The sequence below is a fragment of the Mesocricetus auratus genome, unplaced genomic scaffold (genome assembly GCF_017639785.1).
Source record: "Mesocricetus auratus isolate SY011 unplaced genomic scaffold, BCM_Maur_2.0 Super-Scaffold_15014, whole genome shotgun sequence".
NCBI classification, from domain to species: Eukaryota; Metazoa; Chordata; class Mammalia; order Rodentia; family Cricetidae; genus Mesocricetus; species Mesocricetus auratus.
The window spans coordinates 8,662,037-8,783,932 of record NW_024429186.1 but is presented as its reverse complement, the minus strand read 5'-3'; the positions used below and the strand labels follow the sequence as shown (position 1 = coordinate 8,783,932).

Sequence of the window (121,896 nt, the reverse complement as noted above, 5' to 3'; positions counted from 1 at the left end):
AAGACCAATTACTAGATATTGATTTATTGGCTTAGTGATTTACTCAAAGCACTGCTCATACTGCCTATTTGCCAATGACTTCACTTGCTACCTGAAACATAAAAAAATCTGGAGAAATAGCTGAAACAGTGGGTCGTTGCCCTTAGCAACCTGCTGACTGCCACATAAGCTTCTGTAAAATCTCACTTGCATGCCTGCCTCACCTTGTGGTTTTTAGACTATAAACTGAGAATACAAACTGGACCTGGAATTGAAGCTTTTTAGAATCAGAAGCTATCCTAGTTTCAGTCCACTGGTGACACCTTGCATTCTCATTGGTGGTGAAGTACTTATCCCAGAAAGATTCCTGCAGCATTTCTGGAGGCCCCAGTGAGGATCTCACCACAACCCCAGTTGGTTCAGAGAAGCTGCTGTTTCTGAACCTCTCAGCCCACCAAAGCTCTCAAGAACTGGAAGCACAGCCAGAGAGATGACTCGGTGGTTAAAAGCACTGGCTGCTCTTCCAGAGGACCTGGGTTCAATTCCTAGCACCTACATGACAGCTCACATCTGTCTGTACCCCCAGTTACAGGGAATCCAACACTCTCACACAGACATACACACAGGCAAAACACCAATACACACACATACACACGCACACACACACACAGAACTGGAAGCACACAGTCTGTGTGGGGTTCCTGGGTCCCCTCTCAGTGTCCAAGAGGATTGTGAAAACCAGGACCAGAGTCTATGGAAGAAGATGAGACTAAGCTGGGCATCCAGACCAGGTGGAGACCTTGGAGATAGGCAAAAGCTCCAGTGGGGACTTGCTCTCCAGCAGGAGATTGCATCCACTGCCTCAGTGGGATACTGTGGTGGCACTGGTCCCCAAATAAAAGTCTCAAAGGATATTAAGGCACTCCCATTGGCCTCCAGAGAAATAAACAAACTAGAAATTTATTTTTATTATTTTTTTGGCTTTTTCGAGACAGGGTTTCTCTGTATTGTTTTGGAGGCTGTCCTGGAACTCGCTCTGTAGACCAGGCTGGCCTCAAACTCACAGAGATTCGCCTGCCTACCCAGTTCTGGGATTAAAGGCGTGTGCCACCAACATCCGGCTTAGAAGTTTATTTTTATTTTATGTGCATTGGTGTTGGCCTACATATATGTCTGTGTGAGGGTGTTGGATCCCCTGGAACTGAAGCCACAGACAGCTATGAGCTGCCACGTGGGTGCTGGGAACTGAACCTGGGTCTTCTGGAAGAGCAGCCAGCACTCCCAACTGCTGAACCATCTCTCTACCTCCCAGACTAGGAGTTCAAAGTTGGAATGTGTAACTTGTTAATGGATGGTAAATGAATGTGTAGAATGAATGGGCCCACAGCCCTGTAGCTGCAGGATCTGAGTGGGCTTCAACCTGTGGTCACTGTATCTGAATGGACAGCCAATAGGAGGTAACCAGCATGGGGTCACATGTGTGGTCCTGCGATAACACCTCTTGAGTCGCTGCAAGGAGGGGGGTCAAGGCAGGTGGTGAAGCTGGTCTCCAAAAATCCATCCTATGCACCCCACGGGTTAGGCACATAGAAACTCCTGTTTAGGAAACCCCTTTGTTTATAGGGTCTGCACAGCGCTGCTGTGAGACCTGTTCAGTCCTGTAAAGTCTGTTAAGCTTTGAAGACACCAAGGAAACACCCACATTAACTTCACCCAAAGGGTGGAATCTTGCCCACGACACCACCTCCCAACCGGTTCCAACTACAAGTGACACCTGATGCCAAAGCAGTCACAAGACCACCTGACCCTGACCCTCCAGAGACATCTGCCCCACCACTGAGGGAACTGCCAGACTCCTTTTGTGAGCCTGGCACCATCTAAGAATGTGGCAGCTATGTCATCCGGCCACATATTTGCCTGAAGAGAAGTGTCCTTCCGTTGATCGTGAAGGAATTTTGAAAGAGATTTTCTCCTCACAGCTGCACTTAAAGGATGAGCCACCCCCAAATCAGATATAGGATCTTTTACTAATGGGAGCCAAAGCCTACAACAGAGGGACAGCTCTCTCATCAACAGACTCAAAGCTGCAATATATGGAGACAGGAAACTGCTTGCCCCCGCCCCAGGAGAGGAGAAGAAATTAAAAACAGGGACCAAATCCTCCAGGCCCTAGAAGCTGATGACCCCGCCACCCCACCCCCCACCCCGGGAGTGGCAATGGTGTACTGCCAGGCTCACACAAACAGCCGAGGTCTAGTCTGGGAAGTCACAGACCCTAAGCCTCCATTACCCCCTAGAAGGTGTTTACGCTCCAGGGGCTCCCAGAGCGCCCCTCGTATAAACCAGAAGAAAGAAAACGAGCAACTCATGAAGGAACTACTGAAATCAGAAGGACTGCCGGATGTGGTGGCGCACGCCTTTAATCCCAGCACCTGAAAAGCAGAGGCTGAAGAGTTTGAAGCCAGCCTGGTCTACAAAGAGAGTCCCAGGACAGCTAGGGCTACCCAGAGAAACCTGTCTTAAAAAAAAAAAAATCATCATCATCATCACCATCATCACGTCATCAGGAGGACTGGTTGGCTGATTAAGTCCAGAGATCACAGCAGATGGAATTGCGAGCAAAAACAAAGTCTCGATCACCGCCAGAGATTTCAGCCCTCTTCTCTCTATAATAGACAGAAGAAGGGTACAGACAGTGAGGAGGACGTGAGGTAATGCAGCCCGGGCCAGAGCACTTGCCAGGCATGCACGAGACCCTGAGTTCAGTCCTCAGTACAGAGAAGCAGAGGAAGCCGGAGGAGGAGGATTGGGAAGGGGAGGGGGAGGAGGAAGAAGGAGCAGATACAAGAATTAAAACACCCCCCATAAGCTTGGACTTTTCTAGAACACCTACTCAACAGCTGTGGCACAGCCCTAGTGCCTCTCTTATACTGGGAGCCAGCAGGTACAGCTGCACTGCACGGTCAGGGTTCAGAGATGCTAGTTCAAGACCAAAGAGAGCTGAACACCAAGCCTTGGGGCCACGCCTTCCTTGAGAAGACGGGGGAGAAGGATCAGGAGAGCCTGGCTGTGAGGGAGACCCCGTCACTGGCTTTACCCAGGTGTGGAGGGTTGGTGACATTGACCACAGCACTTTCTGGGAACGTAAGAACGAGGTAGGATTATGACATCAGTGATCTTCTGTAATGGCATTGATAATGAAGCTTAGAAAAACAAACTGTTAAACACTAAGCTATAAAACCATTTTTCTATTCTGTTGGAATTAGTAAAACAAACATTGCAGGCCTAAAACAATGCTGTTGTATGTTTGGAAACAGCATGCTTCTCTTTCCATCCCTCCTACCCCCAAACCCTACAGTTAGTAACTTGATACCTGGAGTTGGAGCAGAACTTCCAAAATAAACTTGGTCTGACAAGGACTGGAGAAGCTCGGAGAGTCTGTCCAAATGAAGAATTGATAATTCTTTGCCAGTTGCTAGACCTCTGCATGACTGCACTTGGCTCTCAAAAAGGCAGTTTCTAACTGTCCTGCTGGGTACAGAAAATCTCACACACACACACACACAACACACACACACACACACACACACACACACACACACAAAAAGAACGAGGTAGGAGACATAGAATTGTTCAAGGCTGGGTTCATTGCATTGATTTCCAAGGAGTTTACCAGAAGGAGCGGCAGAGAAACGGTGCTTACAGGGGTGTGACAGGGTTTCTTTCTCTTTCTTGCTTTGCTTTGATTGTAGTGATCTTGGCTGGGCACACAGGTTTTTGGTACCTAGTGGCTGGTACCACTAGAGGGGAGGAGCTGGGCAGTGCCAGGGGCGTTGAGGGTTTGGGTGAATTGGCTGCCCAGGTAGAAGCTCTTCAGTCAATCTTCCCTGTGGATGGTGGGGTACACCAGGCATTCCCTAGGTGACCAGGTGGAGGGGGAGGTGGGGATGGAGAGGAGGCCCCTGAAAGTGAGAGAGAATTCCCTACCACCAGGGGGCATAAACGGACTGTTTTGTTCCTGCTGGAGTGACTTCCCTGGTCTCCAACTCCAACCTTCAGTTCTTGAAACTTCTAGGACCTGATTTAGTTCAACCCTCACCCTGAGGCCCATTTAACACAGACCGAAGACACAAAGTGGGGTGGATCGTGGAGCAAGCTTCATCCAAAAGCGTTCTTCAGTGAGGTGAAATGCCAGCTGGGTCCTTCAGCAGCGCCTAGCAGTCAAAATAGTGCAGTCCCAATGTGAACCAGGTATGATAGGACTCTCCATGCCCCCAGTGCTGGAGTTACAGGCCCAAGTAGGATGAGTGGGAACTTTGCTCCAGTTTGAAGTCAGCATGCTCTACGTAGTAAGTACCAGGTCAGCCAGGGCTACATGACAAGACCTTGTCTTCATTTTATTTTATTTTGTTATTTGTTGTTTGTTTTTCAGCTCTGGCTCTCCTGAAACTCACTATGTAGACCAGGCTGGCCTAGAGTGCAGAATCCACCTACCTCTGTCTCCTGAATGCTGGGACTAAAGGTGTGTGCTATTGCCAACCTGCTGAGACCTTGTCTTTAAAAAGAAAAATGTCCCATATGAGATTCAGAGAAGGGGTATATGGGAGCATAGCCTGGAGACTATGGTTTTACAGGGGTCTCCGTGGATGGTTGGGAGGGGGGGGCAGGAGGAGGAGAATGAGTCTGGCACCAGGTTGGGCCCCTGCAATACTCCATGTAGTATTTAAAAGGGATGCTGGGTATGGGCAAGATCTGTATACAGCATATCACGAGTTTATGACAAAATTATATGTGCCTTAGCAGCCATCATCATCCCACATCGGCTGAGAGAGTGCTCCCTCCAGAACCTCTCAACAACTGAAAGCAGATCCTGTCACGGACAGGAAACGATGGAAAGGTCGGGGTAGGGCCCCACCCGGGATCAGCTGAGTCGTATGCCACGAGGCAGAAAGGGATCTGCAAACAAGATCTGCTCCCCCATCAGCTCTGTCTGGCCAGCCTCCGGGATGATGCACTTTGATGTCTCAGCAGCCTGTGTGCAGCAAGCAGCTATTCAAGCGCGTCTATTCTTACTATATTGAAAAAAAAAACCAAGCAGGTTTTGCCTGTTTGTGACTCCTTGTAGATGGACCGTTTCTGTCGTCTTTGAAATAATGATGATAAGTCAAAGTCCGAGGCCGCTATGTGTTCCCTGACTTGGAGCCAGGGTACAGACGTACAGGTCCCTAGCATAACTGACTGACTGCATTTCCCAGGAAGATGCTGATTCATTTATTGCTGGCAGTGTGCAATCAGCCCCCACCCCCGCCAAGTCCCTGCAGGTTTCTGAGTCTCAGCCCTTCTTTGTCCTTGTTCCTATCTCTGCAGGGCATGCAGAGGGAAATGGGAACACAGCACCCAGTGTAAAGTGGGCATTAGTGTTGGTCACTGCTGGTGCACCAGCATTCCATAGACCAACTCAGGGCGGTTGCTTTGGGTCTGTCCTCTCACCTCTGGAAAGATCATTTAGAACTTCTTGGACAGGTCCTACCAGAGTGGACTAATGGACTAATGGGGATACTTATCTGCTCTCTTGTGCACACACACAAGCTTCTAGAAGAATCATCTGACCAGTTCCTGGGCTCCCATCTGCAGCCTTTGGGGCCTGGCACTGGGTAAATTGCACAAGGAATAAGCATATTGTAGGGCTCACCGTTTTCCAAGGATGATTTGGGAGAATCAGATCATGCCATCATCAGCCTACCAATCAGGACTCGGCTTTCTAACTGCATTATCATATTTTTAAAGATGACTTTGGCTTAGTTCCCTCTACTCGGCTGAAAAAGCGAGTTATGAATCTGAACTTTCAAAGGCCAATTGCTATCCTGGAGAAAGGAAGTAGCCAGGATCCTGACCCAGATCCTGAGGTGGCCGCGGTGAGTCAGAAGCAGGGAAATTTAGTTGAGAGGCATCCCAGCCCCTGCCGACCCAGATTCTTGAGCCCACAGGAGGGCTTGCAGGTCCAGGACTTGAGCAGTGCTGTTGTCAGTAGGTTCACTCATGCGGGTCCTCCCCTTACAGACGTCACGCTTGCTTGGTAAACGACACTGTCTCCAGAAGTCAGGTCCCACCACATCTTGATGCTATCTGCAATCCAGGTTTCTTTTGGCCTAACATTATACTGCAAAGCAGTCGTTGCTCCACCCATAACCCTCCGGTCCTAAAGGCCAGTTTCTCAGCTGAGAATGTCTCCCTTTCCACCCTTTCCCTTGCCAGATTAGCGAGGTTAACTGTGGGCACTCCCCTCATCCCCTCTTCCTCCGAAAAACAGTCCTCATCTTCCCATGTGTGTATCTAATAACGTAATGGACTGAGGTTGATGGTGGCACTCCGAACTCATTTATTCATACAATGGGAGAACTCAGGCCGTTTAGAACAACGCCGGGCAGAGGATGAGTGCTCACTAAAGGTCAACTCTCGCGAATGCATTCTTTATACACTACTTATGGAGCATTAAGGGGCTCTGTGATATTCTCTGCGACCCTGCAGTGGAGACAGACGCGATTCCTGGACCACTTCAGGGAGGAGTCACGCGGGCCCCGCCCTGCTCTGACTACAAGTCCCAAAAGGCCCCGCGGCGCCCCGCCTCGCCCCGCCTCCAGGCGCATGCGTAACGTCGCGACGCCGACCGCGAGCGGGCGCCGGTGGCTGCAGCCAGCGGGCGGGGCGGGGCCGGCGGGAGCGGCGGCCTTTAGGGCGGAGCCGGCTCCGCTGTCCGCAGTCGGCCGCGGGCTAGCGGACACAGCGTCTCCGGGCTCCGGTTCCTCTCGCTCGCTTCTCCCCTCGCCGGGCGGTGGCCTCCCTTCTCGACTCTCTCTCGTTCTCTCTCTCCCTTCCGCGGATCCGCCATGTCGGAGCCGGGCGGCGGCGGCGAGGACGGCTCGGCCGGCCTGGAGGTGTCGGCGGTGCAGAATGTGGCGGACGTGGCGGTGCTACAGAAGCACCTGCGCAAGCTGGTGCCGCTGCTGCTGGAGGACGGCGGCGACGCGCCGGCCGCGCTGGAGGCGGCGCTGGAGGAGAAGAGCGCCCTGGAGCAGATGCGCAAGTTCCTGTCAGACCCGCAGGTCCACACGGTCCTGGTGGAGCGCTCCACCCTCAAAGGTGCGCGGCGCCCCCTCCCCGGTCGCGTGGAGCCTCAAGGGTGCCCCGGCCCGCCGGCGCCCGCCCGGTGGGGTCGCTTTGTCTCCGCGGCCTCTCAAGATGGCCGAGTTGGGTGGAGACGGCGTCTCCCGGGCCTGGCCGGGAGCAGGGCCGCATCCCTGCCTCCCAGGTCACATGAGCTTTTCGGTTTCGATTCGTGTCCTAGCTCAGCCCGCTTTGGGATGGATGTGTCTAGGGCAGCCTGGGTGCTGCTGGCCCCTGGGTGGGCTTGGGTACCATTGGGTTGAAGGGACCCCGAGTGGGCAGGCCCTGGGCACCCAGCATCTCTGCTGTCTGGCTACCTACGCGTGGGCCTCCTTAGGACTCATAGCATCGATGCTGAGTGGGTGTATCTCCCCATTTTACAAACCAGGAAACCGAGTCCGGTGGCTGCCCCAAGGTCACCAGCTAGTACCGGACCTTAGACCAGACTCAACATACCAGTTTCCAGTTCATTGCTTGTTTCGCTGATCATGCCTTGAAGTTGTTGATTACTGACCCTAATGACAGCCCTGTAGCATTTAAGTCTGATTTCAAAGATTTTAAAAAAATTGTTGGTTACCTAGTCGGGGAAGGAGGCAAAAAAGCTGACATACTCCGTTATCTCCCAGTAGAGACACCCGCAGCATCCCCAGATGCATGTGGGATCTGGAGCTTGCTTGCAGGATTCCTTCCTCCTGGAGTTTTTAAAAACCACTTTGTAGCATCTGGGAAGCACGTGTGACATGCTGGTGAATGGGTGTGGCATTCCCCCCAGGGGTCCAGAGGTCCACGTAAAATTTAAAGTCATCACTAAGAGATTGCAGATGGTCTGAGAATGTTTGCTAGCAGGTTCCTTAGAATTTCAAAGGCCTGTGGTTCCCCGTTAGAAAACCCATGTCACTGCGCTTCTTTCGATAGTTTGTATCTTTCACATAGCTTGTGTCCCTTAAAGGCTATTCTTTACAAAACGTTCATTGTGGACTTGGTTTGGGCCAGAAGTTAGAAGATACCAGAGTATTTTTCTTTGACCCACAAGGAATGTTTAAAGTAGTTTGTATATTGGTGCTTGTTTAGTTCAGTGTAGTTTAAGGTTGTTTCCTTCACATTTGGAATCTGTGTTCCTGCATGGAAATTAATAGTGTAAAGGGGGGGACTTTTGTTCCCCCCAAAACGTGTAACTATAGAAAATTTGAAACATACCTGGAATCCTACCCAGGAGAGGTGTAAGGCCTCTGAACCATGCTCCTTTGGTCTTTTGTGGGGTGTGTGCAAATAACATTATTTGACTAAAATAATTTTTAACCTATATACTTAAATTTAATTCTTATGTATTATTTGTTGCCATTTATGTGTTGAAATCAGTGATTTAAACGCAAACACACACAAACCATGAGTCATGGTTTCTCTTTATGAAGAGATGACCAAGTTCTGCTCTTTGCTTTGGAGTGGTGGTCAGTAAATTGCTTTTCTCATACATGTCAGTCTTGGATCAAGGGTGGAATGTAACAGTGTCTACGCAGTACGCATCTCTTTCAGCCAAGGAATGATCCAGCATCCATCTAGGTTCCATAATGACTTGCACTTTTGAAAGTTGACTAAGGAATTTCAATGTCTGAGACTGAAATACCTCCCTTCTGTGTTTATAAAAAGAAAAAAATCCTGTGTGTATTCCTAGCAACTTAACGTATCATTAGTTTCTTGTTCCCTTAGAAGAACATAGGAAAAGTTTTTAGCATCCGAGTTTATGCCTTAAGGTCTCATTCTTATTAGCATCTTTGTTGTCTGTGCTGAGGCTTGAATCTGGGGCGTTGCACATGCTAGTAAGCACACTCTTGTTGGTGTTTATTTGCTATGAGAAAAAGTCTGGCAGTGCAGCTAATGTTGACCTGGATCTATGTAGATCAGGCTGACCTTAACTGGCAGAGATCACCTGGCTGTCTGCCTCCTGGGGACTCCCAAGCACACATTCAAACACTGAGCTGCTCCCCTAGCCGTATACCAAGGCCTGGGCCTATGCAGAACCTGGGCCCTTGGAGGGAGGGCTTTGTTTTGGTAGTCCTTAGGAGTTCACATTGGCTTCTTTCTGCACACTTAGATATGTGCAGGCATGACTTTTGCACGTTTAGTCAGATATGTGCAGGCAATAGTTGATTGCAATGAATAAATACTACCAATTATGATTAATAAAATAGCTGATTTCCTGAGCTGGGAAATTTGTTTTCTTTCTCTTTTTAAAGGCCAGGTCTCATGTATCCTAAAGTGGCCTCAAGCTCATTTGTAGCCAACTTCTGAACTTCCTGCCTCAGCCTCCCAAGTACTAAAGGTGTTCACTACCTTGATCCGTTTTTACTGCAGTGCTGGGGATAGTGTGCGGGGCTTCCTGTATGCCAGGCAAGCAGGCCGGTCACCAGCTGAGCTGTGTCCAGCCTCTCCCCCAAACACTTGTACCATGGAAATAGAAGCACTTATGTATGCAACTAAATAAGTTCTTTTCCTAAAGCTACCCCAACCAGCTATAAACGTTGCATTAAAGTGTAGAATTCCTCAGCATACAGAATAAAGATGGTGAGTTTAACAGGCTGTTTTGAGTCAGCAGGTAAGTCACAGCTTTTCATTTTTAGAAATCGCCTTTCTGGGGCTGGAGAGATGGCTCAGCGGTTAAGAGCACTGGCTGCTCTTCCAGAGGTCCTGAGTTCAATTCCCAGCAACCACATGATGGCTCACAACCATCTATAATGAGACCTGGTGCCCTCTTCTGACATTCAGGCAGAACAGTGTATATATAATAAATAAAAAAAAAAGAAAAAAAAGAAATCGCCTTTCTGTAACTTCTAGTCTGTGAGAAATGGTTTTCTTCTAGATAAAAAGGTGTTTGCAGCAGGGTGTTGGTGGTACAAGCTTTTAATCCTAGCACTGGGGAAGCAGAGGCAGGTGGATCTTTGTAAATTCAAGGCCAGCTTGGTCTACAGAGTTCTAGGACAGTCTCCAAAGCTACAGAGAAACCCTTTTTCCCTGTCTGGGGGGAAAAAGGGTGTTTCTAGGTGGTTCACACAGTAGGGATGTTCTTTGTAGCCTTTCTTAGATGAGTTCTGGTTTTTCTTGGGCTCTGTTCCTGGCAGGTTGGTCCTGTCAGTAGGAACATAACAGCTGTGCTTTGTGACTGGTGTCCTCCAGGTTTCATGAGTGCCCTGCAGGGATGACGTGAGGGAGAGAGAGAGGAGAGAGAGAGGCCACACACTTGTTCTCACCTCTCTCCATTCTTAGACTGGGAACTCTGTCTTCACTGCTGGAGACCGTGGCTGGTCTTACTATGTGTGTCTTGAACTGACAATGCACTGTTTTCTAGGGTAGGTAAGTTAGGAGACTCTGCTCTTCAGTGCAGAGATGGCTGTGGACTGGGATATGAAAGGGTTTTTCACATTTCACATAGAACATTTTATGGTTCCCTGCTTCACGGAAACAGCTGTGTAGAGACTTAGGAAAATTGTTTCTGTGGGCTTTCAAAAGTTGTTTTTCTAAGCATTTAACTTTCATGAGAAATTATGAAGTGTAGTAATCTATGGCTTTAAAGCCTTTGTACAGCTGAGGCTCCCTGGGGTGCTCAGGAATGCTGGAGGCTAGAGCGTATCAAGTGTGACTTCTTGCCTCTCTGAAATATGAAATAACTTCTCAATCTGAAACTTTCCCATATTCAAAAAACTTGATTATGGATCTTCAGCCTGCATTCATTTCCAGACGTGGGCTTCACATGGTTAGTAAAGTGATCAACAAGTCAACAGAGAAAGCATCCTGTGGCTGTAATAGTTAATTGAAAATTTTTTCCATATATTTTGATTACCTTCCCCCATCTAGTTTCTCCAGATCCTTCCCATCCGACTTTATGTTCTTTGTCTCTTTCAAAACAAAAGCAAAAAAGATCCCATTACTTGGGAGGCAGAGGCAGGCAGATCTCTGTACAGGTGAATCTCTGTGAGTTCAAGACCAGCTTAGTCTACAGAGCTAGTTCTAGGACAGCCAGATCTGCATCAAGAAACCTTATCTCAAAAAAAAAAAAAAAAAAAAGGAAAAGAAAGAAAAAAGACACCCCCCAAAAAAAATCAAAACAGGCAAAAACTGATAAGATAAAAAATACCAAAACAGCAAAAATGAAACAAAGTCCACAAAAATACAATTGACTTCGTTGGCCAACTACTCCTGGGCATAAGGCCTGCCCTGAAGAGTGGTTGATCACCCATTGAGACTTCATTGGAGAAAACTTGTCTTCCGTTTGCCAGCAGGTATTAATTGTAGACTGCGTCTTGATGGGGGTGGAGCCCGAGTCGGCTCCCTTTCATAGTGCTGGAGCCCCGTCTGGCTTGAACCTGTGCAGGTCTCGTGCATCCTGCCACAGGCTCTGTGAGTTCATACCGCGCCAATTCTGTTGTGTCTGGAAGACTGCTTTCTCTTGAGGTCTCCACCGCCTGTGGTTCAGTTTTCCCACCTCCGCTTTCAAATAGATCCCTGATGCTTGAGGGGAGGGGTTTGATGAAAGGTAAAGGGTTTTTGAAGGATTCTAAAGCTAGTCTCTGCGATTCTTCAGTGCATCTATTGAGATAGGAATGTTTGATGCTGGGGAGATGGCTCAGTGGTTAAGAGCACTGGCTGTTCTTGCAGAGGATCCAGGCTTGATTGCCAGCACCCACATGATGACTCACATCTGTTGGCAGCAGGCATACAAGTGGTATACAGATGTTCATTCAGGCAAAACATCCATACACATACAATATTAAAATTTTTGGGGGGCAATACAGACAATATTAAAATTCTTATTTTATTTATTTTATTTTTTGTTTTTTTTTCAAGACAGGGTTTCTCTGTAGCTTTGGAGGCTGTCCTGGAACTTGCTCTGTAGATCAGGCTGGTCTTGAACTCACAGAGATTCTCCTGCCTCTGCCTCCCAAGTGCTGGGATTAAAGGCATGTGCCACCACTGCCCAGAAATATTAAAAATTTTAAAAGACATGAATGTTTGTCTTAGTCTTTCTTATCAATTATTTCTTCTAAATTAATATTAGCAGAAAAAGTACTAAATACTTGGAACTGGGAGGTATCTCAGTTGGTAGATGCTTATTAGCCTTTGATTTAATCCCCAGTACCTGAGTCCATAATCCCAGCACTTGGGAGGTGGAGCCAAGAGAATGAGAAATTCAGGGTTTAATCCAGAAAAGAAGCACTGAGTCCTAGGTTCTAAGCCTAAGTGACTTTGTTTAAATGAACTAAGTTTGTATACGTTAGGAGTAGTAAGTGGGTGTAACTTGAAAGGATGTTTGTTGCAAACCTTTCAGGTCGAGGAAACCTGACTTTGCCACAGAGCTCTTAGCCAGATTCCAGCATAGGGAGTGGTGTGGCAAGAAAGGCATAGTCCTTAGCCCAGAGGTGAAGAAGGGATAAAGCTGAACATGCGAGTAAGAGAAGAGGGTTCAGGTGGTGATACCACCATGACATGGCATTGTTTAAATTTCAGAGGGGGAAGAAAAGATAAATCCAGGAACTTGTCACCAGTCAGTTGTTATGGGATGAAGGGGAGAGATGCCTTCATCTGCTCTGTGGTTGGCAGAAAGCTGGGAGGGAATGACCAAGCTTTATCCCCTTCCCTACCTCCCCAGTCAGCACACTTGATGAAAAGTCTGCTCGAGTGAGAGCAATGCAATTCTTACAGCAGTTGGATTTCATTAAGACAAAGTGTGCTCCTAATTTGCACTAGTAGTTTGAGATATATTGGTCTGTAGAACCATGTGCATCCAGCCGGGCGTTGGTGGCGCACGCCTTTAATCCCAGCAGAGGCAGGCGGATCTCTGTGAGTTCGAGGCCAGGCTGGACCGACAGCCTCCAAAACAATACAAAGAAACCCTGTCTCGTAAAACCACAAAAAAAAAAAAAGAACCATGTGCATCCAAATGCTACTGCCAGTCGGCCAGTGTCCAGCAGTGTGACACAGCACACCATGCAGCTCAGCAATTCAGAGGGCAGGTCCAGCAATTTCCTGAGCTCCGTGTTTTGATTCCTCACCTGTGTTAACTGTGGATTAACCAGGAACTCAAGGGGACCAGGAACCTAATTCAAGATGTATTGGAATGTACCATCTGATAAAACATGCAGGCCGTATGGTGGGATACCTTGCTCAGCCTGTATGCAGCGGGCAGGGATTAGGTCCTGCCTCAACTTGGTATACCAGACTTTGTTGGCTCCTCAAGGGAGGCCTTATCCCCTCTGAGGAGTAGGGGGTGGGGGTGAAATGGGAGGAGGTGGGGGAAACTGGGGCTAGTATGTAAAATGAAAGAAGAAGTAAAAATGCAGGTTGTGTTTGTAGATGACCTTCTAGATAGAAGGCAGGCACAGCCTTCCTGTTATTAGGAATTAACAATCCAGCGTCTTTATTGAGACAGAGGAAGCACTCATTTCTGGAGCTGGTCCATAACTCTGGCTGACCTGCACTCACTCTGTAACCCAAGCTGACCGGAACTTGTGGTGATCCACCTGTCTCTGCCTCCCCAGTGCTGAGGTCACAAGTGAATGCACCAAGTTTGGCTTTTTGCAAAAAGATTATCTGATGGCAATTTTATCAAACACATCCTGTAAGTAGGGTATGGACATATTCAGACTTTAATTTCTATATTTACCAGAAATTTAGATAACAAGACTGATCCAAACGTGTTTCTCTGATGGCCAGTAATGACTTCCCTGTTATTATCAGAGGGTGCTGGAATTTCACCGAAGCCACAGGGCTGTCCTCGAGTTCTTCCTGTCTGAGGATTATGTCACTGGGTGTGTCTTCCTGAGCCCGTCTAAGCGGCTTCTGTCGCACTGCAGTGCTCCTAGTGTTGGACTGCAGCATTGGTTGCAAAGCCCTGACTCACCGCGTGGAGTGGGCCATGAGCCGGTTTGATTAAGACGTGCAGGCAGCAGGTTGAGATCGGGTGTCTGACCATTTCTCTTCTGTGATGATTGCATTTCTGAATGATAGTGCCCGTTGGGGAGAACTGCTTCAGAGTTCTCAGTGTGTCAAGGGTTACAGAACGTTCTTTTATTGACTGTCTGTTACTTGAGTGTTATTTGATGATGCATTTTATTTATTTAATTTTGTTTGGGGGGCAGGATTTCTTCGTGTAACCTTAACTACTCTGTGGGCCAGGCTGGCCTTGAACTCACAGAGATCCACCTGCCTCTGTCTCCCCAGTGTTAGGATTAAAGGTGTGCACCACCAGGCCTGACAAGACAGTATTTCGTAATTCCCCTGCCTTGACAGCATGGCTTTATGGACTTTGTCTCATACTTGCATTTTAGAGATTGCAGGCATAGGTGTGGCTACTTTCAGGAAGCAGGGTTATCTTGTAATGTAGCCAAATTTGAGTGGTTGGAGAATCAGTTGATTTATCAAGGTTGTTTTTTTTTTTTAAATAGCTTTTAAAAGTTAAAATTAAAAGCCTCCTTTGGCTTTCTAAAGCTGTTTGTTTGGGAGGCCCATGGTGGGAAGGCCCTGCTCAAGAGGAGCATGTTGGATCTCTTGGCAAAGGTTGGCTTCATATTCTGGATGAATGGGCACAGGCTCAGTGCTGGGCACTCGCCACTCCATAGCACTGAGACAGCCTTTAGTGGTCATACTCCAGATTCTTAGACAACTGGGTGCTGGGGTGGGGCATACAGCGACAGGTGCCGGCATTCTGCACCTGCGGAGGGTGGCTTTTCTGCATTCACACACCACACAATAGACAATCTCTTTCTCAGCTGAGGTGCAGAGTACCAACACAGTCCAGAGCAGGGACTCCTGTGCCATAGAGAAGGGGCAAGCAGCATCTGGGGTAGTGTGCCTGAGACCTTCAGGGTACTGTCAGAAGATGCCACTCCACATAATGACAGTCACTGCTTTTAAAAACAAGAGGTAGTACTGGGCATACTAGGGTGTTTTGCCACCCACTTTTTCCTCCTCTTCCTAAAATTATATCAAAAGCAGTTGTTTGGAAGAAATGTCTCTGGGATAAGATGGATTACATATCATGCTTTGTAGTGTAGATTTTTTTTTAAAGTTAACTTACAAAGAAATGGTTTTCATTCCAGTTTACATACATGGGTGTCATTTTACTTTGTTATTATTCAGCTCATTACAGGAAGAGCTTCCTGTCCCTCTGCTCTTCCCCTCCTTCCTGATCCCCTCTTTCCTGCTCCTCTACTTTCCCCCAAATAATTCTCATGGTACTTTCCAGCCGAGTGTCTTGGGGACCGTTTACTTACACTGTATACCTGGACAACGGGGCTAATAGTCCTGCCAGCCTAGGGATGACTGTGTGACATGAAACTCAGGATGGAAAGAGATTTGTGTGTTTGGGACACAGGGTGAGTGTAGTGGGCTGGGACAGTGAGAATTTGGCAGAAACTCCTGGCACTGGCATTGGCACTACCCACAGGCAGGCATGCCTGGCCCTGAGACCTCATCTGTGTCCTCTTGTTAGTTAGTCCTTCCACTAACCCAGGCACTTAGTATTGCCTGGAAGATACAGAGCAGTCAGCCTCCTTGTCCCCAAGATCACACAGCAAACAAATACCCAACTAGGAGTCAAGAAAAACAGGGACTTGAGAGCCAGACCATGGGACTTGAGATGTGGGGTGGGGGTGGGGTGGGGGCCAGTCTCTTTAGACTTGATAAGAAATTTAAAATGCCAGTGTGAATTTATGAATATTATTATGACTTGTAGAGGATGTTGGTGATGAAGGAGAAGAGGAGAAAGAATTCATTTCCTATAATATCAACATAGACATTCATTACGGGGTCAAGTCCAACAGGTAAGTGGTGTGAGTATGCCATTATGCTAATGGCCCACGGCTCTACTGCACATGAGTACATCTTGAACATAGGCAAGATTTCTAAGTCAGTGTAAATTCTAAAACCCTCCAATTTAATAGTTATGCGTGGTGTTTGAGTTGTCATGTACTTACTAGTAGTTTCAGATTTCAATCATATTTTATTCGTTGGTCCAACAATAATCTCTGCTTTTATTTTCAACATCATAAATGAGTAGTAGGCATTCTTGTGTACAGCCCTGACTCTTTTTAGGATAAATCCTTCTTCAGAGTAGTATTACTAGTTCATAGGAAAGACATCATTAAAGCTTTCATGCACGTTACTGGGTTTTCCACCTTCCAGAAAGTTTGTATCAACTTGTTATTCCAGGAGAAACTTTGAGGTTTCTGTATATGAATGCTGTCTTATTCTGCATCAGCAGTCAAGATTCTTAAAGTTTCAAGACTACAGGAGAGTTGCTAAGTACAGTGGTACACACTGTACCCTAGGATTTAGAAGGCTGACCTAATGCTTGGGCTCAGTCTAGTCTGCATAGGAAGAAAAGACTCTTGTCTCAAAAGAAAAAAAGAGGCTGCAGATACTGGGTGGAACTCCCAGATAGGAGATGCTAGCATTTGCCACACAGGAGTTGGGGAAGCAGAGCACAGCAAAAATCATTATGTTAATTTTCCCTTCATTTCCCATCTTCCCAAGTACTGAAAGCACTCTATCAATGGGTAGGTCACAGAACAACCTTCAGGACTCTTTCCTCTACTTCCACCGTGTGTGTGTGTGTGTGTGTGTGTGTGTGTGTGTGTGTGTGTGTGTGTGTGTGTGTGCTTGAGCTCAGGTTATTGGGTTTGGTGTCAGGTGCCCTTATCCACTGAACCATCTATCTCATCGTCTCATCGGTGCATGAGACATATTGAGGGAAATAGGAAATCTAATTGTAGTGGTGTCTGAAGGCGGGGAAGAAAACACAAAAGATAAGAAATGGAAGAACTGCCGGGCGGTGGTGGCGCACGCCTTTAATCCCAGCACTCGGGAGGCAGAGGCAGGCGGATCTCTGTGAGTTCGAGGCCAGGCTGGACCGACAGCCTCCAAAACAATACAGAGAAACCCTGTCTCGTAAAAACCAAAAAAAATAAAATAAAATAAAAGAAATGGTAGAACTGAGAGAAGTGGCCAGTTTAGCAGGGGTGCAGCCTTTTTTAGGAGCTGACATGACAGTTAACATGTCTGTGGTGCCTGGTAGCACAAATACAGTTAATGACATTAGTGCAGGTGTGATTGACCTCGTGGCTTACAGTTGCTGAGCAGGTTGTTTTTAAGCCAGAACTGTGATTCTGCCAGCCCAGTTGCTACCTTCACCTGGTGTCATAGAACATGCTATAGCCATGTCCTGATACAGGATGCAGTCATTCTCCCATAGTGGGAAAGGTAGACGGTCACAAACTATATTTGTTAAAACTAACTAAGAATGGGACTCTGTTCTGATTTCTTCTTTCTCCTTTTAGCTTGGCATTCATCAAGCGAACCCCTGTGATTGACGCAGACAAACCAGTGTCTTCGCAGCTGCGCGTCCTCACGCTCAGTGAAGACTCACCGTACGAGACACTGCACTCTTTCATCAGCAATGCTGTGGCCCCTTTCTTTAAGTCCTACATCAGGGAGTCTGGCAAGGCAGACCGGTAAGCACTGCTTTCTGACTGCGCCTTGGCTCCGAGTCGTGTTGCAAAGGAGTCCTCTTGACACTGAGCAGAGCTTAAGTATGCTCTAGCTCTGAGGTGCTTCCTGTCTTTGTAGGGATGGTGATAAAATGGCTCCTTCCGTTGAAAAGAAGATCGCAGAACTTGAGATGGGACTCCTTCACCTGCAGCAGAACATTGAGATCCCAGAGATCAGCTTGCCCATTCATCCCATTATCACGAACGTTGCAAAGCAGTGCTATGAGCGTGGAGAAAAGCCCAAAGTCACAGATTTTGGTGATAAGGTTGAAGACCCAACTTTTCTAAACCAGTTACAATCTGGAGTTAATCGGTGGATCCGAGAAATTCAAAAGGTAAGGAGCACTGCAATTGAAAGCCAGTGGGAAATGGCTTCTTGTACTGTCTGCGGGAAGCTGCCCTGAGTTCTGGTGTGATAGTGTCATGTAGGAGCCCCTCCTGTTCCTAGGGATGTTCATCAGGTCCAGAGAGTGTACAGGGGAGACATCACCTTGAGATATACAAGTCATTGTCGTCTTGTCTTCAAAGGTGACCAAACTCGATCGAGATCCTGCGTCGGGAACTGCCTTGCAGGAAATCAGCTTTTGGCTAAACTTGGAGCGTGCATTGTACCGCATCCAGGAGAAGCGGGAGAGCCCAGAGGTCCTCCTGACTCTAGACATCTTGAAGCATGGCAAACGTTTCCATGCCACTGTCAGTTTTGACACTGACACAGGTAAAATCTAGAGCGGATGATCTGATACATCAGTTACTGATCTTGCTTCTTAAGGTCTTTGATGATTTAGATGAAAATTAGCAGATGTGCTTTGGGATCAGACCCAGGCCCAGGCTTGTATGTGCCAGTGGGACTTCTCCTAAACACTACTGTTCTAACTCAACTCTTTTTCTCTCTGGCATCTTGTTTCATCCTTCCCTTAATTCTATGGGATAAAATTCTAGGGCTCCCCGCTCCCCTTCATGGCTCTTGAGAAACTAAGGCAGTTTCCAGGCCTGAAGGTAGTGAGCCCAGGGACTTGACCTCATGTCTCTCCGCTGTGTGGTTTCTGGGTCTCAGGTGGCCGTTGCCCAGTGCCGCGGAAGGAGAGCATACCAGTGTTGCTTTCCTTCTCTTCCTTCTTACTCCGTTACCTTTTACACCTTCCTCCTGCTCCTAAATGGCCAGGAAATGCATAGCTGCTGGTGTGGTGTACAACCTCAGCATCTCCTCTTCCCTGCTGCCAGTGCTGAGAACTGAACCCAGTGTCTCTTAGATACTGAGTCAATGCTCTTCCACTGAGCTATATCACAGAGCTTTGGAGTTAGAGGTGGAATTCTAAGGTCAAGGCCAGCCTGGCCTACATAGCAAGACCCTTATATCAAAAATAACCAAGGGATAGGACTGTTGCTCAGTGGTAGAGTGCTTACCTAGCAAACTTAGGTCTTGGGTCCAGCCCCAAATTCTGTAGTAGGTTAACTAATTCTTTTTTTGTTTTTTGTTTTTTTGTTTTTTTGTTTTTGGTTTTTCAAGACAGCTTTTTTTGTTTTTTTTTTTTTGCGACAGGGTTTCTCTGTATTGTTTTGGAGCCTGTCCTGAAACTCGCTCCGTAGACCAGGCTTGGTCTCGAACTCACAGAGATCCACCTGCCTCTGCCTCCCGAGTGCTGGGATTAAAGGCATGCGCCACCACTGCCCTGCCGTGAATTACTTTTTTGTAACTAAACATTTATAACATCAAATGCCTTCCAAAGCTAAGGCATAGTTTACTTGACTATTATTTTCCACAAAAGCCATTAATCCTTTCCATCAATCTAGGTCTGAAGCAGGCGTTGGAAACAGTGAATGACTATAATCCTCTGATGAAAGATTTCCCTCTGAATGACTTGCTGTCTGCCACTGAACTGGACAAGATAAGGCAGGCACTTGTTGCAATTTTCACACATCTGAGGAAGATCCGAAACACGAAATACCCCATCCAGCGGGCCCTGCGTCTTGTGGAGGCAATTTCCAGAGACTTGAGTTCTCAGCTGCTCAAGGTCTTGGGCACTAGGAAGTTGATGCATGTAGCTTATGAAGAGTTTGAAAAAGTAAGTCTTCGTTCTTAGAAAAGTGCCCTGAGTCGTCAGTGAGGCAGTGTGACGTAATGACAAGCCGTCTCCTCTTTCGTTGTAGGTCATGGTGGCTTGCTTCGAGGTCTTCCAGACGTGGGATGACGAGTATGAGAAGCTGCAGGTGCTCTTGAGAGACATCGTCAAGAGGAAGAGGGAGGAGAACCTGAAGATGGTGTGGCGCATCAACCCGGCTCACAGGAAGCTTCAGGCGCGCCTTGACCAGATGAGAAAGTTCCGACGCCAGCACGAGCAGCTGAGAGCTGTCATTGTCAGAGTCCTGAGGCCGCAAGTAAGCCTGTGCTATAGATGTCCACATGCTCCTTGTTTTGGTGCCTCTTTTTTTTTTTTTTTTTTTTTTTTTTTGGTTTTTACGAGACAGGGTTTCTCTGTTTTGGAGGCTGTCGGTCCAGCCTGGCCTCGAACTCACAGAGATCCGCCTGCCTCTGCCTCCCGAGTGCTGGGATTAAAGGCGTGAGCCACCAACGCCCAGCGTTTTGGTGCCTCTTTAATTAATTCTTTAAAGAACTAGCTGCTTTGTACCGAGTGTTTTTCTTTAGTTCTACTTTTGTCACTTGTCGCCTTTGAGATCTCTTGATGCTCATTATGTTGTTATCAGTATCCAAATACTGTGCTCGGCATAGGCTGCAGCTCAGAGGCAGAGTACTGACCTAGCATGTGTGAGGTCCTGCGTCCCCTGTTCCCCCCACCTCCCGTGCTCCACCCAGTCCTTTGCCCTTCATCTTGGGAGCCTTAGAGCCAGACACCCTGGGCTTTGTCTGAGTGTAGTGTGTGACTTTGACAGAGTCCTCGTACATAAGTGTGGGGAGTGATTATCTCTGATCTCTGAGCTTTATTGAAATAATTCAGTGGTTCCTTTTCTCTTTGTACATTTTTGGGACGGGGTGTTTTGTTTTATTTTTGCTTTGTTCCATCCTAGGGAGTAAACCCAAGGTCCCATGCATGCTCGTCACGTGCTCTGTTGCTGACTGTACCCTAGTCTTATGTATATTCTTTCTCCCTTTTGTGTTCTCTCTTCTTTTTCACCTGTTCTTCTTCCCTGTTTGAAAGAACACAGTAAAGACGAAACTGTGTAAGGGGATGTTAGAGTATGATCATGGCCGAGTTGTGTATACAGTAACGCAGGGTTAAGAGCCCGCACTGCTGCATGATAAGCCTGTGCTCTGCATGCAACAGAATAAACCTGTCTTGCAAATATTTTTTGTTCCAAATCTTTCTTTTAGGTCACAGCAGTTGCACAACAGAACCAAGGAGAGGCCCCCGAACCCCAAGACATGAAGGTGGCTGAGGTCCTCTTCGATGCTGCAGATGCCAATGCTATTGAGGAGGTGAACCTGGCCTATGAGAACGTCAAGGAAGTGGATGGACTGGATGTCTCCAAAGAAGGCACAGAGGCTTGGGAGGCAGCGATGAAGAGATATGATGAGAGGATCGACCGTGTGGAAACACGCATCACTGCCCGCCTTCGAGATCAGCTCGGCACAGCCAAGAATGCCAATGAGATGTTTAGGATTTTCTCCCGGTTCAATGCACTGTTCGTCCGCCCGCACATCCGAGGGGCCATTCGTGAATACCAGACCCAGCTGATCCAGCGTGTAAAAGATGACATCGAATCTCTACATGACAAGTTCAAGGTCCAGTACCCGCAAAGCCAAGCTTGTAAAATGAGTCATGTCCGTGACTTGCCCCCTGTGTCAGGGTCTATCATCTGGGCTAAACAGATTGACAGACAGCTCACTGCCTACATGAAGCGAGTGGAAGACGTCCTAGGCAAGGGCTGGGAGAACCATGTGGAAGGGCAGAAGCTGAAGCAGGATGGAGACAGCTTTCGTATGAAGCTCAATACCCAGGAAATCTTTGATGACTGGGCGAGGAAGGTTCAGCAGCGCAACCTTGGTGTCTCGGGGCGTATCTTCACCATCGAGAGTGCCCGTGTGCGGGGCCGCACTGGGAATGTGCTCAAGCTAAAGGTGAACTTCCTTCCAGAGATCATAACCCTGTCCAAAGAAGTCCGGAACCTCAAGTGGCTGGGCTTCCGCGTGCCGCTTGCAATTGTGAACAAGGCTCACCAAGCCAACCAGCTCTACCCATTTGCCATCTCCCTGATCGAGAGTGTCCGCACTTACGAGCGCACCTGTGAGAAGGTGGAGGAGCGCAACACCATCTCCCTCCTGGTGGCTGGCTTGAAGAAGGAGGTGCAGGCCTTGATCGCAGAAGGCATCGCCTTGGTGTGGGAGTCCTACAAGCTGGACCCCTATGTGCAGCGCCTGGCAGAGACGGTGTTCAACTTCCAGGAGAAGGTGACCCTTGAGCATTTATGGTGGATCTAGTTGCTAAGTCGGGGCACACTAGTTCTCCCCAGCGGTTTGTAAGATTGAAGCTAAGGCCATTGGAGCTCAGGGAGGAGAGACATTGCCTGGGGCTTTGGGAATGCTGGCAAATAAGACCCTGAGAAACCTAGATAGAGAAGGACACGGGGGCTGATAGGAGTACGCTGATACAGCTAGAGGGAGAGGTGTCTCCAGACCTGTGGGAGTGTTTGTTCCCTGAGCTGCCCTTCTGGGCCGTGCAGGGGGAGCAACATGCTACTCCAGCAACTAGGGCTAGCTGGTTACCAAGGGACTTCTCCGCCCTGAGCAGCGTTCTTCATGAGAGGAGCGTGAATAAGAGTCATAGAGCAAGTGGATGTTCTAATGCTAAATACACCTCCTCTAGGTGGACGATCTACTGATTATTGAGGAAAAAATAGACCTGGAAGTCCGCTCCTTGGAAACCTGCATGTATGATCACAAGACATTCTCTGAAATCTTGAACAGAGTCCAGAAAGCAGTGGACGACCTAAACCTGCACTCCTACTCCAATCTGCCCATCTGGGTCAACAAGCTGGACATGGAGGTATGGCTGGGTTGGCCAGAGCACCTTGCTCTCTGCCGTCCCCGTGGGCATGGGCCCTGTTAGGTGTGGCCTTTAGTTTGTCTAGAATGTATTTTCTTGTGATACTCACTCAGCTGGTCCTGTTCCTCCAGAGTCCCTCAACCGTAGCCAAATGCTGTGGGCCCTGTCCCCAGCAGTTCTCAGCTGGGAGCAGGGAGTTGGGGTGCAGAGACAGTCCCTTTTGCTGGGTACTTGCCAGGTTCCTGTTGGCCTTTCTCTCCTGGTCATATGGTTTAAGTTGTTTTGTTTTTCTTTTCTTTTTCTGGTGGCAATGGTGGTGGCGATGGCATGGAATCCAGTGCCTTGCTTACCATAGGACCATTCTTCAGCCCCTAACCCTCCAGACATCCTTCTCTGGCAACCGTCCTCTCCACTCCAGGTTCCTAAAGCTGTGAACGGCGAGGCTAGGGCTGAGTGGCTTTTCTTGCTGCTGCATTTGGAGAGGACACGTGGCTAGGGAGGCCATAGCAGAGGTTACAGATTGAACGTGGCTGGTTCTTTCCTCAAATTAAAAATGGCTTCCACGCAGAGGATACAGTAGAAAGGTTAACAGCCCACAGATATGGTAGATGACCCCCAGCCCTCAGATTCCTGCAGTGTTGTATGGCCTAGGGCACACTGGTGACACACATGGCAAGTCCCTGTCTGTCACACACAGGGATTTTGCCTCAGTCTGGACAGAGAGAAGATTTCTTCTACTTGAAGGAAAATGGCTTGGTCTCCAAGCCAGTGTTTCTAGTTTCACCTCTAAAGCTAGCTAACTCCACGCCCCACAAAACAGCTGCATCTGCAGTATGGCGTTAAGTGTCCTTGTCCCTCAGGAGCAGGGAGACTGGGGACCGCAAGTTCCAAAGGTGGAAAAGGCAGCTGAGATGAGGCTGCAGATGTGACGGAAGTGAGACAGGACTGGAGTTGGAATTTTGACTTTGACACACCTGCCACTTCTCGTTGTCATGCTCTGTGAGCTGATCTGAAAAGCAACCGCTCAGTGACTGCTTTCCCTGCAGATTGAAAGGATACTGGGTGTTCGTCTGCAAGCTGGGCTCAGAGCTTGGACCCAGGTTCTTCTTGGACAAGCTGAAGATAAAGCAGAGGTTGACATGGACACAGACGCTCCACAAGTCAGTCACAAGCCTGGTGGAGAGCCAAAGATCAAAGTGAGTATCCACGGCGCCTCTAGAAACTTAGGCAAGAGGGTCACGAGGTAGAGGTTGGCCTAGGCTATGTAGTTACACCCAGTCTCAAAAAAAAAGATGCGGTCAGGGCATGTAGCTCAGTGTAGAGCACGTGGTCAGAATGTGGGAAACCTAGATTGGATCCCTGGCCCCGGGGCTGGGGACTGGGTGTGGAGTGCCTACCAAGAAGTCGGTCACCTTATGCAGGAAAAGCCTGGCAGACACCATCTGACAGGTTGGTGAACATTAGCACCGCCAGGACCACATGTTTATAATGTCTTGTGGGGAAGGGTGTTTCCCACCTGCCTTTTCTCCAGAGAGCTTATGAGAAGAATAAAAGCTCACACTGAAGGTCAGTCTGCACAGCATCTGACCAGAGCTCTCCTGAAGTGTCGGCCATGGAACACAGTGCCACAGGTTGGAAAGGGTTGAGAACAGAGGACGACTGAATTCAAGTGCAGGGGAGGAGGCCACATCAGTGTCAGCAAAGCTCCTGAAATTCAGGCTTTGTATTTGGTTTGTGAATTCCCTATGGGTTTAAAATAATCAACACAGAAAGCCATGAAAAACTTAAAAAGTCTGTTTTAGGAAACATACATGGGAAACTTACTTGTCTAGTATCTATGTAGTCAACTATTTCTATAACTGTAACAAGTCATCTGAGTCCAAGCCAGCGGCAGAGCAGACCCATGCTGGGCAGTGGGCCGCAAGCTCTGCATTGTGTTAGCAGGAACTGTGTGCTCCCAAAAGGGGTCTGTCTGGCAGTGATCTATAAGCCCCGCACTTGTTACTTGTTTCCTGTTTACATTCTTGGTGTTTATTTACCTGTAAGTTTGGCTCACAACATGGAAACCCAAAAGAACTACACCAGTAGTCTTGATCAGAGAGATTGGTACTTTCTTTTTCTTTCTTTCCTTTTTTTCTTTTTGTTTTTTGTTTTTTGTTTTTTGAGACAGGGTTTCTCTGTGTAGCCCTGACTGTCCTGGAACTCTCTCTAGACCAGGCTAGCCTTGAACTCAGAGATCCACCTGCCTCTGCCTCCCAGTGCTAGGATTACAGATGTGTGCCACTGCCACCCAGCTCCATCGGTACTCTCTTAAACTACAAGATTTATCTTTTTTCTTTTTTATTATTATTAAAGGCGTGCGCCACCAATGCCCGGCTAATGCCTAATTTTTTTTAACTTTTTAGCATCATAGTTATTTATTCATAAATCATGCTTTTGGTAATTTTTTACAATTGTGTTTCTTTGCTGGCGGGAGGAGCATGCGTTACCCTGGCATGCTTGTGGAAGTCAGAGGACGCCTAGGAGGAGTCAGTTCTCTTCTTCATGTGGTCCTAGGGTCAGACTCGGTCACCAAGGCTTAGGAACAGTCACCTTTACCAGCTGAGCCAATTCATTGGCCCATAGGCGTGCTTGTTAGGATATTGTGACCCAGTGAAGCAGTAAATGTGTATAAGTTAATAAATTCATTACCCAGGGGACTAGCCTGAAGCACTGACTTGTGGTAGCATAGACAGTGAAGATCAGATCAGTCCCCATATGGTTGGCAGCAGTGGCTACCTCCCCTCTGCTTCAGTTTTTCAGGCCTTGAGGTCATTTTACTGAGCAGGTGGAGTTCTTCATGAGTACCTATTGTGTGTTCCAACACAAGTACCAGGGCACCTGGAGCAGATGAATCAGTGCCTGCCCCCAGCCCCTTGTGATCTTAAAGGAACAAATGTGAAATGGCTCAGTAGTTCATCTGACAAAGTGACAGACTTGTGGTTCTAACCGAAGATGTCATGATTTAGACAAAGAGGGTTTTTAAGGATCAAAACCGTTTCATTGAAATAGGTTGCTGAGTAAAAACAAAACTTTTTTTTTTTCAGAACATTGTTCATGAGCTAAGAATAACAAATCAGGTAATCTATTTGAATCCACCCATTGAAGAGTGCAGGTACAAGCTATACCAGGAGATGTTCGCCTGGAAGATGGTTGTGCTGTCCCTGCCCAGGATCCAGAGCCAGAGGTACCAGGTAAGCATCTGGGCACTCCAGGCGTGTGCTCTGACCAGGTGTCCCCTGGGACTCTGGTGTCACTTCAGGGTGTGTCCTGAATGCATCAAGCCCTGAGTACACCTTTTCATAATTGGGATCCCCAGGTCCCGTGTTGTAAGGAAAAGCTTGGCATTTGCAGTCTCCCTCATCTCCTCAAAGTTCCCTCCATGAGCTTCTTTGTTTTTTTCAAACAGGGTCTCTGTATAGCCCTGGCTGCTTTGGAACTCACTATGTAAACGAGGCTGACCTCAAACTCAAGATTCTTGTGCCTCTACCTCTGAGCACTGTATTAAAGGCATCTGTCCATTTGCCTGGCCCATGAACTTCTTGGATAATACCATTCCTACAGTTTTCCTCCCTACCCCATTGTTGTTTTTTGGCTTTGGATATAGGGTCTCAATGTATAGTCCCAGCTGACCGCCAGCCTCAGCCTCATGAATACTAAAATGGCCACACCCAGGTCCTACTTTTAGAGAAAATTTCAAGCACATGCAGAAGTAGGAGTCATGAACTCCTGCCTACAACCTTATTTATCAGCATGTAGCTATTCTCACTTCATTGTAGATCCCTACTGGCAAGTTTAAAACAAATCCTAGTTATAATCTTCCTGGTATACTTCTAGGCCAAAAGAAAATCCAAAAGACCATTTAGTCCATAATTCTAGTCAATGTCACTTTTAAGTAGGACCAGTGGTTTTCAGGTTAAAAGATTACATAGCTCTGTCATGCAGACTGCTCTACAGTTTAGTAATTCTGCTAGAAACATAACCTTTCAAATTTAAATAAATAAATACGCTTATTGATTATTATTAATTTTTTTTTTTTTTGGCTTTTTTGAGACAGGGTTTCTCTGTGGCTTTGGAGGCTGTCCTGGAACTCGCTTGGTAGTCCAGGCTGGTCTCGAACTCACAGAGATCCGCCTGCCTCTGCCTCCCGAGTGCTGGGATTAAAGGCGTGCGCCACCAACGCCCGGCTATTATTAAATTTTTATTTATTTTTATTTTTTTGTACATTGGTTTTTTGCCTGCTCATTTATCTATGTAAGAGTGTCAGAACCCCTGGAACTGGAGTTACAGACAGTCTTGAGCTGTCTGAAATTGAGCCAGTGCTCAGAACCATTGGGCCATCTCTCCAACCCCAAAACACACCTTTTTCCCCCATGATTTGAGCATTAATGTCACTCTTCTAGGGTTTGTTTGTTGTTGTTAATTACAGTTATTTATTTGGGGTGTGTTTGTGCATACACACATTCTTTTTCACATATCACAGTGAGAAAGTAGAGGTCAGAGAACAACCTGCAGGTCAGGTATCTTCTTCCTCCAGTAGGGGCATTCTGGGAGTTGAAGTCCAGACATCAGGCTTGGCGGCAAGTGCCTATGTTGTCCAGCTAATCAAAACCAAGCTGTGAATTTTGGTTTCTGTCCCAGGCATCTACATATCATCTTTGGGATCCTCCTTGTCCTGGTGTGTTTAAGGCTTTCTCTCCACCCTGGGCCAATGAGAGCGAGCCTGTTCCTGGACACAATACTCAGATACCAGGGCACCCTTCAGCCAGCTCTGCTCTGACACAGCCGTCCCCACATTCATACCTGCAAGCTGACCCTTACCAGAGCCAGGCCACTGTCTCTAGTTGCTGCTCTCCATCTTCTTCTGTCCTTCCCCTCTTCATCCTTCTTTCCACCCAGTCTAGAAATCATGTGTCAGTCATTACTGTCTTTAAAGTTCGTCCTGGTCTGTTTCACCTCAGTCACGGTTCCCACTCTCTCCAAGGTACCACCTCTGCCCTGGATTACTACTGTTTCCTCCTGCTGTTCTCTCTGCCTCTGACCCCTAAGTCAGTCTTTGTTTATGGGGTAGCCCTGCCTTTGCTCCTCTCACAGCCTGCCGTCTCTCTTGCAGGAAAGCTGTGGTCCTGGTGCTTGTTGTGCCCAAAGCCCTGCTTTCCCCTCCTGCTCCGCTCAGGCCTCGCTGCACTCTCACTGGCCCTCAAACGGGCAGACTGACTCTGGTCGCTGGGCTTTTGCACTAGGCGCTTTCTGTGCTCACAGCCCCTGATGGCAGATATCCCTTCCCCTCTTTCTAGTCTCTGTTCACATACATACCACCTTCTGATAAAGCCTTCCCTGATTTCTGTTGAAGATGCAACCAGTGACAGCATGTAGCTCAGTGGTAGAGTGCTTACCTAACACGCTCAGTTCAATCTCATGTGCTACGAAAATAAATACGGCCACTCCCTTTGCTAGCCCTGTATTTGCTACCTCTGTCCCACTCGTTCTGCATAGACTTGCTTCTTCCCATGTGACAGTCTGTATATGCGTGTTCTCTGTCTGTTTCCTCCTGTGACTTCGTGGGAGTGGCAGTTTCTGCTTATTGTGCTTACATTGAGGCCTAACAAATAGGAGGTGCTCATGAAGTTCAGATGACCCGAGGGCTCCTTGCATTGTTTGCCTTGTGCCTGTAGTGACTCCATGTTTTCCAGTGGTTACTCTAGTATTCCCTTTGTCAGTTTAATGAGTTAAATGTGGTCAGACGTCTTGATACTTGTGGCTAGGGAAAGTGGGTATCATCACTTAATGACTTACCTTTTTGAGTCATTTTTAGTCAGTCAAAGGTGACTGGGATCAGCATGATGCGCACTGTTTAACGTCGTGTCCATTCGTGTCTGGCTCCTGTTGGTCAGGTGGGAGTGCATTATGAACTGACTGAGGAGGAGAAGTTCTATCGGAATGCATTGACGCGCATGCCCGATGGCCCCGTCGCCCTGGAAGAGTCCTACTCTGCGGTCATGGGCATTGTGACTGAAGTCGAGCAGTATGTGAAGGTTAGACACTCTGATTCCATCCAGATGCAATGGATACTCTGTTCTACACATGCAAGAGTGTGAGCAGGGCTGGGGTGTAGCTCAGGCCCTGGGTTCAATCCCCAGCACCACCAAAAAGGGGAGGGAGGGAGGGAGGGAAAGAAAGGAAGAACACTGGGAAGCTGATAAGTCCTAATAGGTCGTGTGGCCCAGTGTGCAACACGTGCTTCACTTATTTATTATCTTCTATATGTTTATTTTGAGGGAGGGTTTTTATTCCTTATCATAGCCCTGGCTGGCCTGGAGTTTCTTGCTTGTAGACCAGGCTAATCTAGACCCTGGAATTCTTTTGTCTCCTGGGAGCTGGGATTGTACGTGTGTGTCCACTCACATGGCTTGTCTTACTGTGTAGCTTGGGCTGTTCTGGAACTAGACCAGATTTGCCCTGAACTCAGAGACCTACCTGTGTTTGCTTCACAGTGCAGGAATTAAAGATGTATACTACCACACCCAGTGATATTTGCTTATTTTAAAGTCAAGAATGAATAGTAGGATAAATCTTGTGGGGTCTTAGCTGTGGCTTTCAAAAAAAGTATATTTTCTCCTTTTGCTGTATAAAGTCTGAGACTTGGAAATGAGGTTCTCTAATGGCGTGAAAACATTAATTTGGACTGTGGACATAATGGTTACTAGTATGTTAATAGTCTATAGAACAGCAAATTAGAATTGAGCTGTGTTCCTTTCTGCAGGTTTGGCTTCAGTACCAGTGTTTATGGGACATGCAGGCAGAAAACATCTATAACAGGCTTGGGGAAGATCTCAACAAGTGGCAAGCTCTCCTGGTCCAGATAAGGAAAGCCAGAGGAACCTTCGACAACGCAGAAACCAAGAAAGAGTTTGGACCAGTGGTGATAGATTATGGCAAGGTGAGCTCAGCTTGTTCTCGAAATTTCTGTGTTGGAGCTTAAACACACTCTAGGAAAGAACTGACAAGGCCGGGCGTTGGTGGCGCACGCCTTTAATCCCAGCACTCGGGAGGCAGAGGCAGGCAGATCTCTGTGAGTTCGAGGACAGCCTGGTCTACAAAGTGAGTTCCAGGACAGCCTCCAAAGCTACAGAGAAACCCTGTCTCGAAAAACCAAAAAAAAAAAAAAAAAAAACTGACAAAGGGCTGCTGTGGGCCACTTCCCCTGCAGGTCCAGTCCAAGGTGAACCTGAAGTATGACTCCTGGCATAAGGAGGTTCTCAGCAAATTCGGGCAGATGCTGGGGTCCAACATGACAGAATTCCATTCCCAGATCTCAAAGGTAAGGAGTGGGGATGTTGCCCAGGTAACTGGCGACTGCAGTTGAAGCCTGGCCCTGTGGTAAACTACAGTGCTCTCTCCAACAGTCTCGCCAAGAGCTGGAACAGCACTCTGTGGACACAGCCAGTACCTCTGACGCGGTGACCTTCATCACCTATGTGCAGTCTCTCAAGCGGAAGATCAAACAGTTTGAGAAGCAAGTCGAAGTGAGTTCTCACGTTTGACCCGTGATTCGCTGTTGCTGTCTTGTGTTCTGAGGGAACCCTGAGGACGCAGCACCTGAAGGAGTGGTTCTTACAGGGTGCCCATGTGCCGTCATGACCACTCGATGTGCTTGTCAGAATGCGCCGTGGCAAGCCTGGTGTGACAGCACACACTTAGGAGGAGGATTGTGAGTTTGGCCAGATTGGTCTCCATAGCACGGTCTTGTCTCAGAAGAGGCTGATGGGAGCAGAGACACGACGGCATGGGAAAGGCGCCTGCCTGTGCCAAGCCTGACAGTCTGAATTTCCCCTAGCACCATGTGTGAAAGGAGAGAGCCCGCTTCTGCACGCACGCACACGTACACGCGCACACACACACACACATGCACGCACGCGAAGAAAAAGGCAGTGCAGACACTAGCTCCATCGTGGGAGTCTAGGAGTCTGCACTTTCAAAGCTCTGGGTGATTGTCATGCGTGATTCGTTTTGAGAGTCAGGGTCTATTTAAGTCTGTTACAATCTGTTTTCAAGTGCTCAGGAGGTGACTGCTATGTTATAATTTAGGATAAGGGGTGACGCACAGCTCGGTACTCTGTGCACACCAGGGGAGGGGGTGTTAGGTGAGCGGCAGCCACTCCAGGCTCTGCACTGTTGCTCTGACAATTGTGGAAGCAGATGCCTTGGTCTGTGTGTTCTGTAGTCATGGGGTCCTTCTCTCTTGTTGGGACTTTGGCAGTAGTTTCTCCTGTTGTTATAGGAAAAAAAACAAATTATCTTTTAACTCCCAAAGCTCTACCGCAATGGTCAGCGTCTGCTGGAAAAACAAAGATTTCAGTTCCCACCTTCTTGGCTGTACATTGACAACATTGAGGGTGAGTGGGGTGCCTTCAATGACATCATGCGCCGGAAGGACTCTGCCATCCAGCAGCAGGTGGCAAACCTGCAAATGAAGATCGTGCAGGAGGATCGAGCCGTGGAAAGCCGCACCACCGACCTGCTGACGGACTGGGAGAAGACCAAGCCTGTCACGGTGAGCTTCATTCGCTAAGCCTGTCAGTCTGCGGCACAGTGGGGGTTATTCCTGTCAGACATAGGAAGTAAACTGGGCTTAGCCTTTCAGTACTAAAGATGAGGTGGTAATTATTAATTAATTTTGCCCTTCTAAAATGAAAAGGCTGGACTGGCAGCCAGTCCTGTAGGCTGAGGCAGAAGGATCACTTGAGTATGTGAGTTTAGGGCAGCATAGCAAGATAACAGCAATAGGGATAAAAAGGTGAAACACTGGAAATATAGCTAGTAGAGAGCTTACCTAGTGTGTGGATGCCTTGAGTATCTGTAGATAATAAATGTGAAAGCACTGTAGTCATTTATTTACCCAGAGTGGTAGTCGTTTAAGTCAGGAGGTGGTTTTATTTCTATTTGTTTATTTAGCATCTGTGGGTGTTTGGCCTGCATGTCTGTCTGCACCATGTGTACACAATGTCTCTGGAAACCAGAAGAGGTGTCAGATGCCTTGGAACTGTAGTCAGAGACAGTTGTGAGCTGCCATTTGGGTGCTAGGACTAGATCCCAGGTCCTTTAGAAGAGAACAGCCAGTGCTCTCAACCATGATCTATCCCTCCAGCTCCCCAGGAGGTGTTTTTAAATGATTAAACTAGTTTTGCTGTTTTTAAACTGTCCTTGGGCATGTTCAAAATATAGAATTTGATTTCCCTAAACAGCTCAAGTGTCACAAGGTGGCTGCTAGCTGTGTGTTTGGTGGAGAGACGTGGTTTCTGTTGTCACTGTGGTGTTCCCCTCTCCGGGGACAGCACTGCCACTCGTTGTGTTCTGGCTGTTTCAGGGCAATCTGCGCCCTGAGGAGGCTCTTCAGGCCCTGACCATATACGAAGGGAAGTTTGGCCGGCTGAAAGATGACAGGGAGAAATGTGCGAAGGCCAAGGAAGCCCTGGAACTGACGGACACGGGACTCCTTAGTGGCAGTGAAGAGCGCGTGCAGGTGAGGTCTGCTCCCCAGACCCTGCCACTGTCCTGGTCGCCTCAAGGGCCCTGCCAGATGCCGACATGGCTTTTCTTTTTGTTGCTAATTTGTGAGCTGCTTTAGTGTCTGTCCCCAGCTTAACTGCCTTGCTGTTCTCAATGCCAGGTGGCCTTGGAGGAATTGCAGGACCTCAAAGGTGTTTGGTCAGAGCTTTCTAAGGTCTGGGAACAAATTGACCAAATGAAGGAGCAACCGTGGGTCTCAGTTCAGCCTCGTAAGGTAACTTGTTGAAGTGGATGTCTGTGAGTCTGTCTGTTTATTAGCAGTCACAGAAAGAACTTTGCAAGTTCACAGTCTGTCACCTGTGTCCTTATATGTTATTTATGTGAACCTTGTTTTAGAGCCATTCAGTAGGTTATAGTTCAGTAGGTAGGCTGCTCGCCCAGCATGCACAAAACCTTAGGTTCAGCTGGTGGAGGCAGGTGAACTTTTGTAAGTTCTAGGCTAACCTTGGGTACATGAGATCATGTTATCAGAAGGAAATTTAAAAAACACAGTGGTGGTGGTGGTGGTGGTGGTGGTGTGTCTGTGTGTGAGGGAGACTCCATTATTTTGCATCTCCTGACAGCTTCGACAAAACTTAGATGGCCTCTTGAACCAGCTGAAGAACTTCCCCGCACGGCTTCGGCAGTACGCCTCCTATGAGTTTGTTCAGAGGCTGCTGAAAGGGTACATGAAGGTAAGTGACTGTCACACGTGGGCACTGGGTGTCTCTTCACAAGGCCCTGTTAATGTGCTGTTTGCACCCTGACCAGATAAACATGTTGGTGATTGAACTGAAATCAGAAGCCCTTAAAGACCGACACTGGAAACAGCTCATGAAGAGGCTTCATGTTAACTGGGTGGTTTCTGAGCTGACCCTGGGCCAGATCTGGGACGTCGACCTCCAGAAGAATGAAGCTGTTGTCAAGGACGTGCTGCTGGTGGCCCAAGGGGAGATGGCTTTGGAGGAGTTTCTGAAGCAGGCAAGTGACGGGAATGGGTGTCAGGCTGTTGTGTGGGTCTGACTGTGAAAATGAAGCGTGGTCATCTACATGTCTCTGTCCCCAATGTTGGGTGCCCTACAAATGCTGATTTGTCCTGGTAACGGCCTCTTGCTGGCTTCGTTTAGATACGGGAAGTGTGGAATACATACGAACTGGACTTGGTCAACTATCAGAACAAATGCCGGCTGATCCGAGGCTGGGATGACCTCTTCAACAAGGTCAAGGAGCACATCAACAGCGTGTCCGCCATGAAGCTCTCTCCATACTATAAGGTGCGCTGCCTGTCAGGGTACTCTTTCACACTCTGGGACTACACCTCATGTCTGTGTAAAATGTGGGTCAGACAACTTGGTGGGATCCTAATTTGCAATTTTCTGTGAGGTTAGGCGTATCCCTGAGGGAAAAGGTTAGTGGGTGAGCTCTGCCCTCCTGTGCACCCACCAGGTTTTTGAAGAAGATGCCCTGAGCTGGGAAGACAAGCTCAACCGGATCATGGCTCTCTTCGACGTGTGGATTGACGTGCAGAGGCGCTGGGTCTACTTGGAGGGCATCTTCACAGGCAGCGCCGACATCAAACATCTGCTGCCTGTGGAAACCCAGCGCTTCCAGAGGTACAGCTCCATCAGGACCTGGCACTGGCGGGCCTGGGGAGCCCTCTGCAAACCCTGACCAACTCTCCTTGTTCTCTAGTATCAGCACAGAGTTCTTGGCCCTGATGAAAAAGGTATCCAAGTCTCCACTTGTGATGGATGTTCTGAACATACAGGGAGTACAGAGGTCTCTGGAACGGTTGGCAGACCTGCTGGGAAAGATCCAGAAAGCATTGGGAGAATACCTAGAACGAGAGCGGTCATCTTTCCCCAGGTGAGTCTGAGACAGCCAATCTCAGCTGTGTTTTGCTCCATCCTCCTGCTGTTACTCGGTTTTGATGTTAAGGATTCTGATGGCCAAGCTGTGACTGAGCCATCTGCCTTACAGCCCTGGTTTCCAGTGCTCCCCGAACTCCCAGTTTTCCACCTCCGTTTTAATTACGCATCATTAAGCTCATTTTCCTGCCAAGCCACTTGCTCACTCCAGGGTCTAGCTCTGCTGTCTCCTGAGTGGCCTCTCCTCCTTTCCAAGGAGTTTACTTATGGTAAGTGGAGCAGATGCTGTCGAAAAGACTGTAGTGAATGACATTGAATTCTTCCATGTTTTACTGTAAACGTGTCTCACCAAGCCCTGGCGGGTGTTTGCGTGAGATCCGAGTTCAGGCTGGAGGTCTTCCTTCAGCCGCCTTCCCTGTTCTTGGACACTGCTCAGTTACCCTCTCTACACCAGGCAGTAGCAGCTGGCTTGTTTTGATTTCAGGTTCTACTTTGTGGGTGATGAGGATTTGCTTGAAATCATTGGAAACAGCAAGAATGTAGCTAAGCTGCAGAAGCATTTCAAGAAAATGTTCGCCGGTGTTTCCAGCATCATCTTAAATGAGGACAACTCTGTGGTCCTTGGCATTTCATCTCGAGAAGGAGAGGAGGTAGGCACAGTGCATCTGTGGGTTAGAAACTTCTCTCACACGCCTGCACTTCTTAATTCTTGAAATGCTTTCTTATCTTCAGGTTATGTTTAAAACTCCAGTGTCCATCACTGAACATCCCAAAATCAACGAGTGGCTCACTCTGGTGGAAAAGGAGATGAGAGTCACCCTGGCTAAGCTTCTGGCAGAGTCTGTTACAGAAGTAGAGATTTTTGGAAAAGCAACTTCAATTGACCCAAATACCTACATTAGTTGGATTGATAAATACCAGGTAATCTTGAGTAGCGGCAGGCAGGCTGAAGATGGGCGCTGACTGACTTGGAAGTGACCCCTTGGAAACCACCAGGCAGTGGCACCTGTAGTCTAGCTCTTTGGGAGCTGAGGCAGGAAAGCTACCCCAGGCAGCATAGTGACACCCTATCAAAAAAAGTGACCCTGTACATCTCCTGTCTTGTTTCTTTCAGGCCCAGTTAGTGGTGTTGTCAGCCCAGATAGCCTGGTCTGAAAACGTGGAGACTGCGCTAAGCAGCGTTGGGGGAGGTGGTGACGTGGCACCCTTGCAGTCTGTGCTGAGCAATGTGGAGGTCACCCTCAACGTGTTAGCAGACTCCGTCCTCATGGAGCAGCCCCCTCTCCGAAGACGGAAGCTGGAGCACTTGGTGAGCTAATGCCTGAGCCCTTCTTACCTCACAGCTCAAGGAGTGAAAGAAAAAGAGGCTCAAAAATGGGCCTTTTGTATCAAAAGAGAAGTAAACCTGGAGTTGTGGTCTCCACCTGTCACCTTAGCATTGGGGAGACAGAGGCAGGAGGATCGGGAATTCTAGGCCAGCCTGGTTCACATGAGACTTGCCCGTGATCGATCGTGCGTGACCATAGGCATTCAGTGTAGACTAGGGTAGTCTTTGGCTCTCTGGTCGGTCCTTCTTTAAAGATGATGCTAGTGAAGACTAGGTGATAAAATGCTTGCTACACAAGCATGAGGACCTGCGTTCCAGTGACTCAGGTCCTGACAAAAAACTGCTCAAAATGCAGCCAGGCGGTGCACATCTTTAATCCCAGCACTCAGAAGGCAGAGGCTGGTGGATCTCTGTGAGTTCAAGGGCAACCTGGTCTACAGCAACAGCTAGTTCCAGGACAACCTCTAAAAGCCACAGAGAAACCCTGTCTCGAAAAACCAAAAAAAAAAAAAAAAAGAAAAGAAAGAAAGAAAAGAAAAAACCTGCTCCAAATGCAAAGGTGAATTCCCCCGAAAAGTGACCCTCAGGGTTGACCCCAACCTCTGCATTCACGTGCACATATGTGCAAATGTACCCTCAAAAGTATGCTGTTGTATTATGGAGAAGTCAGGTGCCTACATGGGAGGAAGAAAGTGACCAGCTTTTTGAGGGTGTACACTGCTTCCTGTCACCTTCGCCCCAGAGGGTGAGGGCAGCGGCGTGGTGGCACAGAGTGGGCAGTCTATAGGGTAGACACAAGGAAGTGCTGTGTCTCATTCACAGAGTGGGCATTCCGTAGGGTAGACACGAGGAAGTGCTGTGTCTCATTCACAGAGTGGGCATTCCGTAGGGTAGACACAAGGAAGTGCTGTGTCTCATTCACAGAGTGGGCATTCCGTAGGGTAGACACAAGGAAGTGCTGTGTCTCATTCACAGAGTGGGCATTCCGTAGGGTAGACACGAGGAAGTGCTGTGTCTCATTCAGCTGCCCAGGGCTGTTGCTTACAGTAGGATTTTGGCTTTTGTGTTTTCTGTAGCTCTGAGTCTGTGATACTGTTGAGTGGATAACATTTCCACTGTCCCTGTGGGTGAGGTTCTGTTTGGGGTTTGCAATATTTGCTGCTAGTCACTGTGACTGGGCCTGAATCCTCATACAAACATAACAGATAGTCTGTAGACCAGAACACACGTTACTTTAGCTTGTGGCAAATTTTTACTTCCTCAGATCACAGAGTTGGTTCACCAAAGAGATGTTACCAGGTCCTTGATCAAAAGCAAGATTGACAACGCCAAATCTTTTGAATGGCTCAGCCAGATGCGATTTTACTTCGACCCTAAGCAAACTGACGTGCTACAGCAACTGTCCATTCAGATGGCAAACGCCAAGTTCAACTATGGCTTTGAGTACCTGGGTGTTCAGGACAAGCTGGTTCAGACGCCCCTCACTGACCGTTGCTATTTGACGATGACACAGGCTCTGGAGGCCCGGCTTGGGGGCTCGCCATTTGGTAAGTTATTTCACAGACTGGGATGGAGTCATGTCAGGTGTGGTTTGTTTTATTTTACACACTAAGCTGATGGTTTGGACGCATTTCTTATTTCATGGTTTCTACATTCTAAAATCATTAATTTCTTGTTTTTTTTTTTACCCCCCCTTTGGTTTTTTCAAGATAAGGTTTCTCTATGGTTTTGGAGGCAATTTCCGTGTATTTATTATATATATACATTTATGACTCTCTTCAAGCTCAGGATTTACTACAAATTAGATAATGGACTTGAGTACTAGATTGCTTTTCTTTCAAATAACAGGACCTGCTGGAACTGGGAAGACAGAGTCTGTCAAAGCCCTCGGCCATCAGCTGGGGCGCTTCGTCTTGGTCTTCAACTGTGATGAGACCTTTGATTTCCAGGTAAGACATTTTTTCCACAGCATCTAAACCAGTAAGCTTCCCCTCTCAAAGACTCAAGAATACATGTCTTACCTGGTGCTGTTCTGAAGTTAACCATTATGGCCATTGCTTGTCTGTCTGTATATTATCTATCTGAGACTGGGTTTCCTTGTGTCGCCCAAGCTGGCCTGGAACTCATAATCCTATCTCACCCAGGCTAGCTGGCATGCGCTGTCACCTGTAGCAGTAACTGTCCTCCCTTCCCAAAGCAGTGGTCAAACCAGAATGCCAGTGCTCCACCCTGTGCTCCACCTCCACTGAGCTAACGCATAGTGTCCGTGTCTGAAAACAGTGACTGTTGTGGAAAAGGTTTTCCACGATGACAAAGCGATAGGATAAGACAGCAGTTTTGCCAGAGGGGTATTGTTGACACAGGATGGAAAAATGCTTTTGGGGGGGGGTTCTCTAGACAGGGTTTCTCTGTGGCTTTAGAGGCTTTCCTGGAACTAGCTCTTGTAGATCAGGCTCTCCTGGAACTCACAGAGATCCGCCTGCCTCTGCCTCCCGAGTACTGGGATTAAAGGCGTGCTCCACCACCACGGCTGCATTTTTCAGTATATCTTTGTAATGGTGATGCTATTTACATGAACAAAGAATGACTCACTGAATATCTGCACCGGGAGGTAGATAGTATTCTCATTTTGAAGGGCGTTGTTGAAGGGTTCAGAAAGGTGTGACTTGCTCAGGGTTAGTCAAGTCAGCTGCAGTTTCCACAGTCCTGGAGGCCGGAAGCCCACAGTGACTTTGATGGAATTGGCTTCCAGTACGGCCTCTCTTCCTTGTGTGTAGATGATGCTTTCCCACTGTCTGAGCATGTGCCCTTTTCTCTGCGTGCAGAGGGGAAGCATGGATTCCAGTAACTTACTCTTACAGAATCCAGTCCTCTGGCTAGTGTCTACCTTAGTTTTACTTCCTGTAGGGTCTGTGTCCAAGTACAGCAGCTTTGGGGGCTAGGACACTGAAGAGTGACTTTGGGAAGGAAAACACATCAGCCCATAACAAATGGCTCAAGCATCTTTGATTTTCTCCTCTTAGGCAATGGGACGTATCTTTGTGGGGCTTTGCCAAGTGGGTGCCTGGGGCTGCTTCGATGAGTTTAACCGTCTGGAGGAGCGGATGCTGTCCGCCGTATCCCAGCAGGTGCAGTGCATACAAGAGGCACTGCGGGAGCACTCCAACCCCAACTACGATAAGAGTAAGACGTCTCTGTGGGTTTGGCTTTCTTTTGGTCTTTAATCATCACAGAAGAGCTGGAGGGAAATCTGGTGTGAGCTCATTTGCTTTGACAACTTTCTCCCACAGACAAGCAGTATAGGGAGTCGTGATTGGAGATGGGTTTGAGGGGCTGGGTGACTTGGGATTGGTTTTGTTTCCTGGTGCCGGGCAACCACAGCTCCAGTGCCTAGTCCTGGAGCAGGTGCATCCCCTGCAGGGCCAAGGTCACAGTCATTCCCTTCCACACGTGTACCCCACAGTGGCCTTCAGTGGCCCTTTCCTTCCAGCATCACTGGGAAGCCAGCCTCCTGTTTGACGTCAGTGTCCCCACCACCTAGTTTGTGGACTGAGACCCCTGTCGGCATAGGAGTAGCTGTCCTGGAAGACTCCCGGGTAGCTTTCTTATTGCATCTGACAACTCAGGCAAACACCCCCTAAAGCCTCTACTGTTACCCCAGGAGTCCTGGACTTTGGTCTTGGGCTCAGTAAGGGAATAAGTGGTACTCTGTCGTTTTAGAGATGTTCAGGTGTTTCTGTTTTTGTTCTGTTCTGTTTTGTTTTCCGGTGTCTTTAGTAAGTTCATACCATCTAATTTCAGCCTCTGCCCCCATTACTTGTGAGCTGCTGAACAAACAAGTCAAGGTTAGCCCAGACATGGCTATCTTCATCACCATGAACCCAGGCTATGCAGGTCGCTCAAACCTCCCTGACAACCTCAAGAAGCTGTTCCGGAGCTTGGCGATGACCAAGCCTGACCGGCAGCTGATTGCCCAGGTCATGCTGTACTCACAGGGCTTCCGGACTGCTGAGGTCCTCGCGAACAAAATCGTGCCGTTCTTTAAGTGAGTAGCTGAGAGCCATTCACAGATATGTTTCTACCTGGTCGCTAAGGTTCCTGCCCACAGTCCTCAGTCTTTCAGGTGCCCCATCCAAGTCCCTGACTTTAATGCTGTCTGCCTAAAGAAAATGCTTTCTCTTTCAGACTGTGTGATGAGCAGCTGTCCTCTCAAAGCCATTATGACTTTGGTCTTCGGGCTTTGAAGAGTGTGCTTGTGAGTGCAGGCAACGTGAAGAGGGAGAGGATCCAGAAGATAAAGAGGGAGAAGGAAGAGAGGGGGGAAGCAGTTGATGAAGGAGAAATTGCTGAGAATCTCCCTGAGCAGGAGGTTTGTACACACTGGCTTTTGTTGTTCTCGCTGCACTCTGTAGACCAGTGTGGCTTGGAAATTGAATCTCCTGTGTGCTGTGTAGCCTCGGTTAACCCTGAACTCATGGCTGTCTTCCTGCCTTGACTCCCAAGGGCTCTGTTGGGAACATACACATTCTGAAGCTCAGCTGAGGACATTTTTCTCAGTAGGGTTCTCCTGGCCTGGCTGAGTAGAGTAGACTGTGTGGTGTTCACACAGTGATTTGATGGAAGGGATGTGAGCTTACATTGTTTTGTCGCTAACAGTTACGTATGTAGCACTTTTTAGGGCAGCAGCCATGCCCCTGCCTCACAGCACTCCCTCCCCCCACCCATAGATTCTGATACAGAGTGTCTGCGAGACAATGGTGCCCAAGCTGGTGGCAGAAGACATCCCGCTGCTCTTCAGCCTGCTGTCGGATGTGTTCCCTGGAGTCCAGTACCACCGTGGGGAGATGACAGCCCTGCGAGAAGAGCTGAAGAAAGTGTGTCAGGAGATGTACTTGACGTACGGCGACGGAGAAGAAGTTGGAGGGATGTGGGTTGAAAAGGTACCGTAACTCGCTGCTCTCAACCACAGGCTCCCGGCTGTCTCAGGAGGCCTGTCTAGGCCAGCGCAGGCATTGGAGACTTAGATTTGCCGATTGATTGTCCCTTCACTAACACATACAGGTCTCTCACATATAGCACTAACTCTAAGAATGCTGACTAAAAGTATGGTTATGGTGGAAATTGGTTTACCACCTTTAAAAAAACCTCTTTTAAGGTTACCAACCCAGGTTTCTTTTCTCTATGAGTCTCTCCCTGGCCTCTGGGTCGTTTGTTATACCCACTGTGTATATTGACCCGAGTGTTCCATACTAAAGCAACCCTTTCATCTGAACTCGTCCTTGGAGGACCTTGGTGTGTCCATACTGAGTGACTTGCTCCTGGTTTAGAAATGCCTTAACTATGTGGTCCCCGTCATCTCGGGATTTCCAGGCGCTTAGCAATACAGAAGGTGTGTTTCCTGCTCACTGTCACCACCAGCGGCTGCCGAGCCTGTCTCTCTTCCTTCCCCTGATGGTCTCAGTGCTCCTCTGGCCCTGCAGGTTCTCCAGCTCTATCAGATCACCCAGATCAACCATGGCCTGATGATGGTTGGGCCTTCAGGAAGTGGGAAGAGCATGGCTTGGCGTGTGCTCCTGAAGGCTCTTGAGAGGCTTGAGGGTGTGGAGGGCGTGGCCCACATAATTGACCCCAAAGCCATCAGCAAAGACCACCTCTACGGAACCTTGGACCCCAACACCAGGGAGTGGACAGATGGACTCTTCACACATGTGCTGAGAAAGTATGTTTGCTATGGTCGATGTTCAGATTTCAGGGACTGTGGGACCCAAGTTCATTGTCTCCTCCACAGAATCCCTACAAATAACAGAAACCGTTGGGGAGGATAAGCATTTTAAATCTGTGATCCTGGTTTGAATAAGCTGTCTGAATCTCTTTCCAAACCAGGATCATAGACAATGTCAGAGGTGAGCTGCAGAAGCGCCAGTGGATTGTCTTTGACGGAGACGTGGACCCTGAGTGGGTGGAGAACCTGAACTCCGTGCTGGATGACAACAAGCTCTTGACACTGCCTAACGGAGAGCGCCTCAGCCTGCCACCCAACGTGAGTAGCCACCAGTCTGTCCAGCTGGAGTTCACTACCTACAAAGCTTGGCTCGGGAAGAGGCTGCTCTGGTTGTAGCTCTAGTCAGTGTTTCACTTTCCCAGACTTCAGTTACCCCATGTCATCTGTAAAGTGGAGGATTACAGTTGAAGGTAACTTTTGCTTTTTCCAGACAGGGTTTCTCTGTGTAGCCCTGGCTGTCCTGGAATTAGCTTTGTAGACCAGGTTTTTCTAGTCTACTTCTAGAATTTTTCTGTTTACTGCTTACTGTTGTTTATCTGTTACTGTGCCTGGTTTGTTACTTGAAGTTTGTCTCCATGTGTAAGAGAATACCGGTATATACAGGGTTCAGCGCTTTCGAATAACCAAGTGTCCACAGGAGTATTAGATTTGTTCCTGCAGATGAGCGCCGAATGGCTGACTGTGTGCAGTTCCGTGGGGCCCACAGGATTGGGCTGTGGGGCGTGGGGGTGGGTGTGAATGAAAGGGTGTGAGAGAAAGATGTAAGTGCAGATAGAATGGGCCTGTACTTGAGGTGAGTGAGTTTGGGTTTGTGGAACATGGGAGCAATATCTCTAGGAGATAGATACCTGCTCACTGAGGCTTGCCATGACAGTACACTGTGAAAAGTGAGCATATAGGTAAAGGAATTTTAATATTCAAGTTTCTACCAAATTTGTATCATTAAATTTACCTAATTCTTCCTCCAAGGTACGCATAATGTTTGAAGTACAGGACTTGAAATATGCAACCCTGGCTACAGTGTCTCGCTGCGGCATGGTGTGGTTCAGTGAAGATGTACTCAGCACAGACATGATCTTCAACAACTTCCTGGCCAGGCTGCGCAGCATCCCCCTGGACGAAGGGGAGGATGAGGCACAGCGTAGGCGCAAAGGCAAAGAAGACGAGGGAGAAGAGGCTGCTTCTCCCATGCTACAGGTATGCAGGCTGCCTGCTCTCCAGGGCCCAGAGCCAGAGGGTGGGGATAAGAAACCCAGCACTCAGTACAGTTTTCAGTAGCCAGGGTTATCTTACAACAGCTTTTGAGGAAACTCACTGGAGTAGAGTAGCTTGCAGAAGTTAAAACTTAAAAGGAAAAAACAAAATGACTCAGTGGTAAGGACACTGCATCCATCCCTGCTGATGTGAGTTCTGTCTCTGAATCCCACATGATGAAGGGAGAGAACAGACTGCCCTCTCTCTCTCTCTCTCTCTCTCTCTCTCTCTCTCTCTCTCTCTCACACACACACTTTCTAACTCTAACACACACTTTCTAACTCACACACATTCTATCTCTCTCACACACACACAGACACATGATAGTTTTTTTAAAAATGAAAAAAAACCAGGTGGTGGTGGCACATGCCTTTAATTCCACTACTTGGGAGGCAGAGGCAGGTGGATCTCTGTGAGTTCGAGGATAGCCAAGGGTACACAGAAAAACCCTGTCTCAAAAAAACAAGCAAAAAACAAAAAGTGAGAAAATATTTAAAGTGCTCTTTCATTTACTTCCTTTTTTTTTCTTTGTAATTCATGAATGACTGCCCTTATCCATGTTAGTAGGTGAGAGGTAGCGTCCCTGAGGAACCATCAGGATGAGAAATGAGGATTGGCTGTTCCAGCATTACTCAAAATTATTTATTTCAAGGTGGCATGACCCTCCCACAGACTTAGGTTAGAATAGATGAAACCTCCCAACATTTTTAACTTTTTTTAAAGACAGAGTCTCTCTGTATAGCTCAGGATAGCCTAGAATTCACAATCTTCCTGTCTAAGCCCAGGCACTGACTTCCTCCAGCATTTTGAAATGGCTGTTGCACATTTTTGTTCTTTCTTTTAGATTCAAAGAGATGCAGCAACGATTATGCAGCCGTACTTCACGTCCAATGGCTTGGTCACCAAGGCCCTGGAGCACGCCTTCAAGCTGGAACACATCATGGACCTGACCCGCCTGCGCTGCCTGGGCTCGCTCTTCTCCATGCTGCACCAGGCCTGCCGCAACGTGGCACAGTATAATGCCAACCATCCCGATTTCCCCATGCAGATTGAACAGCTGGAACGCTACATTCAGGTCAGGACCTGGCAGCTAGGGTCTGAGAAGCTCCAAAGCATTATGCCACTTGAGTGTGCTGTTTCCTGGGGGACGGTCAGGCTTCATGGGAGGCGGGGCGAACAGAGGTATAGAGGGTATCCACTGTCCAGGGAGGCTTCAGGGTCAACTCTGTCATCACTGTCTTTCGCTTTGTTCAAGTTCATAAAAGCTTAATTTTTCAATAGCGCTATCTGGTCTATGCCATCCTCTGGTCCCTATCTGGAGACAGCCGGCTGAAAATGAGAGCAGAGCTGGGCGAGTACATCAGACGGATCACCACCGTGCCGCTGCCCACTGCGCCCAACATACCCATCATTGATTATGAAGTAAGCCTGCTTGCTGCAGCTTTACCCCTGGTTCTCATCCGTGAGTGTGGCAGTCTGTTGTGAGTCTGACTATCTTTCGGTGTCTTTGGTTTTGAAAGATAGCAGGCAGAGAATGGGGAATAATTTGTCCTGTCCTTATTTTGGAAGCGTTAAGAATGAGTTAGTCCTGGAAGAAAGAGGCACAGTAGCCACAGAGTGACTCGTCCCATCTTGTGTAGGTGTCCATCAGTGGAGAATGGTCGCCGTGGCAGGCCAAGGTGCCTCAGATCGAAGTGGAGACGCACAAGGTAGCAGCTCCAGATGTTGTCGTGCCGACTCTAGACACAGTCCGCCATGAAGCGCTCTTGTATACTTGGCTGGCCGAACATAAGCCCCTGGTTTTATGTGGCCCTCCTGGGTCTGGCAAGACCATGACACTCTTCAGTGCCCTCCGGGCCTTGCCCGACATGGAGGTAAGGTCAGGAGATGGTGCAAACAAAAGCTTTTGGGGTGAATGTGGGCTTGCGCTTAGAAGCTGATTTTGTGTCTACCTATCCAAAGGTCGTGGGCCTTAACTTTTCAAGCGCCACTACTCCAGAACTGCTGCTGAAGACTTTTGACCACTACTGCGAGTACAGGCGCACGCCTAATGGTGTCGTCCTGGCTCCCGTCCAACTTGGCAAGTGGCTAGTCTTGTTCTGTGATGAAATCAACTTGCCAGACATGGATAAGTACGGCACACAGAGGGTCATCTCCTTCATCAGACAGGTGTGTGCTCGCCGGTGGCTCCTTCTCCCGCAGTGTTTGCCGTTCACTTCCTGCTCCTAACAGTTAACAAACCCTTCTCCTTCAGATGGTGGAGCATGGAGGCTTCTATCGTACCTCAGACCAAACATGGGTAAAGCTGGAGAGAATCCAGTTTGTTGGGGCTTGCAATCCACCCACTGACCCTGGGAGAAAGCCCCTCTCACACAGGTAAGCAGCTCAGCAACTTCTGGCTTCTGTGACACACGCACACACACAGGCACACACACACAAGATCCAGGACTGCTGTGAGGATCATAGCACAGCAGCGATGATTAGAATTGTGAAAGTAATAAAAATACAGAAAGATGGGCTGGCCAGATGGCTCAGCAGGAAAAGCAGGTTCCTTCCCAGCCTGACAACCTGGGTTCAGTTCCCAGGACTCAAAAGGTGGACAGAGAGCCAGTGCGTTCAAGTTGTCCTCTGACCTCAATGGGCACACTATGGAGCTTGCTCCCCACACACTAATTGATTCAAAACAAATAGAAAAGATGTTTTAAAACATTTCTTATCGAATGATTCCTCCTGGGTTAATTGTCCTGTACTATAACCAGGAAGATACGTTAAAAGTGAAAGCATTAGTAGCTGGACAAGATGGCATGTGCCTGTGTACCCAGACTTAGAGGCCCAAGGAACAAGAGCCGAGGGCCACCTGAGCTCAGCGGCCCCGGCTCAAGATGTTAAGCAAAGCGTGGCGTGTGGCCAGCGGCAGTGCTCCATGCAGAAGGGGTGCTGGGTTCAGTCCCTGCACTGCCACCAAGAAATAGCTAGGAAAGAGGGGACACCGACTCACGGGAGTAATGAACGCTCACACCCACCTGCGAGGCCAAAGTGAAGCTGGAATAGGCCTTAATTCTTCCAAGTTCTGTGTGCTTTCTTTCCATGGTATGTCAGACTCCGGCCCCAGTGGTGTTGTGGCCTGGGTCAGCTTTGACATGGGTCCAGCTGCGTGGATTGGGAGTGACTGGCTGAGTCTGTGGGGAGATGCTAAGCTGTGCTGTCTTGGTGCAGGTTCTTACGCCACGTGCCTGTCGTGTATGTGGATTACCCGGGACCGGCCTCCCTGACACAGATCTATGGCACCTTCAACCGAGCCATGCTGAGGCTCATTCCCTCTCTCCGTACCTACGCGGAGCCCCTCACTGCTGCCATGGTGGAGTTCTATACCATGTCACAGGTACGCGATGCTTCCACTCATCAGAACGCTTTTCCTCTACAGCAAAAGCTGTTTAAAGACTGGATCCAGCCAGGTCTGGTGGCACAGGCTTGTAATCTCAGCTGCTCAGGAGGTTGAGGCAGGGGAATTGCAAGCCCATCATTTCATATACTTTGAACATTTAAAGTCACATTACGGGCAGTAGTGCAGTGGTTGATCTTTTCCCCAGAAACCCACATGGTGGGAAGAGAGAACCAACTCCCTCAGGTTGTCCTCTGATAGAGTTCCACTCCAGTGTACATGTACAAACACAGGGAGAGAGAGAGAGAGAGAGTTATTGGATATAAAATATACCTTTTCTCATTTTTAAAAATACATGGTAGTGTGTCCCCAGGCATGGTGGCACACACCTTTAATCTTAGCACTTGAGAGGCAGAGGCAGGTGGATCTCTATGCATTTGAGGCCAGCCTGGTCTGCATAGTGAGTTCCAAGATGGCTAGAGCTACATAGTGAGGTCCTGTCTCGGGATTAAAAACAATAGAAACCCATCTAAATAAATAAGCCCACATGTTAGGACTGGAGTTGTAAAATAAAAAGTTCTTATTAAAGAACTGGGAGGTAGCTCAGCTGATCCAGTACTCATGTTGCCAGGTCAGGGAGAGCCTGTGTCACATGGAACTTTGCCTCTAAAAATACAAATAAATCTTTGCCTTGCTGAGAAGTATTGCTTTTTTGACCTGCGTGGCCCCTTAACGGGTGCTGGGCTGTCTGCATCGTGTCTGTAGTGCTTTTGTTCTTTTTTGCACTATCCTGCAAAGACCTTTTTTTGTGGGGGGACCCCAAGGACTTTTGTTTTGTTTTGTTTTGTTTTTGTTTTAAGAGGCAGGGTTTCTCTGTATTGTTTTGGAGGCTGTCGCCCCAAGGACTTTTTTAATCTATGCATTTAATTGATTTAGGTATTTTTTTCTCACGGGTATTTTATAGTATAAACATTAACTTTTAAAAGATTCTTTTTAGGTTTTTTATTTTATGTATGGGAGTTTTGTCTGAATGTTTATCTGTGTACAAGGGTGTACGGTGCTGAGGAGGCCTGAAGAGGTTGTCAGATCCCCTGGGACTGGAGTTCACAACAGTTGTGAGCACCATGTGTGTGCTGAGAATTTAACCCAGGGTCCTCTGGAAGAGCAGCCAGTACTAACCACTGAGCTATCTCTGACCTGTTTTTGTTTCTTCGTACTTTTCTTATGGCCCTTGTTTGCTTTGTTATTGTAAGACAGGGTCTCATTATTGAGCCCTGGCACTGTTGTAGACCCGGCTGGCCTCAACTCACAGACATCAGCCTTCTGAGTGCTGGGATTCAAGGCATGCCTACCATCTTTAAATCCTAGGGACCCCAGGCTGACCTGGGACACACTGTGCAGCCAAGAGTGACACTGAACCCCACCTCCCTAGCTAGGACCACAGGCGTGTTCCACGGCTGATCCTACATGCTTATTGCAATCCCCAGACTGAGAAGTGTGGGTCTGATTTTATTTTGTGGCGTCCTGCTTTTGCTGTGTCTGTTCTCTGACCTTTTATTCATTCTTATTGGGACGGAACCCGGGGCCTCTAACATCCTGGATGGTGCTCTTGACTAGCTACACCCAGCCTAGCTGTTTCAACCCTAACATTGCTTACGAGTTCATTCTTGAATACCTTAGGTCTGCATTCTCTTAGTACAGAAATGTTCTGTAGCATTCCCCTTGTAACCTCTTTTTCACGTTGTCAAACATTGATGTAAGCTTTTCCACTCCTGCAGGAGAGATTCACTCAGGACACACAGCCGCACTACATCTACTCACCCCGAGAGATGACTCGGTGGGTAAGAGGAATCTTTGAAGCCCTGAGGCCTCTGGAGACATTGCCTGTAGAAGGCCTCATTCGCATCTGGGCACACGAAGCGCTGCGTCTCTTCCAAGACAGGTAAGGGAAGCCAAGGGTCCTCTGCTTACATTCTTCCCTCTTTGCATTCTGGGTCCTCTGCCAGCCTCTGTGCGAGGCTGGCCCAGCCCACCCGTGCCCAGGTCAGGTGGACAGCAATAGAGGCAGCCGGCCTAGTGTATTTTGATGTGAATCACAGCCAACTCCAGGTCTTGTTTCCACGGATTCCTCGGTATTGTCTGCTATTGTGTGACTGCGCAAAGCATTTCAGTGGACTATTTAAACCAACACCAGCACTCAGATGTGCACCCGTGGGTGCTGGCGGGCTTTACAAAGCATGGACTCACTGGAGGGCAAACTGTCTCCCAGTGCACAGCTCCTTCCCATGCTTCCTACTCAGCTGCTTGCTCTGTGGCTCCAGGCGTTGGCTGTTGTACTGCTAAATGGCCGGGGTCAAAGGAGGAGCAGGTAACCTGGGTGTCATCCGGTGGCCTGGGTGTCACGGACTGTGGGAGCCCTCTAGTTTCAGTCTCACAAGCAAAGTGTTTTTTTCTTTTGCCTCCCAGGGAGTCTTGGGAATGACTGATGTTTTTGTTCTGTAAACTTTAATACCATCTTTGTATTCACTATAATTGTCTTCCTCTCACTGACCTGTCTTTCCCCCCTTTCATTTATTTTTAAGGTGTGTGGTAGATGGTTGTGAGCCACCATGTGGTTGCTGGAAATTGAACCACAGGATCTCTAGAAGAGCAGCCCGTGCTGTCTGTTAACCTCGGAGTCATCTCTCCAGCCCTCTTTCCTGTTTTTAATGTCATGTATTTTATTATAAGAGTCTTTTAGCTGTATTTTGGACTTATTTCTTTGTTCATGAGATTAACTCTAGATTTCTAACAGCAGCACTTTGTTTGTTTTGAGACAAGGTCCTAGTATGTATCTTGCTATACTGAAACTCGTTTTGTAGACCATAGGCTGGCCTTGAACTCACAGAGATCCACCTGCCTCTGCCTCTCTGCCCCTGCCCCTGCCCCTGCCTGATCCTGATAGGATTAAAGGCGTGCTCTACCATCCTGGTTCACTTCATTTCTTAAATCAGTCTTGAACAGTCTCATGGTGCCAGGAAGTATTTAGCATCAAAATATCATATTGCTTAAGCCATGTCGAATCCCCAGAAACCGAGAGATGGAGGCTGTCAGCCCCACCACGTGACTGCTGTCACCAAGCCTCGGTGACTGACACTTGTGCTGCTGTCCTTAAAACAGGCTTGTGGAGGACGAAGAGCGGCGCTGGACAGATGAAAACATCGACATGGTTGCCCTGAAGCACTTCCCTAACATAGACAAAGAGAAAGCCATGAACCGGCCCATCCTCTACAGCAACTGGCTGTCCAAGGTAACAAACCATGCCGGCAGCACTAAGTGTTTTTAGTCTTTGGGTCTGGGGCAGGACGCCGCAGGAGACACACAGCTGTCCTAGCCGCTCAGTGCATTCCTCCCGTGTGTGATGATCCATGGCAGGAACAATGCTTTCTGGCAGCTGCAGACGGTGCCCTGAGCATCATACTGCCTTTATTCCCTATGCACTAAAATGGGGTATTGTGAGCAATTTCTGTGACAGCTTCTTAATGCCAAGTGCTAAATGGCAGTGACATTTGTGAATCGCTCTGAGCTGTCCTTTTCCTGTAAAAGAAGGATGCTTCCCATTTAGTCTTGATGTGTATTTCATGCAGAGGTCACTGCTGGTGTGGGGCTAGTCTCCAGTCTGGAGATCTGACAGGCCACTGCAGTGTGTTTGGAGAGAGTCGTAAGCTGAGCTGGGCTTGTAGCTTAGTGCTAAAGCACTTGCCTAATGCATGAGACCCTGAGTTCCATGCCCAGAGCTATCCAGAAACAAATGTTCTAAGCAAACATCTGTGGTCCAGCTACTTAGGAGGTAAAAGTTGGGGAAATCACTTGAGCCTAAGGCAGCATAGTGAATCTCCATCCCAAAAACAAAACATAAGGGAATAAAAGAAGAGTTCCACATGTCCATGGGCATCTATCTTCCTGTCAGGGGGCAGACTGCCCTGAGAGACAGCAAAATAGGTTGCTCAGTAAAACTAGAACTTGCCGGATTCCAAACTATAGCCCATCTTTGTTACTTGCAGCAAACCTGCCCAGTAGTTTCTACTATTTTATGGAGTCTTGTAAAGAGTGAGCATTCTTAGCAGTGTAACCACCTCTAGGTAGTGTTAGGTGTGTCGTGAGCTGTAGGTTGCCTGCACATTTCTCTTCTGTGCACTTGGCCTGTGTTGAGAAATCCTCACTGTCTTGCTAGGTCTCTCTGAGTGTGAGTGTGTCTTCCAGCTTTGCTAACCTCTTGATCTGGTCTCTGCTTTCTGTCCTGATTACAGTAGCACAGGCCCTCATGCCAGCTTCTTTTTCCTGAATATCTTGACCATCAACTCTTCCCTCTTTCAACCATGCCTTAGAATTGGCTTGTCAGCTTCCCCCAGAGCAGTATCGGCCACTCTTGAGCTTTTGATGGGAGTGCACTTCAGTCTGAGTTTGCATATGCTGACAGGTGTGTGTGCTGTCTACAGTCAGGGCTCCAGAGGGATCCGTACAGAGAATCTGTGGTGTGAATGCTCGAAGCATCTGGATGCTGTCTTCTTGCTGTGCTTTTTTGTTTGGTTGGTTTTGGTTTTGGTTTTGGTTTTTCAAGACAGGTTTCTCTGTGTAGCTTTGGAGCCTGTCCTGGAACTCACTCTGTAGACCAGGCTGGCCTCAGACTCACAGAGATCCGCCTGCCTCTGCCTCCTGAGTGCTGGGATTAAAGACATGCAACACCGCCACCCAGCAGTTTTTTGTTGTTGTGTGTTTGTTTGTTTTAAGATTTATTTATTATGTATACAGTGTTCTATCTGCATGTAAGCCTGTAGGCCAGAAGAGGGCACCAGATCTCACTACAGATGGTTGTAAGCCACCATGTGGTTGCTGGGAATTGAACGCAGGACCTGAAAAAAGCAGTCAGTGCTCTTAACCTCTGAGCCATCTGTCCAGCCCAGCCGCCCAGCAGTTTTGCTGTGCATTTTTAAGCAGTTCTTGGGTGTCATAGAACTGCATGTCTAACAGCTCAGTAACCTGATTAATGTGCATGCTGCTTTTTTTATTTTTACCAAATAGGATTACATCCCAGTAGACCAAGAAGAGCTAAGAGATTATGTCAAGGCTAGGCTGAAGGTCTTCTATGAAGAAGAACTTGATGTTCCCTTGGTCTTGTTCAATGAAGTGCTTGACCATGTGCTCAGGATTGACAGGTAGGCTTTTCCTGTGACTGCCACAGTCCTCTTGAGCCTAGTCAGGCTCACACTGGCCTCATGCTCTTTCCCCACACCTCCACCCCAGGGGCTGCTGAGCACCTTCCCTCATCTCTCAATCCAGCCCACTGTCTGAGCTTTCACTCAGACACCTGTCTTCTCCCTGACTCTGTTGCCTGCTGCCAGTTCGGGTCCTTCAGCTTCTGGATAGAGCTGGGTTCATCTCTCTCATGTCACTGGCATCCAGAGGGCAGGGCTGTGTCTTCCTGGTGTTTGCATGTCCGCTAGACATGGCACTCAACTGATGCTCCCAAATGCTTTTCACATACAAATTCAAGGCATGATGACAATATTTTAACACCATCCTAGAAAAGTCATGACCATGAGTCAAATGGGAGGCGAGGTATGTAAGCCTGAAAATTTATCTCCCCTGATGATGTTCCAGAATATTCCGACAGCCTCAAGGTCATCTGCTTCTGATTGGTGTTAGCGGAGCTGGAAAAACCACCCTGTCTCGTTTTGTCGCCTGGATGAATGGCTTGAGCGTGTACCAGATTAAGGTGGGTCTGTTGGGTAGCCTCTTGGTTGCAGAGTCTTGATTCTGTATGTAGCTGTTGAATGAGAAATCCTTAACTTGTGGTTACTTCTGCAGGTCCACAGGAAGTACACAGGGGAAGACTTTGATGAAGATCTTAGGACAGTACTGAGACGTTCTGGCTGTAAAAATGAAAAGATAGCATTCATAATGGATGAATCCAATGTCTTAGATTCTGGGTTCCTGGAGCGAATGAATACCCTTCTGGCCAATGGAGAGGTAGGGAGCAGCGTGTTGCAGTGTGTTATGTGGCATCTCCTTACAAGGTGATTAAGCCACAGTGGGGCTCTTCTGTCCCCAGGTCCCTGGGCTCTTTGAAGGGGATGAGTATGCCACGCTGATGACTCAGTGCAAAGAGGGGGCCCAGAAGGAAGGGCTGATGCTGGATTCACATGAGGAACTCTACAAGTGGTTCACCAGCCAGGTGATCCGCAACCTGCACGTGGTGTTCACCATGAACCCGTCCTCAGAGGGGCTCAAGGACCGGGCAGCCACTTCACCGGCCCTTTTCAACAGGTAATGCTGATCTTTGCTGGCTCCAGGTCCGGGGACTGGGTTTCCACTCAAGGCAAACCCACTCCAGGGAGCTGTTCCAGATGTGAGTGAGCGTCTTTTCCAGGTGTGTGCTGAATTGGTTTGGTGACTGGTCCACTGAAGCACTGTATCAGGTCGGCAAAGAATTCACCAGTAAGATGGACCTGGAGAAGCCGAACTATATAGTCCCTGACTACATGCCCGTTGTGTACGACAAGCTGCCGCAGCCTCCAACCCACCGGGAAGCCATCGTGAACAGCTGCGTGTTCGTCCATCAGACTCTTCACCAGGTGGGCAAAAGCTTTGCAGGCTCTCGGAGCTAACGCTGCTGCTGTAGTGCAGAAGCTCCCGTATGCCGTCGAGAGCACAGGAGTGGCTGTTCCCAGGGAATCTTCACCACCATCCTGCACTCAGAACTGCAGTGTGGACCGTGACCCGAGTGCTCAGCCCTCACTGTAGGAGCTTTCGAACAGACACATCCAGTCTCCTGCTGTTGGGAAACCTTTAAGAAACGCACTCAGCTGGGTGCAGCCTGTCACCTAGTGTTCCCACAGCCATCCCAGTACCCTGTTTCTGGTACCTCCCGTCCAACAGCAGCCAAAGCTGTTTTTCACATGAAACCTGTTCTTACTCTTTGCTCTTTGTGTCCACTGGAGATAAGCAAAAAAAAAAAAGGGGGGGGGGATAGGCTCTACCTTTGGTGACATCCCTGCAATCTCACACTCACTTGAGACCTTAAAACTTAGGACTCATGCTGGGCAGTGGTGGTACACTATTTAATCAGGAGGCTGGGGCAGGCAGATCTCTAAGATCAAGACCAGCCTGGTCTACAGAGAGAGTTCCAGGATAGTCAGGGCTATACAGAAAAACCCTGTCTCAAAAAGCAAGAAGAGAAAAAACAACTTAGTTAGGACTGGAGAGCTGGCTCAGCATGTAAGAGCACACCTGGGTTCTAGTCCCAGCTCCCACATGGAAGTTCATGACTCTAGTCATAGGGAATCTCACGCCCTCTTCTAGCCTCCATGGCTACCAGGATGCTCATGGTACACAGACACACATGTAAGTAAAACACCCACACACATTTTAATAAAAGGAGAGAGTGTGTGGATTCCAGCCTGGGTTGCATAGTAAAACCTTGTCTTGGGGGGGGGGCGGGGGAATTAAACATGGTCTACATTCACATAGTAAATTTTTTTTTTTCGAGACAGGGTTTCTCTGTGGCTTTGGAGGCTGTCCTGAAACTCGCTTGGTAGTCCAGGCTGGTCTCGAACTCACAGAGATCCGCCTGCCTCTGCCTCCCGTGTGCTGGGATTAAAGGCGTGCGCCACCAACACCCAGCCCACATAGTAAATGTTGATGGAGCATTTTCACATAAAATATGCTTCTAAGTCACGTGGGGTGCCCCACCTATCCCAGCTCTTGGGAGATAGAAGCAAGATAGAGAGAGGAGGCAAGAGTCAGGAGTTCGTGTTCAGCCTGGGCTACATGAAAGCCTACCTCAAAATGACAGTCTTTTGAGGATCGAGGCTGACTTAGGTGCTCTGACTTCTGAGGGCCAGGCGCTCTCCCCCGTGTTACACGCAGTCTGACAGGACAGAGTTGAGGCTGAGGGGTGACGAGATGAACTTTGTTTTCTGAAAGGCCAACGCACGCCTGGCAAAGCGAGGAGGCAGAACGATGGCCATCACACCGCGGCACTACCTAGACTTCATCAATCACTACGCCAACCTTTTCCACGAGAAGCGCAGCGAGTTGGAGGAGCAGCAGATGCACCTGAATGTTGGGCTCCGAAAAATCAAAGAAACTGTGGACCAGGTAGAGCAGAAGCAGCAGCCCTGGAGGCTCACAGAGGCCTCGCTGCTCGTCTGTGTCTTGAGCGTGGTCCTCGCTGCTCGTCTGTGTCTTGAGCGTGGTCTGTCCCTTAGGTGGAAGAGCTGCGCCGTGACTTGAGAATCAAGAGCCAAGAGCTGGAAGTAAAGAACGCAGCAGCCAATGACAAGCTGAAGAAAATGGTGAAAGACCAGCAAGAGGCTGAAAAGAAAAAGGTGTGGCCCTTTATCCCAGGGAGCTGACCTGCAGCACTGGGCATGTGCAGTAGGAGGCTTGGTTTGAAAAGGGCTCTGCATTGAATGGGTTGGGCAGGAGGTGAGCTGTTGAAGGCTCACTTAACAAGTTCACTGGTGTATTAGCCACCCAAGCTATCCTTGCTTCCTAGGTCATGAGCCAAGAAATCCAGGAGCAGCTGCACAAACAGCAGGAAGTAATTGCAGACAAGCAGATGAGTGTCAAGGAGGATCTTGATAAAGTGGAGCCTGCTGTCATTGAGGCCCAGAATGGTATGTAAATGTGTCAGAGCCTGGACCGTGGCTTCACTGAACACACTGGCAGACACTGCGCTTGGGCTTCCTGTGAGGCCCAGTGGTGTGTTTCTGGTACATTGTAAGCAGACACCTAAAGCTTTTCTGAGAGCTTCACCTTAGAGCAGAGCCATCTAACACCAGTCAGACTTACTCTAGCGAAGCCCTTCTTGTAAGAGAAAACGAGCAAAAGTACGTTGTCTTGCTGAGCCTGGGGTACAAGTCTGTAGTCACAAGTAGCAGTGAGGATACTCAGACCTAAACAGTAAAAGTAGGGGCCGAAGAGATGACTGAGCGGTGAGAGTTCCTGCTGCTCTGGCAGAGAGCCCAGGTTCAGTTCCTAACACCCACATGGCAGCTCACTGTTTCCTGTAACTCCAGTTGCCATGGTTCCTGTATCTTCCTCTGGCTCCCTCAGGCAAAACCCTGAAGCTCACTGATGCGTGGGCATGACTTTAATCCCAGCACCAAAGACACAGGCTGTTCCTAAAAGACTGCAGCAGTAGCTCCAGGTTGGCTTGTGGTCACTCAGCAAGGAAGAATGACTTGAGCTGTGCTGTCTTGCTCTCTAGTGTGTGGCTGTGTCTGGTGGCCTAGTTTTTACAGCTTTCAGTTCACACCCAAGAGGGCTACAGCCCTACAGAGTTCCCATGCAGGGATGAAAGGGTTTCCACTGAGTAATTAGAAGTATTGTTTTGTTTTGTTTCTGAGACATGGTTTCTCTGTATTGCTTTGAAGGTTGTTCTGGAACTCATTCTGTAGGCCAGGCTGGCCTCGAACTCACAGAGATATGCCTGCCTCTACCTCCCGAGTGCTGGGATTAAAGGCAGGTGCCACCAATGCCCAGCTAGAAGTATTTACTAAAACTTCAGTCTGAACAACTGCATTTCAGTTTATGAAGGCGTTAGCCTCTTTTTAGAACAGCCCTTTAGACAGATGTAAATTATAGCAGATTAATGAGGCTTGCGCAGGCCTCAGCCTGTCTGTGACTTGGGGTCGCTATCTGCCTCATAAAGCAAAAGTGGGGGTGTTATCTTCAAGGAGAACAAGCCATCATCTCCTCTGAAAAGTTTTCCTCTCCTACATGAGTTAAAAGAGAGAAAATAGCCAGCTCTCAGGAGGCAGAGGCAGGTGGATCTCTTCAAGACCAGACCAATCTACAGTTCTAAGACAGCCAGGCCTACACAGAGAAACCCTGTCTCATAAAGACCAGGGGAAGGGGGAGAATGAGAGAATTGTAGCTGGTTGACAGTGTAATTCCTGAAACTGTAAAGCAAGCTGACACCATGCTTGCTAGGACAGTTTGCAGCTTAGGATGGGTGAGGGAGGTAAGGTATGCTCTCGGTGGGGCGGAGTCTGCCTCATCCAGTCTCACTTGGACTCTGTGTCCCCACCCTCCCTGCTGGCCAGCTGTGAAGTCCATCAAGAAGCAGCACCTGGTGGAGGTGAGGTCCATGGCCAACCCTCCTGCCGCTGTGAAGCTGGCCCTGGAGTCCATCTGCCTGCTGCTGGGGGAGAGCACCACAGACTGGAAGCAGATCCGCTCCATCATCATGAGGGAGAACTTCATCCCCACCATCGTCAACTTCTCGGCCGAGGAGATCAGGTGAGGCCCACGCTGGAACGCTGGGGCAGTGAGGTGTGGCCACATGCATCCGTTCTCTTGTGGTAGTTTGCGGGGAACACTTCCAGAGGCTCTGCCTGGTCATCTCTGGCATGTCTTCTACCGGAGGGAACATGGGGCACACTAATCTCACAGGAGCCTTTCAACGGTGTCGAGAGAAAGCCAGCATCCTCCTCTGCTGGCAGTCAGCTTCATCCTCAGTCTTTGTGCCGCAGAGCGAGGCTCTTCCTGCTGCTGCCCCAGAACTGGCCCGAGTTGCTGTAGTGAGGGGACCAGAGCCAGAGGCTGTCAGAGCTTGTCCTCAGCAGCCCTGTCACCTTCACCTGAGAACCGGGGCTCAGCCAGCATCATCAGAAATGCTAGGCCTTTACATTTCATAAAAATGCGTTATTTCTGTGCATGCTTAGAAATAATCTCCTTTCCCAGTGATGCCATAAGGGAGAAGATGAAGAAAAACTACATGTCCAACCCCAGTTATAACTATGAAATCGTCAACCGGGCTTCCCTGGCTTGCGGCCCCATGGTGAAGTGGGCAATTGCACAGGTAGGCTCCTCAGCAGCCAGCCCTGCAGATGGGGGTGACTCTCTGGTCACTCTTCGTTTCCATTATCTGTTTTGCTGCTGTGGTGGTTTTTGGGTTTGTGTATTGTTTATATGTAAGAGAAAAACATAGTATGGGTTAGGTGTAATAAGTGTGGCGCCAGGAGAGCCGGCTCTTTTATGGGGGGTGGGGGTGGCTTTGGAGGCTGTCCTGGAACTCGCGCTTGTAGACCAGGCTGGCCTCGAACTCACAGAGATCCACCTGCCTCTGCCTCCCGAGTGCTGGGATTAAAGGCGTGCGCCACCACTGCCCGGCTGGGATTTTCATTTTTAAGGTTCATTTTTAGTTGTGTATGTATCTGTTGTGAATATGTGCACATGAGAAATCCAGAAAGGCCTAAGTACTGGAAACAAACTCGGGCCTGTCATGAAAGAGTGGGAGTCTCTCAGCTGCTGAGCCGTTCTCTGGCCTGAGTTTGGTTTTTGGGGGAATCTCCCTTCATAGCCCAGGCTAACTGCTCCCCTAATGGGCTCCACTGTGGCATTTGCCACACGGCCATGTCATCGTGCCTTGCTGCTTTGTCACCCTGCGCTTGTCCTTCCCAGCTGAACTATGCAGACATGCTGAAGAGAGTGGAGCCCCTGCGGAACGAGCTGCAGAAGCTGGAGGACGACGCCAAGGACAACCAGCAGAAGGCCAATGAGGTGGAGCAGATGATCCGGGATCTGGAGGCCAGCATCGCCCGCTACAAGGAAGAGTATGCGGTGCTCATCTCAGAGGCCCAGGCCATCAAAGCAGACCTGGCAGCTGTTGAAGCAAAAGTAAGTCTTGCCCTGCAGCCCAGGATTCTCTGAACTGTTACTGAGAAGGTCCTCATGGCCTCCCAGGTGGCAGATCTCCCAGGGCTGAAGTAATGCTCTGCCCTTGGCTTGTAATCTGACGAGACCCCAACACTTTTTTTTTTTTTTTTTTTTGGTTTTTCAAGAAAGGGTCTCTGTGTAGCTTTGGGGGCTGTCCTGGAACTCACAGAGACCCTCCTGCCTCTGCCTCCCGAGTGCTGGGATTTAAAGCTGTGCCACCACCACCGAGTCCTGACCTCTCTAGGGCCATGGACAGCCTGAGTCTCTAGTCCTCCCCAGACCCTTCACAGCTTTTTCTCTCATTAACTCGGGGGTCAGTGTGTGCATACCATAGCACATCTGTGGGAGCTGGGGACACTTTTGTGGAGTTGACCCTCTCCGTCCACTGTGTAGGTTGCGGGGACGGAGCTCTGGTCATCAGGCTTGGCGGCAAGAGCACTTACTCATGAGCCGTCTCATTGGCCCCGTGGCTGAATTCAGGGTATTCCTAAACATGTCATGTGGTCTCCTCCCCACCCTCTTAGGTAAACCGGAGCACTGCGCTTCTGAAGAGTTTGTCTGCTGAAAGGGAACGTTGGGAAAAGACAAGTGAAACTTTCAAAAACCAGATGTCCACCATTGCTGGTGACTGCCTGCTGTCTGCAGCCTTCATCGCTTATGCAGGCTACTTTGACCAGCAGATGCGTCAGAACCTGTTCACCACCTGGTCTCACCACTTACAGCAAGCCAACATCCAGGTAACTGGCACTCCAGCCGCGCTGGGCACACTTTGACCAGGTCCTAACTGATTCATCCATGGCTCTAAGCCACAGGGGAGATAACCGGCTTCCCTTTCAGTTCCGCACAGACATCGCAAGGACAGAGTATCTCTCCAACGCTGATGAGCGCCTCCGCTGGCAAGCCAGCTCCTTGCCCGCTGACGACCTGTGCACAGAAAACGCCATCATGCTAAAGCGGTTCAATAGGTGTGTGCTTCAGGCCAGAAGTGCAGCTAGAGGCTGGTGTGTGGTCATGGGATGAGGGGAGAGTTGGGGGTGCTGAGAGGTCAGGGTTCATTCTTACGTCTTGATTCAGTTCTGCCTACCATAGAGTTTTTCAGAGAGATCACTTGATTTAAACCACATCTGTTTGGGACCCTGGAATTTCTAGAAATTGCTCTGTGGAGTGATGGTTTCTTCCCATCTGATCGGGAGCCTCTGCCTTTCCTGGTGGACGCTCTACCTACTCTCATGTCTCCTCACCCTCAGGTACCCACTGATCATTGACCCCTCAGGACAGGCCACAGAGTTCATCATGAATGAGTATAAGGACCGGAAGATCACAAGGACCAGCTTCTTAGATGACGCCTTCCGGAAGAACTTGGAGAGTGCTCTGAGATTTGGCAACCCCCTTCTCGTCCAGGTGTGTGTCTGTAGTTGGATTTGTCACTCCTGTTATCTCTACAAAGAAACTCTGAGGTGTTCGGTATGGTTGGTAAGCCATGTGATTAGCATCTCTCTGAGCTGGTTTTTGTTTGGGGTTGGAACCCAGGCCCCACACATACAAGACAAGTGCTCTGCCACTAAGGCATCCATGTCCTGCCCAATCAAAAGATAGCTCAACTTCTGTTGAGTTTCCTCAAAGGTGGCATCACAGCAGGTCCTAGGGTCTTATGAGTGGTCCCTGACCCAGATGAGAAACTGATGCCTGCTCTTGTGTGTCCTACATAGGATGTGGAAAGCTATGACCCAGTTTTGAATCCAGTGCTGAACCGTGAAGTTCGACGAACAGGAGGGAGAGTGCTGATTACCCTCGGTGACCAAGACATAGACTTGTCGCCATCATTTGTCATCTTTCTGTCTACCCGAGACCCGACCGTAAGCAGGGGACACTTAGTAGATGAGCGTGATGGCGGCGTTCGGGGCTGACTGAGGCGACCGCCTTGCTTTGTCCTCTGTCTTTCTGATAGGTGGAGTTCCCACCAGACCTCTGTTCGCGGGTCACCTTCGTGAACTTCACGGTCACACGGAGCAGTCTGCAGAGCCAGTGTCTCAATGAGGTGCTCAAAGCAGAGAGGCCGGACGTGGATGAGAAGCGCTCAGACCTCCTGAAACTGCAAGGTAGGCTGTGGCCTCAGCTTCAGGTGGCGGTGCGGGCAGCAGGCTGGGCTCTGAAGGGTGAGGTGACACTGCACCCCAAGGCTCAGGTGTCCCAATCCGTCTTCTCTCAAGGGGAATTTCAGCTGCGTCTACGGCAGCTAGAAAAGTCGCTGCTGCAGGCTCTCAACGAGGTGAAAGGGCGAATTCTGGATGATGACACCATCATAACCACGCTGGAGAATCTAAAACGGGAAGCTGCTGAGGTCACCAGGAAAGTGGAGGAGACAGACATTGTCATGCAGGAGGTGGAGACTGTGTCCCAGCAGTACCTGCCACTGTCCACTGCTTGCAGCAGCATCTACTTCACCATGGAGTCCCTGAAGCAGGTGAGGCCATTGGCACAGCAGCCCTGGCTCCCGCTGTGGCCCGAGGCCAACCCTGATGGTCACGTGACTTCCTTCCAGGTTCACTTCCTGTACCAGTACTCACTGCAGTTCTTTCTCGACATCTACCACAACGTGCTGTACGAGAACCCGAACCTGAAGGGCGCCACTGACCACACGCAGCGCCTCTCCGTCATAACCAAGGACCTCTTCCAGGTAAGAGCAGAGCATGCGTGTGTGCGGTGCGAGGGTGCAGAAGTGCTGCCTCCGGAGCACCAACGCTCCCCTTGGTTCCCAGGTGGCCTTTAACCGAGTGGCTCGAGGCATGCTGCATCAGGACCACATCACCTTCGCCATGCTGCTGGCAAGGATCAAGCTAAAAGGCACCCTGGGGTGAGTGGCTGGCTCTGCAGGTCATCCTGGAGGCTTGTGTCTAGGGTGCTCGCTCCTTTCCCTGTCTCTGAGTCACAGCTGTGGTCTCCTTGCTGTGTCTGCCCTCACAGGGAGCCCACCTATGATGCCGAGTTCCAGCACTTCCTCAGAGGCAACGAGATTGTGCTGAATGCAGGCTCCACCCCCAAAATCCAGGGTCTGACTGTGGAGCAGGCCGAAGCAGTCGTGAGGTTGAGCTGTCTGCCTGCCTTTAAAGATCTGATTGCCAAGGTTCAAGCAGATGAGGTAACTGTCTTTCACGTGTATGAAAGCCCTCAGTCTTGAGTATGTGTGCTTGTGTCTGACGCTTCCCTGTCGTCTCTACAGCAGTTTGGCATTTGGCTGGACAGCAGTTCTCCAGAGCAGACAGTGCCGTACCTCTGGAACGAGGAAACGCCCACAAGTGAGTCCAGTTCAGCCCCTGCCTTCCTATAAATCCGGGTGTGGTGTTCCCAAGAGAAGGCAGGCATCAGTTGACTCCCCAGGGAAGTGTTTATCAGCTTCAGGACGTATTAGAAGCCAGTACAGAATGGCGCTGCAGCTGAATCCCAGCTCCTTGGGGGACTGAGGTGGAAGATGGACAGTTCCAGGCCAGCCAAGGCTACACAATGAGATCCTCTCAAAACAGCAAAACCACCAGTTTAGAAAACCATTTAGGGAGATGGCTCCTAAGTAGGAGTTGGCTATGAAATAGAGCATCAGATTTCTAACTCCTCCCCCATGGAGGCTAAGGACATACCTCAGTGAGAGTACTTACCTAGCAGGCATAAGGCCTCTCACTGAGGTATGGGGGATGCCTACCAAACACGAAGGGGAAAATTATCTTTTATTGTGCCACAAAGACTGAGTGCGTCATACCGTGGTCTGGGCTAACCAGGACGTAGGAGGGAGGGGCAGGCAGCAGTGTGTGACCTCAGGGTCCCAGACCACAGGGCAAAGGGCTCTGCTGTACTCAGCCAGCCAGTGTTGTAGCTCTGCCGCCAACAGGAGGTGTATGTGGTGTGGTTTCAGAATAGATGAAGGCCAGCAGGACGGTAGGTGGGTGAAGACCTGAGTTCCGTCCCTGTGACCCGTGCTAGGAGATACCGCCCCACTAACCACCCTGACCGCCACACTCCACAAGCAGCACACAGTCCAGATGAGCTGGGTGTCGTGGCTGCACATGTATGTACATACACATACAAAATAAAAATTTTCAGCTATATTTTTAAAAATTTCCCCAGAGCAGTCAAGAAAAAAACCTCATCTCAAAAATAAGTAAAATAAGCCAGGTGGTGGTGGCACACGACTTTAGTCCAGCACTTGGGAGGCAGAGGCAATGGATCTCTGTGTATTAAAGACCAGCCTGGTCTACAGAGCTAGTTCCGGGGCAGCTAGGGATGTTACACAGAGAAACCCTGTCTCAAAAAAACAAAAGAAAAACAAAAGTAAATAAAGAGATTCTTGTCAGGCTTTGTACCACAGGCCTTTAATACCAGCACTGAGGAAGCAGAGGCATGTAGATCTCAGAGTTCAAGGCAGCGGGTAAGGGGGCTAGGGAGATAGGTGGCCTCGTGGATAAAAGCGCTGACCACACAAGACACGACCTAAATTTGGATTCCCAAAACCTACAGACAGTAGTGTGAGCATCTGTGCCGCCAGCACACCCTGTGAGGAGATGGGAGGCAGAGAGATGAATGGGGGTTCACAGCCCAGCCAGCCTTGGTCACATGGTGGTAAAGAGACACCTGTTGTAACGTGAATAGGAATGACACCTGAGGGTGTCGTCTGCCCTCACACGTGCCATGGCATGTGAGTGCACACACTTGCACGGAGTCATCAAATGAGCCAAGTATGGAAGAAACAATGGCAGCATCATGAGTTCAAGGCTAGCCTGGGAACAGTCTCTAAAGGCAGTGATATCAACCAGCGGCGCCTGATCAGCATGCATGCGCGCACACACACACGCACGCGCACACACACACACACACACACACACACACACACACACACACACGCATGCACGCCTAATGTTAGCCCTTGTCACCGCCCACGGGCCTCTCAAGTGTCAGGAGACAATAGGACAGATGCTTCTTGGAACCAAGAGAACCAGGAGGGTGGGTGCTTTGTGGATGGTTTGAACTGAATCTTGGGCTGAGCGTTTGGCTGAGCCAGATCCCTGGATGGAGAAATCAGAAGGGTTGCTATCTCCACAGTGTGCCTTTAACCCACCCTTGCCACACCTCATTTCAGCTCCCATCGGGCAGGCCATCCACCGCCTACTCCTCATTCAAGCTTTCCGACCCGACCGCCTGTTGGCCATGGCCCACATGTTTGTCTCCACAAACCTCGGGGAGTCCTTCATGTCCATCATGGAGCAGCCGCTCGACCTCACCCACATCGTGGGCACAGAGGTAATGTCCCCGTGCCCCACCCTGGCTCCCACAAGCAACACCATTCGCCTTTGCACGAGCAGCTGGCCACAGCCCAGGCACACTTCCCAAAGCCAGCACCAGCCTCAGGCTCTCTGTTGACAGGTCCTGTCTTGTAGCTGGTACCGAGTCTGCCTTTTCATTTACAGGTGAAACCAAACACACCTGTCCTGATGTGCTCCGTGCCTGGGTATGATGCCAGTGGGCACGTTGAGGATCTCGCAGCTGAGCAGAACACGCAGATCACTTCTATTGCCATTGGTAAGGACACTTGATGGTTTTGTGGACATGTGCCGGTCCTGAAGCATAAGGCTCTGTTCACACTAAGCTTCCTTGTCTCAGGCTCAGCAGAAGGCTTTAACCAAGCAGATAAGGCGATCAACACTGCTGTCAAGTCAGGCAGGTGGGTGCAGCTGCCTTGGTCTTAAAGCCCTGTGTGCCCCAGGATCCCTGTGAGAGCCATTGAGTCATTGTGACTTTGTGTGCAGGTGGGTGATGCTGAAGAATGTGCATCTGGCCCCAGGCTGGCTCATGCAGCTGGAAAAGAAGCTGCATTCCTTGCAGCCACACGCCTGCTTCCGACTTTTCCTCACCATGGAGATCAACCCCAAGGTGAGCAAACGGAGTGGGGCTCGGGGCACAGTCAAGGGATCGCCTGCATCAGAGCCAGGGCCAGCTCGTGTCTGCAACCCCAGGCCTTGGGGTGCTGGGGCAGATGGGTTGCCAGGAGCTTGAGGGCAGCCACACCTTGTCTCCCCACAATAAAAGCAGATGTCACAGAGGCCGTCTTCTCCCTCAGGTGCCAGTGAACCTGCTTCGTGCAGGCCGGATCTTCGTGTTTGAGCCACCACCTGGGGTGAAAGCCAACATGCTGAGGACATTCAGCAGCATCCCTGTGTCCCGGATATGCAAGGTGAGGAGCATGGCCCCCTGGATGTACTGTACAGAAACCCAAGTGAGCAGATGCACTCCCAGAGGGTACAGCAAGGATCCCTGTCAGCTCTCTTTTGCTTAGTGCCCAATCCATTGTTTGGGTCCATTTTTAGAAAGCCTGTCTTCTACGGATCTCTGTGAGTTCGAGGCCAGCCTGGTCTACAAAAGCTAGTTCCAGGACAGCCTCCAAAGCCACAGAGAAACCCTGTCTCAAAAAACGAAAACAAAACAGACTGGGTAGTTCTTCCCTCTGCCATACCACTGGGCTGTGCTGCTTACAGCCAGGTAGCTGAGGTGCAAGGGTGTGAGTCTCTGCAGATTCGCTTTTGAAGTAGTGTCTGGTTTCCGCAGACAAACACATGATGCTCTCTGACCATTGTGTCCTTGTCACTTTCCTCATCTAGTCTCCGAATGAGCGTGCCCGCTTGTATTTCCTGCTGGCTTGGTTCCATGCCATCATCCAAGAGCGCCTGCGCTATGCTCCGCTGGGGTGGTCAAAGAAATACGAATTTGGAGAGTCCGACCTTCGATCGGCATGTGACACGGTGGACACATGGCTGGATGACACAGCCAAGGCAAGTGTCCAGTGTGCTCTTAGGGGAAATCATACTTAGACACCCTTCACATGTGATGTGGGAAAATAATGGATCTGAACTCAGGAGTGCTAATATCTTAGCAGAAAGAACTTGACAGTGTAGCACTTGCTATATGGGAGTAGGTTCCAAATAAGCAGATGCCTCCCCCTCCAGAGACAGAGCCGACACCCTCCAATGTACACATGTAAACCAGCCTCTCCTCACCCCAGGGCCGCCAAAACATCTCACCTGATAAGATTCCATGGTCTGCCCTGAAGACCTTGATGGCCCAGTCCATCTATGGTGGCCGTGTAGACAATGAGTTTGACCAGCGTCTACTTAATACCTTCCTGGAACGCCTGTTTACAACCCGGAGTTTCGACAGTGAATTCAAGCTGGCCTGCAAGGTTGACGGGCACAAGGACATACAGATGCCTGATGGCATCAGGTATGGCTGCCTGTGGGACAGAAGTCACCGGGTGTCTGGGGACAGTCTTCCCAACTCTGATTCCCAATGTCTTGCTGTCTCAGGCGAGAAGAGTTCGTGCAGTGGGTGGAGCTGCTGCCTGATGCCCAGACACCCTCGTGGCTGGGCCTGCCCAACAATGCCGAGAGGGTCCTGCTCACCACCCAAGGTGCGTAGTGAGTCTCCTCACTCTGGAGTCCTGCCCACCCTCAGCCTGCTGGGTAGGGCTTGTTCACCTCTGTGGGAAGGCACAGAAGGCTGCCTTTAGATCAAGGTTGGAAGCACTGATTAGAGCTTGGTGGTAGCGGCAAAGGCAGAAAAACCATGCAGTTGAGCATCTGGTCTACACAGCATGCCTTAGGTTACATGAGATCATGCCTCAGACACAAGGCACTCCTTGTATTAAGTCAGCTTTTGTTCTGTTCTGCTTTTCACAACACTGGGCGTCGAATCCAGAGCCTGACCCAATTGCAGAGCTCTGTGAGTGAGCCCCAGACTCTCCCCTTCACCCATGTCCTAAAACAACCATTTAGAGCCAGGCTTCATGCCCATACCTGTGATCCTAGCACCCATGTAGTAGAGGCAACAAGGTCAAGAGTTCTAGGCTAACCTAGGCTCTTTAAAAACATCGGATGGGATGGCTCAGTGGTTAACAGTGATTGCTGCACAAGACATAGACACCAGAGTTCTGTCCCCAGAACCCAGTCCTCAGATTTCCACACACTGGCCCTGTGCCTGTACTCAGACAAGCCAAGGACACACGTGATCATAAGATCCAAGCCGAAGGCTCCTCAGCTCTTTTCCTTTATACTGCACACCACAGCATCTTTTTCCTTTATTGTTTGGGGTTTATTTTGAGACCTTCTCGTAGTTCAGGCTGGCCTGGAACTCATTGCTCTCCCTGCCTCAGCTTCCCATGGTCGTGGGTCACCATGCCCAGCTTTATAAGACTTTCACCAGGCGGTGGTGCACATGTTTAATAACAACACTCAGGAGGCAGAGACAGGTGGATCACGGAGTTCGAGGCCAGCCTGGTCTACAAAGTTCTAGGACGCCAGGGCTACACAGAGAAACCCTGTCTCAAAACACACACACACACACACACACACACACACACACACACACACACACACACACACACACACACACACACACACACACACACTTTTCCTCTGCACTACTTGTGCCAGAAGAGAGCCAAGAAAATATATTCAGAGTGCCATCCAGTCAGCGATTCTAAAGCAAGACTCCCCAGATGAGTAGCAACAGTGTAGAGCCTTGTAAGGTGGCCCGTTTTGAGAGGTGCTCACCTAATATGATTTCTGTGAGAAGGCAGAGGAGGCGAGGGCTGGTGAGGCAGGACGGATGGTTCCCAGCTGCCTCGCCCTTCTGCAGAGAGCACTGTCTGGAAGCGTGCTTATTTTCAAGGTGTCTTACATGTCAGAAGTGCTTGTGGGAGGAGCCAGCCCCCTTTGTGAGGTGGGGACTGTTGTCCCTGGAGAGTAGGTAGTGAGCAGCTGTCCCATGCATGTAGTTTGAAAATGAGTGCCTGAGCCTGGGGGGCAGGGCGGGGCGGGTCCAGCCTCCCCAGTGTGTATAGATAGGCCTTTGCTTGGCTTCTTAGCCTCCCCAGTTCAGAAGGCAGGGAAGCTCAGCTGTCTGGCCTTTAGTCTCCATGGGGGAGGAACAGGCCTTCGGTGGACATGGGCATGGTTGGTGTGGGCAGAGTTCAGAGGAATCCCAGCTGCCACCTCAAACATCCCCACAGCAGATAGAGGGCATGGCTCCTGTTGGCCACAGCATCATGGCACGCCCAGGCCACTGGTCCTCTGGATAGCCCTTGATTGACTTGGGCCAGTTTTCTTCTGTGTCTGCCTCTTCTGGGATGTGGATCGAGTGTAGAACAGAGAGCGGCCCGCAGGCTGCCGTTGTGTTGACGTTGATGTCTTCCTCCCGCCGTGGCTGCCTAGGTGTGGACATGATCAGTAAGATGCTGAAGATGCAGATGCTGGAGGACGAGGACGACCTGGCCTATGCCGAGACTGAGAAGAAGACCAGGGCGGACTCCACATCCGACGGGCGGCCGGCCTGGATGAGGACGCTGCACACCACAGCCTCTAACTGGCTGCACCTCATCCCACAGACGCTGAGCCCACTTAAGCGCACTGTGGAGAACATCAAGGTAGCTGGCCTGGAGCCTTCGTGCTGTCTGGAGTCGGTGTGCTGTCCCCCAAACTTGAGCAAGAGCAATGACCTCAGCTCAATTGTTTTAGAGCCGTCTGTGATCTGAGAGCCAGGCAGAGGTCATTCTATGGGGAGCTGGTGGCAAGGCTGGGGCCACACCACAACTCTAGTGACCCTGTGGGGCACGAGGTAGATCTTGAGCCCTCCTAAGGCTGGCTGGCTTCTGTCGACAGATTTCCTGGTCTGCAGCCCTCTTCTCTTTGGCTTTAGGATCCTTTGTTTCGGTTCTTTGAGAGGGAAGTGAAGATGGGAGCCAAGTTACTCCAAGATGTGCGCCAGGACCTTGCTGACGTAGTCCAAGTGTGCGAAGGGAGGAAGAAGCAGACCAACTACCTGCGCACGCTCATCAACGAGCTGGTGAAAGGTGCCGCTCTGCGCTCGTGCCGTCCACGGGGACGGACCCGACAGCCCCAATCAGGGGGGGTCCTAGAAACGCCCCGGGGCTCGCTGGACGGTCCTGGTTCTGTGCAGTTTCTGTGATTTAGGGGTGATGCGGTGAGGGGACACAGAACAGGCGGGACAAGGACAAGAGGTGTCAGTCCAAAGACACGGTGTGCGCCTGCAGTGTGGGCTTCCAAGCATGCACCCCACACTGACAAACTGCCCTGGGCTTTCTGGGTGTGGACGGGACCAGGTACAGCCAGGAGTAGGGCTGTGGTGTGCAGGTGTGGTAGCTTGAGCCACCTCAGCTGCCGGGGGTCAACAGAGCTGATGCCAACACCTGGGTCTCCATTCCTCGCTGCAGGGATCTTGCCTCGGAGCTGGTCCCATTACACGGTGCCTGCGGGCATGACGGTTATCCAGTGGGTGTCAGACTTCAGTGAGCGGATCAAGCAGCTGCAGAACATCTCACAGGCAGCTGCGTCCGGGGGAGCCAAGGAGCTAAAGGTGGGCAAGCCTGACCCTGCAGAGTCCGGGTAGCACCAGTTGTCCCTTTAGGATGGCACTGGGGACAGCCCAGGTCTGTGTCTGACCTGCTCTCCTTCCCTGGGGCTGTTGTTTCCACAGAACATCCATGTGTGCCTGGGTGGCCTGTTTGTGCCTGAGGCCTATATCACCGCCACCAGGCAGTATGTGGCGCAAGCCAACAGCTGGTCCCTGGAGGAACTCTGCCTGGAAGTCAATGTCACTGCCTCACAGAGTGCCACCCTTGATGCCTGCAGCTTTGGGGTCACAGGTGAGTGACAGTCTGAGTGCTCAGATAGCCATTTGGCATGTCCCTTCTCTGAAGCCTTTTGCCAAATGAGTTAGTGCAAGTGGCCAGGAGAGCAGCCCGCTGAGCCTGTGGGTGCCCAGTACACAGGGCTGGGGGCTGGGAGCCGCTTCAGCCCTGGCCTCCATGTCTCCTCACAGGTCTGAAACTTCAAGGGGCCACATGCAACAACAACAAGTTGTCACTCTCCAACGCCATCTCCACGATCCTCCCGCTGACCCAGCTACGCTGGGTGAAGCAGACCAATGCCGAGAAGAAGGCTAACGTGGTGAGTACCGTCCTCCCTGCTCCATGGCTCTGCCTGGGCTGTGCCTGGGACTCTGCCTGCCTGCAATGGCCACCACAGCCTTGGGCCCCTGCAGGAGCCTCCTGTCTCCAGAGTGAGTCACAGCAGCCCCCTCTGTCTGTCCCACAGGTGACCTTGCCTGTCTACCTGAACTTTACTCGGGCAGACCTGATCTTCACCGTGGACTTTGAAATTGCTACAAAGGAAGACCCTCGCAGCTTCTATGAGCGAGGAGTTGCAGTTCTGTGCACTGAGTAAAGCTAGACTTTCCTTGGATTCTCTTTCTGGAATAGTAAAATCCAATGTTTAACATTCATTCATCCTTAAACGTTTGGGAAGTTTGATGGACTTGTGAAAGAACGTGGTTGGTTCGCGCTGGAAGAAATGGAAGGTGCTGTGGTTGGGAACAGAGGGACGGGAAAGGTGACAGTGTGTTCAGAGGGCTGATGGAATGGCTTGTTTTGTTATAAAACACTAAGCATGACAGGACCCTGCCTCTTGTGGTTGCTCTTGTGGTGTAGGAATCCTTGCGCCGCACCCCAGCCCACCCCACCTTTGTCACTGTGGTCACAGATTCAGAAGCTGCCAGGCGAGGCCAGAGAGCTGCACTTCACCCGGGCAGCAGCTGTCCTCTTGACTAAACACTAAGGCGTGGCTGTCTGGCACCCCCACCCTCCGGGGGCCTTCTCCGCCTCACAGACACACCCACTTCGTTTCCATACCACCCGGCACGGTGACAATGGCCTTGGCCTCACAGGAGCCATCACCTCACAGGAGATGGTTAACCTGGCCTTAGCGTCTCCACGGTGACTATGAGTGGCACTTGGTGGGCAGAGGCTGTTGTCACAGCTGTAGAAACTCCTTAGCACAGAGAGGGAGGCACTGTCCTAACCCCCAAGAGCGCTGGGAGCAATCTCATGAACAGGAGGAGGTGACCCAGGCCTGGACTGTAAACAAGCAGCCAACACTGTCCATGAGGAACACTTGGGGGACAGGTGCAGGTGACTGTCCTGCAGAGCCCACAGGAGTGACTGTGCTTTTCCTTGCTGCCTCCAAATACTCCTAGGATGTTGCCTGGGTCTCTGGGAGACTGCTGGGAACACCGGGCTCGCCTAGCCCCAGAACTGGACTTGTGGTCCTGGAAGCACCTCCTCCCCAGGGAGCACCCCCGCCCATCCAGCCCCTCCTACAATCAGAAGAGTCAGTCACGCTAGACAGTCACCACCAGCCCTGTTGTCCTTCCTGGTGGAGCCAGCCGGGGCACTGCCAAGCAAGACCCTACCCCAGCAAGTGCTGGGATGGCCCCGACAGCGCCCCAAGGTGGGCCTTGCCCTTCCCAGAGCGGGCACCGCCTTATGGCACCTCTTTTATTTGCACTTGGGAACCTTGTGCTTGTCCTGTGCCACGGGGGTGACACTAGATTGGAGAGGAGGTGGAGCCTGGACCTCGGGTGGCCGCATCAGATGGCGTTGAGCGCTCATCACCTACCACAAAGAAGATGACAGCAGTGAAAAGCTGGCAAGGGTAGAACGGGGACACGCCACCCACAGCGGGGACATGCCACCCAGGGCGGGCCCACGCTCTGGCAGGCTGAGCAAAGTGACCAAGAAACCCTGCTTCCGGTGACACGGAGGGCTTGATGAGCATGCGCAGACAGACTTCTGAACACGCTAGGACCGGAATCTGGCCCGCCCCCGCCTCAGATCAGCACCTGGGAGACTCAGGCAGGAAGGTTGCTGGGGATGTATAACAAGATCCTGGGGTCTAGGAGGCCCAGTGACAGCCACTGGAACCACCCCTGAATTGCAGCCTGTTTTTAAAATGTTTTGCATTAGTGTGTGTGTACACACACATGTGCCTAAGCACATGCTGCTGTGTGTTCCTGTGTGGTGGTCAGAGAAAATTTTGTGGAGATGGTTTTCTCTTTCCACCATGTGGGTGCTAGGGATTGAACTCTGGTCATCAGGCTTGGCAGCAAGCCCCTGGCCCTCTGAGCTCTCTCCCAGCCCTGCACACCCATTTTTAAGCCAGATGGTAGGGACCTATTTACTATTAGTTGGGAGTGAGTCCCTGGCTCTGTGCTGGGCCCACTGCCCTGTCCTGTGCTAACCCAGGGTCCCTGTCCTGTGATAGCCCACCTGCCCCTAACCCAGGGCCCCTGTCCTGTGCTAACCAGGGCCCCTGTCCTTTGCTAACCCAGGGCCCCTGTCCTGTGCTAACCAGAGCCCCTGTCCTGTGCTAACCCACATGCCCCTGTCCTGTGCTAACCAGGGCCCCTGTCCTGTGCTAACCCACATGCCCCTGTCCTGGGCTGCATACTTCTTCTTTCTCTTAGTCCGCTCAGGCTCCGAAAGTAAAAGCTCCAGCTTCCTCTTAGAAAGTGACAGCCTGGGTCCCTTGTCTCTCTCGCTCCCGAGTCTGGGAGGCGACCGAGTTGCTCTCGCTCTGCCTGGCAGGTGCCTGCTCATCTCTGGGGTCTCCACAGGAATGAGGGGGCTGGCAGCCCTCGTCACCCTCCAGTCCTCTAGTGATGGAGACAGCCTGGCAGGCCACCCGTTGACCTCCTGGGGGCTGAGTGCCTTTAGTTCACCCTCAGGCTGCATGTCGACGTCATTGACTTCCAGGGCTATGGGGGCCCAGCCAGAAGCTTTCATGAGATCTGGAGCCTTTGGCGGCAGCGAGTCTTCCACACTGGCCTCCTCAGCAATCTTGAACCGCAGTGTGTAGGAAGGTGCATGGCGGTTCCTGTCGCCCAGGAGGCGGTGGGCACGCTGGCGGTAGTTGCGGTAGCTGGGATGGCCTGGGGTATCTTCTGAGTCACCATCATAAGGATCTAAAAACTGATGACGAAAGCTTTCTGAGGGTTTGGCTGTGTGCACAGGCCCGAGACTCAGTTCCCGTCACCACAGAATTGAAGAGTCTGAGCCTGTGGATAGTCCCGGTCGCAGGCTAGTGTGTAATACAGTTGAAAAAATAAAAAACATCTCCATCCCTGTGACGGCAAATGGCTAATTTATATGATTTACTTTGCATCTAAACTTTTTTTTGTAGCCAGATGGGCCTGAACTTCTGATCCTCCAGCCTTCACCTCCCCACCGAGGGTTCTTTGTGGTGATTTAACCCAGAGCCTCAGGAATGCTAGACACACACTCAGCTACCTCCCCAGATTAAAGATTATCTCACTATGTAACCTTGACTGACCTAGAGCTATGTATGTAGACCAGGCTGTCCTAAAACTCAGAGATCCGCCTGCCTCTGCCTCCCCAGTGCTGGGATTAAAAGTGTGCGCCACCATTGACAAAGTGCTTAATCCTTTAAAGGATGCTTGACAGTCCCCCAGCTTCTGCTGTGGGATCAGAACTTCCTGTGTGCCCTTTCATGCACTCTGTGGGCATATTTTGTCAACATTTGTTCCTGTCTTGTGGTGGCACTGCCTGCCATCCCAGCACTCAAGGGGCAAGAGAAAGGCCTGTCCTGAGTTGTCCAGCCTGGGCTATGTAGTGAGACATCCCACCAGACTGCCTATGTGCAGGGCTGCTTGGACTCTGACCCTCACAGCCCGCTCACTAGGCTGACCTTGGCTTTAGAGGACTCGCTCAGTCTGGGGCCTTGGCCAGGTCTGAGACATACCTCTCTCCAGATGCCTTCGGCGAAGTCCATGAGGTTCCTTCTGGAGCTGACCTGTGAGTAAGGGCTAGATGCCGATTCTGCAGCTTAACACACAGGGCACTTGGGGTGCTCGCTGCTCACACCACAGGACATGCTCACAGTCACCCTGGTAAGGAGGGGACCCAGGACAAAAGTCCTCCCAGAGCCCAGCAGAGGCAGGGGAGCCCTTCTCGGGCACAGTGGGCTATACAACGCTCTGATACTGGTTTGGGGCCCAAAAGCCAGGAGGTGGAGAACACTGAACTTTCTCCACTGGCCCCACATACGCTAACCCAGGAGCCTGGCCTTCGGTAGGCTGGCACTTTCCAGCTAGTCCCCAGGCCACGGAGCAAGGCAGCTTTCGTTTCCTTAATCAAAGAACACGGGAATATGAATACTTTTAGTTCTGGAAAGGGAGGAAGGGATCCAAAACTTAATCAAAGAACACTGGAATATGAATACTTTAAGTTCTGGGAAGGGAGGAAGGGATCCAAAACTTAATCAAAGAACACTGGAATATGAATACCTTTGGTTCTGGAAAGGGAGGAAGAGATCCAAAACTTGCAGCGGTGGCATTCCCATCCCACCCCTCGCCCCGCCCCAACAGGAGGGCACCTGAAGGCGCTGGCGAGCCTGTCTCTGCCACTTCCGGAAGCCAGCCGCACTGAATGCTGCCCGGATGCAGGTGGGTCGGCTGGGCCTCAGGCTGGCCATCACTCAAGGCCAGGCACACGACTTCACTTGACTAAAAATACCAAGTTAGAGAGAGCCTGGTCAGAGGTTCTACAGAGGACAGGAAGGAAGCTTTGTTTCTGAAGCAGTCCTACCCTGTCACCCAGCCTGCTCTTGATTCTCTGGGAATATGAGGCTACTGAGGCAGGAGAAACATGAGTTCAACGCCAGCCTGGGCTACACAGAAGTTCAAGGCCAGCTTGGAATGCATAGAAAGACCCTACATCAGAAAAACAAAGCAAGGGCTGTGGGTATAACTCAGTCTTACGTGGTGCTTACTTAGCATGTATGAGACCCTGGACTCAGTCCCCAACACCTATAAAACTGGAGTGGTGACACAAGTTTGAAGACCCAGCACTCAGCTGGGCGGTGGTGGTACACGCCTTTAATCCCAGCACTCGGGAGGCAGGCAGGTGGATCTCTGAACTTGAGGTCAGCCTGCTTTACATAGTGAGTTACAGGCCAGCCAGAGCTGTTACACAGAGAAACCCTGTCTCAAAAAAAAGAAAAGAACACCCAGCATTCAGAACGTGGAGGGAGGAGGATCAGAAGTCCAAGGTCATCCTTGACTATATTACAAGAAGCCAGCCTGGGCTACATGAGCTCCTTCGTCAAAAACACAAAAACCTATGGTTGTGGGTGCATACATACAATGGTAGAACACTTGCCTAGCGCTGAACTGTGGGTGAAAAGAGGTGGGGGTCAGGAGAGCACAAGAGACCATGCACTCCACAGAGAAAGGAGCCATCCTGGATACACGAGACCCTCTCTATAGTTTAAAAATAAAATAAATGGCGAAAGTGCTAAAAAAAACGGGGCTGCAGAGCACCTGCTCTTTTTTTTATTATCATTTTTTATGAGCACCTGCTCTTTCAGAGAACCCGGTTTCAGCTCCCAGCACCCAACTAATCTTGTGCCCCCTTCTGGTGCACAGACATAAATTCAAGTAAACTTCTCAGACATAAAATACATAGTTTTTAAATAGAATATAAAGAAAACTAGACTACAAACCTCCCTGAAGTTTCATGTCATTGGACTTCTCCAGAATCGTGGGAGCATCTGCTAGACCCTGTTGGAAAGAGACTCCGTCACAAACGCACATGCATCACGCTGTACACCTGTCAGTAATAAATCCCCAATCTCCCAGACTGGGCTCCTGGGAACCCAGCTCTGAGGCCTATAAAGCAAGCAAAACCTAGCTCTGGGGCTGAAGAGTTGGATCAGTAGTTAAGAACACCAGCTAGTCTTCCAGGGGTCCTGAGTTCAATTCCCAGCACCACTTGATAGCTCACAACCATTTGTAATGAGATCTGCTGCCCTCTTCTGGCCTGCAGGCATACGTGCTGTCAGAACACTGTATACATAATATGTAAATAAAATCATCATCAAAAAAATAACTGGCCCTGCTACACCCTTATGAACACACAGAGTTCATGGCGTCTTAAAGGCTAGGAAAGCCCAGCAGAGAAGATAACTAGAGCCTAGCATGGTGGCGTTCACTCACACCTGCCTCTAAGCCCAGCACTGGGGGTAGGGGCGTGAGGCTCAAGAGATCAAGACCATTCTTGACTACAAAGGGAGTTGAGGGCAACCTGGGCTATGACACCCTCTCTCCATAAAACAAAAAAAAGGGAGAGAGAGAAGGAAGGGGCTGGAGGTGCCTGGGAGGTGAAGATCATTCACTGCTCTTCTATTGGACCTGAGTCCTGTTCCCAGCACCCACAGCCACCTGGGTACCAGATACCTGTCTTCCTCCAGCGTCTGCACACGTGTATACGTAAGCGTGCACACACTTAGAAAATACTAGAGATAAATGCCAAAAAAGGAAGAAAAGGAGGAAGGGAGGGGGGAGAGAGAGGGAGAGAGAGACAGAGAGACAGAGAGACAGAGAGAGGAGGGCAAGAGAAGAGCTCAGAGGTTGGGAGCAGGGGCTGATCCCCAGGTTCCGTTCCCAGCACCCTCATGATGGCTCACGACTGTGACTCTTACTGCTCTATGTATAAGGACGTTTTGGGGACATGTATGTCTGTGCACCACAAGCTGCCTGGTGTCTTCATTTGTGGGGCTTTCAACTCCACACATGCACCATGGTACACACACAACAGATAAATGAAGGGAACGCATGCGCAAAAGACCCTTGACTAAACAGCCTACAAATATGAGAAAACGGCTCAGCTGGACCGCCACGGGCCGCAGGTTGGATTCCAGGCACTCACATGGTGACTCACAGCTGCAACTTCAGTTCCAAGGGCCCCAACGCCCTCTTCAGGCCTCCAAAGGCACTGTACACACATGGTGTACACATACCTACAGGCAAATACTCATACACATAAAGCCAGGCCTGGTGGCGCACACCTTTGATCCCAGCACTCAGAGGCAGAGGCAGGTGGATCTCTGTGAGTTTGAGGTCAGCCTGGTCTACACAGAGAGTTCCAGGACTTCACAAAGAGACCCTGTCTCAAAGGAAATCAGGCAAGCAACAACCAACCTTTCTTTCTTTTTTTTTTTTTTAAGATTTATTTATTTATTACACATACAGTGTTCAGCCAGGAGAGGGCACCAGATTGAATTGTAGATGGTTGTGAGCCACCATGTAGTTGCTGGGAATTGAACTCAGGACCTCTGGAAGAGCAGTCAGTGCTCTTAACCTCTGAGCCATCTCTCCAGCCCCCCAACCTTTCTTTCTATGCCTTGGATTTTACAACTACACGTATCAGTCAGGCGTGGTGGTGCACCTTCAATCCCAACACACAGGAGGCAGAAGCAGAGGCAGGAGGATGTCTGTGTTGAAGGCCAGCCTGTTCTACAGAGTGAAACACTAAGGCTTGCTGTTCTGACACCGGCAGAGCTTAGGTGAGGAAAGGACACCCAGCTTACAGCTGGAGAAACTGAGGCTGAGAAAAGTGGCACCGGCTGAGGGCCAGAGATGACCAGGCTGGCCTCAAGCTCAGAGATCCAGCTGCCTCTGCCTCCTGAGTGCTGAGATTCAAAGTGTGGGCCACCGCCACCCATCTGTAATAGCTTCATTAAAAAATACGTCTTGCCGCAGGGCGGTGGTGGCGCATGCCTTTAATCCCAGCACTTGGGAGGCAGAGGCAGGCGGATCTCTGTGAGTTCGAGGCCAGCCTGGTCTACAAAGTGAGTTCCAGGACAGCCTCCAAAGCCACAGAGAAACCCTGTCTTGAAAAACCAAAAAAAAAAAAAAAAAAAAAAGTCTTGCCTTCAGAAGGTAAGCTTTTTTGTTGGACCTTGCAACCAAGTTTTAAAAAATCTATGCACTCACAGGGGCTGGAGAGATGGTTCAGTGGTTAAGAACACTGGCTGCAAGCCGGGCGGTGGTGGCGCACGCCTTTAATCCCAGCACTCGGGAGGCAGAGGCAGGCGGATCTCTGTGAGTTCGAGGCTGGGCTGGACCGATAGCCTCCGAAACAATACAGAGAAACCCTGTCTCATAAAAAAAAAAAAAAAAAAAAGGACTGGGAAGAAAACAAGGGGGGGGCTCAGCATGTGCACACGCTCACACACACACATTCTCCCACACATACAAGCAACATGCATGATGAAATCAACTGAAGAACAAAAACCATCATGGCTCAAAATGAGTAACAACATCCACCCAAGTCCAGTGTGGTGGTACTCTCTGCCGCCAGCACTCGGGAGGAAAAGACAGTGAATCTCTGTGAGTTCCAGGCCGGCCAAAGACTTGGTAAACCAAGGTAACCTTCTCAGAACCCTCCAAGGATTCATACCCAACCACGCCCCACCCTCCCATGGATGGGAGGCCTGAAACTCCCAAAGTGACCAGAGGAAAACAGAGTCTTTCAATGATGTTGGGGCCAGGCGGTGGTGGTGGCACACGCCTTTAATCCCAGTACTTGAGGGGGCAAAGGTAGGTGGACCTCTGTGAGTTTGAGGTCAGCCTGGTCTACAGAGCGAGTTCTAGGACAGCCAATACTGTTACACAGAGAAACCCTGTCTCAGAAAAAAAATTTCTCTTTATGCGCCCTGGTGTTTTGCCTGCATGTATGTCTGTGCGAGGGAGTCGGATAGCCTGGACCTGGAGTGACAGTGAAGTATGGCGTGGGTGCTGGCCACTGTTCCCCGGGTCCTCTGGAAAAGCAGTCGGAGCTCTTATCCACTGAAAGAATATTTGTAAATGTAGGGGAAAGACAGAGAAACACATGTAACCAACAAATACATGAAAAATTTCTCAGTATCATTAGCAGCGGGATACAAATCAAAACTACAGCAAATTCGGTGTCCCAGTCCAGCAGACAGTGTGGTTCATCGGGAAGATCCCCAGTTCGATCACAGGAACCCATGATGAAGGGGAGGGAACTCCACAAAGTTGTCCGTCAACCTACATGTGTATGCACACACAATCATTATGTGATGTGTATAATACATTATATATATATACATACATATATATATATATATATATATAAAATACCCCCTCGTCAAGAATGGCTGTTAAAGTTGCTGGTGGGATACATGCTCTGTCTGTAGGGACACAAGAAAACAATATGACCAAAAAAAAAAAGCTGGGCGTTGCTGGCGCATGCCTTTAATCCCAGCACTCCAGAGGCAGAGGCAGGCAGATTTTTGTGAGTTCGAGCCCGGGCTGGTCCTACAGCCTCCAAAACAATACAGAGAAACCCTGTCTTGTAAAAAAAAAAAAAAAAAGAAAGAAAGAAAGAAAGAAGGAAAAGAAAACAATATGGAGCTGGGAAGGTGGTGCCTGCCACCTTTAATCCCAGCACTTGGGAGGCAGAGGTGGGCAGATCTCTGAGTTTGAGGCCAGCCCGGTCTACAAAGCTACACAGAGAAACCCTGTTTTGAAAAACAAAACAAAAACAAAAAATCTAGCCAGGTGTGGTAGCACTGGCTGCATTTCTGGCACCTGAGGCTGAGGCAGGAGGATCTGAAGTTTGAGGCCAGACAAAAATCTTAAAAAAACAAAACAACGGTGGAATCAGCCTAAGGGTGCCACCTGGGACCTGGCATCACAGCTCAGTGGTGGGTGCCTGCCCACGTGCCTGAGAACCCGGGCTCAGTCCCTGCAAGAGTTCTCAGTAAGAGACTCAGTTACCAGGCGAGCGCTTGGAACCTCTTGTCCTAGCTACCCTGTGCTCTGAGACTCCCGAATCACCTCCCCCTCTGTCCGGTGTTAAGAGGATTAGCTTGCCAATCTGAGATGGGTTCTCCTGGCACTACTGACCTGGTATGCCCTATCTCAGGACGCTCCCCTGTGTGAACCTAAAACCACACACGACTCCTTGGAGCAGGATCCAAGGAGAGCAGGAAGCCCACATTTTACACACACACAGGAGCACATACACACATGTACACACACACAAGCACATACACACACCCCTAACAAGAACAGCTCCTGCTGTAGATGCCGTCTGGGGACAGCCAAATCAACTCCAAGTCCCCAGCTGGGATCCATGTTTGGAAAATATACCTCTCAGAGCAGTCAGGAGACAGCAAATAAACACAGATAATACCCTGCCCTGAGCCTCACCTGGTAGGACCCTCAAGCGAGGTCCCTCTGTGTGCTGTGCACCACCACAGAAGGCTGTCTTTTCTCCATCACTGAATTTTTCAAGGTTGATATCCATTCTCTACTAGGGACTATTTTGATCAAATAACTTCATGCTTGCTTTTTTTTTTTTTTTTTTTGGTTTTTCGAGACAGGGCTTCCCTGTGGCTTTGGAGGCTGTCCTGGAACTCGCTCGGTAGACCAGGCTGGTCTCGAACTCACAGAGATCCGCCTGCCTCTGCCTCCCGAGTACTGGGATTAAAGGCGTGCACCACCAACGCCCGGCCATGCTTGCTTTTCTTTTTGCCTTGTAGGAGTTACAACCAGAGTTTTGAGTTGCTAGGCAAGTGACTACCACTGAGCCACAGTCCTAGCCTGAGCAGACACTTTGCCCGTATGTGAGATTGCACCGCGGCAATCCTGTGTAGGTCAGAGGACCACGCCCAGGAGCCTGTTCTGTCTTTTCATGCAGGCTTAGGGCATGAGCTCAGCCTGTTAGTCCTGGCAGCAAGCGCCTGTACTGGCTGAGCCGCCTTGACAGCCCCCTGACCATTCTAACATGAACTGAAAGGAATACTTACACTTCCTAGTTTGCAATTTCCTGCCCCTGATAAAATGTCAAAACCAGGCTCGGGGTGTACCTCAGTGGTGGAGCGGCGGCCTAGCTCAGGTTCACTCTGAAGCACAGGGTTGGGAGTAAGGGGCACAGTTGAGAGGAGGGAGGGGAGGGCAAACTTGCAGGCCAAGGCAATGTTGTCAATCTCTAAAGCTACAACACCCCTGGAGGCCACTCAGGAACCTTCCCTTTGGGGAGAAGGCTTCCAGGGAGCCTGAGTTTAGCAGTACCCATGGGATCACGAAGCTCGAACCAGAAGGGACGTTTCAGGCAAGGGCCTGTCCGGTGAAGCTGAAACCAGCGTTTTAGTTCTCATCCTAAGTCAGTTTTGTCTAGAGGAAATTCCTCGGGTAAAATAATGTTTTATTTAAGATGCCCCTCCTGCTCCCCCACCATGGCTTTGGATGTAGATGCTAATCTGGCATGTTAATTCCAAGATGCCCCAGAATTCCACAATGGGTTCAAAGGGTGGAGGAGGGTGCTCAGCTCTGAGCAGAGGGTCCCTGCTCTCTGACAGTGGAGTAGTGCAACCCCGGGCATCTCCTGGCACTTTCCCAGACCCCGCTCTGGAGAGCACCAGTTTGAATTACAGATGGTTGTGAGCCACTATGTGGGTCCTGGGAATTGAACCCAGGACCCCTGGATGAGCAGTCTGTATTCTTAACCTCTGAGCCACCTCTCCAGCCCCCAAACCCCACTCTTCATGCCCAGGGCAAATGAAGGGACGCCTCCCCCCACCCCAATCTATCCACTCACAGCAAGGTCTCCTGGAAAGACTAAGCTTCTAGAAAAGGCAGGAGGGCAGGGTCCCCTACCCTGAGAGGTCATGCATTCATTCTCAAAGGACAACCCCCATGTGGAATCAGGCAGCGCCTCCCCTTACCACCACTCACACCCATCCTACTCGGCCCTTCCCAAGTGCCCTGTGGGGACAGTCGGTGGCCGCATACCTGGTGGAGCATGTGTGACCACATCTGTCCAGAGATCCAGTCTGGACCACACTTACTCTGTTCCCAGGAAAGTCAGGCCAGACTTAGCCGGCTATAGACAAGACTGGACTGTCGGTAGCTGGGCCAGGGCCACTAAGTCAGGCCTCTGTGAACCTGGCTGGCAGCCAGTGTGGCCCTGGGGCTGATGTTTATTTAAAGCAACCCCCTAGCTTCAAGCTTCTGGCTTGAAGGACACGCGACAGTGGTTCTAGACTTACCTCCTGGATGGGATGTTCATTTTGGTCCCCAAGTGGTCACCCATGAGTCAGGAGGGGAGGCAGGTGTCCTGCACTTCAGGCCTGTGAGGTCACAGGTATCTCCATGGCAACCCAAAGTGCATGTTCCTGGGTCAACCCAGGACCCCAGGCCCTAAATCCCAGCCCCCCCCCCCCCCGCCCTTCCCTTAGCTCTCCGTCCTGCTGTCTGCCTGCCCCGAGCTCATGTGCAGGCCCAGTCACCCTTGCGGACAGGCCTGACCCATAGCCACAGGCTCCTCTAAGCCTTCCCTTCCTTGGGTTCAAGCCACTCCCCTAGGCCGCATTTAAGACCGCAGAGGCCTTTGTGTGTTTTTGTTTCTTAATGTGCATGGCTGTTGGATCCCCCTGAAACTGGAGTTACAGACAGGTCTGAGCCGCCATGTGGGTGCTGGGAATTGAACCCAGGTCCTCTGGAAGAGCAGGCAGTGCTCTAACCCCTGAGCCTTCCCTGCAGCCCCCAGAGAGGCCTTGGGGGAATTGTCCTGTGTGAGGACATCTTTCTCCAGCTTATGATGTTGTCCCACACTGCCACCACGGCCCCTCTCACAGCCAGGTCACCTGGCCACCTCCCTCCCAGTCACCCACAACTCTTCCGTGGGACACTGAGCTGCCCCTTTGCAGTCTGTGTACAAGCTGCATGCATGCCACTACGTGGCTCCTGCATTGTCATCCCCAAGCTGGCCTGGGGACTTTGAATCCCGATTTTGGAGCCACCTTGAAGTCCCAGGGCAGACAATGAGCAATCCCTTGCTCACCTGTGATTTTCTGGGTGGTCCCCGTACTCTGGCTGAGCATCCCTTGCTCACCTGTGATTTTCTGGGTGGTCCCCGTACTCTGGCTGAGCATCCCTTGCTCACCTGTGATTTTCTGGGTGGTCCCCGTACTCTGGCTGAGCATCCCTTGCTCACCTGTGATTTTCTGGGTGGTCCCCGTACTCTGGCTGAGCATCCCTTGCTCACCTGTGATTTTACAGGTGGTCCCCGTACTCTGGCTGAGCAAACGTGAGGAGGATGGAGGGTTGAGGGAAAGGTGGAATAAGGCAGCCCTTGAGCGCCTTTCAGACACACAAGTGAAAAGTCACACAGGTGAAATCAGGCATATGTGGGGCCCAAAGGGGGCCCTGAGGCGGGGGAGGAGTACCTAAAGAATTGAGGAAGCCATGGTGACTGGCACTTTTAATCCCAGAGCCCAAGAGGCAGAGGCAGGAGGATCAGGAGGTAAATATCATTCTTGGCTTCTTAGTGAGTTCAGCGCCACCCTGAGCTCCATGAGACACTGTTTCCACAACACCTAATGAAGTTAAGAGTGGGCTACTGCTGGGTCGTGGTGGCGCACACCTTTAATCCCACAGTCAGCAGGCAGAGGCAGGCGGATCTCTGTGAGTTCAAGGCCAGCTTGGTCTACAGAGCGAGTTCTAGGAGAGCCAGGACTATTACACAGAGAAACCCTGTCTCAGAAAAACAAAATAGAGTGGACTATTAAGGGACATAAAAGGTCCCCTGAGGAACTGGCAAGAAACCGGAGCACAGGCAGCCAATGACACCCATCTGGTGAGCCCACCTTGCTCACTGGACTAGTTGCGGTCCAGCACCCCTCAAGCTACGGCCAATGCACTTGTAGGCTGCAATTGGTTTTGGGTACTCTGCGTGTCCTTTTTCTTACTTTTTAAAGGATTATTATTTTAAATTTTATGTGTATGATGTTTTCCCATGTCTCTGCATACCACCGTGCCACTGATGCCAGAAGAGGGTGTCAAGAGTCTCTGCAAGCCGGGCAGTGGTGGTGCATGCCTTTTAATCCCAGCACTCGGGAGGCAGGTGGATCTTTGTGAGTTCAAGACCAGCCTGGTCTACAGAGTGAGTTCCAGGACAGGCTCCAACGCCACAGAGAAACCCTGTCTAGAGAAACAAAAAAAAAGTCTCTTTGACTAGAGTTAGAGGGTTGTGAGCCACCATGTGGATGCCGGCAACTGAACCCGTGTCACCTGCAAGAGCAGGAAGTGTTCCTAGTGGCTTAACCAGCCGCATCCTTTATGCTTTTCATGCTAGAGACCCCGCCAGCACCTTGCATAGGTCAAGCACGAGCTTCAAGTCACCACTGAGTGACACACTTGGCTGCCTTATATTTCTGCTTTTTTCTGTTCTTTGACAACTTCATCTGTGTATTCAGCCTATCTTGATTTTAGCCATCCCAGATTCTCCCTTCTATTTCCTCTGACACACCTTTAATCCCCGCACTTGGGAGACAGACAGACAGGTCTCTGTGAGTTCAAAGCCACCCTGAGCTACATGAACTTGATCCGGTCTAAAAGAAAAACAGAGCTCACCAAAGGTGATGTCAGCACTTGGGATCCCATACCTCTAATCCCAGCACTAGGGAGGAATATAAGGCAGGAGGAGACAGGAGGAGCTCAGTGCAGTCTAAGGATCGCACTTCCTGTCTGAGCATTGGTGGAGGTGAGAACTCTCTAGTGGCTGGCTGCTTTGCTTCTCTGATCTTCTGCCCTACGTAGGGCATCTCTATCAACACCCCCAGGCCAGGGAATACGGGAGAGGGGGCAGGAAGAGCATAAGAGCTGGCGGGTGGGGAGAGTGCTGTGATGTAGTCTTCTGCACAAGACATAGCGGTTGCACTCATGGACAGAATCCCAACAAGGCATCAGGCAATTTACTGAGTGTTAAGACAGGTCACCCGAGTGAAATCCTGAGTTCAAGCTGCACATAATCACAAGCACGGGCTGTGCGTGGCAGAAACACGCTTTTCCATAGAGGCACAGGAGCAAATAACAACAGCCAGCTGTAACGAATAATTGGAAGTGAACTCACGTCCGTCTGCTACGCCTGGGAGGCGCACGAGGCACAGTCCAAGAACAATTCAGGGTTCTGAAGAAACAGAACACAGGCACCCAGAACCCCCCCCACCCCCGTGACTCCATTCTTGGACGGTGTTCCAGCAGTGCAGGGACCCACAGAGGGCTCTGCACACTAGGTAAACAGTCTACCAGTGCAGTGACAGCTCCAAACCTTCCATTCTTGTGATCTTGCCCAACTGTATTCTGCTTTACTTTGAGACAGGATCTCACTGTACCCAGACTGGCCTCAAACTCAAGATCCTCTTGCCTCGGTCTCCCAAGTGTTAAAAGAGAAGGACCAAACGCTGTCTGGATGCCTCTCCAGTGCTGCTCAGGGCTGCTCTGTTGTCTTTGTTTCCTATCAGCTGCAATGACCGGGCTTGTCAGTTTCGGGACAGCTGGGCATGTTTGACCTTTCCATGCAACCACACAGAACATTTCTATATGTTTCTCCTGTGATCAAGCAGGCAACATTTCTCTAGTTCAAGCCGGTTCTCACTCAGGGGAAGCGCTGTAACTTCCCAGCTGGGCCACTGATGCCCAGGATGAAGGGTCACCCCTTCAGAAGGACAGAGTATACCTGCATTGTCAGACAGGTCATTTTATCTAATTGTGGTGCTTTCTGTTCATTTTTCACAGGGTCTTTGTAGACCTGCCTGGCTGACCTGGAACTCATTATGTAGATCAGGCTGGTCTCAAACTCACAGAGATCTGCCTGACTCTGGCTCCTGAATGTTGGGATTAAAGGTGCACCTCCATTAAGCCCAGCCATCAGACTTCAACTTAAATGTTCTTCTAGAGCTCATGAGATAGCTTGCTGCCAAGCCTGACAACCTGGCCAAAAGCTTGATTTCTGGAACCCACTTGACAGAAGAGAATGGACTCCTGAAAGTTGTCCTCTGACCTCCACACATGACACATGTACACACACACACACACACACACACAGTTATTTAGGTGAAAAATAAAGTGCATTTTCTGCCTGGTTTGGTAGCAGGCTTGTAATCCCAGCACTTGGAGGTTGAGGCAGGAGGATATCATCACTGTGAGTTTTAGGTTAACTGGGTTACATAGTGATGGTAAGGCCGGTCAGGGCTACATAGCAGATGCTGTCTTAAAAACAAAGCATCACCGGGCGTTGGTGGCACACGCCTTTAATCCCAGCACTTGGGAGGCAGAGGCAGGTGGATCTCTGAGAGTTCGAGACCAGCCTAGTCTACAAGAATTAGTTCTAGGACAGCATCCAAAGTCACAGAAAAACCCTGTCTCAAAAAAACAAAACAAAACAAAAAATTAAATCTTAAACAAATGCTTCAACTGAAGGAGACCCACACACCAGGGGTTCTCCCAGACTCTGGAGGCACAAACCACACCCAAACAGCTGTTTTCACAGAGGGATCTCTTATTTTTTTAAGATTTATTGCCAGACAGTGGTGGCTCATGCCTTTAATTCCAGCACTCAGGAGGCAGAGGCAGGTGGGTCTCTGTAAGTTCGAGGTCAGCCTGGTCTACAAAGCTACACAGAGAAACCCTGCCTCGAGAAAAAAAAGATTTTTGTATGTATGAGTGCTGTATTTGCATGTAGGCCTGCAAATCAAAAGAGGCCATCAGATCCATTATAGACAGATGGGGTTCTGGGAACTGAACCCAGGTCCTCTGGAAAAGAAGTCAGTGCTCTTATTCACTGAGCCATCTCTCCAGCCAGGAGAGATCCATTACCAAGCAGAGAAGAAAAGTCAAAGTGGCTGCTTTCGGACTCAGGCAGAATAACAGAAACAAATGGCCTTGGGGTGTAATTTTTTTTGTTTTGTTTTGTTTTTCGAGACAGGGTTTCTCTGTGGCTTTGGAGGCTGTCCTGGAACTCGATTGGTAGTCCAGGCTGGCCTCAAACTCACAGAGATCCGCCTGCCTCTGCCTCCCGGGAGTGCTGGGGTGTAATTTTTAAGAAGAGAAAAAGGGGAGGTCTGTGTTAGAATGGCTAGGGTTCCATGGTAGATTCTGATTGGACATATTAATTAGGTGAACCAAAGGGTTTTGTTGTTTTGTTTTTCAAGACAGGGTTTCTCTGTATAGCCCTGGCTGTTCTGGTACTCCTTCTGTAGGCTAGGCTGGTCTTGAACTCACAGAGATCCTCCTGCCTCTGCCCCTGGAGTGCTGGGATTAAAAGTGTACACCACCACTGCCTGATTCTAAAGGGGTTTTTGATTGCTGGACTTCAGTATTTTGATAGCTGGACCTTGGTCGTCAGCCGGAAATGAACAAATAAGGAAACAGACCTTGGTGGCTGGCTTTAGTGGCTTCAGGGATGTAATCTAATGGATTTTAGCAAGGCAGAGGGAATGGGCGAGAAGGGCAAGTCCTTCTGCCAGAGCCATACTTGCCAGGTTCCAGCTGGCCAGCGTCCCTTCACTGACACCTCCAGGCCTAGGCTTTCCACTGGTCAAGTGTCACCGCTTTGCGGCGCTTTCACGGGAAGGTGATGCAAGCCAACGCTTGACCGACAGTCAGCTCAGCTTTTTGGCTCTGCAATAACTTACTAATCTTTGTTCAGATTTCAGTGTTGCTATTAATACACAGTGACTCACCACAAGCACAGCTTCCTGGAATGTTCTTCCCAAGGAGGTGATGTTCCTTCCCATGGAAGACAACTTTGCAAATCATTCTTTAAAGCTCTGAGCACATCCAGAACACTTAAAACAGGGGGAACAAATTCCTAAATGATACAAAAATACGTAAATGAACTGCCCTCCACACAAAGGTAAAGTATAGGCTGTACTTACCAGTTATTCATCCCGCAAACACCAATCAGGTGCTGCCCTGTGCACCAAGCCAACAGCGAACAATTTCTGTCCACACCTTTGCCCTTTGTTTCTGGCTGACAGGCGAGGCAGGCTGACAGGCAACCACCAGTCGTTTCATTGGGGGGGGGCGGTAGCACCCAGAGGTAGAGCCCTAACCTACAATGAGAGGTATTGGGTTACACCCCCAGCACCAGAGGAAGGGCGGCAGAGAATGCGAGAACATTCAGGGGCACATGTCACAAGTTTCTCAAGAGAGTGGCATCTAAACGGAGGCGGACAATGGAAAGTGTTACACTAGAACACAAAGGCAGAGAGACCACTCTGTCAAGTTAGTGCTCACTCAGGCAGGGATGCTCTTCATGGATACTGAAATGTTTTGAAAATAGTTGTGGGAGTTGGGCATGGTGGCTCATACCAGTAATCCCAGCACTGAGGAAAGATCTCTGAGCGTGGTGAGGCCAGTTACATAGCAAGTCCTAAGACAGCCTGGGCTACATGGAAGTCTCATAAGAAAACAAACTATGGTCCCAAGCCATGATGGTGCACGCCTTTAATCCCAGCACTTGGGAGGCAGAGCCAGGCAGATTGCTGTGAGTTCAAGGCCAGCCTGGTCTACAAAGTGAGTTCCAGGACAGAATGCTACACAGAGAAAACCTGTCTCGAAAAACCAAAAAACAAAACAAAAAAACAAAAAAAAAAAAAGCTATGGATGGACCTCATCTCAGTGATGGAGTTTGCCTAACATGGATGAAGCCCTACATTTAAACCCCAGGATTAAACACACACCAACAGCAGGGAATGGTGGCGTACACTTGGGAGGACAGGAGCTCAGACATTTTTAGCCATGGAAATTCAGGTTAGCCTTGGCTGTTAAGACCCTGTGTCAAACTGAAATGAAATCCCTGTGCTGGCTAGTTTTGTTAACTTGACAAGGTTTAAGTCATCAGAGAGGAGGGAACCTAATTAAGGCCTCTGGGTAACAACAAATCTCACTTCAGTAACTGTCTTAATCAGATTAGTGTGGCAGGGTGCCTGTGGAGAGCTGTCTGGATTGTTAATTCATATGGAAAGAACCATACCATTGTGGGCAGCACCATTTCCTAAGCAAGCACAAACAGTCCCTTAATATATAGACAAAAGAAACAGTTCCGCAGAAGCCAACAGGCAAATGGGTGCAGCATCCATGCATCTGCTCTTGTCTGTGATGTGACTAGCTGCTGGCTTCTGCAAAATGGTGGTCTATAACCTGGTATTATAAAAGTAAACCATTAAAAACAAAAAGGCTGGGTGGTGGTGGCACATGCCTTTGATCCCAACACACGGGAGGCAGAGGCAGGAGAATCTTTGAGCTCCAGGCCAGCTTGGTCTACAGAGTTCTAGAACAAAAAAAAATGAGAGCGAGAAGGGCGGGGGAAGGGGAGAGAGGGTAAGGCTTACCCTCTTGGTGGTTGCTGGGTGTCTTTAATTCCAGTAAAGTCAGGCAGATCTCTGTGAGTTTGAGATCAGCCTGGTCTAGAGATTCAGGACAGTCAGAAATGTCTCAGGAGTGAGGATGTGGGTAGGAGAAAAAGTCTCCCTGAGATCAGGCTGTATGCAAGCTTGTAGGGCATTTTCTGAGTGAGATGGGGGAGGGCCCCACCCATTCTGGTTGTTGCCACTCCTGGGCTGGTGGTCCTGGCCGAGCAATCCAGGAGAAAGCCAGTAAAAGGCACCCTCCCTCCATGGCCTCTGCCTCCAGATTCCTTTCATTTGAGTTCCTGTCCTGACTTCCTAACAATACTGTGGAGTTTCTTCCCAAGTTGGTCATGGTGTTTCATCATAGCAAACGAAATCCTAAGACAATCCCATAACTATAACTGAACCAGTGGACATGAGGCTGTCCACAGACAGCTGCCTCTACTTGTTTGAGTCGGTTTCTCTGCAGCTTTGCAGGCTGTCCTGGATCAAGAGATCCACTGGTCTCTTGAATGCAGAGTGCTGGGATTCAAGGCTTGTACTTTTACTGCCCACCACCTCTTTGTTAATTAAACACCTTTTTACTGTTGTAAATACATGCATATTGCATAACCACCACCACCATCCAACTACACCCCATCAGCCCAACTCAAAATGGTTTTAACGCTCTTCCTTCCCCATTGCTGGACAATCACCACTCAACTTTCCCATTGCTTTTGAGATAGGGTCTCAAGAAGAGATGGAACCCAGAGCTGCATGCAAGCTAAACTCACCACTTGATAAGCCTGGAGTCTATGTAGGACTACTTCCTGTTTCTTCAGCAGTAGAGGTGGAACTCTAGCTCTCAAGAGGCATATAAGTGGGATCCTACAGTATGAACTCAGTAATCAAGTCCTTAGAGCTGTGGTCCTCAACCTTCCTAATGCTGTGACCCTTTAATACTTCATATTGTGGGAACCCCCAATTGTGAGATTTTCATTGCTACTTCAGAACTGCACTTTTCCTGAGTTCTAATGTAAAATGTTTTCTGACCACCTTAGGGACTCCTGATGAAGGGTCATTCTAACCCAAGTTGAGATCCACTGCCTGAAGAGCATTTCAAGGACTAATGTGTCCCTTAGTGCATGATCTATAGGAGGGCCAGGCAACCCCCCCTCTCCAAACCATGCTTTCAGAACAGGATCCTGCTTCTATGTACTGCCACCACTTAACTTTGCCATTCATTCCATGTCCAGGGCTGTTAGTATGGTACTTGAAAAAAACCAAACACTACCAGCTCCATCAAAAAACCTAGGATTAGGCTTTACCTCAATAGAGCAACATTTGCCTAGGATACAGGAAGCCCAGCTCAATCCTGCAGATGCCCAAAATACCAGACATACTCCTAAAATTTTAGGCTGGATAGAACTTGGTATTATTAACATTTGGACAAGGTAAAGTAAGAAAAATGTATGCTTCTGTCTTGTCCCTCATCTTCCCCAAAATACCCAACCTTTAGATACCACAAGGGATTGGCACAAATATGCCTCATTTTGGGATGTTGGGACAAAAACCAAGACAAGCTAGGTTGTGTTCTTTAGCCTCTATGGAGCAAATAATCAAACACAAAATCCCCCACCTCTATTGAAAACACCAAACACACAATTTTTTATGTCATCTGTATTTCTTTTAAAGCAGAATGTGATTGGGCACTATATTTCCATTCACAAGCCTTGCTGAGTTACAAGACTAGGGAAGCTCAGAGTTTTTTTCTCAGTACTTTGGAAACAAGCCACATGGGGAATTCCTCAGGTGTTTTAGCATGAGTGTTTATACTTTTAAGACTAGTACATGCAGAATTAACTACAGGGGATGAAAATTCTTAAGATAAACTTAAGCCATCTTAATTTTTTTCCTTTTAAACATGAAGCTATCTTAGAACACTTCCAAGTGACAAATTATTTGGTCTACTAAGGAATCCAGCTCAACAGCTATAAACACTTCAGACCACAAAGTTAATAGATTACATTATGTCTTACAACAAATGTTCTAACCAAGCCGTTGAGTCAAACCTAGAGTATCACAATATCACAAGTAGAAAGAATTTTATCTTCCCCTTAGTTTTCATGCCACACAGATGTTTTGAATGTTAACAAAAATAAACAAAAATCCTTGAAAATATATTATCAGAAGGAATGAAAGTAAGCATCAAACATGAAGCTCTGGTGAAGCTTAGTCTACTTCTTCCATGCGTGATGTGTCATCATCTCCTTCCAGGGGTGGCATTTCTTCAGTTACAGCAGCACTGGTATCATCCACAGTAGGATCATCTTCATCAATACCTTGGTTTTGGAAATAAAAGTGTTGCAGATGTTAGTGCCAGGTTAGGGAGCCTCAAATGACTTCACTTATTTAGACTGAACATTAAAAGAGGAAAACCTAATCAATATGCCTATAAACCCTAGCACTTGAAAGGTAGAGGCAGAATCAGTCCAAAAATGGATATACAGCTAGCTAACCTGGGCTAAAGCCATTCATTTGTCCCTTACACAGCTGAGGTCTTCCACAACAGCAATAATCCTATTTTTGTCTCAAATAGCTCAAAATAAAGAAAGACTCCAACACGTTTTTCTTCCTTGTAATATGCTGTTAGTCTGCAGGTAGCTTACCTAGACCAAGCTTGATCATTCTGTAGATCCTGTTAGCATGTGTCTGGGGATCTTCCAGACTGAAACCAGAAGACAGGAGTGCAGTTTCATACAGCAAGATCACCAGATCCTTCACAGACTTGTCATTCTTGTCAGCCTCTGCCTTTTGTCGTAGGGTTTCAATAATGGAATGGTCAGGGTTTATCTCCAGGTGTTTCTTTGCTGCCATGTAACCCATCGTTGAGTTGTCTCTGAGAGCTTGGGCTTTCATGATTCTCTCCATGTTTGCTGTCCACCCGTATGTGCTTGTGACAATACAGCAAGGGGATGTCACCAATCGGTTTGATACAACCACCTGTAATAATAAAAACAACTGATAACTAAAGCCCATAGAATTTATCAGAATGTCAAGTATTTGCAGTGTAGTCATCAGCAGTTATATAACCATCAAACTAGGTATTTTTTGTCCTAAAAGGACCAAATTACCAATAACAGAAACACAGGGAAACATTCACATACCTTCTCAACCTTCTTCTCCAAAATATCTTTCATAATTTTGCAGAGGTTTTCAAATTTTGTCTTTTTCTCTTCCTGTTTCTTTTTCTCCTCTTCATCTTCTGGAAGTTCCAGTCCTTCTTTGGTAACAGACACCAAGGTCTTGCCCTCAAACTCCTTCAGCTGTTGCACACAGTACTCATCAATGGGCTCAATCATATAGATTACTTCTAAGCCATGCTTTCGGAGACGCTCCACAAAAGCAGAGTTAGCAACTTGGTCCTTGGTCTCACCTGAGAAATATATTATTTTTAGACATGGTTTCATGTACTCTCAACTTTTCTACCTAGCTACATGCTTAAGTATACTAGATTGGACATTCTTTTTTTTTTTTTTTTTTTTTTTTTTTTGGTTTTTCGAGACAGGGCTTTCTCCGTGGCTTTGGAGGCTGTCCTGGAACTAGCTCTTGTAGACCAGGCTGGCCTCGAACTCACAGGGGTCCGCCTGCCTCTGCCTCCCCAGTGCTGGGATTAAAGGCGTGCTCCACCAACGCCTGGCTTAGATTGGACATTCTTGCTTACAGAAATGCCCTTAGTACCACACATGTAGAGAACATCTATGAGCTTGACCATCACCTGTGATGAAGTAGATGTGCTTCTGGTTTTCCTTCATTCTGGTGCAATAGTCCTTGAGAGAAACCATCTCATCTCCAGAAGCAGATGTGTAGTATCGCAACAGCTCTGAAAGTTTCTTCCGATTTTGAGAGTCTTCATGAATTCCAAGCTGAAACAAACCATAAATAAAGCATAGGAATTTCCCACATTTATAAACAGAACCCATCTTATATCCATATCCTAACACTTGGGAGGCAGAGGCGGGGAATTTAAGTTTGAGGCAAGCCTAGTCTACACAGCAAGTTCCAGCATAGTCAGAGCACTAAATAGTGCAAACCCAAGCACCAACCAAAAACTGGAGCTAGTTTGGAAACCCGCCAGTAGTAACAGGAAAATGTGTCAACACCAACCTTTATATTTTTTGAGAACTGCTCATAAAACTTTTTGTAGTTCTCTTTGTCTTCTGCCAGTTCAGTAAATAGTTCTAAGCATTTCTTGACCAAATTCTTTCTGATAACTTTCAAGATCTTGCTTTGCTGCAACATTTCACGGGAAATATTTAGAGGAAGATCCTCAGAATCCACCACTCCTCTAATGAAATCTGGGGAGGAAAAGAACAAAGATAACCATGATGCCATCTTTTTTTCTCCAGCACACCGAACCCAGAGCCTCAAAACAATTAGGCAAGGACTCTGCCAATAGGTTACATCCTCAGTCCCAAACCAGTACAGATGTAATGGAATTAATTTTCTTTGCTTTTAACATTGCTTATTCTTCCTATTCATACTTACTCAGATACTCGGGGATTAACTCCTCACAGTTATCCATGATGAAAACTCTGCGCACATACAACTTGATGTTGTTTTTTTTCTTTCTGTTTTCAAACAGATCAAAAGGAGCACGTCTTGGGACAAAGAGAAGGGCCCGGAATTCCAATTGTCCTTCAACAGAAAAATGCTGCAAGAAAATGAAATATTTGTAACTGCCAGACAAAAGGAACTACTTTTCCACTTGTACGCAAAGCTGTCTACAGGTATGAGTGGGTGTGGAAACCCCACCTGCAGCTTTGCAAAGGCAGACTAGCTTTAGGCACTTGGTAGTCACTCACCTTTACTGCCAAATGTTCTTCCCAATCGTTGGTTAAGCTCTTGTAGAACTCTCCATATTCTTCATTAGTAATGTCATCAGGATTTCTGGTCCAAATAGGCTTTGTTTTGTTGAGTTCTTCTTGGTCAATGTATTTTTCCTTTATCTTCTTCTTTTTCTTCTTGTCACCATCCTTCTTTTCTTCTTCTTCTTCATCAGAACCGACATCTTCTATTTCTGGCTTGTCGTCTGACTCCTTTTCTTCCTTTTCCTTCTCTTCCTCTTTGTCTTCTTTTTCTTCAGCTTCATCATCGCTGACTTCCTTATCGCGTTCCTTCTCCACCTTCAAAAACACAAGTAACTTCAGTACCTGCATTGCACATTCATCACAACTACAGGAAAAACCTAAGGAATGGAACAAATCATTGTGCAACCAAGAGACCTCAGTGCTGTCTACACTTTCTCAACAGCCCCTTTTCAAAGTACAAAAGACCTACCAAGCTGGTTCCAAACAGGCTCCACACTACTCCAGCAAACACTAAGCATACTATTTTAAGAACCAGGATTTTTGAGTTTGAGGCCAGCCTGGTCTACAGAGCGAGGTCCAGGACAGCCTCCAAAGCCACAGAGAAACCCTGTCTCGAAAAACCAAAAAAAAAAAAAAAAAAAAAAAAAAAAAGAACCAGGATTTTAATTTACTTCCATCTTACAGAAATTTACTCTGCACTTGAAAGGAAAACTTACGAAGAGAGTAATGGGATAGCCGATAAACTGAGAATGTTTCTTCACAATCTCCTTTATTCTCCTTTCCTCCAAATACTCGGTTTGGTCTTCTTTCAGGTGTAGGATAACCTTTGTTCCACGACCCATCGGTTCACCTAGAGAAAAAAAGTAACAGCACAAATTTAAAGGTCTATCTAAAATACTAAAATAGCCTGTAAGCTCCCTGGTTACTTGAGGTGAGTGAAATCAAAATTTAAATGCTGCATCTCACTCTTGTTCCCGAACCCCAGGTGGTCGCCTTCATTCACCAGCTGTAATGGTTCCCACAGCTTTAGTTTTAATTCCCTTGCATCAACTGTCCCTTTAAAGGACGATTTTGTTTGTTGGAGGGCTAACCAATTGTCAGACTGCTCTTCCATTCAATTCTCCCAAGTAACACCTCCAAGCGTTTGACTCCACTGGGAAACACCCTCCAGCCCTGAATGAATGCTACGTTTGCCTACCTGTGTCGGTCCTCACTGTGAAGGAGCCCCCGGCTGACGACTCCCAGGCATACTGCTCATCATCGTTATGTTTGGTGATCACGGTCACCTTCTCAGCAACCAGATACGCAGAGTAAAAACCAACACCAAACTGGCCAATCATAGAGATATCTGCACCAGCCTGCAGAGCCTCCATGAAGGCTTTGGTGCCAGACTTGGCAATAGTACCAAGGTTGTTGATCAAGTCGGCCTTGGTCATTCCAATGCCAGTATCCACGATAGTAAGGGTACGGTCTTGCTTGTTGGGAATGAGATTGATGTGCAGCTCCTTCCCAGAGTCTAGTTTACTAGGGTCTGTCAGACTCTCGTATCTGATCTTATCCAGAGCCTGTTAGGAAATACACGGAAAAAAAATAAGCTCACAGCCTAGCCCCAAGGTGAAATTCTGACTGAATCAAAACCCAATCCCTCAACGATGCACTCACATCTGATGAATTTGAAATGAGCTCCCTCAGAAAGATCTCTTTGTTTGAGTAGAAAGTGTTGATGATCAAGGACATCAACTGGGCGATTTCTGCCTGAAAGGCAAAGGTCTCGACCTCTTCCTCCTCCATTGGTTGGTCTTGGGTCTGGGTTTCCTCAGGCATCTAGAAACAGCACGGGGGCACGTGAAAGCCACCACACGGTGTTGTCTACAAGCCGGGCTAATGGCTACCCACCCTACAAATGCATGCAAGAACTGTTTCGGCGTGAGGCAGGCGAGAACGGGGGGATGGATGACAAAGGGATGACCTCATTTCAGAATGCGGTAATTACGAGGCGCATGTGCACGCCTCCGGGAGGACGTTCGGACCCAAGCGGCTCCACGCACGCCGTCCCCAACGGCCACCCTCCCCCCCGGCCCTCCGCCATGGCGCCTCCGTCCTCCGCCCGCGCCCCGGGAGAGCCGCGGCGGCCCCCGCCTGAGGGAGGCCGAGCTCAGCGCTCTCCCCGCGCCCGCCGCGCCCTCTTGGGCGGCCGTGGCCGCGGCCTGGGCCAGGGGCGCGGAGCCCCGGCCGCCCGGGGCCTGTGGAGCCCCGGCCGCCCCCTCCGCGGGCTGAGGGGTCGCAGCGCCGCCCCGGCCGCAGCCGACAGCGAGAAGCCCCCGCTGTAAGCCCCTCAGAGAGAGAGAGACGAGGAGAGAGGAGAGGGCGGCCTCACCTTCGCTGAGTGACCACGCGCGAGACGCGTCCGAGCCGCACCACCACACTGAAGCAACTGGCGCGCCGCCTCCCCCCCGCGCGCCTGCCTTATATAGAGGCGGGCCCGCCCAGCGCGCGGGAGCTGTTTCCAGAAGCCTCCCGAACCTTCCGGAAGAACCCTCCCCAACCGTCGCCGCGGCCGCGCGCCTTGCGCCTGCGCCCTGACGGAGCGCGCGGCACGGACGCGAGCCCCTCCCCCACAGCCAGGCGCTCTGCGCGTGCGCGCTGCGGCGTTCTCGGCCAGCCCGGCGCCTTCTGTGGGGGGGGGGGCGGGAGGGAGGGGAGCCGGCGCATGCGCCCCAGAGGCGCCATGGCGGCGCTCGGCTCCAGGGCTCGTCTCCTGGGTGCCTGCGGGAGGGACGTTCTGTTGTGAACGCGCGGGCGGGCGTGCGCGCGGGCGCTGTGTGAGCCTCCTCAGTGCCCTGCGCGGCCCGGGCCGCGCACACGCACACGTGCTCTGCGTGGGTTCGTGCTCAGCCGTGCCTGGGCGGAAAGGGGCGCCCGTCCCGGGGTCCGCATTGCAGACGCAGGCCCGCGGCGGGAGGCGAGGCCGCCGGCCACCTCGCTGGGAGACGGCCCCGGGAACCGAGGGTCCGCTTGCTGGGGCGGCCGTGCCTCCCGCCGGCAGGCCCAGCGCGTGGCTGCCGCAGTCAGGGCCCTGCGGTGTGCAGCCATGCTCACACTCTAAACCGCCCGGAGTGCCGGGCGTTTCTCTTTGACCAGACACGCGACCCTCAAACTTCAGTTAAGCTAACAAATTGGTGCTACCCTGTTAGCCCATAGAGACATGGCTCAAACAGCAAAGGCTCTTGAGTTTGGTACCTGGAACCCACATGGCGGAAAAAGAATTAGTCCTCAGTGCTGTCACACCCACGTGCGCGCACACCCACACCCCACACGTAAAGGCAGCTCACAACTGCCTGTAACTCCAGTTCTAGGAGACATGCAGTCGAAACCCTGAAACTCAATTAGCAAAAAGCCTCTCCTGATTTTTGAAGCACCCTTAGGATCCATACGAACTTCCTTTCGGTGGTTAAGGTGACCCAAAAGGTAATTTCCGGGGGGTGGGGGTGGATCACGCTTTTAGACCCAGCACTAGGGAGGCAAAGTGGTGGATCTCTGAGTTCCAGGCCAGCCTGGTCTGCCTAGTTTGTTCCAGTCCAACCAGAACTGTTACACAGAGGAACCCTGTGTCAGGAAAGAAAAGTCATATGGTCACCCACCATGTGTTTGAGGAAGGTCAGGGTATTCTCAAAAACCGAGGTCATGGGTGAGGGAAGGTCAGGTTCCAGGAAATAGCAACTCAATTCTCACAATAAAAATTTATTTTTAAAAATAAACATAATGGCTCCTGCCTTTATTTTTATTTTTTTATTTGTATTTATTTTATTTATTTATTTATTTTTTTGGTTTTTCGAGACAGGGCTTCTCTGTGGCTTTGGAAGCGGCTCCTGCCTTTAAAATGAAGTCAGGCAGGCCCCTCACTACCTCTGTAGATCTGATACGAGGAAATTTCCAGATCCCCTGGCCTCCTGGAGTCTAGGGCCAAAACTGAACACAAAGAAACTCCAGACTGCCCCCCCCCCAGCCTCCTAAATGCTTGGTTCCTGCAAACTGTTTGGCCACAAAAGAAACTCCAGGGGGACCAAAACCTCCCCTGTAGTCTCCAGGATATAGTTCTGAAAACCATTGGTATCTATGTACAACAGGCCACTTGCAAGTAACAAGACAATGCCATAGAAACCACAGAATGTTCCCTCTCAGCGCTGACCAATGAAAATAATTGGTACACAGGTATTTCATGACAAAATACGACTTTGAGAAATGCTCCTGATTGGACCCAAATGTCAACCAATCAGAAACCAACCCACCTGTACTTATTGATGTAATCCTGTAATTTTTGTCTTTAAAGCCTAGCGGTAGACAGGGAACTTCACTCCCTCTGGAGGCTGCTGAGTCAGCTTGCTGGACAGTGTCCCTGTTATGGTGGGATGAACAATCATTGCTTTTGCATTTTGGTGGGTCTGTCTTCCTGGTAGTCCCTGGGGACTTTGGAACTTGGGCACAACAATCACCAGCTCTCTTTTGACTTTATTTTGAGACAGGGTGTCAGATGCCAAAACTGTCTCTAAAGGAACGCTAGCTCAGGCCGACTGGGAACCTGCTATCTCCCTACCTCAGCCTTCCAGGAAGCAGATAGAGCTCTGTGAGTTCAAGGCTCACCTGGGCTACACAGTGAGTTCTTTGCCAGCCAGGGATGAGCAGAGAGACCCAGTCTCAAACAGAACAATAACAAAGAACATCATTCTGGGGCTCAGTGGTTAAAAGCACTTGCCATGTAATAACGAGCTCAGCTCTCCAGGAACCCATGTAAAGGCCAGTCGAGCATGGAGGCCTTAATACAGCCTTAATACAGTTTTGGAAGGCAAAGATGGTGTCTTAGTCACTGTTCTATTACTGTAAAGAGACACCATTACCAAGGCAACTAGCATAAGAGGAAGCATTTGATTGGGGACTTGCTGGCAGTTCAGAGACTCCTCTATTATCACCGTGGCAGGAAGCATGGTGGCTGCAGGCAGATTCAGCAGTAGCTGAGAGCTACACCCTGACCCACAGGCAGAAGAAACAGACTCTGGACTTGGCACATGCCCACCCCAGGGACACACTTCTCCAACAAGGCCTCACATCTTAATTCTTCTGCCTCTGAAATAGCGCCACTCGAGAGTGACTAAGCATTCTTAGTCAAATCTCCCCAGATGGGATCACCGCACAAGCTGGCTGGCAAGATGATTTACATCAGTAAGCTCTGAGTTTGACTGAGAGACCCTGACTTGATAGATCAGGTGGAAGAGTGATTGAATAATGTCCTCAGGGGCTGGAGAGATGGCTCAGTTGTTAACAGTACTGGCTGCTCTTGCAGAGGTCCTGAGTTCAATTCCCAGCAACCACGTGGTGGCTTACAACCATCTGTAATGAGGTCTGCTGCCCTCTTCTGGTGTGCAGGCACATATACAGGCACATGTATGTATACATATCAAATAAATAAAACTTAAAAAAATAATTTTTAAAGAAAATCATTTTCTTTTTCTTTTTTATCTTTTGAGACAGGGTTTCTCTGTGTAACAGGTCTGGCTGTCCTGGAACTAGTTCTGTAGACCAGGCTGGCCTCGAACTCAAGAATGATTTTCAATATCAGCTTTCGCGCTTTACCTGAACTTGTGTACATGTGCTAGTGCTTGTCTGGAGTCAGGGATGGATGGGACAGGTGAGCGAGCCTGAGCCCCACATTAGCAATGGGTCTAGCCTGGGGTAGCATCCCTAGAAGCTTGGGGGGGCAAGCCAGAAAGAGGTGGACAACCAATAAGGTGAACAGTCAGGGTCTTCAGTCCTGTCAATCAAACCTGTAGGGTGAACAGTCAGGGTCTCTAGTCCTGTCAATCAAGCCAGTAGGGTAAACAGTCAGGGTCTTCAGTCCTATCAATCAAGCCAGTAGGGTGAACAGTCAGGGTCTTCAGTCCTGTCAAACCAGAGGTCTTGGAGGGGACCTGGAGCTTGTCCCGAGAGTGCTGCCATTTCCTTCAGAACTGCTGAGTCATCTGCCTTCTCCATCACCCCCTGCTCCCACATCTGAGTGGTTTCTCCTTGACCTGCTCTTTCCCCCACACGCAGGGGCTCCTCTGACAGAACCCCAGCCTTCAGGTGCCCACAGCAGGCCCTCTCTGACTGACTTTTGCTGGACTAATTTGTGCCTTTCTCAGCTGCCTTTTTTTTTTTTTTTTTTTTTTTTTTGAGACTCAGCTGCCATTTTCAGGAGCAGGAAAGCCTCAGGGCTCTTGGGACACTTTCCTTCTAGGCTGTCAGCTCCTAGGCCCCACTAGCCAGCTCATCTCTTCTGTCGCCTGTCTGGGGGATTCCCGCTTATGTCCATCTCCATGAGGCCCAGTATCCGTAGGCCCGTCACCAGGCTATGACAGCGCTGTCCACACCACAAGTGAGTGCCCAGCTTAGGACAGCCGGGTGGGACAGCTTTGTCAGTCCTGACCAGAGAATCTGGCAAACCTAACAAAGAATCTAGAGGCTGGATTTGCTCAGTGGTTGAAGGTATGCTTAATGTGTGCAAAGGCTCTAGGTTCTGGCCCCAGCACATAGACACACACACACACACACCAGGGAAATAGGTTCAGGGAGAAGAACAGACCCTAGGAGGGTGATGGCTGCTGCATAGTTTTCTGGATTGTTCCAGTCTCTTTCCTCACCCCTGCGCAGCCTCTAAATCAGGACAGGGTTGTAAGGTTTACTGCTCTTGAGGCAGTGCGACCTGGGAGAGGGGCCTAAGAATGAGGCAGACTAAAGTCTAATGCACCGGGAACCTTACTCGAAACCTGGTAGTGGTGGCGCACGCCTTTAACCCCAGCACTCGGGAGGCAGAGGCAGGTGGATCTTCGTGAGTTCGAGGCCGGGCTGGACCTCCAAAACAAGACAGAGAAACCCTGTCTCGTAAAACCAAAAAAAAAAAAAGAAAGTCTCATGCAACAGCCAACTTCAGTCAGATTGCCAGGCAATTTATACTCTGAGGGTTAAGAAGAATCACACGAGTAAGGTTTTTGTTTTGCTTTTCGAGACAAGGTTTCTCTGTGTAGCTTTGGAGGCTGTCCTGGAACTCACTCTGTAGACCAGGCTGGCCTCAAACTCACAGAGATCCGCCTGCCTCTGCCTCCCGAGTGCTGGGATTAAAGGCGTGCGCCACCACTACCAGGTTTCGAGTAAGGTTTTAATCACAATGGCTAGCTGCACCTGGTAAAAAGCACGTTTCCATAGAGGCATATAAACAAACAGCCAGCCGTGATGAATAATCTGAAGTGAGCTCACTCCTACCTCTACACCTGGGAGGAGCACAAAAACAATTCAATTCCAAGAACAGTTCCATGTTTTGAAGACACTGAGGTCACAAGGTTCTTGTTCTCTCCTCTTCTGGCAAGCACTCAGAATCCCCCTCCCACACACACACACACACACACTCTATTCTCGGACATGTTCCGACATTGTAAAATGCACGAGGACCCATCCTGGCTATCCAACATCTTCACCTCCCCTGCCTTTATTCAAATTAGGATAGCAGCTCAAGGCACAGAGACCTGACCTCTTCCACCCCAAGTGGCCGCCAGTGTTCCTGGAACCTCTTTTCCAGACTCTCTACTGAGCGCAGTTCATTCTGGGTGCTTGCTCTGCCGTTCTAAGCTCACCAGGCTGAACTTAACTTACAGGTTGTCATGGCTTTCCCCTGTGGGCCACATCCAGACCCAGCACAGGGCAGGCACTCTTTTAAGCTTATCTGTAGGCCCCTTCAGCCCTATGGGAGGTGCATGGTGTGTGGTTAGCACCACCTGCTGGTCAGCTGTTTGGGGACCTCCAATTGGAACCTTTAAAGGGAGAACTAGAGAATGTTAATCGAGTTCCAATGAAGATGACTATTATTGGGGTCTTCAGTCAGAGGAGTTCAAAGCAGAGCTTCTGGTATTTCACTGATCAAGGATAAGGCGCTGTGTGTGTGTGTGTGTGTGTGTGTGTGTGTGTGTGTGTGTGTGTCTGTGTGTGTACAAGCATGTGCTTGCAAGACAGTCTGGAATTCTCAGAAACTTTCCTGCCTCAGCTTCCCAAGTGCTGGGACTACAGATACCACTAGATAGTGCAGGCCTATAATCCCATCCATATAGGAAGCTGAGACAGCAGAATGACAAATTCAAGGCCTGCTGAGCTCCAAAGTGAGTTCAGGGTAGTGCATAACTTTTTGACCCCCTACGTACCTAAGAGTGACCTCCTAAGTACCTAAGAGTGACCCCCTATGTACCTAAGAGTGACCTCCTACATACCTAAGAGTGACCCCCTACGTACCTAAGAGTGACCCCCTACGTACCTAAGAGTGACCTCCTATTGGGCTGTATTCCTTAGCTCTCTTTCAGCTTCCCACCTGTAGCTTGTGAGGCTCGGTGACTGACAGACTTGAGATGGCTGGTTTGGTATTCCACCAGTAAGCTACATTCCCAGGCCCTTTCTCTTTACTTTTTGAGACAGGCTTTCACTAAGATGCCTGGGCTTCTCTGGAACTTTCCGTAACCAGGGCAGGTCATGACATTTTAATCTGCCTGCCTGCGATGCCTGGGTAGCAGGGATTGCTGACCTGTGTTACGGGAGGCAAGTTGCTTGAAAACTAGGTCTCCTTCTTCTTTGAGAATCACCAGGGTATGGCCAACAACGACCGGGCTTCTTGCCTTACCACTGGGCAGTTCTGCCCCAAACGGTCTCGAATACACGAGTGGACATCAACAAGCTGAGTGCGTTGGGGATGTGAGCAGCGGACGTCTGTACTCTGCAGGCCCCTTCGGGCCCAAAGCCTGGGTTGGCATTTGGATTGCCATACCCTTGCTTTCTCTATATGCGTCCGACAGTGATACTATCTACTTCCTGCAATTATTCCAGGGGTCACACTTCATGTTGAGGAGTGAATTGTGGTCTTTGAACTAAGTCACTGAAATAGGATGGGGTTTTCTCAGAAGGGACAAAGCTACCTAGGTCAGGCAATGCAGCCTGCGGGAGGGAAGCCATGGCAGGTCCAATGGCGAATTCGGGGGCAGGGGCTGACTGCTGGCACAGTAAGCAGCCTTGGGTCACACCCTAGGGAAAGGATGGAGTGCAGAGGCTACGAGCTGCTCGTTGGGGCTCAAGACTGTATGACGTGTGAGTGAGCAGCTGTGGAGTGAGGAGTGAGGTGTTCCTGACCATGAACTAGGGGCATGGCCCCTCTCAGCCTGAGAAGTTCTGGTGCTGTAGGCCATATGTTCGCCTTGCTTGTGTTACAGGGGTCCTCCTAATCTCCGTTTCACATGCTAGGGTTCCGTGCCAGCAATGAGGCAGAGGAAGAGACAGAGAACGGAGTCACCCAGCAGGTTGGTAGATGTCGGTTGTTTATTTCCAATCTTTCCTTTTTTTTTTTTTTGGTTTTTCGAGACAGGGTTTCTCTGTAGCTTTGGAGGCTGTCCTGGAACTCTCTCCATAGACCAGGCTGGCCTCGAACTCACAGAGATCCACCTGCCTCTGCCTCCTGAGTGTGCCACCAACACCCAGCTCCTATCTTTCCTGTGGTATCAGTACTTTTGCTTCTTTGGGCATGTGCCTTACCAAACCCTGCTGAGCTAACTCGGGTGGGGTAAAGGCTCTCAGAATCTCACCCTGTAACAGGCCCCCAGACCTCAGCACAGCTGACTCCATCATGGAATTACCATTCAGATAAAACTCAGCACACAGACAGTACCACCTGCCAAAAACAAAGACCCAGTCCATCAAAGTCCATAGTTCTGGAAAAGGGTAAACTCAATGTATTACTCTTGCTTTTTGGTGTTTGTGGTTCCGCTTCTGGCTAATTGTTCTTGTTGACTTAAGTATGTCAACCCAGAACATGGTTTTTGTGCTTAAAAGCTCACCCTGAGGAAGGCTCAGTGCTGCACTGGGATCCTGGCACCAGCCAGCTAATACAGGGTTTCTATTGGCTTAAACCCATGTCCAGCAGTCTTCTCTCCACGATGACCTCACTAAGTTAAGTACCTACCCCAGCATTTCAAGCATCCCTGCCTTGAACAGGATCAGATGGGAACAGAACCAATCAGGTTTGCTTTCCTTCTCTGTCTCTTTTCTTAATTTTAAAAAAGTTTTATTTTATGTGTATTGGTGTTTACTAAATTCCCGTCTGTGTACCATGCGCCTTCCGTGCCTGAAGGAGACCAGCTCTCCTGGGACTGGAGTCACAGCCATTTGTCAGCCACCAGGTGGGTGCTGGGAATTGAACTCAGGTCCTCTGAAAACGTAGCTCTGAACAGCTGAGCCATCTCCCCAGGCCCTTGCTTTCTGCTTTGAATTCAAGGTTATGAGGATGTAAGCCTGGAGCTGTGGGGGCTTTACATCTGGTGTCGTGGGGGAGGAAGCCACCAGGGAGAGAGAATCGGGGATGGGAGATGGACATTTGGTGGCATGGAGCTCAGCCTCTCTCCAGTACTGTCTGCAGTTTGGCTGGAGGCTGATACTCTCTTTTTCATTTAGGCTAATGAGAGTCAGCCTCCTGCTGCTGGTAACCATAGGAGTCCTGAATGCAAACATCCTTCATCATTCCTGGGAATTAGTTGGGCACGGGTAATCGCTAAAGAATAATTAATTTTCTTTCACAAATAGAGCTCTGTGTCTTACACACTGAGGAGAGAGAGACTTATTTGCTATCGAGGCATGACTCCTGGGTCCTATAAGAAAAGAAGCTAGTTAGCGCGTGTTGAGTGCGACTTCTGCTCAGCGGCATACACTCGGGGTGTCTAATCAGTCTTTCCCGACAGTCTCTCCCTTGACGGTTCCGCTATCCAGACTGGAAAGCTGAGCATCAAACACGCTTTCCCAGCCTTTAGAGCTGCTAGAGAGGGCCATGTGACCCTGCCCCAAGCCAAAGGACATAAAGAGGAATTGGATACTGTAGGGGTGAGCCTCAAAAAGCTATCCACCCATAAGGAGATAGGGAAATTTAGCACAGGTGAAGATAAAAGGAAGTGAAAGAGAAAGGGAATCTCTCCTCTTCTCCTCTGGAATCCTGCCACGTTTTCGTTCCTCTCATCTTGTATGTGAATAAATATATTATATTCCATATTGTGTTGACTTCTTCGTCAGGATACTTTTGGGGGATGAGAGGGAAGGGGCATGTTTTAATGAATTTTTAAGTTGCCGCAATTTCTTTCTACATTTATTTGACGTTAGTTGTATGCACTCTCAACGAGGGTGTGGAGGTGAGAGAGACGTCCTGAAGCAGTCTCCCTGCCATGTGGGTCCTGAGAGATGAAACTCGGGTTGCCAGCATTGGGGGCATGGGCATTCATTTGCTGAACTGTCTTTTTGTTGTTGTTTTTCGAGACAGGGTTTCTCTGTATGGCTTTGGAGGCAGCCCGTCCTAGAATTTGCTGTGTAGACCAGGCTGGCCTTGAACTCACAGAGATCCACCAGCTGTGTGTCACCGGCGCCTGGCCTGCTGAGCCATTTTACCAGTGAATTTTAGAGAATTTTTGGAAGGCAGCAGAGATACAAAGATAAATGAAAAAGCTGGGCACGCTAGCACATATTTGTAATCCTAAAGCTTGGGAGGTGGGGCCGGATGGCCGAGAGTTCAAGGTGACTTGGACTTGAACTCCTTGGTACACAGCACGAGAGAAAGAGAGAGAGAGAGAGAGCTCCTGAGCTCCTGCTCCTTAAATAGACATACATGAGGTAAAACACCAAGGCACATAAAATAAAGGTAAATCATAAAAAGTTAAATAGTGAGTTTTCAATTTAACTTTTCTGAGCAGAGACTTGCTATATAGCTTAGGTTTGTCTTGAACATTGGATTCTTATCTCAGTCTTCCAAGTGTTGGGATTAGAGGGGCTGTCACTGTATTTGACCCTGTCATTGTTTTTGTTTGTCTTGCTATGTGGCCCAGGCTGGCCTGTAACTGCTGGCCTTCTGAACGCTGGAGATTCTAGACACAAACCACTGAGCACAGCTGACCTAGATTTCTGCATGCCAGGGACTCTGTTAGGTGTGGGAAGACAGAGATCCCCAGAGCCAGTTCCGGTCAGCAGCTCACTGTGGGGAAGAAGACCCAGGAATAGGTAATTGTGTGCCCTGACACAAGTGCAATGCAATGTGGGGAAGGCTTCCTGAGGGCAAATGACACTTGAGCAAGCTGAACTAGGTGGAGTCAGAGGGCATACCGGATGGAGGGAACTGCATGGGCAAAGGTGTGAAGCCATGTGATGCGTTCCACGGTTGCTATCCCACATGGAGCCCAGAGGAAAGGTGGTATGCCACTGTGTGAGTATGACCTCTGTCTGGTAGGAGACAATGGGAAAGCCATTCAGTAATTCTGGTATACCTCATGTTTTACGGAGACTTTTTTTTTTGAGACATAGTCTCAGGGACACCAGGCTGGCCTCAGACACCCTATGTAGCTGAGGGTGACCTTGAACTTGTGATCCTCCTAACTCCACCTCCTGAGAACTGGAACTGTAGGGACGTGCCACCACCAAGTCTTGATATTTTGGGTTGGTTTTGCTGGCAGGGGGATTTTGTTTTTAAGAGACACAAGCTTATGCACAAGGAAATAGAAGGTTGCTGTAGTGGTCCAAGTAGCAGCGAGGGGTGTCCTGGGAATGTGGGTATCTGGCAATCTCTTGGCAGAAACACTGCTACATTGGCATCGACAGAACCTGACCTCCAGGGTTCAGAAACAGCCGCCTAAACTGATGTTTGTTGACTTTTTCTTTTCCTAGACAGGGTTTCTCTGTTTAGCCCTGTCTGTCCTGGAACTCTCTCTCTGTAGACCAGGAGGGCCTGGAACTCAGAGATCCACCTGCCTCTGCTGGGATTAAAGGTGTGCACACTACCCAGCTGCTTGTTGACTTCTAAAAGCATCTGCCCATACAGTTATGCACTTGCTCCTGGGAGTTGTTTGTTTTCTTTTTGCTTGTTTGTTTGTTGGTGTAAGGGTAGAACCCAGGGTCTCATGACTACTAGGCAAATGCTCTACCACGGTGGAATACACTCAACCCTAAATCCATTTTGGAAAAAAAATCTATTTATGATCAAAATATTAGCTTTGACTTCGGTACTCTGCAAAGAGCCATCAAGATCTTTTTGTTCTGTGAATTTGAGATGGGCTTTTAAATATTGTGTGTTATGTGTCTCTAACCCGACGTGTCCAGGAGAGGTTGGATACCATTGTGTTAGAGTTACAGGCAGTTTTTTTTGGGGGGGGCGTTTCTGAGGCAGGGTTTCTTTTTTCTTTCTTTTTTTAATTTATTTGTTGTTTATACAGCCTTCTGCCTGCAGGCCAGCTGAGGGCACCAGATCTCATTCAAGGTGGTTGTAAGCCACCATGTGGTTGCCAGGAGTTGAACTCAGGACCTCTGGAAGAACAGTCAGTGTTCTTAACCACTGAGCCATCTCTCCAGCCCCTGCAGGGTTTCTTTTTGACTTTGGAGTCTGTCCTGGAACTCTCTCTGTAGACCAGGCTGGTCTCGAACTCACAGAGATCTGCCTGCCTCTGTCTCCCAAGTGTTGGGATTAAAGGCATGTGCCACCAACGCCAGGCTTAAATGGTAAACTCTTTTTTTGACACAGGGTTTTTTTGTGTAACAGCCCCTGGCTCTCACTTTGTAGACGAGGCTGGCCTCAAACTCACAAGCGAGCCACCTTCCTGAATCAAAGATGTGCACTACCATGCTGGGGGCTTAAATGGTAAACTCTTAAAACTGTCTCAGGTAACATTTTATTTTTTTGATGTAACAAAATTCAGATTGAATGGTAAGTTCTGGGTGGCAAAAGAGGATTCAGTTTTATACCTGTTTATTTGTGCATATCTATCTATCTATCTATCTATCTACCTACCATCTATCTATCATCTACTTTTATTTTGAGGAAAAGGAAGTGGACAAGCTGGAACCACAGTGGAAGAGAGCAATGACATGCTAATGGATACCTGCTTGAAATCAGCCTGCTAACAATCTGCAAGGGACCAAAACTCCTCCAAGGCAGACACAGAACTATCTGAAAGCACGTAATGTAACCTTGAAGGCAGGGTTTAATCTCAGGAGCAAGGTCTGAGAAAAGAAAGCAAGAGTGAGCATGTTCTCAAATATGTGACCTGCAATCATGTGTAGCTCATCCTCTAAGTGAGATAAGACAGATAGCAAACGCCATAATAATGTCAACATTAATGTAAGGTAATAAATGCTGTAACGTTAATACTAATTTAAGGGGCTAAATTTAGGGACTGCTTCCATAGGTGGTAGGTTTGGCAAATGCACACAACTCCTGCACATCAGGCTCTAGGCTACGTCCAGGATGCCAAATAATAATGGATTCCAGCCAGGTGGTGGTAGTGCACACCTTTAACCCCAGCACTCCAGAGAGCAGAGGCAGGCAGATCTTTGTGAGTTTGAGGATAGCCTGGTCTACAAAGCTACACAGAGAAACCCTGTCTTGGAAAAAAAAAGGGGGGGAGGGGAATTGGAAAGATGGCTCAGTGTCTAAGAGCACTGGCTGCTCTTCCAGAGGACCAGGGTTGGATTCCCAGCACCCACATGGCAGCTCACAAACTGTAACTCCAGTTCCAAGAGATCTGACACTTTCACACTAACGCACATAAGTTAAATAAATAAAAAAATAAAAATAAGCCAAGCGTTGGTGGCGCATGCCTTTAATCCCAGCACTCGGGAGGCAGAGGCAGGCGGATCTCTGTGAGTTCGAGGCCAGCCTGGTCTACCGAGCGAGTTCCAGGACAGCCTCCAAAGCCACAGAGAAACCCTGTCTCGAAAAACCAAAAAAAAAAAAAAAAAAAAAAAAGAAATAAAAAATAAAATAAAATAGAATGGTGGGATTCCTTTTTTTGTTTTGAGACAGGGTTTCTTTGTATATCTCTGGTTGTTCTGGAACTTTCTCTAGACCAGGCTGGCCTTGAACTCAGAGATTTGCATGCTTCTGCCTCCCAAGTTCTGGGATTTCCATGACCCCCAGCTTGGATTCCTGTCTTAAAAAGCTTACAACTGGGGTTGGAGAGGTGGCTCAGAAGTTAAGGGCACTGGCTGCTCTTCTAGAAGTCCCGAGTTCAATTCCCAGCAACCACATGGTGGTTCACAACTATCTATAATGAGATCTGCTGCCCTCTGGCATGCAGGCATACATGTGGGCAGAACACTGTATAAATAAATAAACAAACAAATAAAAAAATTTTTAAAAAGCTTACTGTTCTTTCAAAGGAACCAGGTTCCACTGTCAGTACTCATGTCAGGTGGCTCCTAACTCCTGGGGACCTATTGCCTTCTTCTGACCTACATGGATACTTGTAACCAAGTACACACACACACACACACACACACACACACACACACACACACACACACACACACACACACACACACACAGAGGAATAAAAAATGAAAGCTTAAGCCGGGCGTTGGTGGCGCACGCCTTTAATCCCAGCACTCGGGAGGCAGAGGCAGGTGGACCCCTATGAGTTCGAGACCAGCCTGGTCTACAAGAGCTAGTACCTGGACAGCCTCCAAAGCCACAGAGAAACCCCGTCTCGAAAAACCAAAAAAAAAAAAAAAAAAAAAAAAAAATCAATGTGAGCTGGATGGTAGTAGCACACGTCTTTAATCCCATCTCTGGGGAGGCAAAGGCAGGTAGATCTCTGAGTTCTAGGCCAGCCTGGTCTATACAGCAAGTTCCAGGACAGCCACGGCTACACAGAGAAACCCAGTCTCAAAAAACCAAAGAAAATAATAGAAAAAACATCAACGTGACAAAATTCAGATTTGGGTTATAAGAGAAAACCTCTCAGAGAAGACAGCTGAATGAACATGGTGTTTCACACCTGTGATCTCAACGCATGGGAGATGGGGGCAGGTGAATCTGGAATAGTTCAGGGCTAGCCTTAGCTGAATGAGACCCCATTAAAAGAAAAAAACAAAAGACTCATGCCATGTGTCCTCCCCAACACACACCAAACTGAAAAACCAAATGCAGATTGAAGAACGTACAAGCCGAGGTAGTCTGTGGCCTTATTTGTCGTCCAGGATGAGTGGCATGCTCCCCCGCCTGCGGTGAAGGGAGGAAATCTCATTTATGCAGAGGCTGAAGGCACAGCATGACAGGTATGAGGAACTACAGCTGCCAATGCTGGGTGAGAGAGCATAGAAAGGAAACACCGGGAGGATCAGGGTGGAAGACACGCGCTGGATGGAGGGCCAGCCAGTGTGCTTGTGGTTCTCAGCCTTTAGGCATGGGTGGGGTGCAGGTGGGCATTGACCAGCCCTTTTACAGGAGTCACTTTGGTGACTGTAACCTTTGCTGTGGTGAGGCTCTGTGATTTCAAGATGCCATTTTATTTGTCAATTCTTTGGGGCTATTTCCTGTGCTACTAGAGTCCTGCTCAGAAATTTTTTGTCCATGCCTATGTTGCTGTTGCTTTTTGAGACAGGGTCTGTGTAGCACGGGCTGGTGCAGAACTCACTGCGTAGCTTAAGATTCTTACAAATTGGAGTCATAGAGTTCATATGGGTGCTGGAGGTTGAAACTGGGTCCTTTGGAAGAGAAGTCAATGCTTTTAATCCCGGGGCTTTCTCTTCCAGCCCCACATTGTTTTTTTGTTACTACGGCTCTACGGTATAATTAGAAGTCAAGCACTGTGATACCGCTAGCAGCGTTCTGTTTACAATTACTCTGGCAACGTGTGGACTTTCTGATGAATTTTAGTATTATCTTTTTTTTTATAATTCATTTTTAAAAAAGGCTCATTTATTTATTATGCATACATTTTTCTGCCTGCATGTATGTCTGCATGCCAGAAGAGGGCACCAGATCTCATTACAGATGGTTGTGAGCTACCAGGTGGTTGCTGGGAATTGAGCTCAGGACCACTGGAAGAGCAGCCAGTGCTCATAAACTCTGAGCCTTCTCTCCAGCCCCAGGATTATCTTTTCTATGTCTGTGAAGAATGTCACTGGGATTTTTGGTGAGGGTTGCACTGCATTACTTTTGATAATATAGCCATTTTCACAATATTAATTCTGCCCATCCAGAAGTATGGAAGGTCTTTCCAATATCTCGTGTCTTCTACAATATCTATTTTCAATGTTTTAAAGTTCTCATTGTAGAGGTCTTTCACCTTTTGGTTAAATTTATTTCGAGGTATTTTATTAAATTGAGACGCGATTTTATTTAGCCTTGAGACTGGGCTTGCATATATAGCTGAGGATAACGTTGAACTACTTACTGATTCTCCTGTGTGCCTTTAATCCTAGCACTCAGGAGGCAGAGGCAGGTGGATCTCTGTGAGTTCGAGGCCAGCCTGGTCTTGAGTGAGTTCCAGGATAGGCTCCAAAAACAATACAGAGAAACCCTGTCTCGAAAAACTAAAACAAAACAAAACAAAAAAAACCTTGAAAGATGCAGGATGGCAGATCTAACCACAGGCCATTTAACTTTCCTGTTTGGACTCTGCAGATCTTGGAGAATGCCACTTGTAGGCTTAACCAAGGGGCGAACCCAATTTCAGCTCTGTTGACCTGGCAAATGCCTTTTTTTACATACTTGTACATGAGGTTCACCAGAGGTGATTTGCTTCCTGCTGGCCAAGGTCAACAGCACACCTGCACTGACCAACCTCAGAGACACAGGGACTTCTTTCTATCTCTGTTGATACAGTTTTCAGGGATCTTGACCATGTTTCTCTCCCACAAATCATCACACTGATCCATTACACGATGACATCAATGCTAATTGGACCACAAGAGGCAATCAGCAACTACTCCAGACTTTTTAGTAAAGCACTTGTGTGTGAAAGGATGGGAAATAAATTCAACTAAATTTCACGGGTCTTCTCTCAATGAATTTCCTAGGAGTTCAGTGGTGTAGTGTCTGCTGAGGTTTTGTGATTTAAGGTAGAAAATTAGTTGTTACATCTAGCCTTTACTTTAGCCAAGAAAGAAGCACAATAGCTAGTCTGTTTGAATTTTGGAGGCAGCTTATTCCTCACTGCCTGGCTGACGACTCTCCTTTTTTTTTTTTTTTTTAAAGATTTATTTATTATGAACACAACACCCTGCCCCCATGTACATCTACACGCCAGCAGAGGGCACCAGATCTCATTACAGATGGTTGTGAGCCACCATGTGGTTGCTGGGAATTGAACTCATGATCTCTGGAAGAGCAGTCAGTGCTCTTACCCTCTGAGCCATCTCTCCAGCCCCAGACGACTCTCCTTTTTAAGAGGGAGTTCCTGCCAGCTATTGGGCCCTTGGTGGAAACTGAACGCTTGACCATGGGCCACTAAGTTATCATGTGACCAAAGCTGCCCATCATGAACTGGCTGTTAACAAAGTCAAAGTCAGACATGAACCGCAGCAAGTCATCATCAAAAATTAAGTGTGCTGGTGAAGACTGGGCCCAAGAAAGTTACTCAAAATGGCTCAAATGCTCCTGTATCTATGCTTTCTGGAGCGTGCCCTATGACCAGCTGACAGAGGGAGAAGGCTAGTACCTGATTTGTAGATGGTTGTGTACGTCTTGTGAGTGGCATTAGAAAATAAACAACTGGAGCATAACCCATCTCTGGGGCATTCCTGAAGGGAAGTGGTGAGGAAAATCCCCACAGTGGGTACAACTTTGGACAGTGCATCTTGCTATACATTTTACTCAGAAGGAAAAACAGCCAGATATATAATATAAATATACACAAATTCATGAAACATAGCCAAAAATTTAGGTGGATGGTCAGGGACTTAGAAAATCATGATTGGAAAATTGGTGACAGAGTATGTGAACAGACCTCTCCAAATGGGAAAAAAAGATGTGATATTTGTGTTTTCATGTAAACTCTCCAAAAAGTGGCCTTATCCTAAACAGCCTGTAATCAAGTAGCTAGGATGACCTATTCCCTGTCATAGCCTAATGGGTTCATGAACAAGGTGGTCATGATGACAGGAATGAAGTCTTCAAGGGTTCAGAAATGCATACTTTGTGGTGGTTTGAATGAAAATGGTCCCCACAGGTTCAAGTATCTGAATGCTTGGTCACCAGTTGGTGGAACTGTTTGGGAAGGATTAGGAGGTGTGGCCCTATTGGAGCAGGTATGTCAGTGGAGGTGGACTTTGAGGTCAAAAGCCCACATTTCCCAGTTAGTTCTCTCAGCTACTGCTCCAGCACCATGCCTGCCTGCCTTCTGCCATGCTCCCTGTCATGATGGTCACAGATTCTAACCCTCTGCAACCTAAATCTCAAATTAAAGGTTTTCTTTTTTAAGCTGTCTTGGTCATGGCAACAGAAAAGACAGACTTCTTACTTCCGTAAGAGGGAACTTGCTGTGACTGGTACTGAGTAAATTGCTAGCAGCAGAGGCCAAACCCTGAGCTCTAACATAGCACCATTCCCTCAGGCGGCATCATGGAAGCAGCAGCACTTTGTCAAAACCACTATGGACTACAGAATTACTCATCCACTGTAATGATATTCCAAACAGTGTTGTTTCTAAGGAGCTCACTTTACAGCCAAACAAGAGCAGTAGTGGGCTTACAACCATGAGATTCACTGACCTTACTGTTTCCCAACACCACCGAAAAACAGCTGGCTTCACACAACCATTTTCATCTTGAATCATAGCAGTTGCAATCACTTGTACAAGAATCTCACAAGATTGGTGCCACTAACCGTGCAATTTTGGAAGGTAGGGGAGGGTGCACATTCCTGTCTGTAGGATATATAAACAATAATTGGTAGTGGGGAGGACACTGTTACATTGCGGTATGCATGCCCTTAATTCATATGCCCAAATTCTTTGTCACCACTCTATCAGATTCCTCAGGAAGAGTCATGCACCACTTGGTGCTTAGCATACATGAGAGCCAATGTTGATTCTGAGAAGATCACGGGAATAATGCTGACATGGCCTTCTTACCCTCTGTGCTATGGAATGGTGTACCTTCTTGACTGCCCCTGCTGTGGGTGGAAACACATACACCTGAGGTTGACCTGCAAGGTGAGACAAATATGCCTAGTGGGTAAGCTTCTGTTGTTTTTGTTAACAGGATATGGTGAGCTTCTCAAACTGCGTTCTAATATTTATGTTACAAAGTGTCTCTGTGTGGCCCTGGCTGTCCTGGGACTTGGCATGTAGACCAGGATGGTCTTGAACTTAGATCTGTTACACTCAAAGTCTAGAACATGAATCATCACAAGACCCACTCCAATGCAAAAACAATTAAGACTCTTTATTTGTGAGTTAACTGAGGTCCCTCTGTCCGCCTGAAGGAGCAGCAGCAGCAGAGAGCAGAGGAGAGACCATGGGCGTGAGGGAAGGGTGTTTTACACCCAAGAGAAGGCTTGGGGAATTCCAAGTCTTCAGTGTTGGAATTGGCTGCCCCTCTGGGCTAAGGTCCAGAAAGGGTCAAAGAATGTATCTAGGCTAGGGGCTACTACTTCCTTAGGCTTAAAGTCTCTGGGGAGTCGGGACTCCAGACTTGTGGTTACTACTGCACTATTTCTATGGTTCAGAAAGGTTACCCCCAGACTAGAGATCACAACTTCACCACTCAAGAGATTGGCCAGTTTTCCTTGCTCAGGGATTAGCTGGTTTTGCGTCAGGGGTAGAGACAGCTCTGATTTCAGGGTCAAACCGTGTTTCTTTCTATGGTTCTTTTTGGCTTTTAGGCTCCAGTTTTAGGGCCTGGGCAAATTTCTTTTACAGGTTCTGATTCTAGGAGCAAAGTGTTTTCTTTTGGCACTAGTTTCAGAATTAGGGTGCTTTTCCCTGGCTCTAGGTTTAGGAATAAAGTGTCTCTTTCACTGGCTTGGGTCCCAGATTCAGGGGGTGTTTCTTTCACTAGGTCAGGGATAGACTGAGGCTGTGGCTCTGACAACTGTACAGTGCTGCTCCTTTTCCTGATGAAAGCCAGTAGAATCACTGAGACCAGGAGGTACCCTAGCAACACAGAGATTAAGATCACTAACCACGAGTCTCCAAACCTGGCTTGAGCTTGTTCATGTTCTCTTTTTTCCAGTCGCTCCCTAACTTTGGCTAATGATTCTCTCGCACGTCTCAAATTGTCAATGAACTGGGGACAACCTAGTTCCTTGGGTGGGGGGAAGGGTGGTGCAGGCTGATTCAGTATCTCATTGGGTCCTATCTCTTGGGGATTCTGCCCTCCTGCGGTAGGAGCCGTGGCAACCAGTCGTAAAGTAAACAAGGTTCCTGGGTGGGATCCCTCATACACTCTGATGCCCCACATTTTCCCTCTTTCCCAGCCTGTTGCTTTCTTTCCTTGGTCTGTAAAAACTATTCTTACTGGGTTACAGAGGTGAGGGATAGGCTCTGGGTGGAGGATGTTACATGGGTACCGGTTACAAGGGTTGGCAGGGACACTGTCCTGCTCTCGCCGAAGGGTGATGAGGTCTGTTGTAACAGGCGGCAACCACCACATATGCCCAGTGGACTCACAGCCCCACTTCTTACAGAAATAATCCTCCTTGCCTCCACAATTCCAAGCCATCAGTCTATCCCACCCCGGGCAGACATAAAAGCTTGCCTTCTGGAGGCATTCTGCAGCATCTTTCTTTCTGGAACACCCGAGAGCTCCAGAGCTGTCTAACCAATCAGGACCTGCTATCTCACAAAGGTCAAATACTATATCAGGGAACCATACCCCTGGTGGGGAAACCCTAGAAATTTGCTTGACCAGGTTTCCACGGGGGCCTAAAAGTTGCCAGGTAATGTTTAGGGGTTTGTGTGGGTTACAGGCATCCCAGGCTGGTGTTACTAGGACCAGAAGCAGAGCGGGTACTAACAAGGCCATCGGGAGGTCTGACCTTAGTTTGAGTCTCAGGACGTTGTTGGGGTTAGGCTTTACAGTCCAGTTCCACTGTGGCTTGGTGCTCTCTGGAACAGGCTCTGGTGGCTCCGTCAGTTCTGAATCAGCTATGTGGCTTGGGAGTGATGTACCCAGGCAGCAATCCCGTCAACTTTGATGGCAGTGGTGTGGTCAGGATCATGACATGGGCTCTAGGTTCCAGTCTCCTAGCTTGATCTGATGCAGTGAGTGGTGGAGCCGTCTCATACACCTGATGTAACCTCAGCCAGATGTCTTTAACTCCCAAGGATACTGCATTTAAAGAGGTAATCAAGTTAATTATCACTAAACTCAGTAAGTCAGTCAGACCACAAGTTGGGGAGAATGGGAAGGGGCCAACCAAACATAATTTCAAATGGTACGAACCTAAGGGTATAAGAGGAGTTTCACATCCTATATAGGGCAAAGGGGAGGAGAGCCATCTAGCCAGCGCCAGTTTCCATGTTTAATTTGGTAAGGGTCTCTTTTAAGGTCTGATTTATTCACTCTACTTGCCTAGAACTCTGGGGCCTATATGCACAATGCAATTTCAATCTGCCCTAAGTGTTTTTGCTATTCCCTGAGTTACCTGTGCTGCAAAGCCTGGTTCACTGTGTGAACCAATTAGAGTAGGTGTGCTGTACCTGGGAATGATGTCCTCCAGCAACTTCTTTTTTTTTTGGTTTTTCGAGACAGGGTTTCTCTGTGGCTTTGGAGGCTGTCCTGGAACTCACTCCAGCAACTTCTTGACTACTAGTTGTGCTGCATGCATCAGGCTTGGAGGGGAAAGCTTCTATTCATCCTGAAAAAGTGTCTACAAAAACTAGCAAATATCGGTACCCATATTTCCCTGGCCTCACTTCGGTGAGATCTGTTTCCCAGGGCCGTTTCCTTTCAACCATGCCCCAGGCTGCCCTCAAGTGGGCTTGGAATTCGTTAACCAAGCAGGCCAGGAACTTAGAGGCTGTCTGTTCTATCTTATCTGAGGCTGAATACCTTGAGATGGGACCATCTGATCAGCTCCTCAATCATTTTGGGGCCCAGATGGGTGGCCCGTAGATACGTCTCAATAAATCCATTGCCATCTTTTCGGGAAGGATTAACTTCCAGCTTCCGGTAGGCCACCATCCCTCTGGCCTCTTAGGTGGCCAGGCTTGGGGTAGGCTGTGGATGAGGACTGGATCTGCATCATATGTTGGTTCATCTGTCACCTCGAGGGGACTAAGTCTGGCAGCTTTAGGGTTAGTGCTGAGACAGCTTGTTCCACTGCTGGCTTAGCAGCCTTGTCTGCATGCCCATTTCCCTGATCAACTGAAGAATCTCCCCTTTTGGTGACCTGGACAACGAATGATGGAATGATCACTAAAAGCTACAGGGTTTTCTGTTTATTTCTGATAGTCTTTCCCTCAGCCATCAAAAGCCCCTGCTCTTCATATATTAGCGCCACTGTATGTGTGCCTTGGCAAATGCATAGCGGCTGTCAGTATACACACGAAGCCTCTTGTTCTTGGCTAATTGCAAGGCCTTGGTTAGGACAATCAACTTTGCCTTCTGGGCTGACGTCCCTGCAGGCAGAGCCTTGGCCCAAATGTCCTTTTCCTCCATCACCACTGCTGCGCCCGCATACCTTTGTCCATTTTTAACAAAACTGATTCTATCAGTTTACCAGGTGAGTTCTGCATCAGGCATTGTTTGTTCTCTCAAATCAGTTTGTGTCCCATGGACTTGGCTAAGTACATCGGAGCATTCATGGATCGGCTGATCCAAATTCCGATTGGGAAATAAGGTGGCCGGTTTAACACCATTGACCAGGCAAAGCCTATGTGGGCCTGGTAGCGGGCCTTTCTTGCATTGCTCAACCAGTGCTTAGGAGGCCGTCTGAGAATTCCTTCTACTGCATGAGGCATGATAATGGTCAGTCCTTGCCCTAATGTAAGCTTGACTACATCTGACAAGCAAGGCAATGTCCGCTATGATCCTCAAGCATGGGGGCCAACCTGAGGTGATGAGGTCTCGTCTCTTTGTCTCTTTGAAAGATAAGCTGCTGGTCTTTGCCACAGCCCAAGCCATCAGGGTCAGAACTCCTTGTGACACTCCTTTGTTAGGATTCACACACAGGCAGAAGGACTGGGTAATAAGGGGAGTCTAACACTGGTGCTAACAACAGGGCCATGTCAATCTGGGCAAATGCCTGTTCCTGTTTACCTGTCAAGAAAGGGCTGGCTTTCTTGAGTAGGCTTCGTACAGGGGTTTGGCCATTTCAGCAAAGCCTGGGAAACAGAGAGGGCAGAAGCCAGCCAATCCCAGGTGCTTCCTAGTCTGTTTCCTGTTGGTGGGAGCAGGTATTCTTAACACAGCCTCTGCAGGCATCTGACGGCCAGCACTGCCCTCCTCTTGGGGTCCATTGCAGGTATGTCACTTCCTCTTGGCAGACCTGTACCTTTTTAGCTGAGAAACACTACCCTAAAGCTCCCAAAGTCTGAAACAGGTCTCTTGTCCCTACCCCACAGTCCTTTTCAGTGGAAGCTGCAATTAGGAGGGCATCCATGTACTGTAGAAGCGTGATCCCAAGGTGTTCAATCCGGCAAGCTCCCAGGTCTTCCTCAAAGATTGAGGGTGACTTTTTGAATCCCTGGGGTAGTTAAGCCCAGGTCAGCTGTCTGATGAATTCTTTTTCAGGGTCACACCACTTGAAGGCAAGGCAAGCAAGGCTCTAGGTGGCTAATGGTAGGTTGAAAAGGGCATATTTTAAATCTAGCAGTATACCATTGTAGGCTGAGTGACAAAGAACTCAGCAGTATATAAGGGTTAGGCACTGTGGGTGGACGTCAGGGATCCCTTTGTTGATCTCCTTTAAATCTTGAACTGGTTGGTAGTCATCAGAGTTAGGCTTTTTGATGGGAAGCAATGGGGTGTTCCAGCCTGATAAGGTTTCAGAATTCCCTGACTAACCAAGCGATGGATGTGTGGAGTAATGCCCGCCCGAGTTTCTGCTGATATGGGGTATTGGTGAATCTGCACTGGGTGGCCCCTGCTTTAAGCTCTGCTAAGATAAAGGGCTGGTGTTTAGCAAAACCCGGCCCCCGTCTCCACAAAGGTCTCTGGAAAATAAGTCAACCACGGACCTAATTCTCAGGGTTGTGTGGGCGGTTCTGAGTCTATGTTCATCTTCTAGTTGTATAGCTGAAACCTGTATAGGTCTTCTTCCCGAGTCAGTTACAGTTACCCCATCCTTGTCAAAAGATAGATCTGAGTTCCCACTGTTTTCAGTGAATCTCTCCCCGAAAGGGGTATGGACAGTCAGGCATGCACAGGAATGAGTGGGATACCCGGCCATTCCCTAGGTTCACTCATCTTCAGGCAGTCCATGAGTAGTACTGACCATGCCAATAGCCCCCTGTACACAAGCCTTTCGCTTGGAGACTGGACCCAGGGGGAGAGTCAGAACTGAATGTTGAACACCTGTATCAACCAGGAACTGGACAGATTTTCCCTCCAAATGCAGGGTTAACTTGGGTTTGGGGAGAGGGTCTGAACCCCGTCCCCTTCAGTCACCTTCTTCTTCTGCTTCCGTCACCAGTACATGAGGGGACTCTTTGGGGTCCCTTTTACTGGGACATTCCCTGGCCCAGTGTCCAACCTCCCCAACATAGGTGCACCGGCCTTTTTAAAACTTCATCTTGTTCTCTTGGGGAGGAAGGGGCTACCTCATTCCCCGACCAGGCGGTGGAGCTGTCTTTGCTTCTCTGGATCCACAGCCGATGCAGTCAGTAGCATCTGGACCACGCTGAGCTTGTCTTTCGTCTGCAGCACTCTGTAACTCTCCGATCCTCTTCCCTTTCTACTGTCCTAACGTCTCCTGTCTCTCATTCTCCTCCACCCTTATTCTACCTGTCTTTCCTGGAACGCTCCCTATTATTGCATACCTTGTTGGCTACCTCCATCAACTCACTTATGGACTTGCCAGCTAAGCCATCTATCTTCTGAGCTTCTTCCTAGGACTGGGTGCTGCTTGGCTAACAAAAGCTAGGATTACTACTGTTGTGTGCTCGGCTGCCTCAGGGTCCAAGGGAGAGTGCCCTAAAGGCCTCCATTAATCTCTCAAGAGAGGCTGATGGTGATTCACCAGCTTCCTGTTGGACATCGTATATTTTAGCTGTATTAGTTGGGTGCTTAGCAGCTGCCTGGAAACCCCTCATTAGAACCTGGTAGTAGACCTTGAGGTGCTCCCTACCTTCTGAAGAATTGAAATTCCACTGGGGTCGGGTCAAGGGGAAACCCGCGTGGATCAGGGCCTATTGGCCGTGGGTTGGTGGTCGTCTGGAACCACTTTCTGGGCCTCAACAACAGTAAGTTCCTTTTCTTCGGTAGTAGAAAGGATCTGAAGGAGCAGTCGTCCCAGGCAGGCTGGAGAGTAAATATAGCAGAGTCCAATAAGTTAATAAGACCCTCTGGGTTTTCAGAAAAAAAAAAAAGAGGGGGGGGAGTGTGTTCTGGTTTTCATTGCCTTGACCGTCCAGCAGGCCTATCACATGAAGGGGAAGGGCAGTGGCACCTGGCTCATAGGCAGTAGCTTCTTGGAGCATCCGTTCTTCCATTGTGAGGGAGACTTTGGATGGGCTCAGCCTCCCCAGGGGCATCTAGGGGTATGGGGGAAAGGAAGTATGGTGGGAGTGGGGATAGAAGTTCTTCCTCTGATGCCTCTTGGAGAATTGGCACGCGCTTGTGTGTGTGTGTGTGTGTGTGTGTGTGTGTGTGTGTGTGTGTGTGTGTGTGAGGGTCTTTGGGGATGTCCTTGGTATCCCACAAGGCAAATATTTTTGAATGACCCGCCCCTGCCCAGTGTTGAGTAGAGTTTTCAACCAAGATGTGGGGAGGGGGTCCATGATCAGGTTCCTGGGACATCCACAGATGTTGTTTTTAGTGCTGATAATGATTGACAGGAGCCGGGCGTTGGTGGCGCACACCTTTAATCCCAGCACTTGGGAGGCAGAGGCAGGCGGATCTCTGTGAGTTCGAGGCCAGCCTGGTCTACAAAGTGAGTTCCAGGACAGCTTCCAAAGCCATAGAGAAACCCTGTCTCAAAAAACAAAAGACTGACAGGTTAAAAGTGCCCTCTCCTGGGGTCTGGAAAGCTGGCTCAGAAGAGTTCTTCCAGAGTTCCTGAGTTCAATTCCCAGCAACCACATGGTGGCTCACAACCATCTGTCATGAGATCTGGTGCCCTCTTCTGAACTGCAGGCATATACACAAGGAGAACAGTATATACATAATAAATAAATCTTTCCTTTTTTTTTTTTTTGATACAGGGTTTCTCTGTGTAGCTTTGGAGCCTGTCCTGGAACTCGCTCTGGAGACCAGGCTGGCCTTGAACTCACAGAGAGTTCTGCCCCCCAAGTGCTGAGACTAAAGGCGTGTGTCACCACTGCCCAGCCTAATAAATAAATAAAAAAAATAATAATAAATAAAAGTGTCTTCTTTAGGCCAGTTAGTTCGAAAGGATGACCATTCCCATTAGTCAGCCTGCCTTTAGATGTTCCCATCCTCGACCCCTGAAATCCTCAAAATGGCCAAAGGAAAGACTCGGGAGTGAAAGGGTGGTTGGGCTTCTGGTTCTTATTTCAGGGTGTTCCAACCACAATAACAGGACAACTCCAAGGACACACACACAATCACAGACAACACTGGTGGCCAAGTGCAAATTTTGAAATAGTCTGCAGTTGTGGCCTGCTCAATCTTTTCAGAGGGACTAAGGGGGTCCAGTTGTCTTTGGAAAGACCTCCTGGCCCACTAGCAGGACCCCTAGGGTTTACTCCAGTCTCCCAGCCAGTGATCTTCCAGTATGTCTGCTTAAATCTCAGCACTACACCTGATTATGAAGCGACAGATAAAGCAAGTGGACATATATTTACCAGACAATCACAAAAAGACACCACACCAGACAGTGTACGAAAAAGAAAACCTTACTTATTGACTACCTCAAACACAAGCTAAATCAAATCCCTCAAATCAGGTATGTCAAATAAGATATTTTGAATCTTTTTTTTTTCAAGATAGGGTTTCTCTATGGCTTGGAGGCTGTCCTGGAACTAGTTCTTGTAGACCAGGCTGCTCTTGAACTCACAGAGATCCACCTGTCTCTGTCTCCTGAGTGCTGGGATTAAAGATGTGCACCACCATCGACTGGCTTATTTTGAATCTTGTAACCCTCAGACATAAACAAATCAACTGGAAAAGAGGCTCAAATATCTCAAATCTTACAAACCTCAAACACATAAGCTCAGTTGGAAAACAGAGGCTCTTTCAGCCAGTTACACAAAATATGAAGAAAACAGACAGCTGTATCAAGTACAAAGTCAAATATAATGAGGATCTACCCCATCCCCCCAAAAGGATCCCAGGGTAACCCTGGTCTTCTGGCTTGTGTTACAAATGGAACTCTATAGGTTAAATAATAAATACAGGCTTTACAACAAATACAAAATTTTACCTGTCCTCCAATACATTATAGTGGATGGGTACCAGGAGATACCTGCTTAAGTTCCCCAAGCCAAAAAGAAAAAGAAAAAAGAAAGAGGTACCTGTTAGTAGTAATCATTGTGGGCTTGGGGTTTCTGACCAATGCATCAAATGTTAATGCCTGAAGTCCAGAACCCAAATTACTCAGGAGACTCACTCTGATGCAAAAGCAAAGAGTCTTTATTTGTGAGTTAACTTAGACCCAGAGCATTAAGAAAGGGGGTTTGGGGAATTCCAGCCTGAAGGTTTGGAATTGGCTGCCCCTCTGGCCTAAGGTCCAGAAAACATCAAAGTATGTATCTAGGCTAGTGGTTACTACTTCCCCAGGTTTAAAATCTATGGGGAGTCCAGCCTCTAGATTAGTGGTTACTACTGCTTCTTCATTTCCCTGGGTGGGAAAGGTCACCCCCCCCAGGCTAGAGATTACTACAGAACTACTCAGAATTGGTCAGTTTTTTTCTGCTCAGGGATTAGCTGGTTTTGTGTTAGAGCCAAACTGGTTTCTTTTTGGCTTTTAGGCTCCAATTTTAGGAGCAAAGTATGTTCTTTTGGCACTAGTTTCAGAGTGTTAGGGTGTGTTTCCCTGGCTCTAGGTTTAGGGATAAAGTGTCTTTTACTGGCTTGGGTCCCAAAGCCTAGCCATTCAGGGACAGAGAAAACTTGGTTAACTTTTATTGTCAATTTGGCCAGAAGACATAGGATCCCAGGATCTGGAGTTAAGGGAGATTGTGAGCCACCTAGTGCAGGTTCTTGGGAACTGAACCCCAGTCCTTTGGAAGGGTAGCAAGTGCTCTTATCCACTAAGCCACCTCTCCAGCCCCCTCAAAACCATTTTGACTATATGTATGTCTGTGCGCCACATCAGTGCAATGTCCACAGAGGCCAAAAGATGGTGTTGGATCCCATGGAATTGGAGTTATAAGATGGCTGTGAACTGCCATGTGGGTTTTGGAAATTGAACCCAGAACCTCTCGAAGAGCAGCCAGTGCTTTTAACTGCTGAGCCATCTTTCCAGCTACTCAAAATCATTTTTAATTGACACATGAAAATTAAATATATGTTTATCATGGATAGTATATTGTTTAATGTACATATATATTGTGCAATTTGCTTGTTAATTAACATACTCATTTTTTGGGGGGGGGAGGGTGTTTTTGAGA

At 49.0% G+C, this 121,896-nt stretch overlaps 4 protein-coding genes and 1 long non-coding RNA gene across 7 annotated transcripts in view; 1 reads left to right on the top strand and 4 right to left on the bottom strand.

Annotated features, from left to right (window-relative positions):
- Positions 1-2,488: 2,488 nt before the first annotated feature.
- Positions 2,489-3,487, bottom strand: LOC121139241. Its single transcript, XR_005876101.1, has 3 exons — positions 3,353-3,487; positions 2,873-3,115; positions 2,489-2,645 (listed from the first exon to the last, which is right to left on the bottom strand). It is a non-coding gene; the product is annotated as an uncharacterized LOC121139241 (long non-coding RNA).
- A 3,223-nt stretch (positions 3,488-6,710) lies between these two features.
- Positions 6,711-69,098, top strand: Dync1h1 (dynein cytoplasmic 1 heavy chain 1). Its single transcript, XM_040742474.1, has 78 exons — positions 6,711-7,119; positions 15,869-15,956; positions 17,472-17,645; positions 17,761-18,016; positions 18,210-18,396; positions 19,473-19,744; positions 19,830-20,057; positions 21,010-22,086; positions 22,502-22,681; positions 23,728-23,877; positions 25,768-25,914; positions 28,615-28,755; positions 29,484-29,660; positions 29,931-30,041; positions 30,127-30,246; positions 31,035-31,274; positions 32,088-32,243; positions 32,391-32,504; positions 32,854-32,964; positions 33,041-33,250; positions 33,397-33,543; positions 33,716-33,882; positions 33,962-34,135; positions 34,622-34,787; positions 34,870-35,058; positions 35,252-35,446; positions 36,729-37,011; positions 37,313-37,413; positions 38,488-38,647; positions 39,266-39,509; positions 39,650-39,833; positions 40,192-40,404; positions 40,945-41,183; positions 41,348-41,504; positions 42,216-42,443; positions 43,345-43,575; positions 43,782-43,922; positions 44,141-44,374; positions 44,463-44,669; positions 44,755-44,876; positions 45,717-45,882; positions 47,661-47,824; positions 49,042-49,171; positions 50,944-51,077; positions 51,523-51,637; positions 51,730-51,891; positions 51,974-52,188; positions 52,292-52,496; positions 53,848-54,021; positions 54,132-54,251; positions 54,422-54,542; positions 55,974-56,169; positions 56,614-56,731; positions 57,334-57,549; positions 58,113-58,325; positions 58,426-58,553; positions 58,836-58,989; positions 59,298-59,444; positions 59,537-59,687; positions 59,799-60,052; positions 60,131-60,265; positions 60,348-60,442; positions 60,553-60,727; positions 60,809-60,884; positions 62,714-62,874; positions 63,042-63,153; positions 63,235-63,295; positions 63,381-63,504; positions 63,692-63,805; positions 64,230-64,400; positions 64,631-64,848; positions 64,932-65,035; positions 66,837-67,048; positions 67,321-67,474; positions 67,856-67,998; positions 68,119-68,287; positions 68,464-68,591; positions 68,739-69,098. The coding sequence occupies exons 1-78, from the start codon at positions 6,867-6,869 to the stop codon at positions 68,865-68,867; spliced, it is 13,938 nt and encodes a 4,645-aa protein (XP_040598408.1). The 5' UTR covers positions 6,711-6,866; the 3' UTR covers positions 68,868-69,098.
- Positions 69,099-69,845: 747 nt separating this feature from the next.
- Positions 69,846-80,459, bottom strand: LOC101830052. 2 transcript variants are annotated; one of them, XM_021226096.2, is made up of 6 exons: positions 80,358-80,459; positions 74,001-74,058; positions 72,873-73,002; positions 72,240-72,290; positions 70,929-71,449; positions 69,846-70,093 (listed from the first exon to the last, which is right to left on the bottom strand). In XM_021226096.2, the coding sequence occupies exons 3-6, from the start codon at positions 72,969-72,971 to the stop codon at positions 70,090-70,092; spliced, it is 675 nt and encodes a 224-aa protein (XP_021081755.2). In that variant the 5' UTR covers positions 72,972-73,002; positions 74,001-74,058; positions 80,358-80,459; the 3' UTR covers positions 69,846-70,089. The 2 variants fall into 2 exon arrangements, with proteins under 2 accessions (XP_021081755.2, XP_040598409.1); XM_040742475.1 differs by lacking the exon at positions 80,358-80,459 and adding an exon at positions 80,101-80,323.
- Positions 80,460-89,295: 8,836 nt separating this feature from the next.
- Positions 89,296-94,884, bottom strand: Hsp90aa1 (heat shock protein 90 alpha family class A member 1). The gene is made up of 11 exons (XM_040742473.1): positions 94,731-94,884; positions 94,016-94,177; positions 93,552-93,918; positions 93,070-93,203; positions 92,348-92,668; positions 92,031-92,196; positions 91,650-91,840; positions 91,261-91,408; positions 90,650-90,918; positions 90,152-90,485; positions 89,296-89,824 (listed from the first exon to the last, which is right to left on the bottom strand). Exons 2-11 carry the CDS (start codon positions 94,175-94,177, stop codon positions 89,715-89,717), a joined length of 2,202 nt encoding a protein of 733 aa, XP_040598407.1. The 5' UTR covers positions 94,731-94,884; the 3' UTR covers positions 89,296-89,714.
- Positions 94,885-112,582: 17,698 nt separating this feature from the next.
- The window catches only part of LOC106020972 (MLV-related proviral Env polyprotein), a 13,629-nt gene continuing 4,315 nt past the window's right edge, over positions 112,583-121,896 (bottom strand). For both annotated transcript variants that reach the window (XM_013112084.3, XM_013112085.3), the window contains exons 2-3: positions 118,452-118,624; positions 112,583-114,490 (exon numbers count right to left, since the gene is read on the bottom strand). In XM_013112084.3, the coding sequence (XP_012967538.1) occupies positions 113,039-114,184 (1,146 nt within the window). In that variant the 5' untranslated portion in view covers positions 114,185-114,490; positions 118,452-118,624 and the 3' untranslated portion in view covers positions 112,583-113,038. The remainder of the gene's footprint in view (positions 114,491-118,451; positions 118,625-121,896) is intronic.

Excerpts from the sequence above, each read along its gene's own strand:
- Dync1h1 (XM_040742474.1), top strand. The coding sequence starts at position 6,867 with ATGTCGGAGCCGGGCGGCGGCGGCGAGGACGGCTCGGCCGGCCTGGAG. Across the intron at positions 18,017-18,209 it reads GGATCCGAGAAATTCAAAAG|GTGACCAAACTCGATCGAGA; the intron begins GTAAGGAGCACT and ends TTGTCTTCAAAG. Across the intron at positions 52,497-53,847 it reads TCCATCAGACTCTTCACCAG|GCCAACGCACGCCTGGCAAA; the intron begins GTGGGCAAAAGC and ends GTTTTCTGAAAG.
- LOC101830052 (XM_021226096.2), bottom strand. The coding sequence starts at position 72,971 with ATGGCCAGCCTGAGGCCCAGCCGACCCACCTGCATCCGGGCAGCATTC. Across the intron at positions 72,291-72,872 it reads AGGCTCGCCAGCGCCTTCAG|GTCAGCTCCAGAAGGAACCT; the intron begins GTGCCCTCCTGT and ends CCTTACTCACAG. Across the intron at positions 71,450-72,239 it reads CCGAAGGCATCTGGAGAGAG|TTTTTAGATCCTTATGATGG; the intron begins GTATGTCTCAGA and ends TTTCGTCATCAG.
- Hsp90aa1 (XM_040742473.1), bottom strand. The coding sequence starts at position 94,177 with ATGCCTGAGGAAACCCAGACCCAAGACCAACCAATGGAGGAGGAAGAG. Across the intron at positions 91,409-91,649 it reads AGTTCTCAAAAAATATAAAG|CTTGGAATTCATGAAGACTC; the intron begins GTTGGTGTTGAC and ends GGTTTGTTTCAG. Across the intron at positions 90,486-90,649 it reads TGGAGAAGAAGGTTGAGAAG|GTGGTTGTATCAAACCGATT; the intron begins GTATGTGAATGT and ends TTATTATTACAG.